The sequence below is a fragment of the Camelus bactrianus genome, chromosome 31 (genome assembly GCF_048773025.1).
Source record: "Camelus bactrianus isolate YW-2024 breed Bactrian camel chromosome 31, ASM4877302v1, whole genome shotgun sequence".
In the NCBI taxonomy this organism is placed as follows: domain Eukaryota; kingdom Metazoa; phylum Chordata; class Mammalia; order Artiodactyla; family Camelidae; genus Camelus; species Camelus bactrianus.
Genome location: NC_133569.1, coordinates 18,210,662 through 18,354,840, shown reverse-complemented (window position 1 = coordinate 18,354,840; position 144,179 = coordinate 18,210,662). Strand labels below are relative to the sequence as shown.

At 39.3% G+C, this 144,179-nt stretch overlaps 1 protein-coding gene and 1 non-coding gene across 8 annotated transcripts; one reads left to right on the top strand and one right to left on the bottom strand.

Annotated features, from left to right (window-relative positions):
* Positions 1–19,852: 19,852 nt before the first annotated feature.
* TRNAV-AAC (transfer RNA valine (anticodon AAC)) lies at positions 19,853–19,924 on the bottom strand. Its single transcript has one exon. It is a non-coding gene; the product is annotated as a tRNA-Val (tRNA).
* Positions 19,925–55,230: 35,306 nt separating this feature from the next.
* PPP2R2A (protein phosphatase 2 regulatory subunit Balpha) lies at positions 55,231–131,052 on the top strand. 7 transcript variants are annotated; one of them, XR_012503469.1, is made up of 11 exons: positions 56,953–57,004; positions 57,402–57,476; positions 102,130–102,227; positions 115,368–115,533; positions 120,851–120,963; positions 121,653–121,830; positions 123,946–124,110; positions 124,992–125,161; positions 127,347–127,438; positions 128,627–128,813; positions 130,052–130,186. XR_012503469.1 is itself a non-coding variant. In XM_074355692.1 (10 exons), exons 1-10 carry the CDS (start codon positions 55,548–55,550, stop codon positions 130,329–130,331), a joined length of 1,341 nt encoding a protein of 446 aa, XP_074211793.1. In that variant the 5' UTR covers positions 55,231–55,547; the 3' UTR covers positions 130,332–131,052. The 7 variants fall into 7 exon arrangements, 6 of the variants coding, with proteins under 6 accessions (XP_074211793.1, XP_074211792.1, XP_074211791.1 ...); XM_074355692.1 differs by lacking the exons at positions 56,953–57,004; positions 128,627–128,813 and adding an exon at positions 55,231–55,554 and having other exon boundaries at positions 102,133–102,227; positions 130,052–131,052; XM_074355691.1 differs by lacking the exons at positions 56,953–57,004; positions 128,627–128,813 and adding an exon at positions 55,232–55,554 and having other exon boundaries at positions 130,052–131,052.
* Positions 131,053–144,179: the final 13,127 nt, after the last annotated feature.

Sequence of the window (144,179 nt, the reverse complement as noted above, 5' to 3'; positions counted from 1 at the left end):
TAAACATATAACTCAATAAATGATATTAAAAATGAAGGAAATACTCAGAATTGTTTCCTAATTATTTTACTACATTTGTTATAAACTGAATTGTGTCTCTCCCCTAAAACTCATATGTTGTTGTTCTAAACCCCAGCACCTCCAAATGTGACTGTATTTGGAGATAGGGCCTTTAAAGAATTAAGGAATGGGGGGAGGGTATAGCTCAAGTGGTAGAGCACATGCTTAGCATGCATGAGGTCCTGGGTTCAATCCCCTGTACCTCCTCTAGGAATAAATAAATCAACCTAGTTACCCCCTCCTACCAAAACAGTAATAATAATAATAATAATAATAATGGTAAAATGAAGCCACCAGGGTGGGCCCTAATCCAATCTGACTGCTGTCCTTATAAGAAGAGGAAGGAAGTCTGGACCCACAAAGAGAGGCCAGCCGTTCATGAGCACAGAGACAGGACAACCACTGGAAGGGGCAGCAAGAGGAAGGCTGTCTGCAAGCCAAAGAGAGAGATCCCAGAGGAAAGCAGCCCCGCCAGCACTGCGATCCTGGACTTCCAGCCTCCAGAGCTATGAGATGATACATTTCAGTCGTTGGAGCCACTAGTCTGTGGTGTTTTGTTATGGCAGCCCGAGCAGACTAGCAGAGCACCTTACCACTGTCTGCAGTCTTGAGGCTGTTTACTCCTTCCGTGTCTGTCTGGCAGAAGTGCCTCATGGTGGTGTTACGGCGGATCCTTCCCCATCTCCCTGCTCACTGCCATCACAGTAGCTTGAAACCGCCGTGGTGGGAATATTTACACCATAGGAATTGGCAGACTTTATAAACCAGAGCTTCCCCCCACTGCAGAGAGCCACATGGGGAACATTTATCAGGACACCATTGCTTTTAAGGTACCAAAGAAAGAACAGTGGGAAAACGGGACTGAACAGAGGGAAATGGGAGAATGGTTTTGACTTTGTTTTTCCCTTTACTCAGTCACTTCAGGAGACTCTGTTACTTCCCCTCTCAACATCCGTCTCTGTTTCTTCCATACCAGCAGGGCCCTGGTTGTGTTTAGGATAATATCACCCTCAGCTAAAGACACTTGCCTTCTCGACTCCCCAGTAGCTGAGGATTGGATTCTCCGCAGTTTGCAGCCTAAAGGCTAAATTTTCTAAGTGCCTTATCTACACACTCACTTCAGGAAACTGAAAACCACTGCCTTGGGGGTGGTAGATAAGTACTAGGGAAGGAGAAAACATTCAGAAAGAGCAAATGAACCATGCTCTGGGTGTCCACAAATCATCTTAGCTAAGTGTCAAAATCCCAGTCTTCAAGAACTGGAAAAACTACAAAAACCAAAAACTTCCCTGTGAAGGGTGAGATTGAAGTTGGAATTTGCAGTATTAACCTAAGGGAGATAAATTCTTTACACCTTTTGTACACTTACAAAGCCAAAGCAGAGGTACACATTGAGTCAAAATCAAAATACAAAACCAATAGTATTTAAATTAACATCATCAGTTAAGGTGCTAGATCATGCTTTGCTAAATAAACTCACACATGTGTTTAATAACATGGCCCTGAAGCCTCAGGTCAACTTCTTTATTTAAACTGTTCTGTATTTTGACTTCTGTTGAGGCAGAGAACCTCTGCTTGCATGGTATGTTGTACAAAAGAGCATTCCTAATTTCAAAGCTCTGTTTCAAGATAATCCGACCCCATGCTTAACCAAAACTCTACCAGTGGGCGATCTTCAGTGCTAAGTGAATGCAGTGTCCTTGGATCTCCGCCAAGCAGTTTTGTCCCCTTGAACGTGAAGTTAACATTGCGGCTTTATTGAAATCTGCACTAAATAAGTATCTAATCCAATTATTACTGGAATTGGTTACAGAAAATTTCTTCACGGTGCATTTGCAGCTACACATATAGCTAATGAATTCTTGCCGAGCTGGCACGGTCAGTGGTGGGCACCACACAGAACGTCTGAGCGCCCTGTCAGTGCAAGTCTGATGTCCGGGCACCTGGCTTTTTAAGGGCAGGGGTGATGGTTTAAGCCACTCCCACTTTCCCTATTGGAACTCCGAAAAGATGTTCATACTGTGACATTATCTGGGACTTTATTTCCAGGTGAGCCTTGAGCAACACAGGTTTGAACTGCACAAGTCCATTCATACATGGATTTTTAAAAATAAATATGGTCCCTGTGATTTCATTTTACAGATCTTTAACTGTGGAGAAGTGTGTGTTTGAGTAGAGATCACAGTATGTGGAATCCGAAGAGCTAGGGTTTGAATCCGGATTCTATCCAAACTGCTTCAGCTTCCTGCCCTTGGGGGTCATTTATCAATTCCTTTGTTTTTGAGGCAGAGGAGTACATGTATTTCCTGCTGCACCTGGTGGGCGTTGGGGAGAGTGTTCAACACCCTTAACCTCTGTGCTGTTCAAAGGTCAACTGTCTGTTATAAAAGGTTGAGACAATAGCTGGGGTGTCAGGATGCGCGAGTTCCACCGTAACTTGCATATTCCTAGCTCTTGGTCTTTAGCAAGTTACTCAGGCTCCCTGCGCCTCCATCTTCTCATCTATTATAGGGGTACAATAGTATAATCCTCCTAAAATTGCCGTCAGGATGACATGAGATCATATACGGGTTTAGACGAGTGTCTAGCTCCTGGGATGTGCTCAGCTGAGGCTCGCTGCTGCTGTTTGGTTGTCACGATTTGGCCTTTTCTTGACATGAATTCAATCCTAAACACAAATTCACAGTGAGGGGAGGGTATAGCCTAGTAGTGGAGTGTGTGCTTAGCATGCACGAGGTCCCCTCCAGTACCTCCATCAAAATGAATAAACCTAATTACCTTCCCCCCACAAAAAATAAATAAATAAAACTAATTTTTAAACAAGTCAACAAGAACAAAAATTCTTAAAAAAAAAAAAGTTTCAAACACGGACACTTCTGATGGTTGAACTCCAGCGCCCGCATCTTCCTGCAGCCTTGCTTTGTAGATTCATTCCTATATTGCATAGAATTAACCACTTTGCTCTGCGTCCAGCCGTGCCCTGTGCAATCTTCCATTACTGAAGATATAAACATCTCCTGCCTTCCTATGTTGCTCTCCACCAGCTAAACCCAGGTTCCTACTGTCAGAGGTGAATCCTGACTAGTCTTTGTACCCCAGTGTCTGGCACAATGCCCAGCAGAGTTGTGGGCAAATTCTAAGAGAAAGAAAAGGGAGAGGAAGAAGGAGGAGGGACAGGAGGCACTCCCACACTCCCGGCTTTTCCAGGGAGATTTATAGTTTTTGCAGGGGGTAGGTCCTAAGGTTTATTTATTTTTTAAATGGATATCCTGGGGATTGAACCCATGACTTTGTGTATGCTAGATACGTGCTCTACCACTGAGCTATATACCCTCCCCCGCGACTTCTATTTTGAAGGGAGCCCAAACCTTATAAATAAGGCACTGATGGTGGACCAGTAGCTGCATCTGGCAGGAAGGGGCTGTGGGGGTGGAGTGGGCGCAGCAGGTGGTGTCCAGAAGCCAGCCTGCTCCGGCTCCCAAGAGCCCGGTACACATGACTCTTCCCAACTCATTCTCATTTGGGGAGCTTGAAATCCTTCCACGGCGGGGGAGCGTTTTTACCACTGCAACTTTCTCAGGAGCCACCTCTCTCAGCACACCACCGGCCACAGAGTTTCTCTGTGACTTTGAAAGCAATGAAATTTTACATCCCGAGGGACAGAAGACTGCTCGGGGGCACAGAGGGACTCTGAAAGCAGAGCCACCATCTGCCCAGGCTGAGGTCGGCCCTGGGTGGGTGCCAGTCCTCTGTGCATCACAGCCCTGGCCCCAGTGTGCCTCTGGGGACCACATCTTTATCACCCTTATCAAAAGTCATCATGAAAGCACCCAGGGAGATTTTCCTCTCGCGGCTGTTGATTGCTTCTAATCTGTTAAAAGGAGGCTAAGAATAAAATTCGTCGTGTTAATGACTTGCTAGTCATAAAGCCAAACAATCGAATGGACTATTTGCTTAATATTTTCATGAGAGAATGTGCACGTGACCCTGAAGCTTCGTGCCAGTTACACTGCTATTTACATGGAGACTGGGGACAATTAGATCATTTATCTCACTTCGTCACTAGTCCCCCTTTCTCCCGGCTTTCCCCTCCCTCTTCCCCAAAGAAATGAAAAAACGTTTTCATTATAAACTGCTATCTGTTGGTGAAAGCAGCTATTTTTAAAAAATGATGTCACAGTGTCTAGAATGCTACATTGTTCTGGTTTCAGAAAGCACTCAATGGAGTCTTTAGTTCTAGCTGTTTCCACACGTTAACTGAACACAGAGTAACCTCCCCTCCTCATCCCGCATCTTCTTTTATTTTCATTTTCAGAACTGTCATTTGACACCTAGGAAAACTTCTGTTAAGTTTATGTTTTTTCCTAGGCTTAAAATAATACACATTTTCTTAGATTGTGTAAGGATATAATCATCTCCATCCTTTATAGGACTTCCAGTTACCATCTTTGTAACTCCAACTCAGAACTTTCCTGTTACATAAGCATGTATTTATATATTTAAGCAGCTTTTACTTGTTCCACAAAACCTGAATAAGCCTCAAACACTGAATTATTTTCTGTAGGAAATCTTCAGGAATAGCCAGCACATTTTTAAAAATTTTGCAAAGAGAAATAGAATAACTTAACCAAAAAAAAAGAGACACTAGCAACAAATATTTATTATCTGCCTGTATAGAAATGGAAAATTGTTTTTAGAGGTCTGTTTTCCAGCCCTATTCTTTTAAACAATGAGAAGAATAAATTGCACTTTTGCAAGAACAATGTTTTATGTGAGAAAAACAAATAAACTTCAAATTTAACCTTAGCTGAGAAAATAATCTCAGCGCCTTGAATGAGTGTGACCCAGATACTGTGTGTAACAGGCAGGGCCTCAGTGTTTCTGAGACTCCAGCAATGCGCGTATTATAGGCATGAACGACTGATAAATTGCATTAGTTCTGTGACAGGGACTGAGGGATATCCTGGAACACTCACAAGCCAGTCAATTAACCTTGCCTGAATCCCCCACAGTGTGCTTCAGCTTTAATTCACCACACTTCCTCTGCTGGCCCCACACGCATGCGTGAGGAAGCACCATCCACCTGACTCCATCACCCAGACAGCTGAGTGCTGCTCAGTCCCTGAGCATCCTGGTGCTACGTCTCCTGCGCTCGCAGCGCACCCAGCGTCCCTTCCGTTTCCCAGTCACTGCAGCGGCTGTTTCCACCTTTACCTGTTCTCCGCAAGCCTCCTTCAACACCATAGACTACAGTCTATCTCGGTTCCCCCTCCCAGACCTTGCACAGTGTCCCCGCTTCCTCCCCATCCACCTAAAACCCTCCCACTCGGCCCCTGTTCTTGCTGCTCCCGTTCAGCCACAGCGGAAGAGGTGAAGAGTTACCTTAACAAAGACTCGACCCTCCATGGAGTAGACACTCAAGGAAGATGTCTTTTAAAAAGGATCTGAACAGACTCAAAGACATAGAAAACAAACGTCTGGTTACCAAGTGGGGAAGGGGGTGGCGGGAGGGATAAATTAGGAGTTTGGGATTTGCAGATAGACACTACTATCTATAAAACAGATAAATAACTCTTACTGTATAGGACAGGGAACTGTTTTCAGTATCTTGTAATAACCTATAATGATAAAGAATATGAAAAGAATATATATGTGTAAGTGAATCACTATGCTGTACTCCAGAAACTAACACAACATTGTAAATCATGTATTCTTCAATAAAATAAATAAATAAAAATTTAAATAATTTAAAAATTAAAAAAAAAGGAACTGAACTCTGGATCTGACCAACCCACCTCTCAGAAACCTCACAGCATCTCCAGTCACCTGTCTTTTTGTTGCAGAAAATCCTGCCCCTTTCAGCCCACGTCCTCCTCAGGTTAACATGCTGCTTCTCTCCATACTGAAAATTCTTGATCCCATGGCAGAGCGACCTGCCCTCCTCGCTCCATCCCATACTTCCCATCACCTCACCTCCGGAGTGCACGCAGCACCGCACTGACACAGCTCTTGCCGAGGTCACCTCCACGGCGCTGAGGCCACCTGCTCACCTCCTCATCTCCCTCCAGGTCCTCCTGGCATTGACACAGGCGGCCACACATCCCTAAGAAGTCTCCTCTCCTCAGCCTTCCACATTTTCACATTTCCAGCCCCTGCTGTAGGCAGTCTTCTTGTCCACCAGCCGGTGAGTGTCCAGCTTCCTCAAAGTTCTGCCCACAACCCTCCTCTTTTCTTCCTCACCTGCACATCCATGGCTTTAAATACCACCTCAAGCTGAGCAGTCACACGCCTGTATTTCCAGCTTCTGTTTCTCGCCTGAGCTTCGGCCTTAGATCTCCCACTACCCACTGGACATAATGTCTTGGATATCCCGCGGGCCCTGAACGCTCAACAATGGAGGCACCGTGGTAAGTGGATGAAAGCAAGCAGTCCGCCGTAGACCAGTTCTAGCGTGAACTTTGCCACCGATTAGCTGTGGGGCTTGGATACGTAATCTCACTGAAACTCAGTCCTCCTCATCGGTAAAATGGTGGATAAAAATAGCTCAGCTCTTAAGGTGAGTAAGTCAATTCATGTGAAGTCCTTGGCATGCTGCCCGGTATATGGTGGCAGGGCTCAGAAATGTGAGTTATGATGGTGAGGATTAAATGAGACAGTCCGTGTACAGCACCTGGCCCACAGTAAGTACTGACTAAGTGTTGTCTAGTATTATTACCTCCCAGCCTGAGCTGATCTCCCCAGCCCCCTCTGTCTCACTCTGACAAGACTGCTCCTCGGCCAGCACGTCCTCCTTCGGCCAATGGGGCTCTTCTCTCCCATTTCCCTACCCCGTGGCTGAGCAGTCACCAAGGCCTGGCTGCTCTACTGTATTACCCCCTAATTGCTCTCTAATCAGTCCACCTCTTCCACCCCGTTCCATCCCATCAGCGTCTCCTTCCTGGATTACCTCCCTGCCTCCGGTCCTGCCCCTGGCCAATCCATTCTCCACACTGCAGCCAGAGTGATTAGTCCAAGGTGCGCATCCAATCATGTAATTTCCCTGAGGGCTTCGCATGGCCCTCAGGCTAAAGTCCGATGCTCTTAATTGGATTACAAAGCCATTTAGAGTGGACTTTGCTTTCCTTTCCTGAGTCAACTCCCAAGCTCACACTATTTTCAGTCTCTGCTTTCTCTGGCCTCTGTGTCCTGTACATTCTTCTCAAACCTCCTCACCTGGCCCACCATCTCGTGCTTGTCCTTTAACTTATAACTTGGATGAGACCTCCTCCAGAAAGTTTATCTGACTGTCCCCAGGCTAGAATAGGTGTTTGCCCCAGTTTACTCTCCAAGAACCACGTAGATGCTTCAAAGTTATAATTATTGTACTGTTATAATTGCCTGTTTATTCCCCTCCCTCTTACCTTTAGACCATAAAAATCACCAAATAATGGTTGAATGTGTATAAGGGTAACAAACGAACAGCTGTCCTTCTTTCTGAATGGCCTGTGACACTGTTGACTCTCACTACAATATGCGTGGCCCTTTTTCCAACCTCTCCCTCACAGCCTATGTGCAATGCACTGGACTGTACAGGTGGGAGATCAGGAGAGCTGAGTGTAAGCTCTGTCCATCATTGACTAGCCGTGCAATCTTGGAAAAGCCACTGAAGTGTTTTGAGCATCAGTTTCCTCATTTTAAAAGCAAGGTCAGTATCCCCTTCCTCTTGGATTGCTGGGAAACTCAAATAATGCATAGAAAGGTGCTGTGTAAACTGCAGATTGCCACATGGTACCAATACCAACTATTTTAGAGGGGCGATTCTTGGTTTGCCCTCTTTCCTTCCTGAGGCTCTCTCTCCCTTTCCCCTCCTCCTCTTTTTCCCATTCCTGCAAGAGGTACCCAAGACTTGGTGACAATGGTTCTCAGAACACCCAGGGTCAGGAGGTTACCAACTGTTGAAGGCAAGTATGGAAGAGCTGGAGCTGGTCAACCAGGCCCAGTCAGAAGGGACACTAACTCCTTGAATAGTGTTGCCTCATCACTTCTTCCTGGGGTCCTCATTTTCCCCCATCCTTTAGAGGCTGGGGGAGTTGCACATAGAATTTCTAGGGTGGTGTGTTGCTTCCCAACTATAAATACACTAAATTATTATCTTCCAGAGACTCCTATAGGACCTTCCCCTTCTCTGAGTCAAATCCTTCTCCAACAACTAATGCAGAATCTAAGATGAAAAGTTGGGGATTTGGGGGTTCCTATTGAGGCAAATGCAATAACTTGAGACAAAAGAAACTAAGCACTTTGAAACATTGAATATGTGCCAGGAAAGCCACATATTTTTATTTCATTTACTCTTTGCAACAACTGCAGAGGTGCTATTATTTTCCTTTTTTTATAGACAGGAAAACTAAGTTTCAGAGACGTTTAGTAACTTGCCCAAGAATATGCTGTGGTTAAGTGTGAATTCAGATCCAGTTCAGACTCCATATCCCAAGCTTCCAACAATAGAAAAAGCATTTAGTTCATTCACTCTCAAGTTTACCAGTCGTTCAGAATTGCTTTCCACTCCCCACTCTCTTCTATTGTGGGTCCCAAACCCACCCTAACCCTATGTAACCTGAATATAATACAGAAATATTCTACTTAAACTGTAAGTTGACTACGGGCTATGGGAAATCATGCCAAGAAGCTAGAATCTTGCAAGTGGTCTAAGAGGATCGCCAGCTCTCTGCAGCCACAGCCACTCTCTGTAATAACGCCATTATTCTTAGAAATCGTGATGTAGTGGCTAAGGAGCAAGCAAGTGGTCAGAAGAAGACAGGGAAAGAGAGGAAGAGGAGGAAAAAGAAGAGTTTTTCAGTGTGGCCCAAGGCTTGAGATGGTGGTCAGCAAAGCATTCATCCACTGCTGCCAAAGTCACAATGCAGTTAACCAAGTGGAGTGTCAAAGACCATTAAATAAATTAGAAATTCAGAAAAGGGGAGTTCATTTAAGACAGGATAACCGCAGAAGTCTTCAGCTGGCCAGGCATCATGGCAGATTTTTTTTATTCTTTACTCCTGTCTGGCGTGAATTGCCTTATTATGTACCTTTGCGGGAACCCCCAGCAAGACACAGAATCTGTTTCCCCACCTCTCTGAATTGGAATGGTCTCAGGATCTGATTTGACCAAAAGAATGTAGAGAGTGACTTTGTGCCAGTTCTAAGTCCGGGTTCCAAGAGACTCAGTCTCTCCGAACCCTCTTGGTGCCGCGGGGGTAAGCCTGTGCTAGCCTGTTGGATGAGGACAAACGTATTCCCGGGTGGCCCGCATCCCCCCAGCCAATGGCCAGAATATCCCACTGCTGACCCAAGCTGCATAACAGAGTCCGGGTGAGAACTCCTGGAGCCTGGATTCCCAGCCTCATCCTGGCCCAGCATAAATTTGCTGATAAGCAAATTGGGAAGTAAATAAGTGGCGACCGTTTCAAGCCTCTAGCTTTCGATGTGGTTATTATGTAACTATAAGCACTTCAGAGCTCAGTTTGAGTTTCATTTTCCTCATCTGTAAAACCGGAATCATAATTTCCACCCCCTTCCCAAGCGTGTAGAGCCACTAAGCAAATAGGAGGTCTTCAATAAATGTTGCCTTGGAATAAATATAAAAACCTACAAACAAGAAAAGTTTCATCCATTAGAGGGTATCTCTCATCATCTGTATCTCTGATCTGGAGAAATACAGCCCTCCTGCTTGCAAGCCTGGCATGTCCTCAGATGTTCTGCCAGGGTTGCATGAACCAAATTCAGCATTCCCAATTACTAGATCTAATCAGTTCAGCAGCAGGCGGATTTTGCAGGATTGAACCGTTCAACGTGCAAGCCCGAGTGAGTTTTAAGGATGACAGATTGATTTTTGCTTCCTGAAAACAAATTTAAATTGATGAGACCTTAATGAATTCTTTCTCCCATTCCTGGGGGGTGGGGGTTCCCATAATGCTTTAATCGCACTGTGAATAAGAACTGTTTGCCAAGCTCTCTGATGCTGAGAAGGCACTGGGTTTCCCCTGCTGAAGAATCGTGTGCTTGTTCAGTGAGAGCGGTTCCAGGGTCTAATGGCAACTGACTGTTTCCACTTTAATTGTCAAGGACTCTCTCTCCAGCTTCTCAGAAGTCAACCAACTAACAAGAATTTATTTAGTCCAAGTTATCTGTACCATCTAGGTGCTTGATGGGGAGTGAGAGAGTAGAATCCATAGGCTCTCATTCATTCATTCATTCATTCAACAAATACTAACTGAGCACCACCTCTGTTCAAAGCACGAAAAGATTTGGGGTACAACATTAAGCAAAACAGTCAGAAAAAAATCCCTGACCTCCTAGAGGTATTCTATTTGGGAGAGACAGATTTAAAAAAAAAAAACAATAAATCTAATGAATGATTAAATTTTTTAAGATGTAAGAAAGTTTTAAGTGCTGCAGAAAAACTAGAATGGAGTAAGAGGATTAGGAATGTGGAGTGGACTATGAATATCAATTTCAGGGGCATCTTGTCAACCTCAGTTGATTTAAAACCATGCAGCCCGCACTGAGTTAGGGATAGCAGCTGAGATGGAGAAAGCAACTGTGGGTCCAACAGAAAAGGGAGACCAAGGAAATCTGAAGAGGTGCATAATGTATCTCTAACACAGCACTGATGTGCTGGAGCCAATTCAGAACAGCTCACTACACCCAGCTGGGCAGATTCCTTCCCAGTTCGGTGTTCAGTGATGTCATGTCGGTAGTTTGCAATTGGTCATGATGAGGATATTTACACCATGGAAGATGGCAAATCCTACATATCAGGGCTTTAAAAAAAAAAAAAAAAAGAAAAGGGCTGGTTGTTAAGCATTTCTTAGCATACCACTGAGTAGATCCCACCTCCAGCCACACCCTAGGAGGGGTGCAGATGTTTGCCCTTTAACAAGAAGCATAAATGGCAATTCAGTGTAATGTACTTATGGGGAGAGGTCACTATGGCTAAGTTTCAGGGAAAAGCTTTTGGAAGACAGTCTTTTGATGGAAGAGCTAGGTCAAATTTGCATAACCAAGAGGAAAGAGAGGACAGGGTGGGTAAAAGAGGAGGATTGCTGGAGAATTGGGGCTGACATGGTAGAGAATTCAGCTGACAAACCAACACCAAACTGACACTGAATTCAGCTTCTAACAAGGTGGGATGGGATGCTTTCCAAAATTGAACTAAAATTATCTTGTCTTTCACGCCCCCACCAAAATCATTCCTAGCTCTCAGAAAGCTTTGCAAACCTTGATGAACATGGTCCACGTGTATCTTTAGGAATAGAATGTGGGATCCGCATCTGCTTGATTGGAGTGCTCTAAATCTCTCTCCATGGAAACATGAGCGGTAAACAGAAACTAGAAAGCTGAATGTCTGGGTTCTTTCCCCGTCTCCCCTAGCTTCTTGGCTTGATAACATCAGGCAAGTTATCTCAATGCTCCATTTCCCCACTTTTAAATTATCAGTTCGTATTCTTCACTCATTGGTAGATAAACATGTACAGCATCATCTTTGGGAAATATTCCAAGCTCTTTTAAGAAAGATATAAACAGTTACATGCTTATGAGAAGTGGAATCATATTCTTTTTATTCCAAATATGAACATAAACATCCTTGAGAAGCTCAAAAGGGAGAAAGATCTCTATTAAATGTTTCCTTTGCCAGGAAAGCCTTTTCCTTTCAAAGTACTCCTCCTCCAGACCATAAATTTACAAAAGGCATTCCCACACCAGGCGGTGGTTAAACTGGTTCAGAGTATCATCAAGCTATTCAGCTGTAGGAAGGACAGGGTGTGACAGGGATGTCCTATTCAGGTGCCATGGTTCACATGACATTGACTCTCTCAAATTCAACCGCCAACTCAGCATCGTCCTTGTGTGACACTCCAGCCCTGGAGGAGTCCAGCTTAATTTCAGCTTACCCCGGTGCCTCGGGCATGGTGGGAGAAACACACCTCTTGGCAGATTGGCTGCCCTTTAAATTCTTGATCAGCAACCTCAAACGGGCGTTCCAGCCCCACTCAACCAGGTTACTGTGCTTTTATAATGTGACTTTTATCCTCCTCCCCACAAAAATTACTTTATATCTCTTCCACATCTCCCTCCACCATCAGCTAATAACTATCTCAGTCAGTGTGGGCTGCTCCAACAAAAATACCATAGACTAGGTGGCTTAAATAACAAATGTCAATTTCTTACAGTTCTGGAGGCTGGGAAGTCCAAGATCAAGGTGCTGGTAGATTCCGTGCCTGGTGAGGGCCCTCCTGCTGGTTTGTAGATGGCTGGCTTCTGGCTCAGTCCTAACACAGAGGAAAGAGAGAGGAAGCAAGCTCTCTCTTGTCTCTTCCTCTTCTTCTTCTTCTTCCTCCTCCTCTCCTTCTTCTTCTCTTTTGTGGGGGAGGTGATTAGGTCTAGTTATTTAATTATTGTTCTAATGGAGGTAGTGGGAATTAAACCTCGGACCTTGTGCATGCTGGGCCTGCACTTGAGCTGTATCCTCCCCTCTCTTGTTTCTTTCTAAAGAGCCCTAATCTTGACATGAGGGCTCCATTCTCATGACTTAATCACTGCCCCAAAGTCCCAATTCCTAATACCATCACACTGGGGCTTAAACTTCAACTTATGAACTCAGAGGAGACACTAACATTCAGTCCATAGCACTACTTTGCTTTACTCCTAATTTACAACATAGAAATCACCCAACAAAACTTTCCTCACCTTCCCACTTCTAAGTCTACAGACCTACCTGCCCATACATCCATTTCTTCTCACTTTTCTTGCAAATAATAGTCTCTTCTCTTCCCAGAACCCAATTCCTCCAGGCAAGTTGTCCATCTCATCTCCCCAAACAGTTGGAACCCAGACCATTGTCCATCACCTCTCTTCCCTTCATCTTCAAACTCTTCAAACTCAAACTTGATTATCCTTGTGACGATTCTAAGATGTGCTAGTAACTGTCATCTTTCACTTTTAACTCTTTATTTTAAACATATGTGTGTGGGTGAATGCATATGCATGTGTGTGTATGGAGGGAGAAAGTGAGGGAGAGAGAAAGAGAGAATGTACACGGGGCAAAGTGTTAAAAGTTGTTCAATCTGTCAAGCAAAATGATCAAGTCACAGGGGAGAGAAATCAGGCTGGCCTCCAACTTCTCTGCAGCAACACTCGGTGCCAGAAGGTTGGGGCACAATGCTTAAAAGATCTCCAAGGAAAAAAAGTGTTACTCAAGAATTCTGCTGTCCAGCCAAATTATCTTTCAACTGTAAAGACCACAGATAGTCTTGAACAGGAAAGAATTCAGACAATATCCACATTCTATGAACCTTTCCTTGAGAAAAGTACCAGAAGATGAATCTCAGCCAACCAAGAGATAATGGGGAAAATTATGAAGAAAAAGATTGGCAGCAAGTTTTGAATACATTTACTGTAGACTGAAAGTAAAATAATTCTACACATTAGAATGATTTGAAGGGATGTGAAAAGTACGTGTCCTGACAAGATATAAACAATGAAATTAACAAATTTTGGAAAAGAAGAGAGAAAGGAGGTGGGAGGTAGCACATGTTCATGGACTGCTACATCTGTAACAACTGGAAGTCAAAAAACATTCCTCAAAATGGACAGGCCAAGGGATAAATTAACTATTTTTAAGATTAAAAAAAAAAAGTTGTTGAATCTGAGTGAAGGGTTTATTGGAGTTTTGTGTCATTCTTGCAACTTTTCTAGAAGTCTGAGATTATTTCAGATGCCACTTCCTCAGAGAGGGCTTCCAAACTACCAAATCTGAAGTCGTTACATAGTACTGTTTTCTCTCCTAGTAGCCTGTCCTTTTCATTTATAGAATTTACTGTATCTTGGAATTCTATATGTACAGCAGCCATCTCTGCTGTGTTTAATCCATGCCTTAGACGTGACAAAATGTGTCTGAAAGACTGATGGCAGTGGACCCAGGGCTAAGACAAGGCAGGCAAAGCATTCTCTTTGAACACAGAATTTACAGGGTCACCAACAAGTCAGAAATCAAGAGAAACCATGTTTTAATATAAAATACTAACTAGACAAAAACAAGGCAAAAAAAAAAAAAAAAAAAAAAAAACACCATGATGAACTAAAGTCACAATTTTAAATCAAGACAAGATCCAAAGCTTTACTTTCATGACACTGCCTCACTCACCTTACCCTAATCCTGATGTTATTTCCAATAAAACTTTATTTATAAAACCAGGCAGCCATAATTCACCATTCATTTTTTTAACATTTTTTTTAATTGAGTTATAGTCACTTTACAATGTGGTATCAAATTCCAGTGTAGAGCACGATTTTTCAGTTATACATAAACATACAAATATTCATTGTCATATTTTTTTCACTGTGAACTACGCCAGGATCTTGTATATATTCCCCTGTGCTATACAGTATAATCTTGTATATCTATTGTACATTTTGAAACCCCAGTCTGTCCCTTCCTACCCCTGCCCCCTTGGGAACCACAAGTTTGTATTCTATGTCTATGAGTCTGTTTCTGTTTTGTATTTATGTTTTGTTTTGTTTTAGATTCCACATATGAGCGATCTCATATGGTATTTTTCTTTCTCTTTCTGGCTTACTTCACTTAGAATGACATTCTCCAGGAGCATCCATGTTGCTGCAAATGGCGTTATGTTGTCAGTTTTTATGGCTGAAGAGTATTCCACCATTCATTTTTAAAAGTATCAGTCTCAGTTTCTGAAGCTTTTGGTGCTCCCTTAAAAAAATTTGCCTCACTCTGGTCCCAGCCCTGGGGGGACTCCTCTACCATTTTCAGGAAGTTCTGCTAGGGAGCCTCCAGGAAACGAGTTGAGGTGAACATTGTTCAAAGATAATGGGCTAGCCTTGAAGAGGAGGGGCAGTTCTGAGCTCAGCACAGTGTCTGTCACTCAGACCGCTGCTTCACCTGGTTGACTTAAGCACCCCTCCCTTGTGGTTCCCCAGCACTCAACGTATACTTTGCAAGGAGCATATGCATGTATTACCCTTCACTGAAACTATGTATTTATAGACTGTGTGCTCCTTGAAGGCCAGGTTGCCTCTTTATCCTTAATGATAGTGTCTGAGTTATTGTAGATGTAATGGGGTGCTTGGGGGTGCAGAACCTCACATTTTTATACATGTGATAAGACATTAACTGGTGGGCTGAGTGGGCTCAGTCCCACTGAATGCCCCTCAGCCCACAGAGCTGTTTGGTGGTGGTTCTTGTTTGGAGGGGGTAAGAGGAAAGCAAATGAATGACTGAACAAAGCATTCAAAGGCCCTTTGAGGAGCAAGCAAATGGATTCAGACCCCCAATTCCTTTGTTTTTGAAGTTCAACATTATTAGAAACTCTCTGATGGAGTGGATGCTGGTGGAAGAGTTCCCAGAGATGCATTCCCACAGAGAGAAGAACCTGAACTGGTGGCCGGGACTTACGTTCCCAGGGGAGAGCTGGTTCCCAGAAGGGTGTGGATGCCGTGACATACCTCCAGATCCAACCTCCTTGGCATCAGGGTCATGATGCCTAAACATGTAAGTGTGGATTTAAAAAGCTCTAAATTTGGAGTCCAAATTTGAGGCACTTCTACCACTCATGAGAGGTCTGGACAAGCAAACCATCCTCAGCATGATGGACGAGCATCCGTAGTTGTGAATGGGACCAATTTTTACAGCAAAAGTGAGGTTCAACCTCAGCAGCACACTGATTCCACCGCTGTGTTCCCTGCCTGGCAGAACCAGGGCTAGCCTAGCTTTGGGGGCTGAACTGGTCTAATGCTCTCAGACAAATCAGAGATGCCTCAAGAGGGAGAAGCTGTATTTCCTGCTAAGTTGGGCATGTTGGATCTTGAAGGATTCATTGACAAAATAGAAGAGATGTGCTCACATTTGCACACCCAAGTTCTGACCCAGGTCATGCTAGCTTCAGTAGACATTCAATAACAGTCTGATGAATGAATGCGTGTTGTAATCTCTTCTGCCCCATTGTCTGGGTCCATCTTTTCCCCTAGAGCATACCAGTAGAAGGTATTTAATCTCTAATAAGAGGAGAAGAGGCTAGGTGATGAGAAAGGAGGAAAAGATCTCCTGGAACAATGATGATTTTATCTACCAGCTACCAACCTCCATTAGATGAAAAAAGTTTCTATCTTTTTCAATATGGACTATGTATTTACATACCATCTTTCCTCAAATCAGCAAATATTTATTGTGCACTTATGCAAAGTGCACCTTTGCTCCAAAAAAATTGCCTATTAAAGCATTTAGAATTCATTCTCAGTCATGCTTCATTGCCATGCAGGATGAATCAGACAGAGATTTGCATCTCTCTGTGTTATCAAGTAAAGAGGTTACAGTAGAATAGAGCCCACTTATTTGAATACCCCAGATTTTCTTCTTTGTTTAGACACACAAAGCTTTTTTCACAACCAGTAATATTCTTGGTACCATAAATATGTAAGGATCTAAGAGGGACAGACCCAGGTTTCATGGACTCTCAAGCTTACATAAATTAAGGGATTCAGAACGTCACATTTTGTACATGTGATGGAGAAAAAGTACAGAATTAAAATTGGATATAAAATGAATATTTAATTCAAATAAGAAAATAAATCACAACAAATAGCAGCTTTTTAAAGCTGATACACCTAGGAAAGCTAATCAAAAAATCCAGAAAATGCAATGTAATACTTTTATCAATTTGCTGCCTAGTGGTCTTCTGTACTACATTTTTCCTAATTTTTCACTTCATTGTCTTTGATCCCTTCTTCACCTGATGATTTTGTAATATAATTTATGGAGAGAATGGAAAGGTAAATCCCTCTTTTTTCCTAGCATTTCTTTGAAATATTTGTTTATTATGATAATTCCAATAAATACATTCAATAAAATTATTAAAATTAAAATTTAATAAAATTATTGAATTTTAAAAGTCCTTTATGATATTTCTTTCATATGAACAATAGAATTTGGCAGAATTTCCCAGGCTTAATTTTGATTCCACATTTCAAGGCTTATTTCTCTTCCATCCTCCCCATGCTTTGGGGCTGGGTGTGGTGGGACACATTTGTATCATAAGTCCTCTGGCCCCATACCTTCATGTCACCACACTTGGATGGCCAGCAATGACGTAAGTAGACTTGAAAGTGATTGTGAGCCAAAGAAATATATCCCACTAAACCCAGATTCAATCCCATTAATGCTGAAAATCAAGTTCCCTTTAACTGGATCCCAAAATGCCCATGGCCGTTCCAACACCACCAACGGGAGGGGAAATATGACAGGGGGCCAGACCAATGGAATGGGCAGCAGTCCAAATCAACTATAGCTTTTCAAGATGTCTTAATTTTGAAAATTTTACTCAAGTGAAGGACCTTGAATGCTTCGGTAGGGCCCCCACAGGGTCTTGAAAGGGAACAGCCCTGAGGCTCAAGCTCCTTTAGTTTGACTGTAAGTCCCCCTCTGTAGTTCTGGACCATCAGCCCCTACCCCACCCCCAGGTCTAGGTGATTAGAGATTCTTGGCACCAACTGGACCAACAGTCAATTTCTCCACCGACCTCACCTTTCCCACATTCCTGGCCCAGTTTCTGCAAAGGTACTGCTTTGTCCCTACCGTCTACCATACGCTTGACCGTTCTTTTTCCCCTAGAGTTCTCACCATTAACCCTAGCATGGTGGTAGGTCCACTTTGTTATGGGAAGACCAGTCCATCCAAGATGATCACAGCCCACTTGCTGGACTCTGAAGACCAGCTGCCCCATACTCTCCCCTCAGTTGTACTTGACTTGCTGGATTATGACCGAATTACCTCCTCTTTGAAATGCTTTGAACTATTGTTTATAGATCCATCATCTCAAAGTTTTCCTAATCATGACACTCAACATATTAATGAATGGCATTCAACTCATATCTTCTCAAATTTTCTACGGTACGAACTATTGACCATCTCTTCTTAGAAACTCTTTCCTTTGGTTTTCATGCTGCCTACACCCTCACCTACATCTCTACTTCTCAGTTTTTTCCCCTGGTTTCTTTCCCTAATAATTCCTTAAATTTAGGCTTTCTTGGTCCTCTTCTTCCAACGAATCTCCCTTACCTTTAATGACAACCTCTAGAGATGACTCCTAAATATACATCTGTGGCTCGGATATTTCTCCCAATCTCCTGACTGTATTTTCCAACTAGTTTATAGGCATCTCACATACATAGTTTCAAACTCCACACCTCAGAACTGAACTCCTTATCTTCACCCATCAAATGCTCTTTCTCATGTGCCCCACCCCCCATCCCCCCACTTCCATTCATTGCCTGAAAACTCACCCTGGGCTAGACAGCTCTATTTTTCTCCCTCTATCCTTCAGCAAACCTATTAGATCAAACCATGTTGAGTCCAAGTCCACAACATCTCTCAAACCTGTCCCTGTCCAGTCGGTGTCCATGGCCATCTCCCGAGTCTAGGCCATCAGTTCCTTGCAGGCAGACTTTCACGGTGGTCCCCTAATTGATTTCCCTGCCTCAAGGGTTCCTCAGTCTAATTTTTCTTGCATACTGTTAACTTTCATTCTTCTGCATCACAGATCCATTCACGTCATTTTTCTGTTAAAAAAAAACTTTTATACTTAACAAAGAAAGTTCAGACTCCTGGATATGGCCTTGAAAAATCTCCATAATACGCCACCAACTTAACTTCCCAGCCTTACCTCCCACATAAACTCCTATGTACATCACGATCCAGCCACCTAACCATGCTGGCCCTCCCAGCACCACCAGCTCCATGCTTCCCCTCTCCTCCCAAACCACCCTCTCATCCTTCAAACCAACCAATCTTCTTTTTTTCCCCTCCAGTTTTATTCAGCTGTAACTGACATACAGCACTGTATAAGTTTAAAGTGTACAGCATAGTGACTTACATACATCATGAAATGATTATCACAATAAGATTATGGAACATCCATCATCTCATGCAGCTACAAAATAAGAAAAAAAGAATATTTTTTCTGTTGTGATGAGAACTCTTAGGACTTACTTTCTTAGCAATTTTCATACATACCATACAGCAGTGTTAATGATATTAATCATGTTGTATATTACATCTCTAGTAATTATTTGTCTTATAACTGGAAGTTTGTACCTTTTGACCACTTCCATCCAATTCCTCCTCCTTCTGCTCCCTTCAAACCAACCAATCCTCTTAACTCAAGACAATTATTCTCTCCTCGGGCTACAGCATTGGTCTGAAAGTATGTCAGTTTGGATGAAGGTTTATGGTTCATAAACATTTAGATGGAGACCTCTCTTCCCCATGAAGCTGTGAGTTTTCCAAGCGCAAGTAGTGGGTCTTTCTCCTACTTGTTTTTCTTCATTCCTGGCATTGTGCCTTTCCTCCAGAAACTCACGGTCATGGTGAAGGCTATAGTTTCGAATCCTTGAGGACAGTGTGACTCACAGTGGCATGGCCAAACTGCTCAGTAGAAAAGACTCGGGTTTGCCATCAAAGATACCCATGTTCAAAACCAAACTACACTATCCTTTAATGGTACAACTTTGGGCAAATTCCTTAATCTACTTCTGACCTCAGTTTCCTCATTAGTAAAATTGGAATAATCGTAACTTTACGAAGCTTAAAAGACATAACAGGTACAAGAGTATTTGGACCTGGAAGTCTCTCAAATATCAATCTGACTTCATGCTGTCACTGCTAAGCCCATCTCAACTTTTTGTTTTTGTTACAGTTTTTTGGCGAGGAGTAATTAAGTTTATTCATCTCTTTATTTAATGGAGGTACTGGGGCTTGAACCCAGGACCTTATGCATGTTAGGCATGCACTCTACCACTGAGCTACATCCCCTCTTTTGTTTTTGTTTTTGATGGGACACATACCACAATCCAAAATTACCTTGAAATGAAAAACACTTCAAAAATCTTTAAAAATCACAGTAAGGGAATAAAACTAGTAGCTAACAGATTAAGATGATAATAAGTGTTGTAAAACCCTTATTATAGTGCTAACCACATCACAGTGTAATAATTTGTTCCCTGTGTCTCTCCCGTGAAGTTCTCAAGGGAGAAGACTGTGACCTTTTGTCCCCAGCACCCAGCACAGTGCTCGGCATGGAGAAAGCTTTCAGTATATGTTTACTGTCTAACAGTTTCACAATCTTTCGCAAATTAAATTAGGCATACCCTTTGACCTGAATATTTCACTTCTAGGAATTTATCTTACAGATTCGCTTACCCGAGTACAAACAGAGAAGTCCAAGGAAATGTGGTTTGTGGTATTGTTCATAATATCAACCAAAAAAAACCCAAGCAAACAAAAGACTCCTCAAACATCCAAAATTAGAGGTCTAGTTAAATAAATACACACACACCAAGAAACACTAGGTAACACTAAAAACTATGCAGAAGACCTTTAGGTACTGGTGTGGAAAGGTGTCCAATATACATTGTTAAATGGAGAAAGCAACACATACACACAGGCCTCGCACATAGGCTTGAATATGCAAGAACAATTTCTTTTTTTTCAATGAGGTACAGTTAATTTACAATGTTGTGTTAGTTTCAGGTGTACAGCAAAGTGATTCAGTTATACATATATGTATATTATTTTTCAGATTCTTTTCTATTATAGGTTATTATAGGATATTGAATATAGTTCCCTGTGTTGTACAGTAGGTCCTTGTTTATCTGTTTTATATATAGTAGTTTGTATCTGTTAATCCTATGCTCCTGATTTATCCCTCCCCTTCCCCCTATGGCAATCATAAATTTGTTTTCTATGTCTGTGAGTCTATTTCTGTTTTGTAAATAAGTTCATTTGTATCATTTTTTAGATTCCACATATAAATGATATCATATGATATTTGTCTCTCTCTGTCTGACTCACTTCACTTCATATGATCATCTCTAGGCCCATCCATGGCATTATTTCATTCTTCTTATGGCTGAGTAGTATTCCATTGTAGATACATACCATATCTTCTTTATCCAATCATCTGTCGGTGGACATTTAAGTTGCTGCCAAGTCTTGGCTATTGAAAGTAGTGCTTCCATGAATATTGGGGTACGTGTATCTTTTTGAATTAGTTTTCTCCAGATATACGCCCAGGAATGGGATGGCTGATCATGCGGTATCTCTATTTTTAGCATTTTAAGGAACTTCCATACTGACATCCATAGTGGCTGCACCAATTTACATTCCCACCAACAGGGTAGAAGGCTTCATTTTCCTCCACAGCCTCTCCAGCACTTATTATTTTCAGCCTTTACAATGATGGCCATTCTGACTGGTGTGAGGTGATACCTCGCTGTAGTTTTGATTTGCATTTCTCTAATAATTAGTGATACTGAGCATCTGTTCATGGCCCGTTGGCTATCTGCATGTCTTTGAAGAAGCAAGAACAAATTCTTGAAGGGTATATGGGAACTGTTTATAGTGCTAACCTCTACAGAGTCGGACCAAGAAATCAGGAGAAAGAGGAAGAATTTCCACGTTCATTGTTTACCCTCCCATACAATTTGAGCTTTTACCATGAGCAGGAACTTTTTAGAAAAATTTAAATAATAAAGTAAACAAACATCAGCTGAACAATTCTACTATGCGCTTGTCTGGGTAGAATGTGTTTGCTTGATTACTAATTTCTATCAGCAGGATAAGGAAAGTGATATCTGAAGCCCCTTTCTTTTCCCTTGACGTGAGTTCAAAGACCATGGGAACAATTTCCGGAACAGTCGGTTGCACAGCAGGCATCTCTAGTGGTTTATCGATGTCACTAGGAGCTCCCGATGCACTTATAATCCCACTCGTAAGAGTCAGTTGTGGCTTGGTTCTCCGTGATCAATTACCAGCCCCGTCTTACACTCTGTTAGCAGAAAGCACATCCTCGCCAGGACAAAAGGGAAAAAAATGGAGAAAATCAGCTCTGCCGATTTTCTTGCTCTTTCCCTGGAAGCCATGTGGTTGCCTTAACAGTTATCCCAAAGCTGGCACTGCACAGAGAAGAGGGATCTATAGCAGCAAGTGGTGGTGATTAATTTTAAGCTGTCATAGAACGTTTTTTTTTGCCCTTTAATGTCAGAGAACTGCATTGTTATCATAGGTCTAATGTTCCCTTGCCAAAGCTGTGTGTTTGCTCTCAGGATACAAGATGAATACAGAAAACTTTCTGGTTGGCTCCCAGGAGCATCTTTTGGAGAAAGGACCAAAGGAAAGCTGCCAAGCCAGCCGGGTCCTCCTGGGGCCCTCAGCAGAGTGTCGGGCCCTCCCTCACCCACCTGCCTCCCTGCCCCAGGCTGGAGGAGGCCGTAACTACTCCCCTCTGCCCTTACGGTTGTCTAGAAGGATTCCAGTTTGCCCTCTTGGGTCATTTAGAAATCCCAAACAGTGGTGGGCACCCCAGATAAGAAAAGCATAAAGGAGGTCAAGATTCACTACAGAGAAAAGAAGTTTCGGGGGGGAGGGTTGTAGCTCAGTGGTAGAGCATGTGCTTAGCATGCACGAGATCCTGGGTTAAATCCCCAGTACCTCCATTAAAGTAAGTAAATAAATAACCTAATTACCCTCCCCAAATTTTTTTAAAAATGTTAAAAAAAACAAAAGGTAAGTTGCTGACAGGGCAGAAACAGGTGGAGGAGAGCACGGGGGCCGAGATCAACCAGCACACAGAGGTCTTTAAGGTCCTCGCCATCTGGGTCTGAGACAGGAGGAAAACCTGCTTTTCTCCCTTCTGCACATCCATGCTTACTGCCATGTCTCACACCTCACTCTACATGGGGGAAGGAGGGGCCTGAAAACTGCCTAGCTTTTGCATTTTAATAAAATATTTATTTCTTGCATAATCTGTCAGCAAATTAGACCAAAGAGCTGTCAGTTTATAAAATCCTGCAATTTACAAAAGGAACAGATTTAAAATATACTCCATCTAAAGTAACATTCACCAGGAGGCAGGATTGATTTTCAAAGCTAGAACATATCTAGGAACTAGAAGAGAATACAGAAGACAGAAACTCAGAACATTTACTTTACATCACTGTATCAGGCCCCCTTTTTTAAAAAACTTAAGAAAATCCTATTAATAAGAATAAACTTCTATTTATTGAGTTCCTACTCCATGCCAGGCCAGGCACTTTACAAATTTTTATTTGTAATCCTAGCATATGGTAAATATAGTTACTCTCATTTTTCAGATGAGAAATCTGAGAATCAGGGAACTTGCTAAGAATGCACTAGAAGGAAGATCAGACCCTGGCAATCAACCCACCTTCTGTCTCAAGGAATTTGTCTATTATTATGACATTTTACATAAATAAAATCACACAATATATGGTCTTCTATGAAAGACTTCTTTCACTTAGCATAATGTTTTCAAGGTTCATCCATGTTGTAGCACGTATCAGGACTTCATTCCTTTTTGTGGCTGAATAATATTCCACTGTGTGGATATACCACATTTGTTTCATCAACTGATAGGTATTTGTGGGTAGTTTCCACCTTGGGCTGTTATGAGTAATACTGCTATGGACAGTCACATATGGGTCATTGTGTGGATATACGTTTTTGTTTCTCTTGGCTAGACATGAGTGGAATTGCTGGTCACATGGAGAGTTTATGTTTAACATCTTAAGAAACTGCCAAACTGGTTTCCTGTTTTTTAAAGTAGTTGCATCACCCCAGTGATTTTTAAATCCAAGTTGTTACATTTGGTTTATGAGGCCCTTCCTAATCGGGTTGCAGCCTACCTTCACATCTTCACCTACATTGATACCTTAACTTGAACTGTACACTGTATACAGCTCAAACTGTACGCCCAACTTAGCAGTCCCTAAAAAAATATATCCTCTCTCTTATTTGGGCCTCTGTAAACATTGTTCCCCATGCTCGGACTACCACTCCCCAGGCCGAAACCCACTGGTGCTCAAGCCTCAGTAACTATGATGTGTCTCCCCAGGACCCCCAACCAGACTTAAGTGGTTCTTCTGCCCCCCAGTGTGTGCCCTGCATTTACTGCTCAGGCAACCTTGTCACACTGCGTCATCATTGCCTTTGCCACGATTGTCATCACTGCTGGGCTTGATCCTACTAACCGGGGAGCTCAATGAGGGTAAGGATTATACCTTTTTTCCCTTGGCCTCAAACTGGTAACTTGGAGGCTCCTAACACATATTCGATAAACTTACAGAGTCCCTGGTTGTCACTTCTCTTCCCTGCAAGATGAACACTGTGATACAAGTCTCCAGAACTCTCTTCTCCCAGAGGAAATGCCCAATCCGATTTTAAAAATAAAACGTTTGTAGTTCCTTCCTAATTCTGTTTTGCTCAGGCTAATAATAAAATGAGTTGGCATTTCTTGGGTATATATCAACTGACAGTAGAGGGAGCCAAGCCAAGAATGTTAGGTAGCGGGTAGTAGTCTATGTGATTAAAATAGACCATGTGTAATAATGAAGAATTGAAAATCACTCAAATGACCAACAAGTAGGAAACAGTTAAATAAATTTGGTACTAGATAGACAGATAGATAATTAGACGAATCATACTGCCGTTACAATTGTAAATACAGAAAGGTCTGTTCGAAATAATCCTTAAAAAAACCTAGAATGTTGACTAGAATAAATACATGGATTTCAACTCTGCAATATTGTGTATGGACAATGACAATGACCAAAAAAAATGTCATGCCCTAGAACCAAATGAATAGTGGGTGTCTTATCATGAAACTTGGAATTTGATTTTGCCATGTTTTTTAGCTTTTGCCATTAAAGTCCATAACAAAGAATTATGATGTTTTGTTTCCAAAGTTTGTATCCTAACCTGTTGAGCTTTCTTAAGGTACCTAAGGGCAGTTTTCAATTTGTTGGAAATATATGATGCATTTCATCCCCCAATTAAAAAATATACACCTATGCATATGTGTATGGATATGTCTTTCGTGGGGCTTGTAGAGAAGGCAAAATGTTTCACTTTGTTAGTGCACGTTGCCTCCAGCACTTCCGCAAGTCAGATAAACAAGCACTGTGGTATTAACCCCTCTGTCAATTTCACTTTACACACAAGTTGAAACAAATTTACGAGGTGACTTGCTCAAAGAGGAAAGCTCGCATAGATCAAAAACAAGACCAGACCCTGAGTGTCTCGACACAAACACAGCTCCTTAACTCTGCCCAGAAACCCGAGCCAGGATGACCGGGGTGAGAGCAGCAAGGGATCACTTCACATACCCAGGACCTGCAAGGTTCTTTGCTGAAGCATCCCGCACAGCATCCCGTGTGAGGAGATGCTCGGCTAGCGTCAGTGGACAGGAATTAAACAGGTTGACACTGATCGGCAAAAATTCTTTGGTACACTTGGCTGTATCTGTCTTCTCCAGATCTTCACTACCACTTAGTATTTTTCCTCTACAAATATTTCATCCACTCATTTATTCATTCAGTCATTGATGATCAGGCCACTATATGTGTAGGAAGCTGTGTCAGTAGCTTACAGAGTTCTAGAAATAAGGTATTATTCTTACATTCAACATACTTATAATCTACCAAGAGAATAAGATTTGTATTTTAAAAATCACTATAATTCCTGGCAGAATATGAGAGTAAGAGAGAGTCCAGGGGAGAGAGAAATGGTGTTTAGCTAAGAATAGAGGCAAGTTTCATGGAAATGTGGCATCTCGGCAGGGCCTTGAATGACAGGAACAATTGCACAAGAAAGGATGGGGGAGGACATTTCAGGAGAAGCAAAGCATTATAACAAAGGCACCAGGTGAGAATTTTCACAAAAGTGAGGCCCTAAGAAACACTCTGTTTCCTTCGAGAAACACATTTTGGCTAAAATGTGTTCTCTTTTTTTCCACGGTCGCCTTTTCCATTCCAGTCTCTCTGTCTGAGGTGAGAGGATGCTTTAATCACCTCATCTGACTCGTGCAGGTGCTAGAACCCTGGCCCCAGCTACACGGGAATGTACGGTGAGGGCCTGTCTATTCATTTCCTCTCCTTTATGAACGAGGTAGAAAGTATTATTTGCCATGTTCTAGAGGGAGCGTGAAACAAAGGTGCAGAGAGACTGGGAACTTTCTCAAGGTCACAGGATGAGTCAGCTGGAAAGAAACCCTAGAACAAGGGCTGCACCTCTCCAAAGGAAGCCACAGAGGCACGTCCGTGTGAGGGCACGGCGTGTTCCCACCCAGCTCCCTCGGCATCTGTGCTGTGCCTTTCCCTAGGAGCTCAGCATGCATGGCAGACACAACACGACTTCAACCTCTCGGCACCCATTCTTTCCTCAAATAGACAAATGACAAGTCCCCAGGGGATCCTAAGTGGTCTATCTGAGAGCAGGTAATATGTTGAGTGAAGCCGGCCATTGACCCAAGAGCAGTGTCTTTTTTGACTCTTGTCTTGGGACGTAGGGCCAGTTAGAGAGGAGGTGGGCTAAAGGCTGAAAAGTGGGCCAGTCCATTTAAAACCTGAGGGCTGACCCCAGCTCTGCCTCTCGCCTGCTGTTTGATCTGCAGCAATCGCTCAACCTCACTGAACCTAGTTTCCTCATCTGTAAGATGGAAATGTCATGATACATTTATCTCTCTCCTCAACACATGCTTGTAAATGCTAAGAAAAACACCTGGGAGAATTAACCACAAATCCACTGAAAATGGTTACTTTAGAGGAAAAGGATGGTACCGATGGGTTTCTGTCTGTACCCAGGGTGCTTCTATTGCATTTGGAATTGCTTAAAATGACCTAGGCAAACAAAGCATAAAAATAATAATGCTCTCATAAATTACTGTATAAAAAGCACGCAGCATAGTGATTGCCAAATACCACCCCCTCGATCAAAGTCAGTTTTACACTTCAAAATGAATCATTACGTCCTGGGGTGAAAAAGAGGTAGAATTAAGGCAGGAAATCAAGGAATCAAGAATAAAACGATAACACAAAGTTTCTAATCAAGAGCTAGATTTTTCGGGAGACAATGAATGGAGAAGAAAGAGTACAAGCCGTGGGTTTGAAAAAAAGACCCGGTTTTGAATTCAGTCACAGCCACAGCTGCATTCGATGCCACTGGAGAAGTTCCAGCCTCTCTGGGCCTCAGTTTCCTTATCTGTAAATGGACATCAACATTCTCCCCTCAGAGACTGACAGTGAGAGTTCTATGGGACAAATGTGAGACATGGCGGGGGAGGGTATAGCTCAGTGGTAGAGCTCATGCTTAGCATACACAAGGTCCTGGGTTCAATCCCCAGCCCCTCTTCTAAAAATTTATAAGTAAACCTAACTACCTCCCTCCCCACCAACAACAAAAACATTTTTTTAATTAAAAAAAAAAAAACCACATGAGATGCTTTAGAAGGCACTGAATGCTATTACAGAGGGTGCGGGCCACAGAAATAAAAACTTTGTTTGCACACACGGAGCTCCTGTTTTACCTGTTTCCAGCAGGTAGAGTGTTCCTGAAGGGTATTCCAGGATCCTGTCACCAGGGATTGCCTCAACTGTTTAAGCCACAAATTATTCTTTTAAAAATATTTTGTGTTGTATCCTTGAAAGTTGTGATAAGGGTAGAGCTTTAATGGTCTCACCATAACAGCAATAAAATGGTAAAGATGTGAGGGAAAGGATGTCGGAACTAGCCTGACTGTGGAAACCATTTTGCAATACCCACGTGTATCCAGCCCTCACATGCTACACCTTAAACTTACGCAATAGTATGTGTCAATGATAACTCAATAAAGCCGGGGAAAACGGCTTAACAAAAATACGCTAAAGCCAAGAGAACACCTTGAACACCAGCCAAAGTGGATCTACCTTTCAATCTTTCCGATCTGGACCGGCTTTCCAAGGATCGGATGCTGACCTCGGTGACCCTGGGGCTTCCTGGACTAACTGCAACCTTTACTAACAGATGTCTTTAAAGAGCGAGGACTCAGCAACGGTAGTTGGAAACGTGCTCGCTTTCCTCCGGGCTTCTTGTTCTGATTCCAAGAGTTGCTCCTGGGGAGGAATCTGGCCAGCGTGCTTGCTTGGTGTACCTGAGAGATCTTTCTAGAGGTAATTCAAAATCAGGATGGTTTTTGTCCACTTCAAATCAGAGCCATTGGTTTTCTGTTTCTTCACCTGTGAAACGGAGCCGCCTCGTTGTAGTGACAGCGTAAAATCACAGCTTGCTGTGAGATGTGAGATGCCCTATGTGACAGGGTTTTGCAAACTGGGGACAGTAAGCCATCCAGGAGAAAACGCCCACGGCGAGCTGAGGTCCCAGCGCTAGAACTGAGGGGTCTATTCCCTTGTCTGAGGAGAGGCTCAATGAAGACTTTCCCTAAAACCCAGAGGAGTGTTTCTGCTTTTGAACTTTATTTATTATTATTATTATTTTTTTGCCCCAAATGTCCCATTCCTTCTGACCTTAATCTCAATTGCGGGCTTTCAATTTTGATTCAGGCGTTCCACCTGTGTTTGCGTGGTTCCATCATCTCTGCCACCTTTCTTCCTCTTCTCTTTGCTGCCATGGGCGTTTCCAGGCAGCACGGGAGAGGGGCATTTGCTTCTGACCCGTGGGGGTGGGGGAGCCGAATTTCTCAGAGGAGGCAGAGGGGGACGGGGACTGGCGGGTGCACCCAGCCTCTCTTGCTAATTTCACCTCTTAGTGATACCACGAAGGGCGACAACCATTTCCTAAAAATTTGTCTTTTCTCATTCATCGAGTGCTTCCAGCTTGCCAGACTCCGTGCTAGGTGCTTTCCCCCCACCCCACTTCTTGCTTACAATCCTCCCAACAGCCCATCGGAGGAAATGTCTACTTATTTCACACAGGAGGAAAGCAAGGGTCTAAGTGAGAACTTCAGTCACTTGTTTGAAGTTACACAGCTAATTAATGGCAGAAGTGGGATTCAAATTCAGGTGCATCTGATATCAAATCTTCCTACCAAGCCTGCTAAAACTCTTACGCGACTCTAAACTCTTAAATCTGACCCCACCTCCCTACCATCGGCAGGGCTATCATTCATCAAGCCTGGGACATCCTTTTCCCTGGAGAGAGAACCCCAGCTGACTCCTGCCTGTCCTTCAAGACTCAGTCCAGGAGATGCCTTTGCTGTGAAACCCTCGCCAGTATCCCCAGAGTGACTTTAAGACTCCCTCTAGGTTCCCACAGCCCTAACTCTGTGAATTTTTATGTTTCAGTTGCTGGTTTACTTGTGTGTCTCCCTCACAATGTGACCAGCAACCAAAAGGCACTGTGACACTTTCTGTGCATGTCCGGTGCTTAACCAGTGCCTGGCACCGGAACGTAGTTGGCCCTCGGTACTTGTCTGTTGAGTCAATAAATGGATTAATATGTAATCAATACATGCACGGCAACAAAAGCTACAACAAAGAACAAGCCAAAGCTGCTCCTTACTTCTTGTACCCTCATCTGTATCGACGCCACCAACCAAGTAGCATTAAATCAGTTCAACAGATTTATTGAGCCGTGGGGCGGTGGAGCTGCGTGCTGGCACTCTGCATCAGAACGTCTCAGATGCGAGGACCCTGGGCTCAGATTTCCTGTCTGTAAAAGGAGTATAATCAACATACCGTTATCACAGGGTTGCCATGGGGTCAAATCGCAGGATGGCTGCAAAAGCACTTTGGAAACCTCAAAGGGGTACGCAAACCTGGGCGGTCGCTATTTTGTTGTTACTGTGTACAAGGCACTGTGTCAGCTCCCAGGGGATGGCTTAGAGGCGAGTCAGCTACTGCCCACAGGACACCCGCCCATAATGATGCACTCAGAGGACTGTGAAATAAGGCAGAAAATAATAAAAGAAGTTCACAGGCCTAGAGGGGTTCAAAGGAGGGAGAAATGAGGGGTCGGGGTCAGGGTCAGGATGGGCATCGTCTAAGCGGTGGGAGCTGACAGAGGCTTAGTAGCAAGGTCCCCCCTCGCGATTTCCAGTCATAGGCGGTGTCAGGTACCGCTGAAATGCATGATGTTTGGACGTAGGGAGCTTTTCCAGCGTGTGGTCAGTGAAGGCATCAGAGACCTACGCTGGATCTCAGAGTGGGCTGGAAAGGAGGAAAGGGAGGAGGATGGAAACGGCAGGACTGCGCTCAGAGGGCCTGGGAAATGCCGAGAAGACCAGGGCAGAGGCGTCTGTGCTCCAGCGCATCCTCCTTCCATGACCCCAGGCAAGGCACCAAAATCGTATGAAGTGTCACACTAGGTCAGATCAATAGCCCATTCAGCATGCTATATTTGGACTGTAGCTCCAGGGGATACTTTGGGAGAGCCTCTGGTTGTCTTATTTGGATAATCACTATCTTTAGTGATTAGGAAGATAAATTATATACTAACCCATTATGAAGCAGTCATTCATGAATTTTTATTAACCCTATCTGCCTCTATAGGCAAACATCCCCCAGAAAGATCATCTTAAAGGAATGTTCTATAATACAAAGCTGCTTCCATGAGTTCTCAGATGACTGATAGAGGAAAAAAAAATTTTTTTAACATAAAAAGCAACCCTAAAAAAAAAATTCCCAAAACTATAGAGACAGAAAGCAGATCAGTGTTAGCCTGGAGCTAGGGGTGGGACTGGGGAATGACTGCAAATTGGCACAAGCCAAGTTTCGGGGGGAAGGAAGCGTTTGAAATTTATCTTACAATTGTTGGATTTTATGAGATGTAATGTAAGTGCTTAAAACCTATGTAAGTGCTTTCTCCAGTCCATACCCATAAAACATTATTCTTTATGAAGAAAGATATAACAAGGGCAGAAATGAGAATAGGAGGAAACTCAAAATAATCATGTCACAGGAGAAATGTTTCAGGGACCTGGGGGTGTTCAACCCGGGAAGGTGAGGGGGAAAGAGGAAAGAAAACCTGGGGGCACCTGGCGGTGTGTGGGGAAGGGATAAGAGGTTGAACCAGCTAAAACAGATAAAGGTTGTAGCTTGCTCTGCGAAGTAGGGAGCCCCCCGACACGGGGAGGGATCAAGCCTAGACCAGATGCCTTGTTGTTGGATGTTGCAGGTTTTTAAACAATTGGTGAGGTCATGGAGTACCAGGACTCGAAGGCCCTTTCTCACCCTCCAAGTCTCTGATTCTGTAAATGGGCTGAAATGTGGGTTTGCCCCTTACACTGGGAGGACTGAATGAACATACCAGGCTTCTACGTCTACAGAATTGTGTAAAATGTCCCCACAATGAGGCTGGGGAACCAAGATGTCAGCAGTCAGTGCTACCTTCCTTCCCCTAGTGTTTTATTTCTTTTTTCTTTTTTTGTCCAACTATTTTTTTTAGGGGGGGGATATAATTAAGTTAATTCATTTATTTATTTATTTTAATGAAGGTACTGGGGTTTGAACCTAGGACCTTGTGCATGCTAAGCACATGCTCTACCTCTGAGCTATACCCTCCCCTCTCCAGTGTCTTATTTCTTTACAGTACCTAGTGGTTGAGGGTCAGCTCTGTTGTGTCTTTGAGTCTTAAAGGCCTTGACTTGGCATCCAGAAGTTTCCGCCCGTAGAATTCTGAGGTCCCTTTCCAGACTCACTTCAACATTCCCCACTGCAAACCACCTGTTCTGGGCAAACCGAGCGACACACAGCCCCCCAGACACCTTTCACATTTTCCATTTTTCGTCTTTCTTCAGATCATCGCCCCTGCATGAAATGCCCTCCTCTGACCCCAACACTTGCTGAAGTGTCCTAAGCTGCCCACAAGGCCGAGGTCTGGCTGCTTCCGGCCTCTGCCCCGCAGGTGAGATGATGGTGGAGGTGTGTCCCGGGCGGGCCTCATGGGGAGCCGTCCACCAGCAAAGGCCAAAGCTGGTCATTGGAGGTTGAGGCTACAACAGGCCCAGGGTGAACACAGTCGTGGAGACGGGGAATCCAAAATAGGTCAAGATCCAAGGGATGATGCCTTTGGGACAGAATTGGGGGATCCAAACAGAACACTGATCCAGTTGGCTTATTTTTCTTTCAAAGCTTTAACTTACATATACTTTATATGTAATATTAAGAAAGTTCAAAACAGAATAAAATTATATTATCACCACTTAAATCGTTTACTTACGTAATTACCATTTTTCTTTAAGTTCTAAGGTGTATTCTGATTTCATTCTTAATTAAAATGATGCCCTTGTTGGAAATGTAATGGTCACTGAAACATCATTTCGTAATTTTAGGCAAACCGGAGACGGGTAATTATAATTTCCCAGTCTGAGGATTTCAGGAACCAACTTATTGAGTATTCTCCAAAAGGCATCCTCTTGGCCTTTGAGGGTTTCTATTTTCAAACTTAAGAGGAAAACTTGAAAATGAGGAGACTATATCCCGGAGGGTTTCAAAATTAGAAAATGTTATAAAAATTCAGTTTATATTTTTATAATTATTCATCTATGACCTCTATAAAAATTTTACCTTCTTATTTTAAGATACCATTATATAAAGGCATGTCAGGCACAAACCCCATGTGCATAAGTATCTAATAAGTGAAGTAAAATAGTAAACGCAGTTACACTATTCCTGACAACCAAACCCACTTTTGCTTTTCAGCCTTTGGTGACACAGTTGGATAGCTTGTCAAGTTCAAGTTAATTACATCCTTGGAAGAAAAAGTATCTTTGGTAGCAGAAGACTGCATCAATTTTAGGTCCAATTCCTGGAAATTTCTCAATAATCAATATGGGATAACCAAGATCCGTGTATATCATCTTCTCTCATCTCAACTCTGATGCTGTTTATCCTCAGAGAGGTAGCCTTGTAGACGAGTGGATTACCAACAGCAGCATCAATCTTGTCACAGTCAGGGAAGCCCAGACAATGTGCACGCTTGGCATAGGTTGGCTGTGGTTTGAAATCACTGATTAACCAGCACTCAGCATCTTTAAAAAGAAAAACATGACTCCTGGCTCCAACCTCATACGTGGTTTAATAGCTCTTTAAAGAGATTTTTTTTTTCCTCCAATTGTAGCGATAGTATTAATAGTCAAATTGGGGCCACACGTGGCTGGTTCCATAGTGTAAGGATGTGATATAGGTGACAAGGTGCGTTTGTGAGTCTCCATAGAGAGACTGAATGTCACAGATGTTATCAGTGGACAGGCAGAATCTGTCAAGGCCAACGTAATGTAGAGGGGAACGTAATAGCTGGTGGATGTTGGAAATGGCCATGGACAGCAACAAGAGACAAATGTGTGCCTTTGCAGTGTTTAATCCAAATTTCAGCCTCATCAAAGGGCAAGCCTCCTCCAATACCAGCTCCAGATCCGTTAGCATGGGAGATGGGTCCAGCTCTGCCATCAAAAGGATGTGAGTCCCTATGAGCTCCTGTGTCAAACACATGATACTGGCAGCCTCATCAGGGTTCCTCTGTCTGAATGGCAGGGGTCACATCACTCCATACTTCAAAAGCTTTGTGGGTGGCGTGGTCAGCATCCTTCCACACCATGGCAGGAGTGTAAATCTGTAGGGGACATGACCATGTCCAGACTGGATTCCCCATCATTGTGCTGGAACTGGTGACTACTGGGTACTCCGCAGCCAGGTGTGGACATCATTGCCAGAGGAGATGCAGCCAACAGCCCAGTCACACTTTGCCCCAAGAGCTGCCGTGTTTCCTGGATTTTGCATGACCACCGTGAAGTTGCTAATGACTCACTTTGAGCACTGGAGTTCTTCCCATCTGGAGAAGATGCCAGGGTATCTTTGTGCAAACACCACATCGTTTTCTCCTGGACTTGTGCTGCAAGGCAGAGCAGCAGCTCCAAAAGCAGCAGCTTGAAGGACCAGAATTAAGAAAAGAAACTTCATTTTAAATGTCTCTTGAAGCGTTTAACCCAATGTACTCTGCTCCTTTTCAGTCTTCAGCTTTTGTTCCTGTCTTATACATATGCAGGCATTTCCACCCCCGGCGTCCCTGAATGTCTCTGACACCAGATCTCAGGGAACACTCCCTCCCCTGGTTTCCTTATTATCTGCAATTCATACTTAATGATACCTTATATTATTACTTAAATTTTCGTAAAAATGATCTGATTTACCAGCTGGATTGCGAGACCCTTGAGGGCACAACAGGCCAACCTGAATTTCCAGATGTATTATTATTGTTGTTGTTTCTTTGTTATTTTTTCATTTTATAGGCTGACATCTCCCTTCCACCTCTCACTCTCTCCTTTGACTTTAAACCTCCAACTTTAGACCAAAAAGGTTTTCATGGGTGCATTCAGATGGACAATCAGGTAAGGAACAAAGAAATACTGTTCAGCCAGAGGGAAGGCAGCCCCCACACTGGGGATCAATGTCCGCAAATAATGGCATCGTAAGTATCTCAGGTCAAACCTGATTTTTAAAATCAGGGCTCTGATGGGAGGGTGTAGCTCAGTGGTGGTGAACATGCTTAGCATGGCCAAGGTCCTGGGTTCAATCCCCAGTCCCCCCATCAAAAAATAAATAAACCTAATTACCTCCCCTCCAAAAAACAAAATAAAACAACAACAACAAAAAATTAGGGCCCTGTGTATCTACAAATGTATATTCAGAGCTTTTAGGCTTTACGGAGCATTTAGTTCTTGTTGTTATTAAAGCAAATAAATTCTGTTGTGAGGGGTCCAGCCTACAGGTTCCTTCAGCATAAAAGGACTTAATTCAAACATTTTACTGGAAGTCACTCCATACTCTACTACGGCTGTTATTGGTCTTGCCCACTAAGTGGGCAGCCGTCGAACTTTTCCTGCACCCCCTTTACCCGTAGGAGGCCCACAGACATGCTTATAAGTAACCCCAGTACAAGTGGAGGTGGTTAGCACCCCAACACACACCACCTGCCATGGAAGTCCTAGAGAGGCGCCACTGCTTTATCTTTTTTTTTTTTCAAATTTTCCAAATAATTTTACTTGAAATTGTGTGAAATAAATATAGAAATTGGAAGAGCTATAAACAGTCTGCTTTACAAAGACGTTTCCGCATGTAGCACAGCTAATCTCTTCCCATTCCGCCGGCCCTTTTGGCACATTTTTACTGTAGTTCCAAGGAGTTGGTCCAAAGTAGCCTGCCTGGACCCCTCACCTCCTGGCTGCTCCCTTTTCTCTCCGTGGAAGGAGCCATCTTCATTGAATACCCAGAAGGAGCGGTTTTATTATATTTTTTTCAATTTTTTCGTTTTATTTTTAAATCTATGAAATCCCCAAAGTTGTATCATCACAATTGGAATAGCAAGACTGCTTTATCTTTTATTCAGGTGACTCACTCTTGCTTTGGGTATGGAATTGTGTTTAAAAGTGTCAATTAAAATAAAATAAAATAAAATAATTTAAAAAAAAAAAAAGGGCCCTTAGAGGTTATTTAGCTCAAACTCCCAACAAATCCTGGGATTCTCGTGTATATCTGGCCCCTGACCACTCCCAGTGTTGGCGGGTCACTAGTGTGTGAGGCCGTCCTGCCCGGTGCTGCATGGCCAGGGTGGTCAGGAAACTTCCCATAGCACGGGTGAGACAGGCCTTCCCAATGTTTGTCTGAAATTCCCCCCCGTCTGCTTTCTTCACTGAGTGTAATGTGTCCACCTGCCAAGGCAGATCCAGCCCTGGGGGCACAGGACGCACGTGGTGGTGTACCGCTGACTATCAAAACCCAGTGTAGACTCTGTTGGAATTTGCACTGCAGCATAACCTTTTTCTCCTTCCTTCTTCCTTTATTTCAGATAAGTCAGACTTACAGAGAGTTATACAATCGTTCAACTTCTAGGGGACTTTGGAGGTCATCTGGATCATGAGTTCTCAACATAGGCAAAAAAAAAATTACTATTTTTGTATGCAAAGCAGAAATGTACACACAGTTCATAAACAGACATACAGTATATCTGGTGGTATAAAATTTTTATGGGAAAGGGCGATTAGGGAAAATGTATCTTTAAAAGGGCTCCTTAGGGGTGAAATAATGGGGAAAAAAATTGAGAAACACTGACAGATCAGTGTCTTTAGAACAATTAAATCAGAGTCTAGGCAGGGAGGGTATGGCTCAGCGATAGAGTTCCTGGTTAGTATACACAAGGTCCTGGGTTTGATTCCTAGTACCTTCGCTAAAAAAATAAATCTAAGAGGGGCGGGATCCAAGGAACACTCTTTTAAACTATTTTTCTACTACAGTACAGCCAGGACTGAGAACCACTGACCCAGACTAACCCTCTTCTCTTTCACAGGGCAACCGAGGACCAAAAAAGAGAAATAATCAAACTAGACAGGAGTCCCTTGGGTCTGCTATGTCAATGTTGTTTCCACCCTACTTTGGTGTCTTTTCCAACTTTTATTCTACACAGTTTTACTACGTATTAGCCTGCTGACAGTTTGGTCCACATTTTTAGACCAAACTTTATCCTGACAGTTTGCATGATGACTTACGGCTCTCTTGTAAAAGTTGAAAATGTACTACGTGCACATGGTTTTGAAAAATTCAAATATAAAAAAGTACATTCTGAAAACTAAGTTTCTGTTTCTCAACCCCAACTCCAGTCTCCCTGTCACCAACCCCCTTCGCCAGAGGCAGGCTCTGTGCCAAGTGTCTTGAGAACCCATCCAACAACTCCTGGGCCTCCTTCTATTGCTTTTAAATAATGAAAGCACTTGATAATAACACAGACGAGAATAATGCTCAGATCAGGGCTCCCGAGTGTCTTCACTCCTACTTCACTGTATCCTTCTCAGGGTTTGGTAATGACAAGTTCACATCCTTCTCTAGGAGTGAGAATAGCATCATTTTGCACAGCGCTACGATTATACTTTCATTTTGTACCGAATCTGCCTGCACCGGAAATGTCCCGGCTATAAAACAGGGCTACAACAGGCTGTCTCATTGTCCTGCTCTAAGGCAGCAGGCGTGCTAAGTTTTCCAGCATTTCACAGAACAATCGACTTAGAGGAAAAACAAAACAAAACAAAACAAAACAAAACAAAACAAACCTTGCCTATCACAGAGTTCCTTTCCTTTCTTTTCTTTTCATTTTTTGTTTTTGTCTTGAAAGCAACTTATGGTGAAAAAGAATATGAAAAGAAATGTATGTATGTTCATGTATGACTGAAGCATTGTGCTGTACAGCAGAAATTGACACAACATTGTAAACTGACTATACTTCAATAAATATATATATACAAAAATATATATACCAATTTAAAAAAAGGCAAATTGATCCAAATCCTGTGTAACTGATACAGTTAGTAAACTGCAAAAAACCTGGTGATCTTTCAAATGCATACAAGCATCTATTATCTTTGTTGGATAATTTGGATAGTTGGACTATTGGTTCCTCGTTTTTGTAATGAGATTTTTTAAAATAGAGCACCTGTCTTCCTTCACCAAGATATTCCTGATGTCCCCAAAAGTGACCTGGGGCAGTGACAAACAATCATCCATAGACTCTTATTCTAGGCTGATGACTAATCTCCAAAACTCTGCGACTTTTCTCTGCCCAACCCCCAACTCCAAAGTGTTACCCCAAGGAGAAAAACAATTTTATTTTGCTGGGAAGATAAATTTTAAAAACTGTTCTCTTGGAATTTATCCCTACACAGAACATGCTGACATAGAAGTGATAACAGTTAAATTTAGAAAGTTCTCTCTCGAATCAAAGAATACTCCAGTTGAGAGGAAAAACAGAGCTCATTCTAGCCTGTTATTTCATTTTACAGACAAGGAAATCGAAGACAAGGGAGGTTAACTGGTTTGTCCAAGGTCATGTGGGAAAAATCACTTCTTTTTCTTAATACGTAGTTACCAGGCGCTGACCATGTGCCCTGCATGTTCCAAGCACTGGGGCACAGCAGGGACTGGGTTCCATCAGGGACAGGAGTGGCGATGCCGGGGCCAGAATTCAGGTTCTGACCTCTCCCATCCTTCACCACAGTCCCCTCGGGGGACTTCTGGCTTTGCCTCCTCAGAGGATCAGCGTTCAGAGTGATAAAAATAAGACAATTTCCAGGAAGATGGAGCCTCATTTTTCTCAGTCCCTTCTGGCAGGAATCAAAGGACATTTGGGAGGAAGCCAGGGACACAAATGCGTCCTTATTTGTAGTGACAACACCACAGTCCCAGGGCCCATAGGACATAGGCCTTGGGTGATTTTATGGAGAGCCCTCCTGTGGTCATGCACCCCTCCATGTGAATCAAGACGGAGTCAGGGAGAGAAGTGGACACGGTGCCCGCAGAACACACAGCAGGAGCACGCTGACCCACTCAGGGATTACAGCCAAGGCTCCGTCTCCCCTGAAAAGTGCTGGAGACATTTCACCCACAAACAGACCAGCCCTGCAATCCGACTTTCAACCAACGACTCACTGGTTTCTGAAATGTCTATTTATTTTCACTTCATGACTTAACAGGAATAGTGTGAGTTAAGATGACACGAATCACTTAGAGCCTTTCAGATGGTGAAGCACCAGCCTAGACAAAAATAATAAAACAAATCATTCAGGCAGGCACAAGGCATGCACATAAGCGTATGCAGACACACATGTGCACGCACACACACACGCACACACGCTGTAGCTAAAGCTCATCCTTGCAAAAATAAAATCTGACTGTAGGAAACCTCTAGGACACTGACTCTAGACTATCTCTATGAATGATGATTCATTTTGTTAAACATTTTTTTTTTCAGATAAATGAATAAACCTTAAGGACCTCATGCTAAGAAAAAGAAGCCAGTCACAAAAAGACAACTAGCGTATGATTCATTTATATGAAGTCTCTAGATTATTCAAATTCATAGAAACAGAAAGTAGAATGGCAGTTGTCAGGGGCTGGGGAACAGGCAAATGGGGAGTTGTTTAATGGGTGCAGAGTTTCGGTTTTGCTGGGCAAAGAAGTTCTGGGGATTGATTACACAACAACGTGAAAGTACTTAATAATATTAAATGGTACTCTGAAACATGGTTACAAAAGTAAATTTTACGTTGTGTGCATTTCACTACAATTAAAAAATTTTTTTCAAATAGAAAAGCCATAATACTTGCTCTCCATCAAGGGTTTTTACACAAATGAACTTGTTTACAGAACAAAAACAGACTCACATAGAAAAACAAACTTACCAGGGGGGAAAAGGGTGGGAAGGGATAAATTGGGAATTCAAGATTTGCAGATACTAACTACTATATATAAAATAAACAACAAGTTTCTTCTGTATAGCACAGGGAGCCACACTCAATATCTTGTAGTAACCTATAATAAAAAAGAATATGAAAACGAATTATATGTATCACTGAAACATTACGCTGTACACCAGAAATTGACACAACATTGCAAACCAACTATACTTCAATTAAGAAAAAAAGATGTTTTCTATCATATATGAGGTACTGAAAATAGGTGTCAGGGAGGTAAGTTAAGTCCTTGAGGGCCTGTGAATTAAGCTGACAAAAGCTAGAATTGCAAGAGAAGAGACAATGTTTATTCACATAGGCACTCAGGAGCTCACAAAGAAAGTAGTTCAGTTTAATGCCTAACGTTAGCAGTTTACATACTTGATTTAATAGAGGAAAAGGAGGGGAGAGAAAAGGGTTCCCATGGAAAGAACACGTGGGTTTCTTTAGGAAAAACAAAGGGGCTTTTAGGAGAACAAAATGAGAGAGAAGGTAGTTTTAATAACGTTCGCTTGTGCAGGTATGAGTGGTCCTCCGCATCTTTGGAGCATGAAATGCCCTTGGAGACAGGATTCCTGGGAGCTTCATTCTAGGTCCCCCTGCAAGTGGAACCACCCAGAAGAGGGGAGTTAACACAGTCTCACTCCCAGAATTTCCTTTCAGTCGAACAAGGGGGGTGGGGGGCACTGGGGTCAGACAAAGCCTCTTTCTGCATCTGTTCATTCTCAGATGTCTCTTCAACTCAAAATAATTTTTTAGGTCACTATGGTATCATTTGAATTGCTTTGTAGGTGTGCTTCCAAATACTAAAGGAGGAGCTGTTTATAATATTTCCCCAAACTTGAATCATTATGTACACCAAATGAACCTCTTCCCTCCTGGCAATGGGTTCCAATAAATACACACACACACACACGTAACATACATGCATATACACACACGCATACATACCTATATACACACATATATACATATATATGTATTTGTGAGACTCTTAATTGTTTGTTCAATTTTAGCCCACAAAAACCTGAAGCTAAAAGTTCAAAAGATCTTTTGAAATCAGTTGTCACTGGCGAGGAGCGGTGAAGTGAAAAACTTGGGAGAAAATACAGTTTTACATCTGGGAGGCATCAGCTGGGTGACACAGAGAATTTGATTTTCGCTCTAGATTCTAGAGCCCAGAAGAAATGAAATTTGAAGATCATGCCCTCCTTGAGGAGATGTCCATTAATTCTCAGGACCAGAACAGGTCTGAGATGCTTTTAGAAAGAATGTTTGTCTACTTAAGGGCATTTTTCAGTATTGTTCTGGTTCTTAGAATTCCGTGCGCTTCAGTACTGCACTGCAGGTATTTGGAATAGGCCGCCATTTTCTAAGGTGTTTCCCAGGCAGAGCTAGAAATTTTCAAAGCCTCGCCCCTCAAAGTATGGTCCTGGACCAGCACCACGTGGGAATGGGTTAGCAATGCAGAACCTCAGGCCCCACCTCCGACTTACTGAGTCAGAATCTGCATTTCAACAAGATCCCCAAGGGATTCCTGTGTCCCTGAAAGGCTGGTGAGAAATGTGGAGTCCTGGGTTCCACCTCAGTGAATCTTCCCGAGAGTCTGAAGCCCACCTGGCCTGGAAGTCTCCAGTTACTTTAAACGTTTCGTGTAAAAATAGGAAATTTCATATCAGTTCCTACGTTAACACTGACTGCTTCTGGAGGAAAGAACGAGGAGAGAAACTTCTGCATTATAGCTTTTACATGGCTTGAATTTTTTTAAATTATGTGTCAAGATTATCTTTACCATGGTAGAGTAATCCTGAGCCGTTTCTAAGCAGCACATTCCTCAGACCATTACGATGTACCAACTACTTTCCTCTCCATGATTTCCCAAATACACTGAACAGCCTTACTAAGAAGTGACACATCGAGATGTCCCTATATTACAGACGGAGATGCTGAAGGAAAGAAATAAAGGCCATGAAGAAACACTGAAAATTAGAGCCCAAAATAGGATCCAAGTGTTTAAAATACTTTTATTATGAAAAATGTCAAACATTACAAAATAAACAATACTATAATGGACCTTCATGTACCCATCACTCCTCACCACCTACTCCCCTATTATATATATATATATTTTTTTTAAAGTAAAATGTACATACATTGAAATGCATAAATCTTATCAGGATCTTTTTCCCCCTTAATTCCAATCTTGTTTGGCAAAAATCTGGTTCTGTTGCTTCCCAGATGTAAATGCTATTGACGGATTTCCTGCTGTTTCCTACACAGAGTTGAATCATCCTTCCCTCGATTTAGGTTTAGTTGGAGAAGAGGAATGCTTTTGTTTTCAGTCGGAAAGCGTGTGGGGTGCCGAGTCCGGCCACTGCATTGCCACCCGTGCACAAGTGAGACCCAGGCATGCACCTTTACACAGTCCTCTTGGCCAACAGGCAAAAGGCTCCCTTCAAGATGGAAGCTCAGAGCGCCTTGGCCGTGTTCCACCCCGAGCAAGCCTCACACCACCCTGAGTCAGCTACGTGGGCCACCATAAATCCACTCAACAGTGCTCATTTATTCAGTCCTACTACGTGCCAGGCGCTGCCTGCACAGGACCCCATCTCGAAGAGGTCCAAACTTGTAAGACTCCCTTTTCCCTTTAAAAGCTGGGAAAGAGAATATCAGCTTGTCTTCCATCTCGTTGCAGGAGATGAGTCAGCAGAACAGGAAATTCTCCTCGCACAGATCCCGTGGGCTGGGTGTGTGTGGTATCGAGCGAGGGCTGGGAAGGGAACCGGCTTCTCTGCTGGAAGCACTTTGAAAGGTGAACAATGCAAGTTGACCGGTGAATTTAGAAGTGTTGACACACACACCTCGCCAATTAGAATGGTCCCAACACGTCTGAGGGAAGAGCTCAGCTGCTTCCAAATAAGGAACAGGGCAAATAAGGAAACTGGTTGTTGCCAAAGTCTAGGTGGCTGCAGAGTGAGCGGCTGGAGGAGTTACCTCCTGTGAAACTCAAGAGGCACCTGAGCAGTAAGCCCGGCTTTCAGGATGTTTGAGGAAGGAGCGAGTTAAGGTGGGGTTCAAGGAAAGCCCTGACACTCCAGGGAAGCCCCAGTGGTGCAATTTTGCACACGAAGTGAATGACAGAAGGAAGAAGAGCTGTGAGCATTGGAAACGCCTGCGTGACAAGGCCACCGCTGGCCTGAGCTCTAGCGACAGAGCGAAGTCCACCGTGGGAACCCCAGCTGCAGCCTGGGCTCCGCTCCTCACCAGCTGTGAGCTTGCAAATAAGTCATTTAATCTCGGCGGGCCCCAGTATTCTCCTCTGCAGAAAGTTAAAATGCCATAAGCTCTTCCATTTCTAAATCCTGTGGCTCCTTTACAAACTCAAAACTGGTTTAGCATTAACCCCACTTTTTCCCTTCCCTTCCATTCCTTTTCTAGTGAGACAGGGACAGAGAAATAGCTGAGTGTGACTGGGGGCAACACCAGGACTCTAAAACAGCTATTCCGTGGGAATCAGGCCCTGGGTGCTGTGTGTGTGTGTGTGTGTGTGTGTGTGTGTGTGTGTGTGTGTACACATTTCTATTGGGTGAGGCCCTGGAGAGCCGGCGGGGTGGGGAGGGCACGAAGCCAGCGCCAAAGGTTTCAGCTTTGTGGAAAAAGAAATACAGCAAAGATTGAGGAGGGAGATTTTGCATTGGAGAAGGAGGTGGGGGAGGAGTAAGTGTGCTGAGATTCCAGCAGGGAATTAAAAAAAGGATGAGGACGCAGTTAGGAAGGGTAGGCTGCCAGCGAGCCAAGAAGTAAAAATATGCCGGGGCTTTTAAATAGGGTGTAGCCGGAGCCGGTTAAATCCTACTCTTCCACTCCGACTGGCCTTCCCCTCACCCCACCCGGCCCCATTCTAAATTCTTTCAAGGCTCGGCTCCCTCCCCCGCCTCCCCCGCAGAGAAATGATATAGGAGCCGGGAGGAAGTGACACATTTTCCTGCTTGAATGGAGCAGGCCCTGCAGCCGCCTCTCGGCGATCGTCAGCGAGCTTATCTCGCCCCGGCCATCGCAGGCGCCCGGTTCCTCAAACAATGCTTTCCTCTGGCTGAACCCTGGGTGATGACTCCAACGCCTAGGAAAGCTCCGTGCTTAGAGGTTCAGGGCACCCCGTGCATGGTTCAAGTTCCTTTTGAGTGCAACTTCCAAGTCAATAATCGAGCACGGAAGATGGTGCCTAGAGCTTTGTCAGACCAGTGGAGGGGACTTGGGCAAATGCGGGACCCTTGGAAGGTGGAATAGGAGAATCCAAGGGTTGGGAGTCCTGGAGACCTGAGTTTGCAAGCCAGCTCTCTCGCTTACTAACTAGCTGTGTGACTTTGGGCAAGTTTCTCAGCCTCTCTGAATCTCTGTATCTTCCTCTATAAGAGGAAGGGGGATTGGTAATAATAACTGCCTCAAAGGGTTGAATGAGCCTTTAATAAGGCAGTTGGTGTGACCTGCTCAGAGCATTGTAGCTGTGTGAAGAAGCCCATCAGCTTCCCCTCCCATCTTGGACACCCCCCACCCACTGCTCCAACCCGCACTATTCACCTACTCCTTAACGGCACTTTTGTTTTAGTATTTTACCCGCTTAGCAATTAATTTCACACAGTTGTGTTGTAGTTTAATCTCATAGATCTCGTTCCCTCAGCGACACCGAAAACTTAAATCAGCATTTCAGTCTAATGTCTCATAACTAGCTCTCAAACGACGAAGTAAACGCTATCCTAACAGAATAACAAAACTACATAAAAACGGAAAGTGATGGGGGAAGGAATAGTTCAAGTGGTAGAGCACATGCTTAGCAAGCATGAGGTCCTGGGTTCAATCCCCAGTACCTTCTCTAACAAATAAAAACCTAATTACCTCTCCCCACCAAAAAAAAAAAAAAAAAAAAAGGAAAGTGACATGAAAAGCATCCCAGTGTGAATGGCCCCTAGTTCTCCCTGTTCCCACTTCTGTTTTTGTCCTGCCACAAAAGAATCTCTCCAACAGAGAATTTATCTTACCCTGTTGGTGCTGACAGCCGAGTGGAGACGGGACAGTGAAGGGGCTGTGATCATCCGTTGACTTATACCAGTGTGTTTATAGTTACTCTTCATTTTTTGTTTCTATTCTGATGAAAAATTTTGCAGTTTTTACATTGTTACTGAATAACAAAAAACCTGTGACATTTCACCACGCTTAAGCCATTCAGTCAACTTTGGACAGTTCTATTGTGTTTCGGACACTTGTAGAAACATGTTTGACTCCTCTGGGATGGTGAGGATGTCACATGTCTGCCTTTCCATTCCTCCATGCTTCGTTTATGTCACTGTGTGACTTCCAGTGCCAACGCAGGCAGACAAGATCAGGAACATGACTGCATGGTCTCCCTAGGATATTCTGTTTGGTGACAGAGGAGAGCGTGTTCTCTAGGAGTACTGGAAAGAGGCTTCCTAGTGAGTCACTGGTAAAGGAAGTACATGCCACTGAGTTGCAGAAGAAAGTTCAGGATTTCACAGTGAAATTCCAAATTGCAAAGCTTTGGCTGATCAAAAAAAAAAAAAAAAAAAGAATGTGACCTGCATAAATATCACAGCACTTTGCATCAGTTTTTAGGAGCTGGAGGTCACAGATATTTTGGCTTTGGCCGCAGAGTTCATTTTTCTGGAAGGACCTGAGGCTTTCCCTGAAGGACATCCAAGTTCTTCCTCCTTTGAGCTCCAAAGCTGTGAAGCTCATCTCTAAGCATGACCTGGAGGAGGTAGAATCTTTGGGAACGAGTATGAACTGTATTTCCTGTGGAATCATGTATGGAATGCCAGCTGATGGAAGTGGCATAAAATGGCACATTTTTCATGACTGTGGTTTCAGACTTTCTGCAGAGGAATTCAGCTAGTGACAAAGAAGTGTGGGGATGGCTCTTCCACGCCAAACCAAAGCAGCCTGCTTGTTGTCTTCAAGGTTTGGAGCTATCTGTCTGCCTTTCTTCCCAAACATGTCTCCTGTGAGCACCTAGGAAAAAGGTCACATTCTCAACCAACTGTTGTCTAGAAACTCTTGGTAAATAAATAGAAAGAGAGCACATTTCATTGCCTCATACTCCAGTTCCCTCAACTATGAGATAGTGTCATCCTGGTTGTATTTTTGTTCCCCTAATAGTGTCATCCTGGTTGTATTTTTGTTCCCCTAAATCTCTTACCCAGTAATGATGGTAATGAGGCTGAAAACCATTACTTGCTTTACAGCAGTTCAAAATATTTGTTCCTAGTTGTCCAATCAGTCATCTCCCTTCTGCAACACGTAGGTAAGGACTAAGGACGGACCCTGGAGTCAGACTGCCTACGTTTGAATCACAGTTCTGCCACTCGTTAGCTGAGGGACCCTGTCGAATTATACTCTCCGCGCTTCTGTTTTCTTACCTATAAAATGAGTATGATGGTCCCTGCCTTCTGGGGCTGTTGTGAGGTGCAAATGGGTTAATACACGTCAAGGGCTTGGATCAGTGTCTGGCAGTGCTGGTAAGTGCAAGGCAAATATTTGCTGCTTCCGTTACCGTTGTCACTCCCTTCTGAAAGCACTTAGTCAGTACCAAGAACAAAAACTGGCCAGGCTGATTCTTCCCACAATGTACCTGTGGGCCAAAATGGGCAGCATTAACCCCATTTCATCAGGGAATAGGGCCTAATAAAAACACATTACCTTATTGGGAGTTGTCCGTTTGTAACCCAGAGCACGGACTCCTGGGGACTTATCTTAAAGGGCCAGTATTCTACCAACATAAGAATATTTGCTATCCCAAATGAATCATCTCATATCATCTTTTTCTTTCCAATAAATCAGTGGTTTTTAATATTTTGGATCACGATCTCCTTTAAAAATCTGCTACAATCTATGGGCCCACTGCTCAGAACAATGCACATTCACATATGCATAGAACATTTTGCATGTAATATTATGGGGTTCACTGACTTCAAGTTAGGATTCCCCTGCTATAGACCCAGGAGGATGAGAAAGAGAAACTTCTGGAATAGATCTTTCCAAAATTCTCTGAAGCCAGTCTCCATGGTGACTGTTTCAAATGCCGAATTCCAAGGCTACACCTTTATAAGATGCACTTTGGTATCCCACGATATTCACCATTATTTGCAACTTCCCTTCGTGCAGTGGTTCTTAGTCTTGACTGTATGTTATGTTAAAATCACATGGAGAGCTTTTAAAAAATCCCAGTGTGTGTCCGAAGCCACAACTTAGATCAATTAAATCAGAATTTCTGGAGGACAGGGGCAAAGCATTGTGAGTGTTTCAAGTTCCCAGACCAAGGCTGAGAACCACTGTTCTACTGCCTGCCCGTAATTAAGAGAATAATTCGGTTAATCTGGGCATTCCCGCCCCTTACAAACCCGTGTCTTCTGTCTTCCCGTGACACTCCTGTGTGGGGTATGACGATTTCCTCTTTAAGCCAATAATTGGCTTTCACCACATGTTTACTGAGTATGTCACTAAGAAATATATTATTCAACTACCATGTAAGGAAGACTTTATTTGACTCAGAGGTTATAATGGAGAGAAAAAGAAGCAGAAGAAAACAAGAGCTGCCTTCGGTAATTAAACTCCATCCAGTCTCCTGAGTCTGCTTTACCAAAAGAGCAAAAGACAAAGAGGAGGTGGTGGCCAAAAAAAGTTTTTTTTTTTTAATTTTAAAGCTGACTTCAAAGAGGTAGATGACTCAGTGCATAAGGGAAGACGTCCAGAGACGAGGCAGAAGCATCTAAGGAGTGATGTTCCTTTCATCGTGGGAGGTGAGGAGTAAGGTGAAGACTGCGTAGGTGGGACTGAAGAGGCAGAAAACAAAAGCTTTTTCTACAGTCACACCTTTAGAACTAGGAGAGACCACTGAAAGCCTAAAGCACTATTTCTTTCATGTTATGGAAGAGAAAGCAACCCAAGTTGGTGATGTCCCTGCCTGAGGTCTTGGCTAAAAGTGGCTGGGTCAAGTGTGGGTCCAGATCTGCTGAATTCAGAGGCTTCTCTCACCCTCTGTGATGTCAGACTGATTGGGGCTCCCGGGGCCAAGACCAGGTGAGCAGAGAAAGTGAATGTAGCTCACTAATAACCTGACCATACCCCTTATTGTCTAAACTGAGACACTTTCAAGGGTACAAAAGGACAACAGGCTACCCTGGACTTATTTCTCCCCAACACTTGTATGTTATCTTTCTTGTTTCACATTATCTGTCACCATAGCAATAATTCCACCATCAGTAATCCTTTGTAGAGAGTGACTATCAGTAGCTTTTCGATGCCCTTCAACTCATCTGCCAGCTCTTCCAGTTGAGAACGCTGAGCTGTCAATCAAAAGAGAATTTGGTTCTAACTTCTGTTACTGCTCTTTTTCCTTCTTCCATCTGGATCCTAGCTTTCCTGTGTGGAAACACATGGACTCTAGATAGAATGGTCTCACGAACACGCCTTCAGTGGTAGTAAGCTCTCAGATGTGTGTCCTGAACCTCATTCTCCTCTTCCTTCCTTGTGGAGTTTCTGGGTATGAAACCTGCCCTCTGTAGGACGCCTCTCTGAGTTGACATCTCTGTTTCCCAGAGAAGCAGTGTTCTCCTTCCCTCCATAGGATTCCTTTTTGAGGAGACAGTGCTTTGATTTCTGCGACTTTTTTGCTTGCTAAAGGAGAGACCAGCCGTCTTTCCAAATTAGGCTCTATTTGCTTCGGGCTGGATTTTAATATCTGCCAAATCTTGGTCAGTGACATCAGTGGTACCTCTCGTCAGTTTTTTGTAGGTGATGCTCTTCGGATTTACTCTGTTAAAATTTTATCTTTGGGGACTTTCCAAGAACAGAGTACCATCTCCTTATCTGAGAGGAATGCTATTTCCAAACGGGCTAATTATACATCTCTCCTGCACCACCTGGGTTTTTCCCCAAGGCGGTCCAAGGTAGTTACCAGATTCTGAGATATTTGGTAAGCACTTTATGATCTCTCTGCACTGATGCAGAGTGAATTTCTAACATAAAACTCTTGGGATTGGCTTTTGGGAATTCATTTCTAATCAAGATCAGGACAGGACAAGCCGAGGCTACTCACTCCTTATAAAGTATGCAGATCTCAGTTATCAGTACTTCAACGTCCACCCAAGATGTTGGTCTAGGTCTACCTGAAGATGTTGCTGTCTCATCTTCAGATTTCCTAACGAAGCACCTGGTTAATTCAATTATCTGAAATCAGTGACTTACCAAGCTCTGGCACGCTTCAGTTACTTTGCTCTTACTGTAGACTTTGGCTAAATTAAAGTAGCTTAAGCCCATTTATTCTTGGATGTGTCCAGACATTAGCTGTGGCACTGTCTCCCAACTGGGTTGGAGCTGTTACTACCTTATCATGTTGTCTTGATTTTGACGAGCCTCTGTCGCCGACACAAAGCAGCGTTTTCCCCTGGATGAGCTGTTTGGGGCCATAAAATCTACAGCGATAAAAGAGGCTGAATCGTTGAGGTGGGTACCTGTGCTGGAGGGAAATCTTCTTAGGTTGGAAAGGACTGTGGCAGGGAACGGAGGTGGGACTGTCAATAGCATCCTTATGTGACCTTCAAAAGAACCACAGATTTTTCCTTCTGCAACTTGGTTGGGACTGTGAACTTTGCTGTGGTGGAGGAGGTTAGATAGTGGAGGTGGGTGCTTCAAATAGCATTTGCAGAGTGGTGCCTCATCTAATTTCCCTGGCTGAAAGCAATTTTGAAGTTTAACTTTTGTCATTGCTTTATTGCCTTCCAAATTAAGAAGTTATTAAATTTAAATTTTTATTGCAAAGCTACCAACACACCATGTCAGAGAGGTTTTTGCAGGTCTATTAAGTGTAAGCCAGATTTGATTCATTAAGCTTTCCATTTTCTCTAAAGCCATCTTCAAGTGTTTGTAGAAGCATTCATAACCTTTCTTTGGGGTTGGGGGAGGAGGGGTCTGTTCTAAAGATGAGGGGTACACTCGTACCAGGCCATATTTTGGAGCCTCGTAGATTAGTTTACATGTTTTAGCCCCCAAGGAATTTTTATTTGGCACATTATGGTTTGATTGTTTTTCAAATGTGTGTGCTTGGGAATGTATCTTCTGTAAATCCTCTGGACCAAGGTAAACAGTTGAGACATAAGCAGCTGGGTAGGATAATGGAAGGAACAGAAAGAGGGGCTCCCAGCCTTTCTACTAACCAGCTAGGTGACCTCGAGCAAGCCACCCACATTTAATAACAAATGCCTTAATCTCTTAGAACCCGTCATTTATCTTATGACTGTCTTTGAGATAATATACCTCACAAAGCTAATGTACTGTCCGAATGCAGAATATTATTGTTGATTTTGTTGTCATGAATAATAATATGAGATTTGAAACCTGAATTATGGTAAAAACTGAAATGATCAAGGCTTTGGCTCACTCAAAAATCTGGAAGGTGGCCACAGGAAGCCTGGCTTGGGTATCCCCTTCCCCCACAGCCGTCAGGGGCTTTTAGTGCTTAAGGCAGACTCAGTGTTGGACCAGAGTTTGAATTCAGCAGTCCTGTTGCTGAGGTAGGTATTGTGAAGTCTGTGTCGACATCAAAGGCTATTTTCCGGATGGTTAAGTGACAAACTGTTGCTGAGGGGGTGGAAGCAACAGGGACTGAACTTGGATCCAGTAATCAGGGTCTTGCATATATCAGACTCAATAGCTTATCCAAGTAGTTAGTGTAAAACTGATGAGTAGAAAGTCTGATGGAAGCACACAAAGGATATAGCATTTGGGGCTGAATGTCCCTTGGGTAAGAATGTGTGTAAGTAAGGAAATGTGCGTAAGTAAGAATTCGTGGAAATGCTGTTTTATCAATGTTGTCGATGAGTCCAGCGGAATAATGAAGGACAGTGCAGAATCGCCAGTCATATATTTTTCAATATATAATAAATACGATATTATCAACTATGGTCATCACACTGTCCATTAGAGCTCCAGATCTCACTCATCCTACATAATGGCAACTCTGTACCCTTTGACCAACGTCTCCCCACTTCTCCCTCCCCCCAGCCCCTGGCAACCACCATTCTACTCTTTGCTTCCACGAGTTTGACCTTTTTAAAGTTAAGTATAAGTGAAATCATGCAGTATTTTCTTTCCGTGTCTGGCTTATTTCACTTAGTATAACATCCACCAGGTTCATCCATGTTGCTGCAAATGGGAGTGTCTCCTTCTTTCTTAAGACTGAATAATATTCCTGCATCTACATCAAAAAATTTTTTTATTCATTCTGCCGTTGACAGACTCTTATATTTGTTTCCATATCTTGGCTATTGTGAGAATCGGGCCAGTTAGTGTCTGAAGTTCCCTCCGACTTGGAGCCTACACATTTCTGTTATTTAGACACAAAACATATACTGGTGTCATAGCTAAACTCAAATGCCACTTTGAAAATCTACAACATGAAGTAGACATACTTCAAACAAATAAGCCTTTTGAATAATACTTTGTATACATCACAGATCATTTATGATCATTTATAAGCAACACTGAAAACAGATTTCAGAGATAATGTTTAATTTCATAAAGTTTGCATTGTATACCAAAGAGACATTCAGGTTGTACACAGTTATACAGTGTACCTCCCATGAAAGCATAAAAGATTTTTGGTTGCAATTTACAAACAGAAGGTAATGACATGAATTTAATAATCTTGAAATACATGTACTGTTAAAAGACCAAAACAAAATGTTTCTTTATTTTATGGTAAAACCATGGATTAAATCACTTCTGTGTATAATGGACCACCACCTTCACTTTAATGTGGAAAATCTGTAACATAGAATTTATCCTCATGCTCTTCTACCAGCATTAGACTTGACCTTAAAAATTAAGTTTATTCTTCTCCCTGATATATGTTGATTATAGAATATTTGGAGAAAAGCAAATGTCAAAGGAGAAAAAATCACCCATTGTGCCACCGCCCAGATACATTTCCCTGAACACCTTGTGCCACTCCTTCCTGTATTCTCCACTCTACACATTTTAGGTATGTTTGCTGTACCTACTCGCGATCATGTATTGTATCTGCATTTTGTGTCCTGTTCCTAAAGCACAAGCAATTTCCTCTGTTACCGCAAACATTTGACAACTGATAATCCTCCTGGTGGATTTACTATCGTTTTCCTTAAACACTTGCTAGTGTAGGATATTTTGGTGATTTGATAGTGAGTTCTACACCTTGAACATTGTGGGATGAATTGTCGTTATATCAGACGCTGCAGAGTTTGGGGAAACTGCCTTCCAAGTCGAATTTGCAGATATTAAAAAGGTATGTAAAAAGCTGACATCTGCCTATAATTTTCCCTGTAAAGTCCTTGAATCTGTTCCATGTCAGAAAGCATGGCTCTGGTGGGTTTGCCAGAATTTTAAACCGCATCATTGTCTAATCAGGGACCTCTCTTTTTACCCTTGAGTTGATGGCTTTTCCTAGACACCCCGAGTTCTAACGGCCTAGAGGAGAGATCTAAATCATGTCATTCCTGTTTACTGTGGAGGAAGTTTGCGTTATTAACTCCAAGGGAAAGAACAACTTTCAAGGGCTTCTCCTCCGATAGTGTAATATTCTTTCAAAAGCCATCTTGCAGAAACCCATGGGTGAGTCCCATTAGCTCCATCCTGCTGGTGACATTGTGGGTGTCCTTAGTGCCTCTCAGCTCAGGTTGGAAGCAAACCGTCTCCGGGCCTTACAGACTCTGCAGGACCTCACTGGGAAAACCCAGAGGGAGTTTTCCTCCGGGTGTGCCTAAGTTGAACTCAGTTCTGCTGAGAACTCTTCCTTTGTGCACCTCGCATGTGGTCAGGTGCTGAAGTTCTGGCTCAGGCTTATGTGAAAAAAAGGCTTTCATGCATGCATGTGTCTCAGGTGGATGAGGGAATGGTGTCCTATGGGATTCTCTTGGATAATATATATTCAGGAACAAAGGATCAGCTGGAAGTAGTGGGGACGATTCGATCTATAAACAACTTACATATTTAGCTAACTATTGCCTAACAAATGTAGATCGGAATGACCAAGATAATTTGTAAAATGTCTCTTTCTTCCAGGATTAAGAAGGGTGAGTGAAAACATTTATGGGAAGCTTTAAGGAGCCAACATGTCAGTGGTTTTCTTCCCAAGCCAGAGAGATTTATTCGTTCATCCATTAACCCAACAAATTATGTGGCGGTTGATATGGAAGTGAATAAGACATACTTCCTACCCTCAGAGAACTCAGTCTAGTAACAGACACATATTTAGATAATTCTAACATGATCTGGTAAGAGAGAAGTGCATTTGATTTTATGAGAACATCTTGGCACCTAACACAGCTTCAGGTGGGTAGGGAGTGGGGGAAAATATCAGAGAAGTCTTCCTGGAGGTAGTTACATCTGCATTGGTTTTTAAACAACCAGAAAGAGTTTCCTTGGCTGAGGAAGGAAAGAGTGATGGGCCTGTGGGAATGTTGGGATGGGGGTAGGGTAAGTGGATTGTGACATTCCAGGGAAAAAGACAGCATCTGCCAAGGTAAGGAGGGGATGTGGCGTCAAGACATATGGTGTGACAGTGCTTGTTTTGAAATGTCTATTGGACATCTGTAGAAACATCAAGTAGGCAGGGAGAGGTGCGTGTCTGCAGTTCCAGGATGAGGACAGAGCTGGAGGGCTAGATTTGACAGTCAGTGGTAAATACATGGTATTTCCATCTGTAAATTCCCCTAAATACTGAGGCTGCCTGGGAGAGTGCACAGTTAGAGAAGAGGACCCAGTGAGACAGAGCACCCTAAGATTTAGAGGGTGGTCTGGGAGGAGGAGCCAGCAAAGGAAATTGAAAAGGCTGGCTAGAAAGTTGGAGGGGAACCGATAGTGTGTCAAGAAAAAAAAAAAGGTTCTCAATAAGCATGGTGATCAGCAGTTTCAAACGCTTTTGAGACGTAGAGAAAGAGACCTCCAAAGAAGTAACCATTGGATTTGGTAACATGGAGAGGATTAATGACCTTGAAAGAAACTGTTTACGTGAAGGGGTAGGGACACAGCCCTCCTGCAGAGGATGGGAGATAGAATGTAAGATAAGGAAGGGGAGATGAATAAGAGTAACCCTTGTCTTTGTGCTAATGGGTTTCCTGGCCTCTCTTCTTAAGTGCCATTCAGAAGAAAGAGAGGCAGCTTGTGGTCCACTGAAATGACTGTCCAGGGTCAAAAAGTGCCAGGTCACTCACACCAGGGCTCCAGGGGGCACTGAGCCTTCCTTATTAGGCCCATCTCAGCTTCCATAGGCAGAGAGCACTTTCAAGACTCTATATAATATTCCTAGAATCAGCACATTGTCAGTGCTATATGAAACTTTGTTAAACTTATCCCAGTTTCCAGGCAAGCATCTAAGAAGAACAAATCATTTATGTAGACCAAATCACTTTTCAGGAAGTGTGAAGATACAAATCTAACACATGGCAAAAACTGAAGGATAAAAAAGAAAAATGACTTGTGTATAGAGGTGCCAGTCCTCTTGTTTAATGATCCATTCTCTCTTTCTTTCTCTGAGCTCTGGTTAAGCTTTTCCAGAGTCTAGGATCGAATTATCAAACAAGGGCAGAGAAAATAAAAAGGAAAACGAATGATACAGACATATCCAGAGAAATACATTAAGGAAATCAACCAGAATAGAAGTCAGCACAGCACACAGTGCTGTTTTCTATCTGTTTGCACAGGTAGCTGAAGGATGACAGATACAGGATACATTTTTAGTTTTGGTTTGTTAATCGGTCAAGTGAGAAATGTTAATGTAGGAAAAATACAATGGTGCAGCTGTTCCTTGCGGAGAAATTTTGAAACTTGTTTTTATAGTCAAACTGCTCTGCAGATCAAGAATAAGGCAAACAAAAATTTAAAAAAGGAAGAATAAAGTAGAAAGTGGAGCTAATGGGGAGGAGGTATACAATAATCATGAAGTTCTCCTTGGCCTCTGAATGCCTTATACACCTTTCTGCCATAAGGTCAAATTTTGGATGTTTTTACAGGTGTCTGTCACGTGGGAAATGTGGTTATCTATCTCTCAGAGGTATTGCGGAGACTGAGATACGTCAACTGTACAGTATGTTGTGACTGCATCTTCAGTGCATCTTTGAATGAAGTACACATCCCTTCTTGGCTGATGACTGGTGTTTCCAGTTTCTTTTTTCCCTTATACCTTTTAACTCCATTGAAGGTGCTTTCAATACAAATCTAGTCATAACCGCAGCCAACGTTTATCATGTACTCAAAATAAGACATTTAATCTTCAAGACGATCCTGTAAGGTAGGATTGTGCCCTCGTCTCGCGCGTGGAGTCAGCATTCGGCAGCCTGGCTTCAGAGCCCAGCTCTTAACTGTTTCTCCACTTTCAGATGGACAGACCTGGGCCACTTCCTGGGCCACATTCTGCTACTAGCAAACTCAGCCTTCTTTTTTGAAACCACTCTTAACTGCCTTCAGTTGCCAAGGGCTCTCTCGCCTCAGTTCCCAGGGCCCATGAGAAGGTAATTTAATTCACCCGGATGGCACCAGCCCAGCTACGTCCTCCTCAGAACCGCGAACTTTCACCTCGGCTGAGCAGCGAGTCTGCACCACCGTCGCTGTATCTCATTGGCCTCGGGGCTGCCCCGAGGGGGTCACTATTTTAAGTAGCAATACGGGTATTCTCTAAAAAGACACAGGACCCCACCAATCCCTACAGCGAGCACGTTAACTGGACCACTGAGCCGACACGGCGCGAGGGTGTGGGTACCGACGTGCAGCAGGATCTCGGACTGGGACGGGCGAAGTGGACACAGGAGACGCAGCTGGAGACCCGCAGCGCGCGGGCCAAAGCGCCGCGCAGGCCAGGCCGGCGGGGACGCAGAGGGCGGGGCGGGGCGGGAAGGAGCGGGGCCAGGAGCCCGCCCGGCCGCTCCCCGCCCCTTCCCCTCTGCTCCCCGCCCCAGCCCTCGCCCCGCCCCGCCCCTTCGGCCCAGCCCGTCGGCTCCGCCCGCCGGGTGACGTCACTGGCCAGGCCAGCCGGCGCCATTTTGAAAGTGGAGTCGCCTGCCCTGCCGCTGCCGCCGCCGTCGCTGTCGTAGCCGCCGCCGCCGCTGCCGGAGAAAGAGCAAGAGCGGGGAAGCCCCAGAGTGAAATCCACCATCCTGCCGGCTGGTCTGCCCGCCCCTCCTTCCTTCTCCCCCGACCCCCGCCCCCTCCCCCCACAGGTGCCATCCGCCGCCATCCGCCCTCTCTACCCCCCCATCCCCAGGTGAGGGGGGTGAGTTCAGGAAGCGGAGACCCCGAGGAACCCAGCAGGGTCACCATTTGCAGCGCAACATGGCAGGTAAAGGAGAAATCACCCTCTCCACTGACAAGGCACCGCTTCCTTCCTCCTCCCTCCATCACCCCCTAGCGACCGCCTGTGCCTCTCGGAGAGCCGCGGGGCGCCCCTCGGATTTCAGGGAATTGGTCCTGTGGGGTGGGGTGGGGGCAGGGAGGGTTCTGGGGAGGCGAGGGGTCGCTGTGGCATCGAAAAGGCTTTTAAAATGAGGGCTGGAGCCTTGGCATGGGTGGGGGTGGGGTGTGTGCCGGCGAGCGAAGGGGTAAGGCGTGGGTGGGGCGGGGTGGGGGCGAGTGCGGATCTGTCCCCGCCGCTTGGGAGCCCGGTGTAACCTCCGCCCCCAGCCCCGGGGCTTTTTTTTGCGGCTCTTCCTTCATTTAATGCCTATTTTCCCCCCTGCCGCAAGCCTTGGATGTTTATACAAATAAATACATTTTGCAACGAGAAGGAAGAGTGCTTTTTACAAGTTAAAATACAATGGGGACGTATGTGTCTTTCTTTCCACTGTGGATACGTTTATTTTTTGAGACTGTAAGTCTGAATTTTTTTGTCTTAAGCCATTTTCCCTGTCGTTTCTTACCCTTCACGTCCAAAGAGTGCAAGGCCTCTAATCCAGCAAGTTGCATGAAAAAATGTAATTTAAACTTTCCGTTTTGCATGCTAGCTTTTGTGCAGATGTCCTTTTCCCAAAAGGGTTTCTGGGAGTTAGTTAAAATAGTTGTGTGGAGTTCAGTGATATAAATAGCCTAGGGGGGGAGAGATTTAGGTAAAGGCTTGGAGATGGTGGGGGGAGGATGCAGAGAGAAAACCAGGATGGAATATTTAGCCAGGAATGGAGGTGAAGGAAGAGAAAAGTAATTGCTTTGAGGATTATTTTCGTCTGTTTTGGTGTTGCTGACTCTCTGCCTTCATCCACTAGAATCAATTTTAGATCCAGAGTCGGTTTCTTTCTTCATAGATCCAGGACGTTTCCTCCTCCGTGCTTGGAAGTGAAATTGAAACATTCGGGGGCTAAACCCGTTTTCCGTGCTTTTATCAATGTTTAGATGGATAATTTATCCTGTAAAAAAGTTAACGTGTCGGTTGACTTACAGTTTGCTATAAACAAGTTGCTTTTTAGCCTTGTTGAATACTTAAGTGAAATTAAAATTGCTTTGCACAGGATGATGACAAATGAGCAAAATTCATTCTTTGCGGGGTCCTTTGGATTGTGAGGGATTAGGGTGAAGGGAGGCAGAACAGTCTTCCTTTGGCAATCTCTTCACCAGCTTTCCGTTCAGTTTCTTTTCCTCTCTGTCTGGAGCCAGTGATTTGCTGGTAATGAAATGCAAAGAAATGGGTGGTGAGGTCGTGTTTGCTGTGTGTGCTCTGTGGTGATAGGGTTCATATGAATCATTGCTCCTCACCCAGGCAGTAATGTTCCTGAAGTTTTCTCTTCGTTCCGTGTTTAATGGTAACTTTACTAACTCTTCTGCAGGCTTTTGTACCCTTAAAGGAAAACTCTCTTAACTCTGGTATTTACTTTTTTCTGGTAGGTCTTGCTTGAATGTAAGGCTTTTTACTGTATTTGAGGGGAAGGGAAAATGGAAGGGGAGTTTTGAACATATGTACAATGTTAACGATAGTACATGGCCTTTAAATATTTGAGACCTGGAATATCTCTCTCTTTTTTAAAATCGGTACTAACTGTTGGGTACTAACCTTCTTCCAAGTTGGTGCTCTGGGGTGGTGGTTGTATGTGTGGGCAGTACCAGGCTATTAGTGTCATGCCAACCATGGATACCATCCCTGTGTTTACGAGAGTAAACACGAACAGAACTCAGTTTTAATTGGTATGTTTTCTTTTTCAGGAGCTGGAGGAGGGAATGATATTCAGTGGTGTTTTTCTCAGGTGAAAGGAGCAGTAGATGATGATGTAGCAGAAGGTAAGAAGGCGTTTAATATTGCAACATTTGGATAAAGAATCTTCAAAATCTCGATTGCTGAAGGATTTCGTTGCAGCCAAGTCTTAAAGTTTAAAAACGTTTTATGTTTGTTGTCCAAGGAGTGGAAAGACAGTTTTTAAAGTCGCCTTTCTGGGAAATAGTCTTAAGTCTTTCATTATCTATGCCTTATTTTATTGTTATTTTTCCCTGAATAAACTAAGGAACCCTAGATGATGATCTGTATAAAACTGACACAAGAAAAATCTAAGGTCCATGTGGAAAAGGGGACCTTGCTGTGTAAATTCCTGTATACAGATAAATGGTGATGCATTTCATGGTTGTCCATTGTGTTTAGATAATTGAGTTAAATAGGTGCCATCAACGTTTAGCTCAGAAATATTCTTGATAGCATCTTTCACTTTTGAGGGAAGATTTTTAGGGTTTTTTTTTTTTTTTTTTTCAACTTGCCTACTTTGAGAGCGTAGTGTTGATTGGCATATTCTGTGAAGAAGTGCTGATTCAAATGATGCATTTAGTTGTCTTCTAAAGGTTAATTTAGGTGGATAAGAAAAGGTTATTATGGATAGATAACATGCTTCTGGGAGCTTACTGTGCAGTTGGAAGCTGTATTTGATCAGTTGAAATACTTAATGTCTTTATTTTTCCCCTACATTTATTAGTGTATTTCAAAATTTCAAAATTTTGAAACTTTAGGATTTTGCGCTCATTTGAGATGGTTTTAGGTGGAGGTGGTCTTGAGATGGAGGAGGCATTATTTCCCATAAGGTCATTGGATTATTTCATTGTTCAGAAACACTAAAGTTTGAATTTTAATAGTATTCTTTGTCTTGAGTTACAGTAGGAATTTTCTAACAAAACTTAGATAAATTAAAACATGTAGTTTTGATTTTCAAAAATTCATCTAGTGAAAATTTATAAATCATCTTTAGATTGTATTGTCCTCAGATTAAGATCCTATTTCTGACCTGTCAGTGTACTGTTTGTCTTGAGGATTTTTCCCAGCGATGGTAGGGTGGTGGCCTTGTGTGGAGCCAGCTGAATGCTTGAATTTGCTTGTGTTAGTGTCATTCTTGATGAAGTGTCTGATCAGAGTTTGTTGAGTCCTGTGGGGAACCAACTGGCATATGTTGTTCTTCTGAATCAGAGGACTTTCACATTTCTTTCTCTTGAACCCTCATCTGTTTTAGAGATGAGAAACTGGAAGCTTAAAGAAGTTGAGGCTCATTGTTGGCCATACAAATAGTGCAAATCAAGGTTTTCTGGTGAAGCCTTTGGCGCTTGACTTGTTCAGAGAAATAAATCCTAATTCAAGGGAGGAGTCAAGTGTTACTCATTTTGTAACTGCATTACCTGTTGAACAGTAGGTACTCAGATACTGGATCATTAGTTCTGTGCTGTTGTGTAATGCTCACCAAGTTATGAAAGTGCTGAATACTTGAAAAACATTCCTTGGTTGATCTCCACTTACTGTTAGGGGCCTCCTAGACACTGAGCACCAGGGGCTGCAAGGTGTCTAGAATATAACCCTGCCCTGAGGGGCTCACGGTTTACTTGTGAAACAGGCGGAAAGACTGAGTGCGTGTTACCGAATCAGAAGAAATTGATGATTCCAAACTTACCTAACTGAACCAAACAATAGTTTGTGATACGCGTGATGGATAGTTGTAGTTTTCTGCTGGTCCCAAGTAGCTGCATTTTGCTACTGATTCATTAAATAATTTTAACCTGAGGTTGTTAAATACTACTTTTAACATACAGTGCATTCCTAGAATCTTAACATGCTAAAGCTCGGTATGTCTGTTTTAATAAAAACGTAACTTGTTCTTGTATCTATGTCTATACAAATGTATTGAGTATAAAAAACATCCAAATTTCAAATGACACAGCTTTAATTTGGGGATTTTTGCATGCTATAGTTTGTATATCATAGTCCAGTTATGTTTATGTTACCAAGGGAAGTTTTACTTTTCTGAAATAAAATAAGATTAGTACATTTTCCCCTTGGTTTAGACAATAAGCTCTAAACGGGTTACATCTGACTCAACCTTTAGTTTAGCTTGCCTGTGTTTTCTGTTAATGATACATCCCAAGTTCTTTTCCATGGAAGGCTCCAAATTGTGTTTCCCCTCCTGTATGCAGCAGCTGTCATGGCATACATACCCTTTTTACTTCCGTAAGGCTTTAACCTTCTTCCCATGCCCACTGTCACCTTGGTTGAGGTTCTCAGTACCTCTTATCAGGATTGCAGTGACTTCCTAAATTATTCCTGCTACTTGTCCTATGTTTTGCTTCTAAGTTAATCTTAAGTGCAGTCCCAGTTTTATTTTCCTTATTAATCTTTAGTGTTCACTGTATCCACAGGATTATGAATTACATTCAAACACTGTAGCCTAGAACGTGCGACTTCTTCCCTGTGCGGCCCCTGCTTCTCTCAGTGCATTTGCTGGTCTGATTTTGATCCAGCTAGATGGATACTGCTCTTCAAACAGTCCTGTATCCTCTTACTTGTGGGTCTTTTTTTTTCTGTTGTTCCCACCTTGGAATGCCTGACACTCCTTCCACAGTTCTCTTATCAGAGTTGTATTCATCCTTCAAGTCACATCTGTAACCCTTTTACTCATCTCTCTTTTTTGGAAATATTTTAAAAATCTTCCTTCATAGCACTTTGTATCCATAATATTTAGTACCCCGGTTGTGCTGTCAGCTGAGTGCAGGACTGCTGTGTCTTTGTGCTCTGTATGGGACATTCTATATATAAACTGCTATGCTTAGAACAAAGCCTGGAACACAGTAGGTGTTCACTACTTACTGAGTGAGGGAATAAAATTTTACTGTTACGAGGTTATGAAGGAGGCCAAGAACGGGTGAAAGGTAGGGTGGCGGAGACATACTTCTGGTAATCATGGATTTGTTTACTTGACAGCTTTGTAACTGAATCGATGATACCCAGCTGTATAACAGAAAAAGAAAGAAGTCAGGAGACCTTGGGGTTTTATCCCAGTGACAAACTAGGATATGTCACCTTGGATAAGCACTCCTCTGGGTTCCAGTGTGCTTAGCCTTAAGGTAACAGAACTGGATTAGGTGATTTCTGTTGTTCCTTATACTCTAATCTGGTTAATTCTCAAAGATGTCTCAGAAAAGAAACAGCCCCGCATTATTACTACTGGTAAATTGTTTGAGATGTTGGACTCTCTGGAGGCCTTAATTTAAAAATGACTTCACTGGACTTAGTAAGTTCAGGCTCAGCATTTTTCCCTCAGTGTATTACAAAACTAAGGCAGAATTTTGACATTTGACCCGATACTCTCATTGTCCTTCAAGGACACTTGCAGCCTGTGTTGGGATACACTGTGCACCGGGCTCTTCAGGCACTCTGAGTGGTTTACCTTTGGTGTAGTTACTTGCCTGGGACAAGGATGAGGCACCAAAATCGCTATCACTGGGATATTCTCATATCATGTAGTTTTTATTTTAACCTTCATGGTAGCAGTAATGACATTTTATCATATTCTGTACTTTACATTTTCCCTTTATTAACAGCTGTTCTCTCATGAGACAGCAGGTCAGAGCAGACTCTGGTGCTAGGCCGCATGGTTTGACTCCTACCCAGTCACCTGCTAAGCTGTGTGATCTTGGGCAAGTTAAGTCAAACTCTTTGTGCCTGTTTTCCCCCTCTGTAAAATGAGGGTTGCAATAAAATCTGTCTTGTAATGTTGTTTTGATGATTAAATGAGTTAATATACCTAAGACAGAAACCCAGCACATAAGGGTTCAGCTATTGTTGTCACGTGAACATTTATGACAAGTAAGGGAGAGTAAGAGAATGAGGAAATTGGGCAGTTGTCTGTAAAGGCCACTAACAACTTCTCATCGGCCAAGGTGAAGAAAATGGTATGTGTATGTTTTATACATATTCTTTGATTCCACTAATGTAAAGTTCAAAAACATTGAAAAGTAAGCCTTAATTTTAGAGACACATTTGAAGCTGATAAAATTCTAAAGAATAGCAATGAAGTAATTACTACAAAAGCCAAGATAGTGGTTGCCTTTAAGCAGTGGGAAGGAGTTGTGAATGCGAGGGTGTCTGGGAGGCTTGTGCGATGGCCAGTTGACCTGGATGGTGATTGTTCAGATGTTTGTAGTAACTGACTAACTTAAACATTTTTGTTTGGATTTTCTGTGTTTGTTTGTCACAATAAAAAAAATTTTTTTTAAGTCCAATACTGTACTAAAGGGTTTAGAATGACAATGGCAGTCCCTTCCACACCCACTCCATAATCTTCCCTAGTCCTTCTAAAGACAGTTATGTGAAACTCTTCAAGCTGTATTCCCTTGTGCTTAATTCCATTTTTTTGTGAGTAAGATATTTCTATTTTTCCTCAGTTTTAGACATTTCCAATTGACTTCCTTCCCTAACAGATGGAGATTAAGCTGTTCACATTGTTACTGCCCCCATGCCCAGCGCTCCATCTCGTGTATGGTTAAATAAAAAGTCAGTGCGTAGATTGTTATGACCGTGCTCACAGTTCACGACTGAACCAGTACCACTCCAGGGTTGCTCATTTCTTTAGTATCACTTCATTTTCCTGAAGCTAATGATTACCTGTTTTTTAATTTGCCTAGTTCTTTTAGCATTTAAAAAAAAATTTCATTATGGGGATTTTGAACGTTACAGGAAGTAGATGGAATAGTATAATGAACCCCCATCACCCAACATCATCAACCTGTGGCCAGTGCTGCCCCATGTATATCTGTATCACCTGACCCCTTTCCAGTTCTTTGTTACTTAGTAACATAAGTATTATTGGTTTTGTTTTTAAAAGCTAGATTCAACAAACTAGAAAACCAAGTTCATCATTTTAAAATGAAACAGTAAGGAATTTTTCCTCAATTTTTTTGCAGTAGCAATTTTGGTTATGTTAATTTGTTCAGATTTTACTTGTAGAAATAAATTATTAAAAATTCAAATACACATAGATAATATGAAGTGTGTAATTCTGGGTAAAAAGTAAGGAACAACCATTAAACATGGTTATTTTAATTTAATGCAAAGTTTTATTATTTAATGTATAATATAATTAGCATTAAATCATAAATATTTTCATTATTATAATGTAAGTATAATTTTCCTCATCTCCATATTTGACAAATTTAAGCTTTCTTACAAAGGAAATAATTTTAGGATATCACTTTGTTACAGAAAGCCTGTGAAACTTGGATCCAAATGCATTGAATCTTTTCAGCACTTTGCTTCCTGTTTATTTTTGGTAGGATTTAGGCTTGTGGACTGGTTCTTGGAAAAAAATTTTCAGTGGGAGAGTCTAAATACTTCCTGAATAAGGACATAAATAAAATTTGAGAAACAAATAATCTTTGGGATAACACATAAAATATGATGGTTTTAAATCCATTCAGTATGTCTAATGAGACAATATAAGCAGAATTTAAAATCATTTGTGTTCTGTGTTTCTTAGGTAGTATGCATGTTAGATTTAGGTAGTAGGGTTGATTAGTAGAAAAAAAATAGTAGAGCCCTGTTTGCAGATTTCAGAATATTGGCACATCAGTTATATTCCAAAACCTAATGACTCATAGCAAAAGTGTTACTTAATCTAATCACTGGCATCACTACTGACAGAAGTCTGGTATAAGGCAGTACAGTCACTTAAAAGTCGTGAGCATTTGCCCATTAAATAACATGAATGGCCGTATTTATCTCGTGTTGGGCAGTGTCCTTGTTTTCTTTTAAGATACTGAAATTCTTTTTATTCCTTTATTGGCTAAGAAAAATAAGAGATAATGACTTTGAAAGAGCATTAGCTGATATTTTGTCTCAGGTTATTAAAATAAACCAACAATTAAACTTAGGTATTTCTTAGTACTTTCTTTTAGTGAAGTAAATTTTAAAATTCTTGAAAATTGTGGAATAAGCAGAATGATGAGAGATTATTTGAAGCAAAGAATTTATTAAATCAGTAAAAAAAGATTCCCACATACTTTGTATTTGCACATCTATATTTGCCTAGTTTAGTTGAGCTGCAGAAGAAAGGTAAACCTCATTTTAAGCTGCTTTTGCTGTTGAATAGGAAAGTTGAAGGGTTGGAGATAGATGTTTTAGCTAATATCCTCAACTATAATCCCTTTGATAATGGAGATTAAAATTGAGTAATCAGAGGTCTGCAAGTTGCTTTCTTAGTAGAAAGAAAGACAAGTAAAGGCCTGGTAATATATAATGTAGATTTTTTGACTATGTGCCAGCTACTGTTTTAGGTGCTTTTTATATATTAATTTACTAATCTTTACAAAAACTCTGTGAAATAAGTAGATGCTGTTTTTCCATGCAGATGAGGAAACTAGGCTAGGAAAGTTAATTTACTGTGTATCCTTGAGCAGGTGGAGCTAGAATTCTTACTTCAAACTTTTATTAAACTTCCCTAATGTAATTTTATTTATTTCAAAACTTGAGCTACTTCTTTTACTTTAGGTGAAGCTGTTTGAGGTTGTTGGAATGTGACTTGTTTAGAGTTTATTCGTAATGCCTAGTAGATTACAAGTAAACTCTAATTGTTGTTTTGAACTAATTAAATCCAACTTGGAGATTTACTGAACTTTCTGCTAGTGGAATTTTTAAGACGTGAGATAAGGGATTTTTGAACCTTCGTAAGTGTGTATGTAAAGCTGTAATGTGTTTGCTTGTAATGTTTCTGGACAGAGGTGGTCCATAACCATCATGAAAACAGCAGTCATTTACTCCATTTTGAAGTGGGGCCTCGCAACCCCTCAACTCTTTCAAAAGGTCTCTGAAGTTCAAACTTTTCATCATAATACTGAGACAATAGTTACCTTTTTCACTGTGTTGACATTTGCACCAGTGGTACAAAAGCAATGGTGGGCAAATATGCTGGCATCTTAGTGTGCGTGTATCAAGGCCTTGGCACTAGACGGTACCAGTAGTCAGAGTAGACTTCATTGCCATGTACCAGCAGTTTTAAAATGTCAGTTTTACTTAGGAATGTCTTTGAAGCCATAAAAATTAGTTTCGTTAAGTCTTGACTCTTAGAAATACTGACTCTTGAGTACATGTGTGTTGAACATTGTGTGTGACAGAATGGAAAGTACACCTGAAGCACTTCTATCACAGGCCTAAGTACAGTGGTTGTCTGGAGGAAAAGCATTGGTGCATTTATTTGAGTCTCAAGCTAAACTAGCTGCTCTTTTCATGGAACATTATTTTTACTAGAAAGAGCTACTGACAAACTATAGTTATTCAGGCTTGTCAGACATTTTCTCAGATGAACAGTGAATCTGTTGCCTTGATGGATGGTATTTGTTGCCCACGATAGAATTTGAGCTTTTGAGGAAAAATCAAAATTTTGGAAAACGTGTATCTGTCATCCTAAGCTTGATAACTTCCAAATACTTGATTTTTCAGATGAGATTACTAGTAATATTAATGACTGATTTTTGATATTGTGTAATGAAATCTGTCAACATTTGGAAGATTGCATAACTGAATCAGTATTTCACAAATGGTCAGTGCCTGTGATGTGAAAAAATTATGCATATATAGGATATTGGATTTTAATGTAACAGATAGCTGGTACAGTTTCAGATTCCACAAACCTTTAAGAAACTTGAGTTTTGTTTGGTGTAGTATCGAAGGGATATTCGTAACTACCTGAAAAGCGTATTAAACTATTCCTCCCTTCCCAACCGCATACCTGAGTAATTACATACTTCATATATAATTAACCTACACAACACAGTGTAGTATATTGAATGCAGAAACAGGAGAATCCAGTCATCTGTTAAGCCAAACATTAAAGAGACTTGCAACAATGTAAAACAGTGCCATTCTTCTCACTGACTTTTTTGGAGGGATGGGGTGGGACATAGTTTTTTTAAATTAACTTTTTGGTTGATGTGTAGGGCTGCTTATTACATTTTTAAATGAATAAATATTTTAAAATTTTAAGTCTTTGGGGTCTTCAGATTTTAATAGTGTAAGGAAGTTATGCCATCCGGAAATAATCTGACAACTGTAGGTTATGCTATTAATTTCATTGTACTATACCTGAGTCTCACGAACCACAGATGAGTGATCAGAAAGAATCATTAAGTGCTGCTTTTGTGTATGAACATTTAAAGCTTTCTTACAGAAACTTTCCTTGACCTCAGGTTATTTCAGCCTACTCCCTTGCTGTTGTTTAGGTACCAAATCAAGTCTACCTTGAGCTCTGTCATCTGGTGATTTTGGTGAAGGATGCATACCTTTGGGACTTTAAAATAATCTTATTTTTAAATGTATCTTTCCCTTATGGAGATTAAATACTAGGACATATTTGCCAAAATACTTTAGCCCTAAAAGTTTTTTAGGACTTTTCCCACTGTATCTGCTGAGGTCCAACTATCATTAATACTTAATGTAGGATTACTGAATTCCTTAAACCCTAGTCTAGTACCATTTCTGGGTTGACTACCTAGTCATCAGAAATGGGTTGGTGCTTCCCATTCTTAAGAATGCAGTATCAACTATTTATTGCTTTTTTATTTGCAGTGTTTTTGTGGCTATTTTTATACTCTTTTTAAAAACATTTGCCAAAGTATAAAGGAGTTTTAAAACTAGCTTCACCAATTTTCCACCCATGTTTAAACATTGAATTTATTAAAAAATAAACAGCTAGTTTTTTATTAATATGAATATTTTTAGATAATGTTAACTGTAGTTGATTCAAATGTCATCTAGATTTTTGCCTGTGGCATATGTGGAGTTGCTGGCAATTCATTATTGAATGCTTCTGTGTGCCACTATACGAGGGTCAGACTCTTGTAATTTTAGTTTCTATAGGTTGACTTTCTCTTTGAATGTTTAAATATCAGCTGGGATTTTCTCTTCTGAAGTCCTTAAATGGTCTCTTTTATCCAGTTTAAGGGGGTTCATGGACCAATGACCCTGTTTAAGAACCTCTGCTTTAATCTAAAATTTTGTCTATGGTTATATGTCTGTATGGTTAATTGGAGGAATCAATGATATTTTATATGGTAATGATAATTTTTAGACTATTACAAGGGTATTCTTTCTTAGGAATCTTCTTAGTACTTACTGTTTCTGATACATATTAGAGGGATGCATCTTCTAAGATACTGGACTTGACAGCTTTAGTGTATTTCCGTAATAAAACTGTTGTCTCCTTAACCATGGGTAAAAATATTAGAGGAATATATTGGGTTTTGAACCAGTTGCTTATTTATATTTCATTCAGAAGAAGAATACTGAATTCTTCATTAGCCAGTATTAAGAGAGAATCCAAAGTAGGTAAAAGGGATTGGTGGGAAGTTTTTTTTTAACTGCTTGACGATCTGGAGCAGTGTTACTTTTTAGAACTTGGCATTGTGGAATTTCAGGTCTGCCCTGTGTGAAAGTGGACACAGAACCTTTTTGGTGTTACTCTGTGTGTCTGTCTGTCTCTCTCTCGCTCTCTTTTTTTTTTTTTTTTTCCAGCTTACCACAAAGAGTTTTTGTGGGCCTGGAGTAGATGTGTTCTTACGATTGCATAAGAGGAATCTTTGATATTTTCTGTTGACTAATAGATGGGGAAGGCTCTGTTTCAAGAGAAATAAGCTATTGTAGACAATAAATAATTCTTGTCAAATTCCTTACTGAGGGATACAACATTAAAAATGGTTACTATAGGAATTGGTAGTAAAGACGGGATTGCTCCTAGTCTTTTTTCTCCCTGACATAGAGAATTATCTTTTTCTAGCAGCAGAATCACTTCATTAAGTGAAGTATTTTTTAGCTCTCTAATATTTTAATGTATTTTTTATGATAAAAACACAAACATAACGTTTACCATCTTAACCATTTTTAACTGTACAGTTCATTAGTGCTAACTGTATTCACATTATTGTGAAACAGATCTCCAAAACTTTTTCATCTTCCAAAACTGATACTGGATCCATTAAACAACTCCCCCTTCTCTGCTGCCTTCAGCCATGGTATCCACCTGTCTGTTTTTTGTTTCTATGAATTTGACTACTTCAGATACCTCATACAAGTGGAATCATACAGTATTTGTCTTTTTGTGACTGGCTTATTTCATATCCTCAAGGTTCATCCATATTGTAGCATGTGACAGAATTCCCTTCCTTTTGAAGGCGCTGAATAATATTCCATTGTATGTATACTACGTTCAGTTTTTCCATTCGTCTTTTAGTGTACACTTAGGTTGTTTCCACCTCTTAGCTATTGTGCATTCGTAGCCTTTTTATGTTCAGCTAGGGTTCTGTGGAGAGGACCATCATAAGTACTTTCTGTAAGTGATTAGAGGTGGTCAGGAAGGAAGAGCCCTGGGCAGAGCATGAAAGTATCAGATTAGAGAATATTAAAAGAAAACAGATCGGAACTGCTGTAATACAGATTTGTTACCCAGATTAACAGTTTAAATGAAGACAAGAACTGGGTTACTTTATTTTGTAGGCTATTTCAGGATAAGATTAGGCAAAGTCTAAAATTTTGACCAGAGTTAAACCTCATTTTTTTTCAGTTTCTGGTTTAAAAGTAGAAAATCCCACGGATTTTATAAGTCACATTTCATTACTATGAAACTAAGAATAGAGATAGTCAGTACATTGTTTCATGTGTGTTTTAATTAGGCAGAGTCTTCAGCGTAATAGGAAACTTTGATAACTGCACTGCATTTCTTAACAATAGTCTTTGAGATGGACATTATTGTCATTTTGTACACAAGCTCAAAGAAGTTGAGCAATGTTAATGTAAGATTATGAGTTAGTAAAACTATTCTGTCTGCTTTTTAGGCTTCCACATTGCTTCTGTCAAGTTCAATTAATAAAAAAAAAACTATTTAATTAAATCTAAGTCTCTGGTTCTCATAAGGTGTGGAGCTGAAGTGAGACCCTAAGTATATTCATCTGCAAGTCAACCAGTATACATTGAGTGCCCAGTATTGTGGGAAATTTGAGGGAAATAGAGAAGACATGGTTCCTTTAGTTTAGATATATTAAAAAAGTCAATTTTGTTAAAATAAGCATTTTCCATAACACGTTGTGGCCTTTGTTATTAACCTGTTCACATTACTAGGTGATGCTGAAATGTGAGTTATAAATTATTTCTCTCTTTGCAGGCTGACATTGTCCTGCTTGATATTGGGATGCTATTGTAGTACAAACACTTACTTGTTCCAGGGAGTGTTAAATGAAAGAATCACATATGTCCCAAGTCTTTTTAAGATAGAAGTATATCTTCTGGTGGTTTCAAATGGTTGTGAGATGAATGTATTAATGAATATTATTGGAGATTGCTCCAGGCTTGTGATAGCTTACAAGCCTTTTTCTCTCTTTCCTCTGTATCCTGTGTTTTAAAATCTTCATTTTAAGTTTCTCAGTTTTTTAAAAAGTTCAACACAGATATACTGTGTAACCCAGCAGTTCTACTCCTAGGTATGTACCCAAGAGAATTGAAAACTATGTTCACAGAAACTTGTATGTAAATGTTTATAGCAACATTATTCATAATAGCCAAAAAGTGGAAACAAACCAAATGTCTGTCAACTGATGATGCATACAGAATAGGTAAGGTACAGTGGAATATTACACAACCATAGAAGGGAATAGAGCACTGATAAATGCTGCAATGTGGATAGACTTTGAAAACAAGCTAAGATTAAATGAGATGATGCACGCAAAGTGCTTACACTAATAGCCAATTAGCTATGTTTCTTGAGCACTTATTTTATAAAATAGATCAGACATACTTGTTTTTGACAGGCAAAGGAAGGCCAGAGGGTAAGGAGACAAACAGTTGAAAACTACTGTGTGTTTTCTTATCTGTGAGTGAGGATAATAGTACTTGAATTGTTATTCAGAGGATTAAACGTACATACGTGCTTAGTTTTGACACCTACGGAGTACTCAGAAAATTCAGTAGGTGCAGTTATTTAGTTACTTAATGCATGATTAACAGAAATAACAGATTAACAGTTAACAGAAGAGTAAAAGCATATTTGAAGTCTGCAGATCAAGATCAGCCAGTTGTTTTTACGATTTGGGGCAGGTTATATGCATTTTCAATAGGTATATGTTGCATTAATGAATACAACGTTAGTTTGGTTGGGGAGGAGTTTGGGAAATCCAAAGAGAGAAGTGGAAAGATCAGTTTCATCATAATTGGGGTTAGGCTGGGGTCTGGCATTTTGTCTATTAATTTGACTAATGTAAAATTAATGTGTGGCAACAGAAGTTCAAGCTTTTCTTTTTCCCCCCTTATTTTCCAGTTTTTCTCAAGTTCCTCCAGTGTTTTGTTCTTCCCCATGATTGCTTACTCCATATCTTCTCTCAAGAATAATATAATTTGGGAGTGAGGGGGGCTTGAAACAGGTGGTAGAGTCCAAAGCATCCTTCACTGTTAGTTTCATTTTCCCTTAGTAGGTAAGAGTGGAATTTGGGACACCTCGATGTGCAATACCAGGAAAATGCCGGTGTGACTATTGACCCTTCTGCTGAGGGTCTAAAAAGCCCCATTCACCCCCTACCCACTTGTCTAAGGCAACGGTTTATCATAAGTGCTTTATCCTTTTACATTATAACTGTTTTCTCACTACTCTTACCTCCACTCCTCAGCTGTTTCTGTGATCTGAATCCTTTACCAAACCTTGAGTAGCCTGACAAAGAGATGTAGAGCTCATAAAAAATTCTGTAGGGGTCTGAAGAGAAAGCAGGTTTTATTGTACCAATGAGCACCCTTATTTCTCTCCTCCATTCCTTATTCAGAAGTGCGCTGTTTTATTGTCAGAGGAATGGTATTAGCCCAAAACAAGTACTTCTCAAGCTTTACGTGCTTGTGAATTTCCTGGGAATCTTGTTAAAATGCATGTTATGATTCTGCATATAGGTCTCAGGTGGAGCCTGTGATTTTTGCATTTCTGACCAGCTCTGGTGCTGGCCGTGCTGCTGCCGCTCGGGCAGCCCGCAGGCTGCATCTGAGCGGCCACGCAGCTCAGAGTCTTTTGTAGAGGAAGGGGCACAGGTAGGGTAATGTCTTAGTTCTTTAACTCAGTATTTCTGACAGGCTGAATAGATCCATTGTGCTGTTCTCACATCAGTCAACATTTGTTCAATAAATGAGTAAACACCTCCTGGGGAGCTTTGTACTAGTTGTTAAAAGAACAGCTTGTGTCATAGTGCTACATGTTAGCCATCCCTAATTGTTAGATTAAATTTGTGTTTGTATTTCAGTTTAGCTCAGGCTAAGCGCTTACTATACTTACTAGGTTTGCTTTCACTAATAATTTGCTTTTATAAGTAGATTGGCCCCGAGTACTGTGAAAAGGATAAATTTAAGAAGTGAAATCTTAACTTCTTAATTGGTTGTTTCATAACCTCTGACACAGGTTTTTAATAAGTATAAATGGTAACCTTTTAATTTTTCTGTTTTTGATTTTCCTGTTTGCTTTATTAGCCTTGAGAAGGTACCTTTTCAGTCTCCAGTCAGGATTTCTCCCTCCCCAGCCACCTAATAATCTTAGTTTTAAGGTTGATTTTTATTTTATCCATATAGCTCATGCACACAGTTTAACAAGTCAGTAGTTTCAAAACACTTTTGAGGAAAATTAACAGTTTTCTGTCCCTCCTCACCTATCCTCATCTTGACTCCCCTTCCTCAAACTCTTCTAGCAGTTTCTTCTGGTGTTTATTTTCCTGTTTTTAAACAGTGTGCTCGTAGAGCTGTTGCTTTATCAATTTTAGACATCCTCACATGTAAATGGTAGCTAAGAATTGAGCTCTCTTCTGCCCTCTTACTGCTGCTCCCTCAGGATTGTTGTATCATTATTGTTTAAACCAATGTTCAGAGTTGTAGCAGGCTAATTAATGCCCCCTTCCACTCCCTTCCCACAAGATACCCACTTACTAATCTAAAAGTGAATATTGTATGGCAAAGGGATTTAAGATGTGATTAACCTGAGGATTTTCAGGTAGTTTATTTTGATATATCCTCCTAGGCCCTAAATGTATTCACAAGGGTCCTTGTAAGGAGAAGAGGAGGAGATGAGATCTAAGGAGGTAGTAGATATGATACCAGAAGCAAGAAGAGTGATGCAAGGAAAGGGTTTGCGAGCCAAGGAATGCAAGTAGCCTCCAGAACTTCAAAAAGGTGAGAAATGTATTCTTTCCTAGAGCCTCTGTGACGAGCTAGCCTAGCCAGTAGCTTTAGTGGGGTGAATCTGATTTTGGACTTCTGACTTCCCAAACTGTCAGAAAATAAGTTTGTGTTGTGTTAAGCCATCAAATTTATGGTAATTTATTACAGTAGTCATAGGAAACAAATACAAGAGTGGACAATATTATGTCCATGTAAATACTATTCACTGCTGCCGGGTAGTGAATTATGATTCTTTCTGCGATAATGGTGTTTTCTCTAGAATTAATTACCAGTTAACTTTTTAAAAATTAAAAAAAACCAACTTATTTTGTGGGGGGAGGAGGGTAATTAGGTTATTCATTTATTTTTTTAATGGAAGTGCTGGGCATCCAACCCAGGACCCTATGCATGCCAGCATGTGCTCTCCCACTATACCCTCACCCAATAATGACCATGTTTTTTTCCGTTTTTTTTTGTTTGTTTGTTTTAATCTACCATCATTGTTTTCTTTCTAAACCTTTCTATAGCCTTTCAATGTAATTTTCTACATAGTCAAAGGAATCATAGTCTTTAATCTTCTGTGAATCACCCTCAAATCCTCTGACAGGAGACGAGATCTCCTGACAGTATTTTGAAGCACATCTCATGTTCTGCCAGTTTCACTCACGCCTTGAGCTCTATCCCTCTGATGCTCCTGGGTGTTTTCTAAGTTTATTGCGCAGCCTTGGGAATTACCTTTTGTTCTTAACCTTTTCACGTCACCATCGTGGGACTTCCTTGTGCCTTTTCTGTCTTGGGTCCCCTTGTTCCTGGCTGCCATGTTTTTTTCTTTTCTTGGTTTACTCTCTCATCTTATTAGTATACAGCATTCAGGATTTCATGAGAAAGATTTCATGAGTGATAGTTCTTGAGATCTTACCTGCCTGGGAAAGATGTCTTTATTCTGCTCCCACTTTCCTGGGTGTGACTGTTAATTGGAAATCATTTTTCCTCGGAGTTTGGAAGACATTTCTTCTGTCTGCTAGTGTCCAGTGTTGCATTTGAGAAGCCTGGTGCCGTTCTGTTCACTATTTCCTCTCACACTGTCCAGATGTGCCGTGGTGTGAGTCTTTTTTATTAGTTGGGCTGGTGCTCATTGGGCCCTTTGAACCTGTAGATTCATTTCCTTCAGCTTTTTCTTCTGTTTGATTCGTTCTTTCTGAAACTCCTGATAGGTGAATCTTGGGCTTTCTGCATTGATCCTCTAGGTTTTTTGTTTTGCTTTTTCTTCTCCTATTTTCCATCGTCTTTGCGTTTTGTTCTTTCTGGGAGAGTTCCTCAATTTTGTTTTCAACTCTATCACTGATTTTTACAGTTCCAGTTACTATATTTTTAAAAGTTTTTTTTTTTTTTTGAGTATTCCTTTGTCAGCAGCCTGTGTTTTGTAAATGGAGTATCTTTGAGAAGATGTATCTAGTTGGCATTCCATTTCCTTTGAGTTCCTTTTTTTCTTGTTTGTTTAGTAGACTGCAGTTTCTGGGGATCCTTAGTTGTGAGGTGCTCAGAGTGGATTGCAAACACGGTGTTTACTGGCGGAACTAATCACCTGATGGGCTTTGCTGTAAAGCAGTGAGCCCAGGACTGGTTCATTGAGAAGGAAATCCCAGTCCTGCCTCAGAGGGACATGCGCATCGGTGTGGAGAGGTGGGTGAGGGCCTGTCATATCTTAAGCCTGGTGGCTCTGAGAGCCAGGACCATCAGCTCGTTGGTATGCATCCTTTCACCTTGTCTTCTTTTCAGTTTGGTGCTTCGCCTTCAGCCTCAGCTCCAATTGATTGTCTTCTTTGCTCAGTTTCTCCAGCACTCAAGTAGTAGGCCTCTCTGCGTCTTATTTAGATGTTTCAGCCAGGGGCCCTGTTTTGAGCCCCGTGTCTCACTGTGGTCCTTTCCTGACCCCTTGTAGGGTCTGCCAGGGGGATCTGCTTGCCTTTCTTTGGCACCCCTTCCACGTACTCTTAGGTTTCAGTTTCCTTTATTTTGCTAGGTTACCTACTTTCTTTTCTCCAGCACATTTGTTGTTGTCTTCTGCTGTTTCCCTGCATGATCCTTTGTTCTTACTGTCTTAAAACTGTTTTTATTCATTTATTGTCATTTTGGGGGGACCTAAAGGGGAGAGATAAATGAAGTGCTTTGAATCTCCACGTTTAACATGTTTCTTTCACGTGCTGAAACGCTTGGTAATCCCTTTCTCTGCCGTGAAACAGAAGAATTCACAGAATTCGTAGTTCTAATTTTTTGAAACATAAAGGTAGATTGGGTTGTTTTCTCAGATATAAATGCTAATGTTATGTACTATTATTCTTAATATACTAAATCTTCGGAAATTGTGTAATTATTTTCCTCAATTACAGCAAAAATGAAAGAAATTAAGATACTTTCATTTTCAAACCTTAAGGAGTCAGCCAAAAGGAGTGAGTTTTAAAAATTTATTCTCATTTTTGAACTTTGAAATGTATTCTGATACATTCAACTCTACAAGGACCAGGTCTTTATTTACTGCTATTACCTTCAACACCTGCAGCGTTGTCTGGTGTACACCGTATGTGCTCATGAAATATTTGTTGACTGGATGCATATGTGAAATTTGTTCACATTTAAAATGTCAGAGAAAGCCTTAGCTTTATTAGATATGAATGACTTTTAAGGTTTTTTTTTTTTCTGCTCCTGAATCCACTTCTAATTAATTGAAACATTTGTCCCAAAGTAAATAGAATAAGATTATAGTCAGTTTCTGATTGCAGGGCAGCTAAAATCATTATTTTCTTTTGGGAACATTATTTGTTCTTGTAACCAAGGTGTAGAATTAGAGAGAAATAGTTTTTCTCTATTTTTTATCAGGAGCACTTGTCCCCTGACATTAGTACTGTAACTTTGTACAGTTAATACCAGGCTGCCTCTGCCCACCTCTGAGATCTTTTCTGTCATCTCCCCCTTGCTCACTAGTAGCTGCAGCCACAGGAGCTTTCTTGGTGGTCCATGAGCATACACAGTCTTGTTCCTGCTGAAGGCTTTGAACCTTCCTTTTTCAGCCTGGAATGTACTTTGTCCACGTTTTGCATGTTCTTCCTTAATACCTGTGCAGATTAACTGATTCCCCTCTCAACCCCCCAGTGCACACAGTGTTACCTGTTTTTTGCCCTCTTTTCCATTTGTATTGGCATTTGAAATAATCTTGTGTGATTGCTTATTGCAGACTTCCTCTCAGATGTAAAGTTTTCACGCATGAGAGAATGAACTCTTTCTTTTGTTCTGCCACTGTATTCTTAGCATCTTGAATAGTCTCAGACACACAGCGATTGTCTGTTGACAACATAACAGTTGAGTGGTTAGATATATTGTGCAGGGTGTTTTCAGAGATCATCCCATTTAAAAATACTTAAAACTTCAATTTTTTATTTTACTAAACGTATATACTTTTTTTTAACAAAATAAAATATAGTAAGCTAAAGAAGTTAGTAACATTCACGTCATTCTTCTCAGTTTTGTGTACTAGTAAAAAGAGGCCAGAGAACTAGTCACACAAGCTATTATAGACCAAACTGCTGTAAAAGACCCATATGCGCAGTGGTTCCCAAAACTGGAAGCTTATTTCTCTCACGTAACCCACCAGTGGTAGAGAGGAGTCGCAAGTGGATAAGCTGCTTCTGCCAGAGATGATCCAGCATCCCAGGTTTCTCCTGTCTTGTCTTTACCCTTCCAGGGTGTACTGCTCTTACTGCATGGCCAGATCTGGCTCACATCTGTGTTCAGCCCTTGGGAGGGAGGTAAAAAGAGGAGGACAAGGAGCTTCTTTTTTAGGATGTGACATGAAAATTTTGCACTCATATCTCATTGTTCAGAACTTGGTCATGTGGCCTTAGGAGAGCCCAATAAATAAAACCTCTACTTTCCTGTTAAAACTCTGTGTGGTTAGCTGGGGGCAGGGGGTGGCAGGGTGGTGGGGAGTACCAGGGTGTCTAGAACTAAAGGGAAAAAGGGGGAAATGGCCACTTATAGGGCCAGTGAGTCTCTGCTATAGCTAGTAGTTCTTACAACTTGTACTTACGCCTCTTTACTTCTTAGTTCAGTGCTCTTTCCTTCTTACTACTTCTGTACCTAACATTAGATATTTTCTTCAAGAAATTAAAAATGTTAAAAAATGTGACTGTAACTTTCATTGTCAGATAAAATGTTGGTCAATGCAGAATGGAATATTCTGGGGCAGTAACAGAATAGTAACAAAATTTTTAACCTTGATTGTGTCTTGATGAAAGGGGGTTGGAATGTAGGCCTACATCTCCTTTTTAAGAGGCATGAGTCCCCTTCCCCCAGTCACGAGTGCCCTATATAGCCTGGTCAGAATAGGGGAGATTATCTGGCTTAGTGATGGTTTTGGAGGAACATGCCAGTTTAGATCTTGGTTTTCATACTGGCTATGTAGGAAAAGGCTGGTCTGGCATTTTTTCTTTATAGATGGCTTCATAGTTTTAGGCCTAACTAAATATGAAAGGAGGTCAGACAGAAAATATTAGATCTATACAATGAAATATGAAGAGAGATCTGCTGGGGGCAGGAACCAGAGGGTTGGTTCTGTGAAAGGCTTCACAGCCCCTTAAAAAGACACCCAAAGAAGAGAGCTGCTGGTTTGGGGCTTTTTTTTTCACTACAGTGTATGGGAGTGTACCTGGAGCTGCTGTATTCCCTCTCTCTACTCCCTTCCTTCTCCAACTTTTTATTTTGAAAAATTTTAAGCCTACAAAGAAGTTAAAAAATAAATACGAAGGTAACTATCTGTTATTTTCCTTATGTTCACCAGTTGTGAACATTTTGCCACATTTGCTTTATTTACACCTGCATTCCTGCCCCTAACTTTTTTGAAAGTACATTGGAAACAGTGTGATGCTTTACCCCTGAAAAACTCAGGATTTATCTCTTGAGAACAAGAATATTCTCTTATACAACCACAATACCATTATGACGCCCAAGAAATTTAGCATTAATTCAGAAATGTTCTGTTACACAACCCATATTTAAGCTTCCCTGAGTGACTCAAAAACTGTCCTTAAATTTTTCTTTTTCAGTCCAAGATCTAGTCAAAGCATTCTGATAATTTTGAGGAGTCAAAGCTTGTTATGAAATACCTCACTTTCTAGATTTTACCAGTTTGCTCATAATTAAATCCAGGTTAAACATTTTTGGTAAGACATATTGCATAGGTGTACATAAAGTGTACTTCCTAGCGCATCAAATCATGTAAATTTGTCCCATTATTGATGACTCTTAGTTTGATCACTTGGTCACGTAGTGTTTGCCAGATCTATCAAAAAAGAACCTTTAATCCCTGTGTAATTAATAAGCAATTCATTAATGGTCCTTGCCTGAGACAGTTATTAGATTGGTGGGTGCAGAGTGGTGATTTTCTAATTTCCTATCCTTTCTCCTTTTTGGTTTCAGTGTGCACTTGTCCTTTTTTTATTATATGTATTAACAGTCTGTTAATGCTGCCCAGTGTGTTAATGCTGCCCAGTGTGTTAATGCCACTATTTCTTTTGATCCTCAAATTGTCCTAAATTTGGCCAGTGAGAGACCCATCAAGTATCTTTCCTTTTACATTCCCAGTCAGCCTTTGATAGTTCCTTTTTTTTTTTTTTTGACGCAAGATGTTTCCAGTTGTACTTTTTTTGTGTGTCCCCAAACTGGAATTATTTTTCTCAGGAGCTTTGTGTTCTTTTAGTAGGGAATGGTATTTAGAAACTATCATGTGTACTAAGTGTATTCTTTACCACTGGAATGTCTTTATTCCTAGGCCCTGTCATTTTTTCTAGACAGAGCTAGAGAATTAAAAGGATTTTGGGGTTTTGTTTTTAAATCACAAGTTCATATAGGATAAAGTATGTAGTACCTTGTTTTTTTCAAGAGATAATTTGCAAGTTTAAAAAAATAGAGAGGGAACCTATAGATTTAAAAAAACTTAAAGGATATATCAGTCAGTTGTAATTTGAAAATTATTGGATCATAATTTAAATAGGTAAACTATTTTTTTTGACCTAAGGCAATTGGAAATTTGAATGTGTGCTGGATATTTTATACTTGTCCTATTGATTTTTTCAGGTGTGGTAAAGTACTGTCGACTTTTTTCAGGCATGGTGTTTGGTTGTATTAAAAGTGGTGGTCTTAGCTTTTAGATAAAACTTCTGAAATATTTACGGGTAAAATAATTTGATATTCTGGGATGTGCATGAAATAATATGGGATGACTTTAGAGATGAAGCAAGACTGGCCCTGAGTTTGTAATCGCTGTAGCTGGTGCTGGGTGCTGGGGATTCGTTGTGCTGTGCTCTTCTACCTGCTTTCATATATGATTGAAATGCTCTGTAATAAAATTTTTAAAACACCAGTTTATTTAAACTGATCCTGCCAGTTTAAATTGACTACCACAGAACTCTTCCTTACCCCGCTATTCTATATTTATATCTTTTTCTCCCATGATAGGAACCCTGGATCCCAACCCCGTTACTCTCTTTTGACAGAGTGTAAAGAGGAAAAGAACCTGGATCTCCAATTAAATAAGCCAGTGGATTTACTAACACTGGTTTTAATTGCCCTACCTTAGGGCTTCTTGTGGCAGATAACAAGTAATTTTTTAATTCTGATAAAATATATGTAAAATGTACTATTTTAACCATTTTTGTGTGTACCGTTCAGTGTCATTAAGTACATAACATATTATTGTGCAGCCTTCACCACCATCCATCTCCAGAACTTTTTTCATCTTCCCAAACTGAAACTCCATACCCATTAAACGGTAGCTCCCCAGTTGTCCACTTTCTTTTCCCCTGGCAGCTCCCATTCTACTTTCTGTCTCTATGTATCTGACTACTCTAGGTACCTAATAAAAGTAGAATTATATAGTATTTGTCCCTTTGTGACTAGCTTATTTCACTTAGTATGATATCCTTTGTATCAGTCTATTCAGGCTGCCGTAGCAAACCACTGCAGCCTGGATGGCTTAAGCAATAGTTTATTTCTCAGAGTTCTGGGAAGTCCAAGATGCAGGAACTGGTGGATTCTGTAAGGGCCTGCTTCTTGGTTCACAGACTGCTGTCTTCTCACTGTGTCCTCACATGGCAGAAGGGGTAAAAGAGCTCTTTGGGGCCTCTTTACAAGGACACGCTAATCCCATTCATGAAGGCTATGCCCTCATGACCTAATCACCTCTCAGAGGCCCCACTGAAGGTTAGGATTTCAACATATAAATTTGGGGGAAACACAAACAGTCAGTTCATAAAGTGCTCAAAACTCATCCATGTTGTATATAGCATGTGTCAGAATTTCCTTCCTTTTTGAAGGTTGAATAGTCCATTTATGTATATACCGTTCTGTTTATCCATTCATCTATTGATGTACATTTGAGTTGCTTCTACCTTTTGGCTATTGTGAATAATGCTGCTCTGAACATTGATGTTCAAATATCTGATCAGGTCTCTGCTTTGAATTCACTTTGATGTATGTCCAGACATGCAGTTGCTGAATCCTAAGATAATTTTGTGTTTAAGTTTTGAGGAATTACCGTACTATTTTCCACAGTGGCTGCACCATCTTACATTCCCAACAGCAGCAATGTACAAGGGCTTCAGCTTCTCCATGTCCTCACCTACACTAGTTATTTTCTGTTTTTGTATTTGGTAATAGCCATTCTAATGGATGTCATGTGGTATCTCATTATGGTTTTGATTTACATTTCCCTGATGGTTAGTTGCACTGAGCATCTTTTCATGTGTTTTCTGGCCTTGTGTATCTTCATAGAAATGGCTTTTCAAGTCCTTTACCTATTTTAAAGTGGGGAATTTTTTTTGTTGTTTGTATGAGTTCTTTATATATTCTGGATATTAATCCCTTATATGATTATGATTTGTACATATTTTCTCTGTTTTATGGGTTTTCTCATTCTGTTGTGTCCTTTGATGCACCAAAATTTTTACTTTTGATGTTCAATTTATGTATTGTTTTTGCCTGTTTTTCCACTGTCATAGTCAAGAAATCATTGCCAAATCCAATGCCATGATGCTTTTCCCCTGAGTTTAAGAGTTACAGTTTTAGGTCTCATGTTTAGGGCTTGGGTCTGTTTTAAGTTAATTTTTGTAAATGGTGTAGTGTAAGAGTCCAACATCGTTCTTTCACATTTGGATGTCCAGTTTTTCCAACACCGTGGGTTGGAAAGACCTTGTCAAGAAGCATTTGACCATATGTAGAAGGGTCAGATGTGACTCTATATGCTGTAGAATAGTGTCTATTTCTGGACTCTGTTCCGTTGGGCTATGTATCTGCCTGTATTCCAGTCTCACACTGCTTTCATTTCTTAGCTTCATAGTAAATTTTGAAATCAGGAAGTGTGTGAGATTTCCAACTTGGTTCTTTTTCAGGATTGTTTTAGCTGTTCAGGTCCCTTGAGATTCTATATGAATTTTAGGATGGATTTTTCTATTTCTACAAAAAACACCATCAGGTTATTGATAGGAATCACATTGAATCTGTAGACCACTTTGGGTAGTATTAAACAATAATATTAACAATATTAAATCTTTCAGTCAGTGAACACAGATGTCTTTCCATTTATGCTTTTATTTTGTTACAGTAGCGTTTTGTAGTTTTCATTGTATAAGTATTTCACCTCATTAAGTTTATTAAATATTTTATTCTTTTTGATACTATTGTAAGAATAATTGCTTAATAATTTCCTTTTCATATTGTTCGTTTCTAATGAACAGAAATACCACTGATTTTTGTGCTAATTTTGTACCCTACAACTTTGCTAAGATTACAGGTAACTTTATTCCTTAAGTGAAGTGCTAAAATGTTTGAAAATACTATTTCTTTGACTTAGAATATATCATCTAGAAATCTGATGAGATCAGACCCAGGGTTTAACCCTCAGGCACTGTGCCTTTTGTATCTGTACAAGGTGGCTGGTTGTGTAGGTTAGATCCCAGCAGCAGTATGTAGTGGCCTTGTGTCACTTGATGTTTTTGTGTTAAGTACTTTCTTAATTCTGTTTCCCACGTATTCATAAGGAGAAGACAAAGAACCTGAATTCTGATTATCCAGTACCAGAGTATCAGAAAATTTGTTGACATCTGATTGAGTTTTTGTTGATTCTCTTCCTCCCCTCTTTGTTCGTATTACGAAGAAATAAGGTGAATAAATTATCTTAAGAGGCATGAGGATGGAGTAGAGGAATAATATGGCATAGGAAAATATTTTTTATTGTTAAACCAAAAATGGATATTTTAGTTTGTGAGTTAAAATACTGTTGGTATTTTGACTTAAGATTTGTCTTTAAAGTGTTATGTCATCCCATAGTGCTAGGTGCCCCCTGCTGGACATAAAGTTGTAGGGGCTTCTTTACAAACCTCTCTGATGAGTTCATCCTGCTGAGCAGCTGTGTCTGATTCATTGTAAGATACTGTTAAAGTGTGTCTATGCTTACTGAGTTTTCTGATCATATCAGACTGAACTAAGTTTGATGACTCTGCAGTTTTTAGAAATCAGCAAAATGTAATTGCTTAAATAATGACCATGGTAGAGTATATCATGAGAATTGGTATAGATTGAAGTGTCTTTGTTTTATCCAACAGCAAGACTGATTTATGTATATATATATGAATAGGAAAACCAACAAGCATTTCCTGTCACGCTTAGCAAAACAGTCCTTGAAAGAATGTGTAAAGTGCTTGAACAAATAACTGTGTTGACTTTCAGTGGCGGATGATGATCTAAGCCCTTGTGTTAAAGCAAACAGATGAACACATACTGAAAAGACCAACAAGCATAATGTGGAGAGTCCAGTCTCTTTAACCCTGGAAGAGTGCTGTAGCTAAAGTAAAATGAATTTTGGCAGGAAACGGCAGAAATGAGAAACATAGCGAGGGAAGTCCTTCCTGGCTGACTTGGTTCATTTATGTAGTTGAGAATCCCCCCTGGGGTGTGAGTAAAGGAACCTACTTTGAGCAGGCAGAGCTAGAATTGAAGGGGGTCCACAGGCAGTTGGTTGGTGAGATATTTTGTACTTTAAAGCAGGGATTAAAAACTGAATGCCTCAGAGTGGTTCTTACCACAAGGATTATGACCAGTGGAGAGGGTCTGGCTACCCATCGTTGGCAGGAGAGAAGCCAGCCGTGAAGCACAGTGTTGAAACTCCCTGCTCTGAAGCTGCCTTCTTCGACTTGCAGCTCTGCTACCTGACCACCTACTGCTGAATGGATAAGCTGGCGAAGGATAAAGTGTGGCAGGCAGCCTCTGAGATGGCCCCCAGTGACCCCTGCCTCCTGGTACTCTGTCTTTTATGTTATTCCCTCCCTTTGAGTGTGGACCTGGTGACTTGCTTCTTCAAGTATGGCATGAGTGGTGGGATGTCACTTTCAAGGTTGGCTGCAGAAGGGCTTTGGCTTCCGTGTTGAGCTGCCCTCTCATTTGCTCTGAGGGAAACCAACTCTTTTGTGAGGTTCCCTGTGTAGCTCATGTGGACAAGGAGCTGGTGTTTCTGGCCAACAAGCCAGTGAAGACCTGACACCTGCCAGCAGCCATGTGGGTGGCATGGTTTGCAAGCAGATCCTCTTTCTCTCTGTCAAGTTTTGTAATGACAGAGGCCCTGGCTGACACACTGACTCCTGCCTTTTGAGTGATCCTGAGCGAGATGCGCCCAGCTAAGCCACATGCAGATTCCTGATCACAGAAACTATGAGGTGGTACTTGTTTGTTGTTTCAGTGGCTGAATTTGGGGTAATTTGTTAGGCAGCAGTTGAGAATGAATACAGGAAGTAACAACGTATACATCTCCCTGTCCGCAAAGAATTGATCTTAGTTCTAAATATTTTTTAGTTGAACCCAGCACAGTTCCCAATATTGCATAAACACAGACTTTTTGAAGTTGAATACACAAAAAGACAGACAGACTTCGTAGTCTGAAAAGTGAGAGACTTACTGCGAAAAGTAAGAGGAAAATGTTGAAATTTAAAGAACAACTAATTAGTATTCTCAAGGAGACTAATGAGCATTTCAAGAAAAAGTATCAGAAATAGGAGAAGGAGTCGTAAGTGAAATAATGTGATTCTTAACTGTTGGCTCTTTCGAGGCAGATAGCAGCAGGGCTCTAGAAATATTCCCACAGTTCAGAGGAAAAAAACAAGGTGACAATTACAGATAAAAATTTAAGAAACACAAATAATAGGTTCAGTGTAGAATACAAGTTCAGAATGAGAGAACAGACCAAAAGTGCCCAGGGAATATATCTGACATTTATTGAGCACTTACTGTGTGCCAAATGTTTGGCAAGTTGAAACCTATTTAAAGTTCTCTACAACTTCCTTGTGGTAGGGCTGGTTAATGTTATTTTCTTATCAGGTAACTAAAGTGTCTGCCAAGCAAAATGGGGTCCACACCTAGAAATAGCCTAATGATTCCTTCCTTCCTTCCTTCCTTTCTTCCTTCCTTCCTTCCTTCCTTCCTTCCTTCCTTTCTTGTCTGTCTTCCTGTCTTCCTTCCTATCTATTTTTAAGTAGGAACCTAGTGAATTTTTAAATTCTAGGATGTAGAAATAAATAATACAAGTATTGAGACAAGAAACAGATTACCTGCAAAGGAAGATCTATCAGGCTGTCGTTGCATTTGTCCTCTGTGTGCTAGAACTGTGCTGTCCAGCTAGTGGTAGCCACATGCCATGTATAGCTATTAAATTTAATTGAAATAAATTCATTTTCTCAGTATCACTGCTCACAGTTCAAGTGCTCAATGAATAGCTACATGTGGCTAGTGGCTACCACGTTGAACAGTGCAGAATAGACCATTTCTGTGATCACAAAAAGTTTTGTTGGACCATGCTGTGCTAAAAGACAGCAGAGTGGCATATAGAAAACTCTGAAGAAAACCTAAGAATTTTAAATTGGTGAAACTGTCCTTCACATAGGGCAACAAAATAGCATTTTTCAAGCTTGAAGTGACTCAAAGTATATCACTCAAGTGCTTTTCTTGAAAAAAATACTACTCTCAGTGCACCCAGCCAGCTGAGAAGTCAGCAGCTCTGGAACATGATGAGTCAGCCCCAGAGTCCTGTCTGGTTAACTCTTTGTTTCCCAGAATAACCCAAGTCATATAAAAGTAAGGGGACATCTTCATCAGTGGCAGGCATAAAGAGGATGCCCTTCATGGGTCACATTTCAGACTGTTAAAGCAGTGATTTCAATCCTAGACAGCGTAGCGCCAGAGCTGTTTCTCCTTCTGGCAGCTGTAAAATAAAGCCACAGAAAACAAATTTTAAGGATGCTAACCCACTGAAACCACTTTTGTCAAAATCACTCAAAAATATCTGTATCAGCAAATCCAAGTTTAATTCTCAACCTTCTCTTGATCTCTGTGCACTTTTTGACACAGTTTATTACTGCCTCCTTTTAGAAAGACCAGCTTTGCCTGACTTCCAGATAAGTTCTTCCTACCTCCCCAGTAAGTAGTTCCTGTGCAGCCTCCCTTCCCGACTGGTTCCTCCTCTTTTGTCCTCCTTGTGAGAGAGCCTGAAGGCTCAGTCCTCAGACCAGGCCTCTTGTTTTCTTATCTGTACTTGCTCACTAGGAAATCAGATTTAGTCTTTAAATGCCTCTGTTAGCTGATGATACCCTAATTGGTATCTCCTCTTCCCTAAACTGTCACATCTGTCTGGCTGCCTGGATGACATTTCTACTTGCTTATCAGGTCTAAGTCAACGCCAAAGATGTGAAAATGGAATGTTTGGCTCCTTTCTTACCCCAAACCTGCTCTTCCCTGGTGTGTCTCTCCCTCATAAATAGCACTGACTTTCCTCCATTGGACTTGGTTCTGAAACTGTGGACTCATCATTTGACACCTCTGTCCATCAGCAAGTTCTGGCAAGGCTATCCTCAGAATGTATTATGAATTCATTCATTTCTCTATGGCTGCCACCGACTTCAGACCATCATTGTGCTTCGGCTAATGCAGTAATTTATGAACCATTCCTCTTCTTTTTTTTTTTTTTTTTTTTTTTACTGTATTAACACAATAGATAAGCACTTTGAAACGTAAGTTAGAAACTTTCCAGGGACTTACGACTCTTACAACAAATTCACAGTCCTACCGTGGCTTACAAGGATGAATATGGTTTGGCCTGTTAAATGCTCTATCTCTTCTACCACCTTATTTTGCATTAGTCTTATCAATGAAATAAAATGAACCGACTCATTTCTACTTAGGCCCTCTACTTGGAATGCTTTCCTTTATAAGTTTGGATAACTAATTCCTTATTCATTTGGATTTCTGCCTAAGTCATCTCAGAGAGGCTTTCTCTGACTACCCTACTATATTTTTATAGTACTTAGCACTACTCATTGTGTTTTATACTTATCATTTACTTGCTTATAATATGCCCCCATCACTAGAATGTATGATACATGAGGGCAGGGATTTTTTTTAATCTGTCTTATGAAGTCCTATAGCCCTGGCACCTAGAAATGCTGGCACGGCCTGGAGTGTCTAATGTGTGTTAGATGCTCAGAAAAATATTTGTCGAAGGAATGACTCTTCAGAATTTGTTGAAAGAATGAGTAAAACAAAAATATACATGATTTATGAAAAATAAGATCAGTTATCAGAATTAGAGGAATAAACCTTTAGTTCAAATAAAAGGACTTTCAGTTCTCTTTCAGTGAGATTCATGAAAGAAACGGCATCTTTGAAATAGAATCATGTGAAAATAATTTCAAATTACTTGAAAAACATGACTACAATTGTTTAAAAAGTTTAGCAGAGACAATGAATTGCATTGTAAATTCAATTGAAAACAAGGTCCGGAAATTACCACCTTGAGCCAAACTAACCTACCAGAACCAAGAAGGAAAGAATAAAAAAGGGGAAGATGAGCAAAAAATTTTCAGAACTAAATTTCCTGGTTTTGTAATAATATGTGTTCCTTTTGGTGAAGAGTTTTGGTGAAATTATTCTTGACATAATCTTAATTTTTCCAATGGAGCCTAACTTTTTTCTTTAACCTGAAGTTAGACCTGCCATTTAGATACTGTTAAATAATATTTAGTGTGAGGTAACTATCTGTCTACTGATGGTGATAGTTAGCCAGCATGAGAACCTGGACATAAATTATCAGTTGTCAGGCCTTGCTTTATTTACTTTATAAATGAATTTTAAAGTCTATACACTTTTGTCCCCTCTTTTGCCTCTATGCTTTAGTTTCTTCGTCTGTTAAATGGGTGTATTAAGACAACCAGCTTCACAGGTTTGTTGTGAAGGTTAAATACCTAACGTACTGTAAGTGAATTTTAAATGTTGGGTAGACACAACATTATAAAATGACTATAACTCAAAAAATGTTTAAAAAATAATAAATGTTGGGTACTTATAATACTATTATTACTGTAATAATGCTGATTCACTCAGATCACTGTCATTGCTTGCCAGGATTTCTGGAGTAACTAGATTGGTTTCCTCTACTTACCCTTCTCCCAGTTCCCAGTCCACTACAGCCTAAGTAGTCTAAGGTGCACAGCTAGTTGGATTACTTGTATTTAAAACTCCCCAAGGGGCTCCCTTTTGCCATTGGAATAAAGTCTATAGCACTTTTTTGTATCATATATTAAGGTTCTCTAACCTTTTTCTCTAAATATTCTGCCCCATTTTACTCGGTTTGTAGGTGAGCTGGAGGAATTCTACCAGAAAAATTTGCGTTGGATGTGAGTCTACTAAGACGTGCTCAACAAAGTGCTTTCTGATTTTTACAGCATGACCATCATAATCCTAGTTTGTAAAGATTTTAGGCAGGTATTAATAACTAGTTACCCGTTCTGGTTATAAAAATAGTAAGGCATGCAGAGATGCAGGAGCTTTGTGCAGTCCTGCTTGTGTGTATAATCTCCACAAGAAACTCTTTGCATTGCATTTTGATAAGGCAACTTCATAAGGTGAGTTGCTTTGTGGACTTAATTATGAGTCAGTTAAAAGTTTGTGAACATCTATGAAGATGGCAGCTAGGTTTAGAATGGTCAATTTATAGCTCTTTCTAACAGTATATATAACATTAATATACCAAGGCTGGTTTGTTAAGATCACACCTGTAGACTAAATGGATTAGCAACCGTTTATCTTTTTGTTCTTTATTGCAGGAGGGTATGGTTCCATTACATTTTATCCAAACATGATATCAGATTATCCAGGAACAAGTTAAAAAGAAGGGAGACTGGTTCCAGAACACATCTCTGGAAATTACCCTCTGGACCCTCATGGCAACTCTCATGGCAACATTGCAATGTAGGTTCTGTATGAGCATCAGCAGCCAGTGGTCTTTGTTGAGCTTATCTCATAACGTGATCCTGCTCACTGAGTCAGAGGTTGAGAAAGGTTATTATAAAGGCCGTAAGCAACTTAATTTCTTCTTGGGAGTCATGGTGTAAACAAGGTGATGTTTTGACCAGGACACAAGAGCACAGGATCCTCTCCTCAACCAGTTGTGCTTCCGCCTGAGGCCTCTTGAGCGCATCTGCCGGGCAGCAGCTCGAGGGGCAGCCGTGACACTTGGTGCCTAGTTTGGGCTTTCGCCTCGGGCTCCTAGGAGCTAAACCTGACCAGTTGGAGAACTTTTTTCCCTACGCTAGATTGACTGACCTGAATGGTCTAGAAGTAGATGAGGGTAAATGCTTGTTTCTGCTTCATGCAACAAAGCCCAGACCTCAGCCCACACCTTGTTTACCAGTGTGCCTGCCGTGGGCCTCATTCAAGGCTCATTTCTCTGCATTTATTATTTATTTAGCCCTGAAAGCAGCTCTGACATAGGTATTTAAAGATGAGGAAACTGAGTTTTTAAGGGGCCGAATTACTTCCTTGGGTCATACAGACAGAAGTGGTGATTTGACAGTGGGGAAATGACCAGGCTGACTTCCGGTCGTTTCCTACACAAGCTCCCTGCAGATGTGGCCCCAAGACTGTGGTACATGTGTGCTGAGGTAATGATCCCCAGTCCTCGGTGGTGGGTGCCTGAGAGGGGCTCAGCTGACTGGCGTTCCTGCGCAGACATGAGCGGCCTCCCCTCCCCTTGTTACTAATGTGTGCACAAGTAAGGTCTTCCCTCCCGGGAAGGAGGTGGAGATGCACTGGCCTGCTCCGCTGATGTAATGCATCGGCAGGAGCGCTCACAGCCGCCCTCCCTGCAGCCTTACAGCCCACAGTAGTTTGCCCTAGTCAGTGCCAAGTAGGAGAGGAGGAGTCCAGAAGGGAGAGAGGAAAGGTCGGGGCCTCCTCACCCTAGGAGCAGGTGAGCAGGTCAAGTATTACTCAGTTCTTGGGGGCAGGAAGTTCCTAAGGGATGACACACACTTGACTTGCTCTTCAGGGTGCCGGAATGAAATGTTTTTAAGTTTTGAACACACCAAATTTGTGGGAGGAGTGTCCTGACCTTTGGGAAAAAGTAACAGGAACTTTGAGCTCCCTCTAGAGGTCAGCAGTGATAAAGGAGCATCAATAGTGGCCTGTAAGGAAACAGTGATAAAGCGTGCCTATCCTTTATCAGGAAGCTCGCATTTCATAGCTGCATTGCCCAGTAAAGTACTGGGGAGTAAGTACTTACCTTTGAGGAGAAATTTGGGTGAATCATATTCTGATAAGTATTGGGGTCAATCCTGAAGTCCAGTGTTTGCTACATAGGCATATTAAATGAATAGAGGAGGGAGGTTCGTGCAAATGGGTCGTGTGTCCAAACAAAATAACATGCTGCTAAATGAGAGCTCTTAGTGTTGAAACAGGCCAGATCAAAATGAGAATTAATTTCTGTGCTGTTACGCACCAGACTATTTTGACAGAGTGTTTTGACTGTAACAGAGTAGTTTGCCTGCTCACCCCTGCCTGCCCGGCATTTGAAAAAAGAAGAGCAGTGAGTACTGGAAGATTAGTATTAGGAAATCCAAGTTGTAGACATGTGCTGAAACTTCTAAGCAGGATGACACATACAGCTTCCTAACTTTTAGAACCTCGGCCGACCAAATGAGAGTCTGTTCCGGGATAGAAATCTTAGTCGTGGTCAGATGTCCCAAGGATGAGAGCCAGTTATGTTGCTGAGCTTTGCTCTAGTCACTCCTCTTGTTCTCAGATATTCACACTTCTCTTTAGAACTTACTGAGAGTTCAGTTCTTAAAACATAGTAACTGTGTTACTATAGAATGAAAGAGAAGTCATCTATAATTTGTGGTAATGTTAAGAATATATGAAAATTACACATTTTAAGAAAAATTCCAGAAATTCTCAGAAAAACAGAAGGATGGGAGTATGTCAGAGGGATTCAGGAGCCAGCTTGAAAGAGTTCTCAGTGGCCAAATCTGGAGCAGTTGAGCAACACAGTAAATTACATAGTATTAGATTATAACCCAAAATACGAAATTAGTATCTGTGAATTCCTACTGATAAATGATTGATTGGATAAATAAGTGAAGGATGAGACAAATTTCCCATTTGGAAGAGTTCCAAGTAATTTACATAGATAGTCTTCTTCAAAGGTGTGGTGCTTAACACACACACACACACACACACACACACACACACACACACACACACACACACACACACACACACACACACACACACACACACACACACACACACACACACACACACACACACACACACACACACACACACACACGTTTTTCCTTACCGAGTACCTTGTTGGGGACTGAGTGACTGTGGTGGAGAAACCTGGCAAACGTGGCCAAGTATTCTCAGTTATCATCAATAAGTCATAGTGGTAGGATGACCCCTTGATGTGATGTGGTAAGAATGACACTTCATCTTTATGACCTTCTTGCCAGTCACTCATAATTGCAGTCCGGCCGGAGGAAAGCGCATTACTATCCCAGATTGAGGGGCATGCTGCAGAGTACCTGATCAGTACTCCTCAAAACTGTTAAGGTCATCAAAACCACGAGAAAGTCTGAGAAACTGTCACAGACCAGAGGAAGCTAAAGAGAAATGATGGCTAAATGTAGTGTGGTATCCTGGCCATGAAAAAGAAGGCTAGGGAAAAACTGGTGAAATCTGAACAAGTGTGGAGTTCAGTTAATACTGTTGTTCGAGTGTTAATTCATTGGTTGTGACTAACGTACCATAGTAATGTTAGGTGTAAACACTAGGAGAAACTAGGTGAGAGTGGATCGGAACTCTCTGTACAGCTCTTCTGTAAATATAAAATTAGGCTAAAATAAATGTATAGAAGACAAAAGGATCCAGCTCAGTTAACTCTTCTGCCATGTAGCTTTTGTTCTGTGATATTTGAAAAATGGGGAACTTTTCTGTTACGTGTTTGTGTATTATCACTTGCAGTTAAGTAGTTTCAGACTTGATGTATGAAGGTGAGGACAAGCCCACCTCATGAAGGTGTGAGAGTCAGGACGGTGACCCGGGAGTCTCCGGGCTGTGCCCTCCTGCTGCAGCAGGGGTCCGAATTGAGCAGAGCAGAAAGCATCCTGCTTCATGATCATGGTTCCATTCCGACTTCACCGCTGAGGAACTTGTAACTAACTGGAAGTAACATTCATTAAATCACTACTGTTGATAAATTCCACGTTCAAAAGGAAAGAAATCTGGGATCCGTTTTTGTCAGAGTGAGATCTCTAGCAGGTCCGTGGTCAGTGGATAGAGTTATGCAGCTTTTGCAGATGTGTTTTCCTTTTAGGTCTTTAATTTCCACGTTAGAAGTTTCCTTTTTTCTCCAGCCATTATTCCTTTTTTTTTCCTTAGATGTGTCTGAGTGTATGTTGTATATATGCTCTGTGAAAGGTAAATCCTCTGAGGAGATCATCCATGTTTCTTTGCAGATAAGAAACTTGAAGTTCATAAAGTTTAACTGACTTATTCATGGTAAAATTATTACTTACCAGCAGAGCTGAGACTTTTCCCAGGCATCTTGTTAGTCTTGCTTAATGGTTAAGGGAGAGCCAGGACTTGCAGGGAAAGGTGGAAAATGGAGGAAGGTTTAAGGAAAAATTAAAGGAAAATGTGGGAGGTTATTGGCAGAATAAGAACATTTGATGTTTCTCTTATATTCACTAACACTTTAATTTGAAGACAATAGTGAGTATCTTTATACATTAAAAACTTTTTTTGGATTATTTCTGTAGGATGACTTCTGGAACTGACTGCTCTAAGGGAATGAATGCTTTGCGGCTTCTGAGATAAATTATGAAATAGTTTTCCACAGTAATAATATATACTTTATCTACAATGTAGGCAAATACCAGCCTTTTGAACAATTTGTATTTTCTCTCTAGGAGATGGAAAATGGTGTCTTACTGAAAATTTTATTTAATTTGATTTGACTGGATATTTCTTTATGTTTTTACTAGTGAATTGTTTTCCGATATTGTATGAATTATTTTTAGAAATAAAGTATTTTTCCTAGTCCACTTCTATTTAGTTATTGTGTAAAAAAAAGTATCGTTTCTTTGATTACATCTGTAGGCGTTTTCTGTTGTATTTCTACCTCTCTGGAGATCTCATATGAATTAATTTTTTTCTTTTTTCTGCCAGTGGGGCACATACAGAAGGGCTCAAGGAATGGGGAGAGGAAAGAAAGTGCTTCAGGCAAGGTAGACAGTATACCTAAGCTAAAGCAGTAGTGAGCGTGGGCATGAGTATGTATGTGGGAGGTGTGAAACCATCAGCTTCACTAGAGAATTCGGTGACTGCTCTGGTACTAGAAGGTAGGATGGTGCACTTAAGGGAAGTGCTCATATTATGGAGGAGACTGAATGCCAGGCAGTACTTCAAAAGATCTTGTGGTAATCCTTAGAGGACTCTGAAGGTTTTAGAGCAGGAAAGCATTTTGTAACCAATAAGTAAAACGTAAGAGACAGATTTTGCAGTGTCTGGGATGAGATTCTGGTATCTGGATTTTGTTCTTGTTTTCTTGTTGTATGTATAGTTTACATATAGTGAAATTTATCCTTTTTATGTGTAGTTCTTCAAGCTTTGATTTAAAAAGAAAAAATACAGTCACTACCATAGTCAAGATAAAAAGCAGCCCCATTACTCCAAGAAGTTCCATGTCCCCTTGTAGTGAACTCTGCCACACCCCCATCCCCTAGCAACCACTGATCTCATCTCTGTCCCTCCAGTAGTGCCCTTTCCAGAACGTCAGATAAGTGGGATCATATAACATGTAGCCTTTTGAATCTGGCTTCTTTCGCTTAGCATAATGCATTTTGAATTTTATCCATGTTACCACTTGTATCAGTTTGTTCCTCTTTATTGCTGAGTGGTAGTTCATTGTGTGGATATTTTGTTTATTCATTCACCAGTCGGATCATTTGGGTTGTGTCCAGTTTTTAGTGATTACAAGTAAAACTATGAACATTTGCATTCAGATTTTTGTGTGAACATGTTTTCATTTGGTTTGGATAAACCTAGTAATGCGATTGTTGGATTACATGGTGTTTGCTTTTAGCTTTATGAGAAACTGCCAAACATTTTCCCCCCAAGTGGGTGTGCCATTCCCCCAAATTGGGTTACATTATTCCTGCTAGTTAAATGTGAGAATTACAGTTGTTCAATACCAGCATCAGCCGTCATCGATTTTTAAATAAAAGTTTAGTCATTTGAATGGTGGATAGTGCTATCACATTACTTTTGTTGTGTTTTAACCTTGTAGAGTTTCATCTGTTGTCAGTTTCTATCTTACTTTTATGCTAATTCTGTCATGTATCTGTTACCTGGTCTCCCTGTCTAAATAAGCTCTGGTCACCAATTCCATAATACTGTTTTATTTATGTTACACAAGTAGAATCAACCATGATTTGTAGCTTTTTTTTTTTAAACTCAGTAGTATAATGTTGATAACATTCTTTCTCAATATAAGTAGTTGTTTTTTTTTCTTGTACTGAGCTTGTGAAGTACATACGGACAGCCTTTGGAAGCATGTACTATATTAAAATTCTCTCAGAAGTGGGGGTTAAGAGTGATGATTATCTTCTTTTACAAAGTAGTTATATTTGTGTGATTAGAAAAAGAGTAAAGTTAATTTTAATTATAATTCCATTACTGAAACTGGTCTTACAGAAATCATAGTATATACAAATATGTCTGATACCTATTTTGCAATTTGCATGAATTTGCTAGAAGATTGTTATTATCCATGGTTATGTCTTGTGGAATTTCAAGTTTTTTATTCTTTCAGTTTTTGTAAGTTGGTTAGTTTTATAGCGATCATTGTAATTTTTTTAAGCAAAATATTTATATACTTAGTTTCCTGAAAGTCTTTTAAAATATCTTCATTGCACTACTGATTTTTATCTTTGCCCTTAGGATTTTAAGGTTACCAAGTGGTTGATAGAACCAGTGGTTATTAATCTTTCCCTGATTTTATTGTGGTTAGAGAATGTGGCCTTTAAAATTAGAAAACTTTAAGGAACTCCCTGTGGCTAAGTGTGTGAGGTGGTTGGGTTTTTTTAATTGTATAGCTTTTGGGATGAAATATGTATTTTTATATTGGTATAAAGCTCTCTGTGTATCAGTTACGTTTTCAAGTGTCTAGCCCTTCTTCCTTCCTTGTCCCCCCTCTTTTTTTAGTCTGTCATGCATGGAAAGGGATATGTCTGGCTTCTGTTACTATTGTCAACTCTTCTGTTCCTAATAACCCTGAAATATATAAAGTGTAAAAGTAAAAATCTTTGGCCGTAAAGATTGATGACCATTACATCTTCATATCTTTTATCAAATGTGTGCATATCATAAACTCTTGTCCTATTGAATTCTTTTTTTTTTACCTAATTTTACCAATGATAGGAGGCATTATGGGCATTTACTATGCACCGGCCAAGTGTGGTAGCTATTTGGCAGTTTGCAAGACAATCTTGAACGAGAAAAAGTTGTTCCGTGCTCTACATGATTTAGAATATTCTGCCAAGTGTTCTGGTGTTGGAAAAAACTTTATTTTCAAACCCTAAAACCCAACTCTCTTTTATTAAGTGTTTTTTCCATGTGTTTAATGGGCATACTAAAGTTTACTTAGTAAATCAGGGAAAGATTATGCTTTGAAAAGTTGGAATTTTGCAAAGAATTCTTCATGATTTTGCAATCACATCACTAATGCAAGACTATTGATCGCTATTGAGTTGCCACTACTATGTACTTTAATAAATTTGTGTTTATAACTGATCCCTTGGTTTGACTGTAAAATAATCGGTGTCATCATGCTTGAGCATTTACATACTGGTCATTTTGTCACATATTCCCCACCTGATTTTCCTGGACTGCAGTGATGATTTGTTAGAACACCTGATACTATTTTACAAGTCAAGTCTTTATTCTTTTTTCCCCCCTCTTTGCTTCATTTTGTTTTGATTCTATTAATAGGCCTTCAGTTTTTTTTATCTTTTCTACTGTGGCATCCAACCTGTTGATCCCATCCAGTATGTCTTTCATTTCAGACAGTATACGTTTCATCTTCAGATGTTCCTTCTTTGTCTTTTGCCTTTCGTTTCTCACAATGTTTATTCTATTATTCTTTGTTCTTGAGCATATGGGGCATATTTACAACAGCTATTTAAGGTCCTTATTTTAAGGTCCTTGTCTGCTGGAACCTTAATTGCTTCTTTCTTGTCACTTCCGGTTCTGTTTCCATTGGTTTGTTTTTCTTTTGGTTATGGGTCATATTTCCCAGCTGCTTTACATTCCTGGTGGTTTTACGTGCTAGACATTGAATTTACATTGTTGAATGCTGGATTTTGTTCTAGCATATAGTTAAGTTACTTGAGATCAATTTTTGAACATTTGCTAGTAGGCATCGTCAGGACAGATTCAGTCTGGTGCTGAGTTAGTCTCATCCCTCAGGTGATACTCTTCTGAAGACTCTGATGCCTTATTAATTAGGTTGCTCTGCTCTGGCTGAGTGGGAGCCCTATTTATTCTGAGCTCTTGTAAGCTTTCTGGTGGTTCTCTCCTAGGCCTTGTGGAGTGTCACACCACACATCCTCAGATCAGTATTAAACCAAAGATTCCAAGTGATCTCTCTGTAAATCCCTTGTGCTTTCTCTGTGTTCTGCTCACAAAGTCTAGCTGCTTCAGCTTTCCCTAACCCCCAGTTACTGACTCCACAGTCCAGTGAGTTTGCTGGTGTGTGTTTGGATTCCTCCTGACTCACCACGCTGTCCAGGCAGTAAGCTGGGGCAAATACAGGGCTTGCAGTTCTAAATTCCATGCTGTCTGTAGTCTGAAAACAATTGTTTCATGTATTTTGTTCCATTTTCTAGTCGTTCACAGCTAGAGGATGAAGCCAGATTGTCTTATTCCGCCATGGCCAGAAGCAGAAGACCAGTTAGATTTTTTAATTTTGACTTTGTCTTTCACTTCAGTCATTTAAAAAAGGAAGTACTAAAAAGAAAAGGAGGCTGATTACCTGGTAGAGTTTTGCGGGAAATTAAATATTACTTGTAAAATGTACAATTCAGTATAGCCAACTTGCTAATAAGTTCATAGTCTTCTGGGCATGAAAGTTTCATTTCACATCTAGTATACCACGCTGGCAGCTGCTCTTGGAACAAGTCTTTGCAGACACTTGCTTTTTCCCCCCCAGGGCAATCTCTTTTGAGATAATATTCACAATGCAGAATTTTAAGGGACAATCGTTATTCATAGGATTTTTGTGAACCTCATGATTTTTTGTGTGAACTTTTGTGAACCTCTTGCCTTGAGATTTATGCTGTCTTGTGTTGCATAAGGCAGATATGCTTGAGTTTTTAGAGTTGTTTTTTTGTTGCAGCAATGTTTATAGTATTTTATGAATTTCAACCTTTTAAATTTTCTTCTTTGTTATTTAGCTTTAAAGCCTGATCATATTGAGAAAAATAATAGGATTGGTTTTGTCAGCATTCAGTAGATGCTGTGTTAATTGTTTCAAGTGAAACTTTTGGGAATCTATAATCTAGATGGTTAAAAATACGTAAGCACTTCCTTTCGGTTGATCCTTCCCCCTTTATTTTTAAAAGGAAGGGAACATCTTTATATATTTATTCAGTCTTTATGTCTTGGAATTCATTTTATAATAGTTTATTTTGCCTTATGATATTCCTTCTTTGGTTCTCTTAAACATTTACTAAATCTTTTCTTGGTTAACTGTTTATCTGTTGTGATTACATTCTGTTTATAAGCCTCTTTGGAGGGTAGAATTTACATTGTGGGTAACCTAGAATAGCAAGTGCTGAAAAAAATACTTAGTTTTATTGTAGGGACAGACAAGTAATTATAATGTGGTTATTAGTAAATAATATCAAGTCAGTGTAGTTTGACTTCAAATGTTTTTTTGAACACAGTCATTTTGGCAATGAAAAAGAAGCAGTAAACTGAACACTTACACATACTCCTTTATTCATCACGCAGTGATTTGTAGGATTCTGTGCTGCCACCGTGTCCATATGGTTGTTCACACCTGCTGAATTTGATTCCTGGCTCTGACACTTGACAGAGGTGTGATAGACAAGTTACTTAATCTCTCAGTGCTTCTCTACACTCTCCTATTAATTGTAAATGATACCTAATATTATTGTGGTAGTATAAAGATTAAATGAGAAAAAATATATGTAAATGCTCAGTACAGTGCTTGGCACATTTTAGTTGCACGTATCCGTGTACAGTGTGTGCTTTGACATTACTTTGTTATGTCTTTGTATCCACATAAATCTTATTTGTTCTTTTAATGTCAAGCATTTATGTCAAGCAGGGGGTGACAAGCATTTCCTGTAAAGGGCCAGATAGTAAATGTTTTCAGTCTGTCCCAGCTATTCAACCCTGCTGTTGTCAAGTAATAGCAGCCAGAGACATATAAACAAATGGCACGACTGGGTTCCAATAAAACATTATTTACAAAAACAACTGTGTGCCAGAGATTACTTTATATTTTCTCATTATTGAATGTTTGCAATACATTTAGCTTATTTCATTACAGGCACATCTCAGATGCTGAGGGTTTGGCCCTAGATGACTGCAGTAAACAGAAGTGCATGATTTTTTTGGTTTCCCAGCTCATATAAAAGTTGTTTACAGTATGCTATAGTTAAGTGTGCAATAGCATCATGTCTACAAAAAGTACGTATTTTAATTGAAAATATATTTTATTGCTAAAAAAAAATACTGACCACCACCTGAGTCTTCAGCAAATGGTAATATAAAAGATGACCAACCACAGATCACCATGAAAAATAGAGTAATAATGATGGTGTAAAAGTTTGATATATCAAGAGAATTACCAAAATGTGACAGAGACACGAAGTGAGCAAATGCTCTTGGAAAAACAGTGCTGATAGAGTTGGTCACACAGGTCTGTCACAGACCTCCAATTTGTAAAAAATTCAGTATCTGCAAATCACAGTAAAGGGAAGTGCAGTAAAATGAGGTCTGCCTGTACATAGATAATTCACCTATAACCACGTTGGTACTAACTTTAATTGGTTTCTCCCAATTTGTTTATTTGAACCATAGTCCTCAAATGGAATTATAAAATCAGTGATTAACCCCGTAAAGCGTCTTACAGTGCGAGAGTTGATTTAGAGGATGTCAGAGCTAGTAATAATTTGGTCACTTAATACATAGTAATTACTGTTAACTGCTACCATTTATATATACTATTAATTTTCCCTCAGCTGATTTTTATGCTGAGTGTGTTACATTTTTGAACCTTTGGCTGTCTGATTGTGTCCTGTTCTGCTTATCATAGGGCATGTGAAATAGAGACAGTAGGTAACAAGGGACCGGTGTAGCGTGCCTGACGAAGTGAAATCAGACCGGTACAGTAATACTGCTGTTGTCATTCCCACTGCCGCTACCGAGTACCACTCCACCCTCAAAAGAAAGCAATGATTTCACCTTCTTAGGATGAAACCTGGGTGCTGATGGTTTAGAAAGAAGAGGTTGTAAGAAATTATAGAGTTCCATAATATCATAAATCCCTTGGTTTTTATTAATAGTATATATAATTTCATAACAAAGTTCAAAAATAGTGTTAAATTTTTTCATCAAAAATTTTCACCTTTTAAATCTTGCCTTTATGTTGCACAATTTGAAAGTCAGTGTGTGCCTAAAATGACTGTTAACTTTAGTGCACGGTAGGGCAGTTGACTGGTGTTCTGAAAGGGAGTCCTTCCTTATTAAACTATATTAAAATGTTCTTTTATATGATTGACAAACGCATTGTTTTCATTGTGAAATAACATTTTTATTGGTCATAGGAAAGATTCTTCTTTTTCTCTTTAGAAGAGAAAGTTTTTCCTTCTTTGATTTTTGTAGTTGGTTTATGGGAACAGACCTAGTTGATGTGTTACACTGGACCACGCCTTGAGTTCAGCAATATGGCGCGAACAGTGAGGTTAATATTGTTGCCTTTTTAAAAGCACGTGATGGTTACTTTAATCTCAAGAATGAAGTGTTCTCAAGTTTTTGAAGCTTTATTCGTTAATAGCATCCAGGAATCTAAATTTTCATGAAACACATTTATATCTTCAGCCTCCTCTTCTGTGGGTCAGCTGTGTGAGAGAGAGAAAGTGTAAGGTAGCCACTAGCCACATATGGCTTAAGTTGAAAATTGAGGAGCCACATGTGGCTAGTGGTTACTGTACTTGGGCAGTGCAGATATAGGACACTTCCACTGTAACAGAGTTCTGTTGAACAGTGCTGTTGTAGACTTTCTGCAGTCATCTTCTCTGTAATTTTTTAAATGTTTCAGAAGTCTGAACATTAGAAGAATATTTCCTAGGAATAGAGTTGTTATTTTTCAAAAACATAGATGGCATTATTTGACCAACCTCTTGGGTACAGCGTGACATGGGAGACTGTTTTTAGATTCATACTTCCTCGCCTTTTGCGCAGGATGACACACTTGAAAACAGTGATGTTTTGCATGGCACACTGAGTTAAAGAGCGTGCTCACAACTGGAGGTTACAGATTTGGGTACTTGCAGTATCCGGGCAAACCCATATCTGCTTCTTGGCACACCAGTATGCAGAGGCACGTACAGCTCAAAGCTCAGTTTCATAGCATACTCTCTAATGGATTCCTGGATGTTTTTCTTGAGCTATAAGCAGAATTTTGTTTTATTCTCCCTTTTATTCATCCTTTTTATAGGTCATATTCCCAGTGAGACCTTGTGAAATCTAGGCATTTTACAACTCAGGATCTAACTTTAAAAGCATCATTCATACACGTGGAGATTTAATAGGTGCTTATATATATGGTGGCTCTCACACACGGACAGATGGCCGTGCATCAAGAAACTGCAGTGTTTCTTTTCTCCCCGTTTTTGGGAGAGGAGGGGAAGGAACATCATGGCAGGTGCCTATTTAATTTTATCATACAAACTAGGAAAATAATTTACCTATCTGAATATGGCTATATTAAATATATACAGTACAAAATCACAGCAGGAGGCCACGAGTCTGTCTACCCACTACTCCCCCAAATGAAATTCATCTATACTATTTAAATGAACAGCAGTGGCTTGGTTAACTATTCCTAAAATTATCTGTTTGTTGGCTTTTGTCAAGATAAATAGTCACAAACACTAGGGTCTTAAGACTATCTATAAAATGAGGACATTGTATGCCTTTTACTCAGTATTTCTCTCTCTCAAGGATTTAAAGTCAGTTGTCTCTTATGGTGTAAATCTTTGGTTCTTGTTGTTTCCTGACGTTCAGCCCCTCTCTTGGTAGGTCAGTTGTTTCTAGAGTTCCTCAGCCCATCTCAGATGTACCTCTTAAAGTTTTGTGCCTTTGCTGCAAAGCTACAGAGCTGGTTCGATGCTAAGCCCATATCACATCCCTTTACTGTGGAATTCAGTTGTCGTAAAATAACCATTCCTGGCTTAGGAAGTGTCATATTGTAAGAGCAGATGTCTTATTATTCCTGTTGTATTTTGTAATACATTGTTGGTCTTTTTCTCTTCTCTGATCTCCCCCTCCCATGCATGTGCACTCACACACAGAATTTCTCCTTTCTTCCCCTCCCCACCACGTGTTCAGTGACCTCTCTGTAACTGGCTCTGTGAGTCAGTAATATCTTCGGCACTTTGGGGTATTGTGCCTGCTGCTTTAATACTTGATTCTTGTTCTGTCTTCTGAGAATAATATAGATGTGGGATCCCACCCGCCACCAGCCCCATTCCAGATCTCCGCAGTCCTCTTATAATGCTCTCCTTTCTGACTTAGTTACTTCTAGATCTTCCCCTGTCCAATTCACCTAAGGGAGATGGAGGTTTCTCGCCTGTTGGAAATGGGGCTCACCCTGCAGCACAGCTCTCCTCCCTGCCTTTCACTGCTGCTCAGCAGAGAGGCCTCCCAGGCTCCTCATACTGTGATCACTGACATGTCCCCTGGCAAATGTTAGCTGACAGCCCATCTACCTGATAAGGGGTTGTAATTTCTTTAATTTAGGTGAATGCAACAATTTGGACCTGGGGAAAGATGAAATCATTTAAATACTGAGCCAGCTTTTCCTGCTATTCCATTGGGTGAACAGGAGAATGAATCTAGAGTTGGTGTCAGGTGTGAGCATTTCCCCAAGCCAAGAGCATATTCTGGAACTCAGAGGTTAGATATTTCTGGTACAGCATGACTTTATATTCAGATTAACTAGTTTGTTTGACGGATTAGCCAAAAAAACTCAAACTGTCAATGCTGTAGAAAAAATTGGCTGAATTGGACTTAAAAGAATAAGAGTTTGCATCTCCAAGTGGTGTCTGTCTGAGGGATTTGAATTTGTAAATAATTTTTAATATGTATGGTTTTTACCTTATTCCCTGATTTTAGAACCTAACCTTCAAATAAGAGGTAACTCTGTTTGCTGTTAGCTCTTAGCTCCTGCTTATTTCCTGTCTGCAACTGTAATGTGCTTTAAGTGCGGGGACTATGTATGTTTCGAATTCTTTATTATATTCACTACAGAAGTAAATACAGTACAGAGCACCTAATAGAATGGCTTTTAAGTACTTATTGATGTTCAACATTACAAAGAAGTACAGTATATTCAGTTTTACACCATGGTGTTACATACGCATGCAGGGCAAACACTAGATTTATCCTTTTCTCCTGATACACCAACCATGGTGCGCTGTCCAGGCTAAAGTTTTTAACCTGGAGGTGGAGTGCTGTCCAAACCCTATGAAATTATATGCAAATTTTTGTGTGCTCTCAAATACGTACTATTCCTTGGGGAGAACATGTGTAACTTTCAGTGGGTTCTCAGAGAGTTCCAAAAAGATTAAGTGCCTTGGATCTAGACAATGGCAGAAGCAAGGAAAGCTTCCCCCAAATCAAGCTCGACTTGGAAAAATTACTAAAATGAAGATAAAGTGTAGTGGTGGACAGGTTATTGATATATAATAGATTGGTCAGTAAGGTTTTTAATTTAAGGTATATAGTGTTCTTTCTTATATAAAGTCACATTCTTAAATTCTTACAGTAAGCTGATGTAGACAAGAAAATGACTCAACTTTTGTGGTACAAGTTTGCTTATTTATTTAAAACACATATAATGGAGTTTTTCCTAATTTGGCATAATGCTTTATAGTCAAGAACTTGTAGTGATGGTGAATTGGTGAAATAGTGAATTGTATGGTGTAATTGCTTTCTCTTAATGCCCAATTCTGTAACTTAGATTTTTCTCCTTAGGAAAATGGCTCTGGTGTCAAAGAGCAAGGAAAAAAACCCTGATATTTAATTTGAACTTGACTGTGAAGTTAGCACCCACTTTGGGTGTAACATGACTGATTCTAGTAGCCCCTGCTGTGTTTGGGAACCACAAGAAGAGCTGAGCATATTGAAGGTGCACAGCACAAAGCATTTCTGGTATAAGTGTGTTCTGTTTGCAAACATTTGTTTAAGTGGCCATAGTTTGAATTTATTTATCTATGACTGTTAAAATTCCAGCTGAAATTATTTTTACATTTAAAAAAATTTCCCATTTTAGTTATATCTGTCTTAATTTTATAGACCATCTTTGGGTTTGGCTAAAGAAGTTTATCATAAGTATATAAGAAAGAAAATTAGCACAGTAATTGTTAATGTTTAATGGTGCTGTCATAGAATGATTCACAACTTGATTTCTTTACATTCATGAATTTAGTGAAATATTAATAAAGCAGTAGTATTTATTATTTGTTGTGTTCCTGTTTGTTAAAATAGTGTCATACTGGTTTATTCTGGGGAGTTTTCTTTTTTTTTTTTTTTCTTTCCTTTTTTTTGGTGTGAACCAAAATATTCATAAGAGAACTTTAGAATTACTTTATTTCTGATATCAGGTTGATATATAGACTTGAAATATATTAGGAGAAACATGCTATGTTCTCACTAAGAAACTGTAGTAAGTTGGGAAAGAAGAACTAATGTATTTTTTTCATTTTTGTTTCAATTATACAGCAGATATAATTTCTACAGTAGAATTTAATCATTCTGGGGAATTACTAGCAACCGGAGATAAAGGTGGTAGAGTTGTCATCTTTCAACAGGAGCAGGAGGTAAGTGTTTAAAGTTTAATACCTAAATTTCAGTTTGCTCTTGGGACTGAAGCTTATGCTGGAGAATCTCATCAGAGGATGTTGGTAAAAAAAAAATTTTTAAGAAAATGTGTTTATCAAGCAGAATATCCAGTGTGTAGATAGCTTTGGTTCTCTTTAGTTTTGTATCTGTGTGTGTGCTGTTTTGATTTAATTGTAAAGATATTTGGCTAGAGAAAGGGGTGGGAAGTGTGGAATAAAAGATTTTAACTGATTTTGAAGCCTTAGCCCTCCTCTTTTTCCTCTTAAAATTCCATAAAGCAAAATTGCTTTGACGTCTTCGCAATGCATAGTTTTCTTTGTGTAATTGAGGGTGGGAGGCTAGTTTAAAGAAAAAGAGCTGCTCAATTATTTTGACATCAGTTCATACTAATACTGTTACTGTGATTTAAGTATAAAGGTTTTGTGTTGCGTGTTTATGCATGCAATGTAATTTATAAGCTCAGTAACCCTCTTACAGTAGAGTTGATTTGAAAATTGTTTCCCTTTCTCTTTGAAGAAAGGAATTTCTCATTGCAGAATCTGTGTTTAAAGTGAGTTTGGTTTTGTTTTGGGTACAGCTTAGGCCCACTTCTAATTCTGACTGACAAGATTTCTCACTGAAATTTTATGCAAAACAAAATGTTCACACTAGATTTTTCCCTTACTCTCTCCCTCCATTTGTAGAGCAAAGTTACACCTTTAGAATTATATGTTTCCAAACATCCTGCACCTGTCTGTCTACAGTTTATTTTAAAAGAGTTTAAAAGTAATGTGGGTAAATGCAGGATTTTACAAATAGATGTCTAAATCATAACACAGAGTTAGCTTTTAAAGGATTGTGAAATTCCTTAAATAAGCAAGAATCTAGTAATAATACTACTACTTTGCACTTCTATAGCGCCTTTGACCTGAGGATCTCAAAGTGCTTTACAAACACTAATGAATTAATCCTCACAACACCCAGTGAGGTAGGTAATTTAATTTTAAAAGAAATGATTAATAGTGTCTGATTAGAAGATGCACAAACACTAAATATGTCTCCTTTTATTTATTATTTTTTCAGTTGGAAGAAAATATGAAAATAAGACTCAAGCTTTTCTTGACAAAGAATGTTCTTTTGGGAAGAGGGGGCAAAATCAGTTTTCTATTCCTATTTTCAAGCAGCTAAAAACTTGACCATAAGAATCTTGAAATACTTAGAGATATAATGGAACCTTACAGATCATTACAGTTTCTCTTTATTTACAAATGAGAAAGTCAGGATATTAAGAGATGACCTGATTACTTAATGGCAGAATTAACAACCAGAGCCCAGAACTTCCAACATGTCATCTTTCAGTGTGCTCTGATGCCTTCCGTGTCAGATAACCAAAATGTGAGTGTTAATTTTGTCATTCAGAATTTAGAGCTGACTTTCCCATAGGCATTCTCTGCCTGACAGTGCTTTTTTTTTTAACTTAAAATTAATGGCTTTCTACACTTTCTGTTTTAAAGAAACGTGTTTGAAGAAAAACATATAAAATTAATTTTCCGTCCTAAGTAGTCCCATCTTGAAGGGCTTACGTTGAGGGTTTCTGAGCAAGCCTACATTTTTAATGGGAGCTTTACATTGTTTAAAAATATAAATTGTCATTCTTAATTGTATTTAGGAGTTCAAGACAGAAATTCATTATCTAGAACCTCAGATTAGTAGCATGTCTTTTGAGAATTACTTAGTGTAAATGTCAGTGTATTTTTTAAGTGATAGATTAAATAACAATGGTGGTAATTATTGATTTTTCCTTTCTGAAACTTGATTTTGTCATAATATTGATGCATTTTACCTAATTTATTTTCCACATTTTTAAGCCCTGTCTTATAGTGGAACTTCTAACATAGTGCTGTCTTCAGGACATTCAGTGTGGGTGTCATTGATTATAAATGTCTGTACCTTACACCTAGAGGCGCCTTTATTTCAGTACCTAACATTTTAGATTAGATTTTCTGAATTCATAATTATATGTCTTTAAAACAGTGTTACAGTTTGAAAAGTGGAAGAGAAGTTAGAGATAGTCTTTTCCTAACATTAGATAAATTCCAGCAAAAGTTTATATAATACAGTTATATTGCATAGCGTAATAGCAGAGCCCTGGGATTAGAACTTGGATCTCTAAATTTCAGTCCAGCCTTTTCTAATAGCCACAGCTATTATACACACATTCCAGGGTACACTGGCACTTAAGTGAGTGTTTCTTAGACCGTGATGGTGATTCTAGCTCTCTCTACAAAACACGGTGGCATTTGAACTATTGTAGCTTTATCCTCTCACCCAGTGGCAGGGTTCCTTGCTAAACTTCACTTGACTAGAGACCAAATATTTCCACTCACTCTTTATTGTCCTTAGTTAAGAAGAAAAAGTCATACTGTAGCAGGAGTGAACCTGACACATCAAATTTGCCATCTTTAACCCACCCTTCTATCTCACTTCTTTACCCTTCAGATGTGGCAAACCCCCTTCCTGTCATCTTGTCGGGTACCTTTTACTGCCTGTTCTGTGTATATTCCCCGGTCAAAGAAACAGTGGTCATTTACAGGATCTTCATTCAGTTCAAGTATATTTCAGCCTGGTGATCCTGTAACATTTTTTGCTGTCATTTAATATTTTTGTAAGTAACACGTTTGAACAGTTTTCTTTTTAATAGAATCTCTGTGATAGAAGCAGAGTCTGAAGGGAAATTGAGGCACAAGGTGAATTGATTTCCATGAGGCATCACATCCATCACGTACGTGGTCAGTAAAGAGTCCAAAATTTTGACGTCTAGTCCAGTGTTATTTATAGCATTTCCTGAAATAGGTGACCCATTTTACTAATTTTCACAGCTTATATCTGATAACTTTTGACAGCAAGGTAGCTGGTGCATTATATTGTTTTTGATACTAAAAATATGGGGGAGAGTCCAGTCAACTGTTAGATTGTGGTGCTCTTCAGTTTTTAAAAGATCTTTGTTTCCTTGGATGCTTGAGTTAGGTGATAAGCAGTTGTTGAAGTAGTTGGTTTTCTGTTGGCTTTGGATTGCTCAGAGCTTCAGCTTCTCTGAGGCTTTTTGATGTACATGAATAGCTTATGTGGGTGGAGGGTTGATATTTTTAGGGGACAGTTAAGGAGAAAGGAAGGGGGGGTATTTGTTTTTTGATTTCTAGGTTGTTTTGCAGCCTTTGTTTACTGTTTTCTACAACTGCTGGCAACTTCCTAGGATTTCTTTCTCATTGTTTTTGTTCTTGATGTCATATTCCCCAAACCCCTTAACAGAATATATAAGAAACCTCAGCATGCTCATCTCCAAAGATCCATAGTGTTGATAGTATGGTTATATTTTCTAAATTATTTGGAAAGACTAGAATGGGGCTCAAAATCAACAGGTTTTAACAGAATTCGGTCTCATTTATAGAAAGGAGTTGGTTTAGTTTGATGTTTGTTTAAATGAAGGAACAGAATCTACTGTTTCAGGGTGATGTGGCAGCATTCACTTAATGTGGTACTTACTGTGTGCCAAGCGGAATAGCAAATTTAGAAACGTCAGTGAGGAATGGTTGAAGGGATCAAGGCTGTATAGCCAGATGAAGAGCCTGGGAAGAGTCTTGATATTTAGGGATTCACGTGGAAGAAGAGAGTAGTTTATTTTGTGTATAGAAATAAATAACAGCACAGGAGCTGGATGCCCATCTGTCAGGAATATTTGTGGCAAGAATACAAGAAGTTCAAGAAAATACCACTGTGGTTTCTTCCAAATCAAAGTATCTATAAAATGAGGTTCCTTTTCTAAGCTACCCAGCCTTAACTATCTTCATTTTTCGTTCAATTTTTGATCAAAGTTTGTGCTTTCAGAGTAAAAAAATGTTAGAATCACCTAAAAATGCACCTAATCATCTAAAATTTTTAACCAAAATGTTATGATGCAGATTCCTAGATTGCAGTTCAAAACCACTAAATCACAATTTTTGGAGGCCTGAGATGCCCATGACCTTTTTTTTTTTTTTTTTTTTAAAGTCCTCCGGAGACTTCACCTAAGAGAAAATTGTAAAATTAAAATTGACTGCATTCTAATACGAGAATAATGATAAAAGCTCTGAAATACAGCTTCAGGTTTATATTATCTAAAAATACATTTAAACAGTTTCCCAAGATAGATCATGTATATCGAAAAATGCATGGAATCAGAAGTGTTCAGTTATTGTTCCATGAATTTCCACAACAAATATACTTGTGTAACTATCCCCTGGGTGAAAAAATGGGATATTACTGGCACTTCAAAAGCTTTCTCTACTCTCTCTGTCGCTAGTACCCTCCTCTCCCCAAATAACTGTGAATTTGTCTTGCCTGTTTTAAACATTATATGTATATGATGTGATCATAGAAATTAAAGAGCTAAAGTTTATGGGGTTTCCAAGAGTTCTTAATCTTTTTTATGCCATAGATTCCTTCAGTAGTTTGGTCAATTCTGTGGACTTCTCAGGAATGTTTTAATTGTATAAAATATAAAATACATAGGGTCACAAAGGAAGCTATATTGAAATACATTTTTCAAAGTATTGAAAAAACTTACTATTTGTGGTTTTTGTGGATAACAGCTGAAGTGTGATTTAAAAACGTCATTTCTACAGTGACAAGGTCACAGGTATTGCTGATACTGTGGTCTGTTGCTAAATGCAAAATTGAAAGAAATGCTGAATTTTAGCTAGAAGTTAGTAAAAATAAATATGTACATTTTTTCCACATTCAGGTTCACAAAACCCCACAGACCACCGGAAGTGTTGAGTGGGTCCCAAATTTACAACCCCTGGTAATGCAGTCTCCCTTTACAAATAAAAAAACTGGGGGACTCAGACATCAGCTTTACTCATCTAAATTCATACCATTAACAAAGACATTAACCCTTACTCTAGAAACCCACGCGTCCCAGTTCCTTTCCCCGTCCTGACCCGGGCACAGCGGCGGCGGTATCTGTGCCGGACCCTCTGCCAAGCTCCCTGAGTCTTACTAATCTTCACAGTAAAATAACGAAGATGTGTACACACTTCCTGTGTCTCAGTTTATTACAAATTTATAAATGAATTGAGACTTAGAGAAGAGTATCTTTTCGAAGGTCACACATCTAGTCAAGTGGGTAAAAAAAAGCTAATTCTGCATAAATTGAGATGAATATCCACGATACTGGATATCGTTTAACAATGAAAAAATTGATTTTCGAAATGCACCTTTATCAGACAGGATATAATTTTATGGAGTTGTGTTTAGTCTTCACTGTATTTTACTTTTTCAGTGCTTTAAGGATGTTGAACTAATTATTTCTTCCATATTGTGACTGAGTTGTATAGACAGGTTTTGAAATTTATTGAAAATGTGTTCTTTCTTAGATACCTCTTTATGCTCTTTCAAAGTAAACACGGTTAGAATAGAGGTTGTTTAAGGTTCCCTAATTTGAGACACTAAAATTAGGCTCCTTGAGTTCCAGGCCATTGTATACTTAGCTACATCATGTTGTCTCTTAAATGGCATAATGTGGATTGATTAGACTTGGTCCCTGTCTGGAAGGGAAACTAATATTTGAACATGAATTTACTGTCTCACTTAATTCTCAAAGCTATCCTGACCAAAAGTAGTGAGGATAAATTCTATTCACACATGAGGAAATTGAGGTCCAGAGGATTATTACTATATTTTATGAACCTGTAAAGTAAAAGTAGGCAGTTAGTAAGAAGAAACACTCCTCCCTTCCCCCCTTAAATCTAAGACCAAATTAGATTCATTTGCTGAATGTTGTATCACCGAGAAACCAACTCATTAAGGGTCTAAGTTGAAATTCTTATTTGAGAGAAGCATGGTGACTGAACCTTGAGATCTACCCTTTCTTAGTGATAAATAATGGGAGGAAAGCTGGTCTGAGAAGGCAGAGTGTGTGCATGCGCGTGTGCACAGGTATGTGTGGGTTTTTGTTCAGCAGCATGCAAAACTTCTTCCTATGTAACGTTATTTATCTCTTATTCTGTGTCATAGTTTAGAACTAAATTATTCTGGTTAGTTAGATAATGTGAATAATAGCACATTAACTGCTTTGGATTATATAGCATTTTCAAGCATTACAGCTGACCCTTGAACAGCATGGCAGTGAATTCATGTACCATCTGTAGTCATCCCTTCGCATCTGCTGGTTTGTAGTGCTGCAGTATTTACTGTTGAAAAATACACACATATGAAAGGTCCTGCTCTGTTCAAACCCACATTTTTCAAGGATCAACTGTATGTTAATTATAACTTATACATTTTCTTTAAAGTTTATTTGAATATTATAGGCATGGAATAATACTGCTTGATTTGATTTTTCAAATTGGTTCAACCAGGTATCCTTATCTGTCCCACTATCTTGCAGTTTTGTGGGTAGGAAATTATGACTGATACTCTTCCAAATTGGATACTGATTGGTTTAGTACGTGATAGACACTCAGTGAAAGAGCATTAGTTTATTACTACTGAACGTAACTTAATAGGATCCTGCAAAATCTTCAAGTATTTCCGCTACCATCATTGTGATCAGTTTAGGAAAAGTGTGAGTTTTCTTTCTGTTTTCTGTTTACATCTTCATGTTGTATTTTGCTTTATTCTAGAACATTCCCCTCATTTGTTGAATGCATTGATAGTGGTTTGTTGTTTGATACAAATTGATTTTGTCTTGTACCATTTCTGTCACTGTCCCTGCTGAATTGCCATTTCACAAGACTATTTAGAAAGAGTCTTTTAGTTGACCCTTGAATAACAGATTCGAACTGCATGGGTTCAAACTCAAATTTTTTTTCAGTAGTAAATACTGCAATACTACATGATCTGAGGTTGGTTGAATCCGCAGATGGGGAGCCACAGTGTGGAGGGCCAACTACACATTATGTGTGGATTTCTGACTGTGCAGAGGCTCAGTACCCATAACCCTCATGTTTTTCAAGGGTTAACTGTATTTTGAAGTATAAAACAAGTGATTGCCTGTGACAAATAAAGGATTAAAGGAGCATTAAAAAACAGTAACTGAGTTTTAGTAGTGTTCTATTTGGAGGCTTTAAATTTTTCCATTTACTCATTTTTATAAGACGATCAAAGTAAAATACATTTAATGTTTTCTAAAATTTTTAATGTTTTGTTCAAGGAGCAAAGTAAATATTTTCTATATTTTCACAAAGTTTTATTTAAGGCAGAAGGAAGTTTTTTTTTTTAAAGCACAGTGCATTTACTTATATTTAGAACCGGCATAGAAAAATGAAAACTGTATATTGTTTCTACAGAGAATAAGATAAAAATCCAAAATCATCCCATGACATGACTAAATTAAAGATCAATTTATGTATCTGTGTTTATTCTGAGGCTGTATTTTGCAGAAATGGCATCATGCTGCGTATGTATCACTCTGACTTTTAGTTTTATATCTATTGGTGTTTTCTCCAGTTAATCTCAGTTTCAACTAGGGAAGAGAAGAGACCGTTGGAACCATTGGGTGGAAGGAAGTGCATGTGTAGTTTGAAAGAGCATAGTCTGTCTTTAAAACTTAAATGACAAAAGTTTAATAAACTTGTAGCTTGCAGGGTCTGCAGAAGATAGGAGCAGGAAGCATTGCACGTAAATGACTGTGGTTGAGAAAGCTGGATCTGCCATATGAATTTAATTGGCTCTACAGCATTTCATAATGTACTTGACTCGATGGACATTTAGGTTGTTTGTGTATTGAGTTGTTCATACATCTTTGTATACATTCTTTTTCATTAGCTTATACTTTTAAGTGGAATTATTGAGTTCATTTTTAAGTCTTTCAATAAGTATTGACAAATTATCCTCCAGAAAAGTATAAATTTATACTTCTGGTAGTGTATGACTTTGTCCGTATTCTCATCACTAAAAGAGTGGTCATTATCATGGTTTTTATTCTTCATCAGTTTAAGGGCAAAATATTACTACTTAATTTTGAATACTAATAATGAGCAATTATGCATATATTTGCTGACTATTTCTTATGTAAATTACCAACTTTTGAGGGTGTTCGTATTTTTCCTAATTATGTGTGAGGACCTTTTACACATGAAAGATGTGTGAAACAGAAGGACCTGTTGTCTTAAGATGCACTTTTCTACCTGGTGTATTTTTTCTTCTTACCTAGTCAGGTGTCAGCCTTTCTCTGCTCTTTGCTTTTGTTTTTATACTTAGAAGCTCTTTTCATTTCAGAATTATATATAGAAAGTTTGCCATTTTCCTTTCTTTTAGCGGCTCTTATTTATTTTTAAACATTTAATTATTCCCTCTAATTTATTTTTTGTGTACGAAATAAAGTTACAGTTTTCTTTCCAAATGTTTGCTTGGTTCTAACACCATTGGATTTTGCTGCTGTTTTGGTTTGTTTGAACCTCAGGGACATACTTGAGTTCATGACATACTACAATTGTAGACCATAGAGACAAACATGTGCACATAGTTGTGTAGTCACACATGCATAAACTATTATTTGCATAACGTGCTCCTATTCACCTTTCCCTTTGTAGATAACAGTTTGAATGTGTTCTTGTAATTTGTATTTTGTTTTTGTGTGCTGCATTGTTATTTAATTGTGGCAAAATATCACATAATGTTCCAGCCTCCCAACAATTTCCATGTGTGCAATACAATTTTGCCAACCCAGTCATACATGACAAACTGTACCTACTGAACAGCAACTTCCCGCCTTCTTCCTTCTCCAGTCCCTGACAGTCACCATCTGTTTTCTGTTTTTGTGAATTTGACTACTTTTGATAGCCGAAATAAGTGGAATCATGCAGTGTTTGTCATTTTGTGACTGGCCTCATTCACTTAACAGAATGTCCTCAAGTTTCCTCCATCTTGTAGCATATGGCAGGAGTTCCTTTTTTAAGGCCGACACTCCATTGTATATGTGCACACCACATTTTCCTTACTCATTTATTTATCAGCTGATGGACATTTAGGTTGCTTCCACATCTTGGATATTTTGAATACTTTCTTTGAGAGCCTGTTTTGAGTTATTTTGGGTATATACCCCAGAGTGGGATTGCCAGATCATACGGTAATAAGGTCTGTTTTTATTTTTTTTTTTTTGAGGAACCTCCATACTGTTTTCAAAGCAGCTGCACAGTTTGTATGCTGTGGTTTTTTTTAACTTTGTTGAAATATACACAGAAAAGCACACAAAATGCTAATGGATTATCACACAACAGGCTTCTAGGTCAAGAAATAGAACTTCCCACCCTTCCATCAACCCTTCGCATCCCCCATCCCAGTCACTCCTTTCTCCTTCCTCCCCTGATAAGCCTATCTGCTAACACTTAATTTGGCCTGTAGATTTAGAACTTTTTATAATGTAATCACGTGGCAAGTATTTTGCTTGACAGTTTTGCTCAGTAATATAATTTGCTCACTTTCATTGCTGTATGATGTTCTTTTGTATTACTTACCACAGTTCATCCACTCTTACTGAGGACATTTTGGTTGTTTCAGTTTATGGCTGTTAAGAATAAGGCTGCTGTGAACGTTCTTGATGTTTTGTGGTGCACACGCGTAAAGTGATGTCATGGGGTGGGCATTTAGTCTTTGTAGACGACACAGTGAAAAGTGGTTCTGCCAATTTTATTCTCATAAGCAATAATGAAGGTTCTGGCTGTTCCACACCTTGCCAGTGCTTTGTATTGTCAGTTGTTTTAAAATTTAAACATCTTGGAAGTTATGAGTGTATCTTACTGTGGTTTTAATTTGTACTTTCTTGATTAACAATGAAGTTCATCTTTAATGGGCTTATTGGCTATTTGGATATCATCTTTTGAGAAGTGCCTGCAGAAATCTCCTGCACGTGTTTTCTGCTGAGTTGTCTGTCATTTTTCTTATTGATTTGGAGGCTTTACACTTTCTGAATATGAACCCTTTGTCACAGTTATATTTGTTGAAAGTATCTTCCATTCTGTGTTTGATTTTTCTGAATAGTGTATTTTGAAAAATAGAGGTTCCTAATATTAATATAATTCAGTTTATCAGCGTTTTCATTTTATCATCGTTTTCTCTAGGCTTACTGCTTTTTTCTGTCCTGTGTAAGAACTGCTTCTCTACCTTAGGAAGAGGTATTTTCCCGCTGTCTTGTAGACAGATATGTGCTCTCTAGTAGGGTGGTTATTAGCTCCATGTGGGTATTTAAATTTTAATTAGTTAAAATTAAATAAAATTTAAAGTTCATTTCCTTAGTCACAGTAACTATATTTCAGGTGCTCAGTAACGACATTTGGCTAGTGGCTACCACACTGTCTTTATTACTTTGCTTTAAAACTTGGTCATGATATAGTATCCTTTGTATACTTATGGATTCTGTTTGTGTCTGTGTTGAAATAAGTGATTTCGTTTTTGTGGACTGTGTTTCTTAATGTATGTGAAGAATACTATGTCTTGCCTCTCATTCTGTGCCCTACTTTTATCACTAAGAGCTATGTTTTCAAGAACCTTCTGTCTTGCTGTGTGTGCATCTAACCTATCCTTCCTAATTTCTGCAGCATTCTCCATTTGCCAGTTAACTCCAACCTCCGTTTACCATACTGGCACCATGTTTTAGTCATTCTTTTTGTTTTTACCTTTGTTCCTGTAGAAATTTTTTATTCAATTGCCTGTTATATGCCAGGCACAATTATAGGTGTTGGATTGAAGCACTTATAAATTTATTATAGAAAATTTCACATAAATAGATTGTCTAGTTAAGAAAATAGATTATCTCTTAGTGATGATAACAGCAAGCTAAGAAAAAGAGGCAGGTGCAGAAAGCTATGCAAGAAAAACCCAAATATGAGGCATTCTGGAATGTATCATGATTGTTCATGATTGTAGGAGAGTTTTTAAAACAAAAATAAAATAGCCTTCTTTGACTTTGATTTATTCTTGTTCAAATGGCACAGTGTTGAAGACATGGGATTATGTTCCTTTTTCTTCCTATTTGCTAACTGTACTTTAGCTCTTGTGGAGAACAGTGTTGATGTGATCATTATAATGTAAATATCCCTCCCCACATTTTAGGGAAAATTCCACTGCTAGCTAAGGAAGGGTCTGGGTCTCTGCAGTTTGCAAGTCAGTCACCACTCATGCATCTGTTTTATGGCATCTTTCATTTGTTACTGCTGCTGTCATCTCTGCTGTTATTTTTTTGTTCTTGTCTATTACCTTTAAAAATTTTCACTGTGATTTTTGCAGAATTTCAGGAGAGATTGCACACTGATACATGAGCCCAGTCTGGCATCTCTAATTTTTCAGCCAGAACTTTCTCCTTATATGATACATTTTTTTTCCTGTTGCAGAGAAACAGTACTTCTTGCAGTCCGATGAGACCGCCAAACCCCTCTGAGATTTTGTGTTTGGATCATGTAATAGATCATGTTTAGACCCGTGTGGTTATTGAGGCTTTAGGATGATGTTCTTTTTCTGTTTATTTTTATATGGTTGTGCTTTTCTTTTTACTTACCACTTTTTTTCTTATCACTAAATATAGCGTGACCCAAATAGATCCAGTTTTTTATATAAAACAGTGTGTCCTTATCCTTGGCTCTTTATGTTGCTTACCTGAATTATATGGACCTTAATTTCAACTTTTGACTGAAGTTTCACATACACAGGTGACCTAAAGGCAGAGATTCTTTGTTAAATCTCTCTATACCTCTAGGACCTAATGTACATAGTACTTAGCGCATAGCACTCTGCACTTACTCTATTGCTTAAGTGAAAAACACGGCATTTATATTAAAAATTGAATTGCCATTTATTGTAGTTTTCTTGGAGAGTAACATGACAAACATATGGAGACTTGAGTAAGTAATTTTTAGTAGATTTCAGTAGAAGAGAAGAAGGAATTTCTTCTCAAGTGATAATAGCTTATACGTAATAAATGGATTGGGTTGTTATCCAAGTTGATTTAAAAGTGTGGTAATGAGACCAAGATTCTGAGCTTGATCTTTACCCCTTGTGTGTCTCCAGTGTGGATTATGTTCTGTGGTGTGCTCTGTGTTCTCAGCACTGGCAAACCCATTTAGTCATAACTGACACTGCTGTTAGAGGGGCTAGTATGACCGTCACCATGAGGGATCAGTCCAGATAATCAAGCTACTGAAAAAAGAACCCAAAACACATGATGATTCAATAAGGTTTTCTTTTTTGTAAGGAGAATAATAACTACTAGTGGACGATTCTTTTTTTATCAAGTAATCTTAAACACTTCATTTGATAATGCACTTTTACCTAAAGTAGTTGATTATCAGTAATATCTTTCTTTTAAACTTTTTCCATTGGTTCTTTGAACTAGATATTTACTGGTTATGATGTAAAAGATTTTTAATTCTGTGATGATGAGTTAAAAGATGTAATTCTGAATGCGATTATAATTCTCATTTTTGCTAAGGTATTAGTAGTGTTAACTGGAAAAGTTCACAAGTAGTCTCTTTATCCAGTAGCTTAAACTGTATTCACTCACACTGGTACTAAGTGAAATAAGTCATCGGTGTGTTCTAGGCTCATATAATATAAGAAGGATTAATTAAGGAGGTTAAACAGTTGTTGATGGGGCCATAGGGTGAGGTTTGCTGGGTAGTGCTGAATGTGGACTTACGAAGTAATAGAGCTTATAACAGTGGTCTTGTGGGGAAGAGGGGTCAGGGGTCTAACGTGCTGTTGCATTTATGAGAGCTCTTCTCTTAAATAAGTTTTTTCCACAGTGAAATGACTGAAAGGCAGGCATGTAAAGGGAAAGGAAGAGGACAGTACATCATGCTAAATAATGGATAAAGAATTGACCCTTAGAACAATGGGCAGATAAGGTGTGTCCCAACCAGCTGTTTCTGACAAGCTTTACCTGATGAATTGGGCCTATTACTAGGCTTTATGTAGCTTTTCCTCTTTTTCTTTTAAGCATTTGCATTTATTCCTTGAAAGCCTTGAAGTATAAAAAATAATATAATTGTATACAAGATGCAGGTAATGAATTAACCAGAATTTGCAGGGTCTGTTGGAATTGATTGCATGTTTGATTAATTTGAAGTATTTCTCAACTGGTCCAAATATTTTTGTTTCCATTTTAGAACAAAATCCAGTCTCATAGCAGAGGAGAATATAATGTTTACAGCACCTTTCAGAGCCATGAACCAGAGTTTGACTACTTGAAAAGTTTAGAAATAGAAGAAAAGATCAACAAAATTAGGTGGTTACCCCAGAAAAATGCTGCTCAGTTTTTGTTGTCTACCAATGGTAAGTGTAAGCTTTTCCTTTTCACGTGCCCACCATGTACAGATCTCTTGTAAAATACTTTCTTATTTTGAAAGAGGAATAGTTGTTAAGAGACCTCTGCAGATAGACACTTGGAAATATTTCTTCTCTGTATAGAATGTAAACTCTTTTTTGTCTTCCCTTTTTTATTCTCTTAGTTTTTAACTTCTGTGGAAGAGATCCTCAGGTGTCCGTTTTCTTTTAGTACACACACAGTTTGTAGTGAAAAGAATGAGCTTTACTATTGGATTTTGGTCAGATCCTGTTTTTGCGACTTCTTGGCTTAGTAGCCTTGGACAGGTTAACTAACCCTGAATCACATTTTCCTCATCTGCAAACTGAGGATGGTAATATCTATATTTCAGTATGGTGAGTGCTCAGTAAATCCTAATTTCCCTTCCTCCTCCTTTTTAAGTGTGCCTGACTTCAAAGAGTGTTTCAAACTATAAATACAAAATAGTCTGTCAAGGGACAGTCCCCATTCCAGGATACTCTCTAGGAGAACACTCTTCTTACTTGATCCTCGTCCAACGAGGACACAAAGGAGTTGACTTCCTGCCTTCTTCCCAGGAGGCCTTATGGCTGGAAGAAGGGTCTTCTTATACTGTTCTGTTTGCTCAGGAAAAGCAACAAATAAGGGTTAGAATTGTCTAATGACCCTACCAGAATTTAAAGTCCTTTATGACAAGTTAAGAATTGGGCCATTTCTTTTTGTTGTAAATTTTCTTTCACATAAGTTGTTGTGACTTGTTTTATCCTTTTGGGTTTAGGTCTAAAGAGAATCATTAGAGTGATTGTGGGATACTTCAGCTGTTCTGGGTAGCCATGGTCTGCAAAAATATAGATTAAAAAATTCTCTGAGGCTGACACAAAGGTTGGGGAAAACCTCTCATTTTCTCATCCCCTCACTAGTAATAAAATCAGTTTTTAGCACTTAGACCTTACCATTCTTTAGCACTTGAAGAATGTCAACTCAGGTGACTTCTGGGGTGACATAGTAGAGAATACTGAGTGCTGGTCTCATTTGCCTTAGGCCTTATCACCCACTGTATCGAATTCTTGGAAATACATTCCACAGGATGACGCCACTAGCTGACGACATAAATGTGTGCTTGCTCTGGGGTGCCTAGCTTTGTGATTGTCAAAGCTCTCCCCAGCCAGCCCCTTGAACTTTGTACCATCTACCTGCTTTCATTTCACATAAACTGTATTCCTCTGTCTTCTCCTTATTAAAAGAAAAATAAATAGAAATAATGATTTAAAGCTCATAGCTTACAGCATCATAGATGGAAGAAAAGCATTTACTCATGTCATATGTTGGCTTCTAATCTTGGTTCAGTTTTAATTCACATAGTTAACTAAGTTATTTCAAATGGCACTTGAGATACTGCTCTTTGACATCAAATAGCATGTAATTATACCATTAATATAGTTTCTGGTTTGGAAGTAGGTGTCCCAGGAAGTGTGTTTGCTCTTAATAATTTTGGCAATTCACTTCTTATGGGCTACTTTATTTTACTTTTTATAAAGGAGGATTTAAAAAATACAGGCTGAACTAGAATAATGAAGCCCCGTATACCCAGCACCCATTTTCGGCAGTTCCTTGTTCTTCACCGGTGTTTGTCAGGTACTTCTCCTTCCCTCCTTCTCGGTACTGTTTGGAAGCAAATCCCATTTCAGTTCGTTTATAAATTAAATCTTAAAAGCCTTTTAGATCTCATTTATATCCACGTGTGTCTTCCATGTGCTCCTCTGTGATTTGAAATAAGCAAGGCATCGTGTAACCAGACGAGCCTTTCTGGACACTGAAACTCTACAGAAGCTCAAGGGAAGGAGAGATAACTGGGAATTTCAGTGGTTGGGTCAGGGGTTATGTGAATAATCCATGTAGTATTTTTCTGTAGACAGAGTCATTGGTGTTTCCCAAATAGGTTTACTGTGTAAATTTGAAAAATCATTGGTTAATAATACAAATTATTTTTAAGGGCACTACACAATGCATTGTAGGTTTTTTGTCTTTTTGTTGTTACTGTGTTTAATGAATACTAAGTAAAATACAACTTTGATGGGGCCTCTGTTTTGTGCTAGAAATAGAGTCCAATGTGGAAGGACAGAACACATGCAGGTGGGGAGGGGATGGGAGGAGTAAGACTTGAGCCGGATCTGAAAAGCTTTTTTCATTCAAAAGAGAGCAATTGTGGGAAAAGGTCAACATCTGTTAAATCTGAGCAGTATCTTTATATTAGGTATCGTTTTCTCTGTGCGATAGAGCATAATAATACCTCCTCTTCTTCAAATGTAATGGATCTTTATACTCAAAAAAGATTAGAAACCACTGGGGAGAAAGGTGGAAAATAGAACCAAGCGTTCCAGCTTTGAATAACCAAAATTAATCTTACTTTCATCCTTGAATTGGCTTTCCATGATCATCATGAACTTTTGAATGTTTCCAAAATTGTTTCTACTTAAATAACTTCATAGTCATCTTCTTATAACTTTATTCATTTAATGTTTCTTCAAGTGATATTATTCTTTCTCTTTAATCTTCTTTTGCCTTTTTAATATCTTTACATTGCAAAAACATCCAACTCTTAATCTGTTGACCATGGTCTTTAAATATCTGAATAATACAGGTTTACTTGTAAGTAGGTTGTGTTTTAACAGCTTATTAATGATGAAGCTGTTTGGATTTTATATGAGAGCTGCATCCCCACAAAGGAAACTTGGTAGCTTGGGTTTCCCTGTCCCAGCCCTCTGTGGTGAGGGGAACACTTGGACTTGAGGACTTCTGGAGCACACCTTTAGTTACTACGTTCAGATGTAGAGAAGCACTGTACAGCAGTGGTCCTTAACCTTTTTGGAAGTAACATATCTCTTTGAGAAATCCCCTGCACAGAAAATAAGTACATTCACATAAGCATGCGTGCAGCTTTATAGAGTCTGATTGTTCTTCTCTTCCTCCACCTGTGGGCCAGAAACGCCAGACAGGGCACCTCTGTAGAGATAAGAATTTTGATTTTTAAATTTCTGACCTGCCTTGTTCTCAAGCACTGCAGTGAAATTGGGTAGCACTTCTGTATCCTTTTCATCATTAAATTTTTTTAATCTCTTAAATCACACACATTTTATCACGTTAAGATTTTTGCTTTGAAGTTTAATTTGTTTTAAAAATCTGTTTACCCAGTTTTTCTTACTGGAAATGTTTGATAAGTGTATTGTATTTCTTTATCTGGATCTTTAATAAGATGAACAATTTGAACAAGCCATAAAATAACTATGGAGGTTGGGGTGTGGGGTTCACCGTACCATCTTAGACTGTCATTTCTCCCAAAATGTAACATTTAGGCTGGACTCATTTAAATGACAGATTTTGGGACAAGTTATTCTAAAGCATACCATTCTTTACCTAAATTATATAAATACATATAAACTGGCCATAGAAAACACATATAACTTAACAGTAAGGTAACTATAAAGAAGATTATGTAGGATTCAGATGAAATACTAGGTTACAAATTAGTCCCATTAGCAGTTCTTCTCTGTGTACACATCATCTCTGCCAAGGGCACCCCCAAGGGCAGCTTGGCTGGTGCCTCTCCACCAGGCAGAGGCCTTGCTCCTTCTCCGTATGACAGAGTTTTACCAAGTGCTTTCATACACTATTTTTTCAAATTTTGTTATACCTGTTTGCTTATGAAGGACCATTAAGAATGTGATACTTTGATATGCATGCACCTTTAGGATCATAACACAAAGTATTAAGCAAACATGCATGAGTCCATAGCAATATAAATAAATGTTTGATTGAATAAATAAAGTGGGGAGAAGGGATGCTTTTTACAGAAGAGAATTCCAGGTAATATGTGGGTAGGTACTCCTCCCTGCGGGGACTGTAACTTAATTGTCCCTCTAAGTGTGGCCTGGACTTAGTGACTCATTTCCAAAGAATAGAGTATGGCCAGGGGGAATTCAGTGACTGCACCTGGCCGTTACTTCCTTAACCGAGTGATCAGATCCAGCATCAGCCGTGGAAGAGTCATGCTGGTACTGTGTGTGCCCTCTCTTCACCTCTGGTGCTCTTCCGGAAACCCCATGAGCCCAGCCTCATCGTGAGGAGGCAGCAGACACACCCAGTTGAGGGACATTTTATACACTTCCTCACCACTGCTGCTCAGAACTGTCAGGATGATGAAAAATAAGGAAAGTTGGAGAAATTTTTAAAGAGAGACTAAGGAGATTTGACAACTAAATATAGTGTTGTTTGGATCCTAGAAGAGAGAAGTGGCATTAATGGAAAAACCTGGTGAAATCAAAGTCAAGTCTGGAGTTAATTTCTTAGTTTTAACAAACGTACCGTGCTTGCATAAGATGCTGACATCAGAAAAAACTGAGTGCAGGGTATATGGAAAAACTCAGTGCCCTTCGTGCCTTTTCTGTAACTCTAAACTTACTCCAAAATTAAAGCTATTTTTAAAAACGCTGTTTTATATATTCTTTGTTTTTTGTTTGGGGTTTTTTGGGAGTGTGGTAATAATTAGTGTTTATTTGTAATGGAGGTACTAGGGATTGAACCCACGACCTCATGCACGCTAAGTATACACTCTACCACTGGGCTCTACTCACCACCCCTCTATATATTCTTGATACCTAAGAATTTTGTCTTGAAGGACTTGGGAACTGTATGCTTTTAATCAGTCAATTTTTTTCAGGCTCTATTACCTACTTGAGTTGAATCTCTAATGCAGCCGGGAAAAAGGAAGATTTTAAACAGAGCTATCCAGGCCTATGAAGGAATTTGTGAAGTCTTTGATAGCATCTGCTAGGAAGTACAGGACCATGGAAGATAGATATTCCTTATCATTTCTATTCTATAAGAGTTAGGCTGTCTTAACTGACTTTGTTGTTTGTTCTGTTCTAAAAATTAAATATTAAGCATATATGTATATGTTTGTATATATGTATAAACATATATGTGTTTATATAGACATACATATACAGTTTTTTTCCCCTCTGGCTTTATTTTTGAAGGATAAGGACCTGGCTGTGACTTGATCTTAATATCATATGGATTTTTTGAGTGCCGTTAATGTAAATTTGTGATTTCTGCAGTGTATTTCTATGAGTATGTGTTTTTATTCACCTGGTAATGGGAAATTTGTTTTTTATTAAGTCAGGTCAGGGATTTTATTCTTGGTATCTTTGGGGGTGAAATGCAAAATGGAATGTTTAAAAATGTTTTTCTTCTATCAGATTTTAATCTTTGGTTTTTTTTTGAGGACTTTCTTTATTTTCTCCCCAGATAAAACAATAAAATTATGGAAAATTAGTGAAAGGGACAAAAGACCAGAAGGGTATAACTTGAAAGAAGAAGATGGACGGTATAGAGATCCTACTACAGTCACTACACTTCGCGTAAGTACATAAGAAAAAAATGATCCTAATTTTGATGGCTAGTTTCCATGTTCATATTGTATCTTCCAGATCCTCAGCAGAACTTGAATAGGAATAATTAGTCTGCCCCTTCCCAAGAATTCTGTACTCAGAAAGAACGTTAAAAGCTCAATTTTAAGCAGACCCTGACCTACAGAGAGGTCTCACCATGGTCAGGGCTGAATCAGGACCCAACACAAAGAACTTGTTTTATACTGTGCCACATTCTTTTCCTCTCATGGTTTGAATTTCAGCTATTAGAAGGTTAAATTTCAAGATTAATTTTCTTTTGAGACCAAAAACATAGAAATGGACCAAATCTTCTAGTTGAATTTAAAAAATACCAAGAATTAGACTCTCTGGGTCAATTTCCTTTTTAGCCACTTTAAACCACAAACATTTCTTAGCTTTGCAAGTTTTTAAGCAAAGGATTGAAACCAGGAAAAACTGCAAATTCTAATAGTATTGCTATCTATAAAAGAAGAGATATTTCATTTTTCTTCCTATTTCAACACTTTAAAGAATCAGCATTAGTTGCTGTATAAAACTAAATCTATTATGTTGTTTTATGTTCCCTCAAAAACTGGAGTATTGAAGTATTCTGGACCTTCAGTGCTATTGTAGACAGTGAACATTTTGTAACGGCTGTTTTCCATGTGTTTTATTGACAGGTGCCGGTCTTTAGGCCCATGGATCTAATGGTTGAGGCTAGTCCACGAAGAATATTTGCCAATGCTCATACATATCACATCAATTCAATTTCTATTAATAGTGATTATGAAACATATTTATCTGCAGATGATTTGCGGATTAATCTTTGGCATCTGGAAATTACAGACAGGAGTTTTAGTATCCATTTGGTTTCTTTTTTTTTGGTGTTTGGTAAAGAAGGCATGTTATACCCATATTAGGTTTATTTTCCTTACTCTCCTTAGTGTATTTTGATTCCTTCTTTTTATAGTGGCTTCTTATTTTATAACACTTTTTCTTTGTGTGTAAGTGATTGAACACTGAGGGAAGTTATTTGATAAAGGGCATAATGTATCAATTTAAAAATTAGATTCTTAGGTGCTCACTTTGGCAGCACATATACTAAAAATTAGATTCTTGAAATTTTAAGGAATATGTTGTACCTATGAAAATAGGAAATTTTTTAATAGTTGAAATTCTTGTAACAAAAACAAATAATGTTGAGTAGTATTTTTAAACAATGTTTTTAATTATAAAAATATTCCCATTAAGGTTGGAAAAAAATTCATATGTCATAATGCTGTGTGGTGGTATAAATACTTCTCCAGACTCCATTTTCATTGTTACCCTCCGGAAATTTTTCTGTGCATGTACAAGTGTGTGATAGACATATATATAGACACGAAGTGTGTGATATGTGAGCGATACACACATATGCACATATAAATGGAAATGTATGTATACGTACGTCTGTAAGTTCTTGATAAATGATAGTTATTACAACTACTATTAATGTATGTATTTCCAAATAGGTATCATTTGAGAAATTAACACTTTACTATATAAGTCATACTCTACCGATACAGACATACCTTGGAGATACTGCAGATTTGGTTCCAGACCACCACAATAAAGTGAATACCGCAGTAAAGCAAGTCACATGAATCGTTTATAATTTTACAGTGCCTGTAAAAGTTATGTTTACACTATACCATAGTTGTTAAGTGTGCAGTAGCATTATGTCTTTAAAAAGCAATGTATATACATTAAGTTTAAAATATTTTATTGCCAAAAAATGCTAACCATCACCTGAGCCTTCAACTAGTCTTAATCTTTCTGTTGGTGGAGGGTCTTGCCTCGATGTTGAAGGCTGCTGAACGATCAGCGTGGGGGTTTCTTGAAATAAGATGACAATAAAGTTTGCCACATCAGTGACTGTTCCTTTCAAGAATGATTTCTTTGTAGTCTGCAGTGCTGTTTGACAGCATTTTACCCACAGTAGAACGTCTTTGAAAACTGGAGTCAGTACTCTTAAACCCTGCCACTGCTTTATCGACTGAATTTGTATAATATTCTAAATTTTTTGTTGTCCTCCAACAATTGACTAAATTCGCCACCTTATATGGGGCATAGTTCACGGTACCCCAGAACAATTACAATAGTAACATCAGAGATGGCTGATCACAGACCACTATAACACGTAGAATAATGAAAATGTTTGAAATACTGTGACAGTTACCAGATTTTACACAGAGACACAAAGTGAATAAATGCTGTTGGAAAAATGGTACCAATAGACTTGCTCAACACAGGGTTGCTACAGAGCTTCAATTTGTAAGAAATGAAGTATCTGTGAGGTGCACAGTGACCCGAGGTCTGTCTGTATTGTGTAGAAGAGCCTGTTGTCCTGTACCCTACCTGTCCAGTCAGTGAAAAGCTCTTGTTTTATTATGCATTTTTTTATCTTGAGTAGACGAGCATTTTTTCATATTTGTCAACCATTTGTATTTTTGCTCTTTTCCAGTTTTTCCATTGAATTTGCATATATTCTTTTGGGGGTTTTTTTGGTTTGTTTTTAAAGCACCTTTTTTATATCAAGTAAATCAGCTCCATTATCTGTGTAAACAGTTTCCTCCTTTTGCCCCCTTCTGGATTTTTGCTTTGTTTTGTATAAAATGTATACTAGGTTCTTAATATTTAGAAAGATAACTTACCAAAATCTTCTTTATGGCTTCTGGGATTTGTATCATACTCAGTAAAAAAGACCTCTGCATTCTAAAATGATTTAAAATTTGCTCATGTTTTCTCCTAATTTTTTTTTTTTTAAGAATTAAAAGGTTTGATCCCTCTGGGATTTATATTCATATGAGGAGTCATACACAATTCAGAATTAATACTTGTGCTAAATCTATGAATGGATTTTAGATTTGAGAACTATAAAATTATACTTGCCCTTTTTTCTAAGTGGAAATTCCTTAATAAAATGCTATCCAGATATTGTGGATATCAAGCCTGCCAATATGGAGGAGCTGACAGAGGTGATTACAGCAGCAGAATTCCATCCAAACAGCTGTAACACATTTGTATACAGCAGCAGTAAAGGCACTATCCGGTTATGTGACATGAGGGCGTCTGCCCTCTGTGATAGGCATTCTAAACGTAAGTTTGTCACATCTGTTTGTTAGATAATATTTTTTATGTCTTCAGACATAGTAGCCAAAGTTACATAGGTTTACAAGTCTCAAACCTGTACCCTCTGGTAAGCTGCCTGACTCCACAGGAGGCGTTATGGTTTATTCTCCTGGGAGAGCATCGGAGGCTCTCAGGAGCTTGTCTGTTGAGTCCTAGTGGGTATATCTTTAATGGGATGCTATTCTTTGGGAATTTGGGGTTGGAATTTTCCAACCCTGTATTCAAGTAGAGCAGCTCCTTTCTTTTCTTTCCTCTCTCCCTTCTCTCTTTCCCTCCCTTCCTTTCTGTTTTGAGCTTTCTAGGAAGATTTCTTCTGAGAAGGAGTTCCTTTGGGTTGAGGGAGGAAAAAGTACCAGCTTAAAAAATTAAGGGGATGTGTTATTCTTACCTTCATGTTATTGAAAATTTTTAAGACTCATGAAGATTGGTCCATGTCTGGTATCAAAATAATTTTACCTGGCCACAAAAAAAAATGCCAGTATGAATTGGAATGGTGAGGATACTTTGTTTCTCATGGTGACGATGCAAAGTCAGTAAGATACCTGTAGGACCTCACACCTGGGGCAGTGATGTCAGGCGTCCGGATTGAGTCTGCCTCTGCTGAATTAGCTGCTTGACCCTGGAAGGTGCTACATGCATACTTTTGCATCTTCAACTTCAGTATGAAGTCATTCTCATCCTCTTAAACTTTCAGGGAGACTTTGTTCTTACAGCCAGAGAAACGTTTACTAGCCTGTCATTTTTAGCTCACTCTTTAAAAAAAAGTTTGTGAATGGTTGGTTAAGCAAATGCTTTATCCGAGCCAGAATATTTACAAATTGCCCTGCCCCCTTTTTGTTTGTTTTTAGTGTTTGAAGAACCTGAAGACCCCAGTAACAGGTCTTTTTTCTCTGAAATCATCTCCTCTATTTCTGATGTAAAATTCAGCCATAGTGGTCGATATATGATGACCAGAGACTATTTGTCAGTCAAAATTTGGGACTTAAATATGGAAAACAGGCCTGTGGAAACATACCAGGTATGCAGTTTTTTTCTTTCAGCGAGTATATAACCCGTTTATTTAGTTTCCAGTGTTCACAGAGAAGGACTTTGTGCTGTGTGTTATCCCAGTACAGTGTGTGTTCACCATCAGGCTTTTTCCTTCAGAGACACGTGAGTGTGCCGCTTCTCCCTGTGTTTAATTTACAAATGCTTCTGTAGGTTGTGTGGTTCAGTCGGTTTGGTTCAATAATGACTGCTGCTTTTTTTTACCCCCGCTGTTACCTACATTTAAGGTGAGGACAGCAGAGCACCATTTATTAAGGCCTGGGGGGAGAGGACCAGGGAGAGTGGCCAGTCCTGGGAGAGCTGTCTGGGGCGGAGCACGCGCAGTAGTTGAGCTAGAGCCTAGCTTCAGTGTGCTGGGTCAAATGGACTGGCCACTGCCTCTAGGCCAGTAACTGGTATCTTAAGCTAAAGGAGAAGGGCTGGTAAAAGCCCAGCGGGCAGCTTTAGGAGCTGCCTGTCTGTTGTGGGACGTCAGTTCTGGATTCTCTTCTTGTCAGCCAAGCCTCTACAGTGGATCTCTGCCCCTTTCTTCTGGAGACAGGAATGAAGATGCCCACAGCTGGAAAGAGGGTGGCAGGGGTGGCGGGGGGAGGGGCAGCAGAAACCCTAAGCTACGGTGTAGAAAACACTTAACTCTGTTTTAGGAGCACAGAGTTTATAAAACGGGTTCTCAAAATTAGAAAGGCGTTTCTCAGACTTTTTAATCCTCTGACAAACATAAACTACTTAAGGTTCTCCTTGATGGTATTTGAAATATCAAAATGAATGCTACGTTAAAACAAAAGCAAAAGGATACAATACTGCTTTGTTTTTCAATTACATTTGTGCAACTGCTGACATTCTGATCTGGCTCCTGGTGACCCTCATCACCGCCCATTCCCACTGAGAATAATTGGTCTGAACCTCACCTTCATACTCCTAAATTGTTGGGTGAGAAGCCTGTACATGCATTCCAAAACATGGCTGAATTATGATTTACCTAATTTTAGCTGGTTTGCGGTTTTTCTGCCTATGCTGAATTAGATGAGTGATTGAGGGTAGAGTCACCTCACACTCAGCTGGAGCGTGTGCAATCCAGCTGTTCTTGTTGGACTTGGATAGGCATCTGGCTGAGCTGTATGCGAGTGAAGGGTAATTTTTTGCCTTACACATTCACTGTGGATCCTAACCCCATGTGAGCTGCAGTTCCTCTGTTAACAGATTTTCACTTAATGTCACATAGATGTGGTGTGAATCATCCCATTATTAAAGTAGAAATGGACACTGAAAATGACTTTAGGTTGTTTCATAGAAAATACAGAAAAAATTCTATTTAGAAGGTACCTACTCTTCTCTATCATTACTTCTTTTTAAGGGTCTCTTTAAGTTAAAAAGGATAGTGATATAGACTCCCTTTTCCCCGTCTTCTGATCACAAATACTTTGCAACTTTTCTCTGTAATTTTTGTAGTATTAATACAGAAATATATCATTTCTCAATAATTTTTATATAACAAGTTTTTTTTTAGTTGATCCCTTTGTGAAATACTAATGATTAAATATAGAATTATACTTCAAAAAACAGCTACATTTTCATTAGCTTTGGTTATTGTATAAGTAATATCCGTTATATCAAATATTTCCATGACACATACTTGGAGTAACCATGTAACTTATCACCAGGACATGGTCATGTGATGCATAGCATATGCACTTAATGATGCTGTAGGCTCCAGTTATTTATGCCCCAAAAATGGTAGTTAGAAAGGAAGTAAAGCCACAGTGTTACATATTTTCTAATCAACAGTTAATGGGTTGAAAGCCAAGTGTTAGCGTATTCAAACATTGGTATAATATTCTTTAATTAGTCTCTAGTCTGTGCCATCTTCAGATGTTTTCTGGCCTAAAATATTTTAGTCAAGCTTATAAAGAGTACATGTGCCAGGCCCAGAAGGGTATTGTCTCTCCTGTGCAGTAGGAAAATGGGTGTTCATGGAAGGGGGTCAGATGTTTGTAGAAGGATAAAATGCCTTTATTGTTTCTAAGAGAATTGAGTTTCAGTAAGATTAAAAGGTATATGTGTCTTTTAAAACATGGAGACTTAAAATATTTTCCAATTTCAAGAGCAGTAGGTTTTAAGATATAAACTAAGTATGTATATATATGTTTTTTCTTCAGGTGCATGAATACCTCAGAAGTAAACTTTGTTCACTGTATGAAAATGACTGCATATTTGACAAATTTGAATGTTGTTGGAATGGATCTGACAGGTAAATTGATTTTAATTTGAACCCCTTGTTCAAATGTGATTTTTTTTTACTAGAGGAAATTTACTGTTTCACTTCTAGTATGGTTGCCCCATTACTAAAAATATGGCCAACATTGTTTTAAATTGACAAATCCTAACTTCATTTTCCCCCAGGGTTTTCTTGAAATAAGTTTAGTAATCTTACAGCAGTATTGGCAAATAAAAATTAAACGTTGTGTTTTACTAGTAAATGTGAAAGAAAACACATGCAAAAATTCTAGTCATCATAAATTATGATATAAGTATCTTTAAGCTTTTTCCTTTTATGAACCAGGTCAGTCACATTTTTGACACGCACTGGTTAAAATGGTGAAATCTCAGTTTGATTGTTACTTTGCTGTTAAATTGTTCTTAGAAATATTTAGGCAGCAGATACTACATTTGGAGTGTTACACACCAGTTTTTCCAGATACTATATTAATACCTTATAAAAGAGGTAATTACTATGTATTCTTTTAACCATATTACCATGAGCGATTAGGCTTTTATAATCCACAGCTTTGCTGTAATATGATTACTTTTTACTATGTCATCAAAATATGTACCATTATTTCGAAGGATAAATAAGTCTTAATGTTTACATTTTTAGTTGTCAGCATTTATTTACCATTTATCACGTTCTAATAAAGCAAAAAAATAGTAAAAGGAAACATAATTTTGAAAGTATTAAACTCACCTTCAAGGTACTCATGAGTCATTTATTGAGCAGTAGTTTTATCACTGAAGGTTGGTGTGTTTCAAGTTTCATGGAGTCATAGAACATAACAGAACTTGGATCATTTATCTTTTGTCTTATTTTTAAATTATTCTTATCTGATTATAATATGCGGTCCTATAATAGGCTGGCCACAGTAAGCCTAGAGGAATAAGCAGGCTTCGCCCTTGCATGTCACAGCCCTACCTAGGGTGTCGAGGAGGAAACGGGAGGGAAGAAGATACTGACAGTAGGAAATGTCGCACTTACCGCCAGCGCTTCCTCATAGTGTTTCAACATCATGTTAGCAGCTTTAGATTGTGTTCCATTACCGGAAGAATTGTTTATTTCCCTTAACATTAAAATTTTTTTGAAAGACACTCTCCTGCATCATGATGGTCAAGCATCTGAAGCAGGAAAATTGTCATTGATGCACTTCTGCCATCTAATCCACAGATCACACGAAAATGTCACCACTTCTCAGTCTCATCCTTTCTAGCAGAGAAGAAAAAATCCGGTCCAGTATCCACTCCAAAAGTATTTGTTCCCTTGAATTGTCACATCTTGTTCGTCTCCTCTAATCTGGAGCAGTTCTTCATTTGTTCCTTGTCTTCCGTGACCTTGGCAGTTTTGAAAAACACAGGCCAGTTATTTTATAGAATCTTTCTTAATTTGAGTGTTGTCTAATATTCCCTTATGATTAGATTCAGGTTATACATTTTCAGCAAGAATACTGCAGAAATGCTGGCTAACAACACCTTTTAAAACAGCCATAGACCAGGCGTCCCAGTCCATTTAAAACCTCACAGATTCAACATGGGTGTGCCAGTCTAAATTATGTAAATTATTTTAAAAGGAATACAATTTTATTACCTTCAGGTATATGCACCACGTTCGATTAAAATGTTATGAAGTATCCCTTGGGAGAATTGAGATTACTGAATAGATGATAGTCATTTGTATTTAATGTATGACCTGTATAATATTTGTAAACACGCAGAGATGTTTTCAGGCATTATTTTAAATAGGTCCGGTAACCTATACTCTTACTTACAATAATACTTTAAACCCGTAAAGGAAGGATGTGGTAAGTAATTGTAGCACCAGACCCTTTTCAAAGTAGTAATGGTTTCAGACATGTTAAGTTTTCTTATTAGGACACTTAGCAAATGCTGAGCAGCCGTGGACTGCAAGTAGACCTGACCAACAGAGTGTCTTAGGGAGGGGAGAATTTGGCACCCCTTAAACTGATATTAACAGTATTTGTCAAAAAATACATGCTTAAAATGTATTCAGTGTTATAGGTTAAATGATTTTCTTTTAATAATAATTGTATATGCTACTTTCTTAATATTCTCAGGAGCAGATTTCTTGCAACATACTTAAGATGTTATTGTCAGAACCAGACAATGTCCTGGGGACAAGTTTAATAGCTTATAGTGTAAATCGTAAAATAAAGAAAGCATTGGTTTCATATGGACAGCTGTATACCATGCTTTTTGTTTGTTTGTTTGTTTTTCCCTGGTTGGTACTTCAAGAAGCTGCCTGGTCTGGTTGATTGCATAGCCTGAGTTGCAAAAAATACTCAACCAAGATAATTCAGTACTACTGAGAAGCCTTACTTGAGGATGCTTTCAACTTTGCTGGTAGTTTTGTTCGTCATGAGAGGGAGTCATTCATAGGAAATCGGGTTAAGTAATGCTGTATTCCTAGCTTATTCCAGTGACTGGTCCCTGGGTAGGTGTCTGCAGCCCTCTTCCTAAATCCACATTTGCTTTAAGAAGCAATTTCTAAGGAGTATTAGGGAAGGTTTCATCACTGAGTCATTTCACTGGAAACTGATGTTCATTATTTGACTGAGTGCTCTGTCTACTTTTGCAGTGTTGTCATGACTGGATCTTACAATAATTTCTTCAGAATGTTTGACAGGAACACAAAGCGAGACATAACCCTAGAAGCATCACGGGAAAACAATAAACCTCGCACGGTTCTGAAGCCACGCAAAGTGTGTGCAAGTGGCAAGCGAAAGAAAGATGAAATAAGTGTTGACAGCCTAGACTTCAACAAGAAAATACTTCATACAGCCTGGCACCCCAAGGAGAATATCATTGCTGTAGCTACTACAAACAATCTGTATATATTTCAAGACAAAGTGAATTAGGGTTGGCATTCCTAGCAGAAGAGCCCACTTCCTGCTTAGTTGAGATAGTTGAATCTAGCATTCGTACCTAAAAGAGAGAGAGGTCCATTGTGGCGCCCCTTTCCCAGTGTTTGACAATGTGCCATTCGACAACACATTTTTTATAGCTACATGGAGAAAGCTCTGTGGATTCATCACTGTGGTGTTCTCCATGTCTGCTAGCCATTTAGGTAAGGGTAGGGCACTTTTAATTTAAATGACTTCTTGCACCATCTTGCCTAATGGACTAGATTGGACTGTATCAACATTGATTTACTCCACTTTTTATGCCTTCCATTGTGATGACGTCAAACACAGTGAAAGCCTTCAGTCATGCTTATGGGATTTAATTGTGTATCCTCATTACTGTATCATTTGTGGGGTACACCCCCTCCCCCCTTTTTTAAATTAAATACAGCTCATTCTTACTGTGGCTTGTAGCATTCCTCCTCTTCTGGCCTCCTGGACTCTTCCCTTCATCTCTCTTACCCTTGCCCCTCCACCCAGTCTTGGTGGTGGTATGTTAAAAAAAGAAAGAACGAAAGCACACAAAATGAGTCAGTTTGGGGTCAGTGGTAAAGGGGGTATATGTTGCGAACAAATGTTTTAATAACAGTTGGCTGTAATCACTCCTTGCCGTGTCTGGCACTGAAAATAAGGAAAAAAAAACTACTACTGAATAAAAGTGACAAAGAATGGAGAATCTGGTTTTCTTTTTCTTTTTAATCTACCTCTTTAAGCAAGTATTTTGTGTCATGCCTTTGGGGTGCAGTGAAATGAAATGAGGATCCATTGTTTTATTGGTATTTTTGTTAATCGCTTTTAACAAGTGTTCTTTTACGTGGAGAAGCAGAGGTATTGGTTCTGTATGAACATGTTCTGAATATATATCGGTGTTACTAAGGGTATCACGATCTATAAATGCTACTAGTTATAAGGATATTAGATACATTGTATCTACACTTAATTCATTATCTGTTAATGAAACTGTTGTAACTCGGAACCAAATTTGTAGAACTTCATTTTTAAAGACTTTTTATAGTGCTTAATTTCATTTTTGCCTTACTAAATATTAAATCAAAGACTTAAAACTTTTTAACAAGTTAAAACTTTTTTTGTCATTCAGTCATAAACCATAACATAAAACTATCCTTAAGCGATTTACATAGATAAAATTGACAGTGCACTAAATACGTTTTTTTGTATTTTACTGCTGTCAGATCTGAATGAAATGTACTTTGCCATAGACGTTTTTCTTCTATTTTTGATTTTCCAAAGCTATTAATATTAAAGACAAACTTTAAAGGTACAGTGGTCCAAAAGTGCTTAATGGACTCCAACAGCTGCCTCAAAAAAAAAAAAAACAACTGAGTAATATGTATATGACTACATTTTCCCTAAGTGGTGATACCTTAATCCAAAGATGAAGAGTACCCCTATTTTTAATAGGTAGAATGAATCTTTATGTCAGTCTTGCAGAAGCTTTAATGGAGAAAAAACGGACTATTTTTAAAAGATAAATTGAGTAGGCGTTTATATTACTAGAGAATGGGAGTATGTTTTGGTTGAGCAGTAATATACAACGTTGAATTTTAGAGGACTCTGAGTATTTCTTGTTTGTCCACTATCTTATTGTTCTATTCTCATCAATGACAAATTATTAACCAATTCCACAGTAATTTCCTCTACACTTATTCAAATATTATATCTTGTAAGTTAACATTTTTACCACATAGGAGAAATTTCATGTAATAAAATTCCTGTATCTTTTGGACAGATTTGAATTTGTACTTAAACACATCGATTATATGTCTGATAATTCTTAAAATAATGGCACGTTTACTGATTTATTTGAGGATCTTGGGTGCAGTCATAATTTGTGTTACTTATTCTTCGCGCTTGACTTGGAAGCGGGCTGTTCCCCAGCCGCAGGAAGACACTGATGCTTTGTCTGATCAGGTGTTTTCCAGATCTTTTTGAGAGATTGTTTCCCTGAAGTTTGGGTGTAGGTCTTGAGATAACGCCATCTAACAGCTCTTGGTATTTTTTCATTTAGCAGTAGCTATGATGATTCTTATCCATGACACTAAGGGTTAAATTAGTTTTTATAACTTTAAGAGAAATATTGCTTAAATTAAAATGCCTCTATAAAGGAATGCTATTATAAATTATTGTAACTATTCTCAAGTATCAATTTTTAATTTCTTTTGTGTAGCAAACTATAAGCCCAGCCACTCACATGGTCATGCTTAATCTTTTTATTAATAAAATTTATACTTAGAATTAACTTAGCCTTGTCAACTTGCTTGTATTCTATTCTCTTGACACTTATAAACATACACATAATCGATCCTGTCTTTCATAACCTTTTTTAAAAAATTATGGTAGGAAAAAGAACTTTCATTCTGTTAATCTCTTTTGATCTTTATTTAGTGGCTGGGCAATAGTTATATAAATCTCTATGTTTATATAACTAATGGATATTAGGCTCTCTTCTGTGAAGCCCGTAGACTTTTGGAATAAAAAAGTCCACACATTTTTTTATCCTTTCAAATTAGGTGAGGATTTTTTTTTAACCTTAAATGTAAGAAGTATCTGGTGATAGAATGCTCCTAAAGAAAACAAGGAATATGAAAGCTGAGATTCTTTTAATTTTAATATTCATACACATATTTATTCTTAGAAAGTTATTTGTGAAGGCTAAACAGTTGATAAAAGTATTTTTAATGAAATTTAAACCATTACGTTGTTGGGGAACATTGCTTCAGCATCTGTTCTCCACCATATAAAAATTTAATTGGAGACATAATGTGTGCTTCAGGTAAAGCCAACCCAAGCCCCAACCCCCAACCTCCAACCCCCCAAAAAGAAAAAGTTTAGGTATATGCTAGGTGATCAAGAATCAATTTACTTCAGTGTCTAAAAGCACTACTATTTTTTTATGTTTTTTTAATTGAAGTACCACCAGTAACTGTGTCAATTTCTGGTTTACAGCAGTGTCCCAGTCATGCATATACATACATATATTCATTTTCATTAAAGGTTATTACAAGATACTGAATACAGTTCCCTGTGCTATACAGAAGAAATTTTTAAATCTATTTTTATATATAGTGGCTAACATTTGCACATCTCAAACTCCCACACCCCTTTCCCCCAGTATCCGTAAGATTATTTACTATCTGCAAGTCTCTTTTGAGAGCACTACTATTTTCGATACTTACCTGTTCAGATGGTTGATAAACGGAAGCTGTGTGTGTTACCATGGTTACAAAGTTGTTTTTTTGTTTGTTTGTTTTTAAACACACCCCTCCTCTCCAAAAAGCTTTGGAAACTGACCCTGCTTCCTCTTGTAATCATGCATGTGAGGTCAGAATATTGTAACTTACTCTTTAGTATTAGTCAAAAGCTTAGAAAATTTACAAAGTTTTAGGGTGTTTTCAAATGCTGAAGATACTTTAAGCGTAATGATAAATAGTCTTGTCGCCTTGACATTTAATTGTGTAATGGTCGTGACCTATTTATTATCTTTGTGTAAGAATTAAACACCCACCTTACAGGCTTAAAAGTTAATAATACATATGAAAAGTCCCACCTTAGCACAGTACCTATGAAAAAGGGCACTACAAAATTTAGTTTCCTCCAAAAGGAGGGATTTAGCAAACAAACGCAGAAAGGGGGAAAGCTGAAGTTGCCTTTTTAAATGTTCTGTGCTTACGTGAACAGCAACCAGTTGTTGAAGGACTTCCCCACTAGGGGGCACCAGTTAAGTCTTGACCGGCATTTAGGAGGTATTTTTGAGAGTGCCTAACAGGATTCTGTTTCTGTACTGTAGGAGTTTCATTATTAAAAACCAAACGGGGGGTGATGCAGGGTATAGCTCAGTGGTAAAAGCATGCTTAGCATGCATGAGGTCCTGGGTTCAATACCCAGTACCTCCATTAAAAAAATAAAAACAAAACTGGGGACCAAATAAAGGGAACGTCCAAGTGTATACCCAAATAAAACTGCTATTCAACATGACCCTGGGCTGAGTGATGGAGAGGGAGCCCAAATACCAACTATGCTGTCTCTCATGGTCATACCATACTGGAGAAGCAGCAAAAATGAAGTTGGGAGAGTTTCCTTCAGTTATAGGTTACCCAGTCCGCCCCCTTCCCCTTGCAGAATCAGATCCATGAGGGTCATGTTGGCTTCCTCCTTTACAAGGAAACCAGGAATTTCGTGCTGCACGTTTATGCTGATTTAACTCTGGAATGTATAAATTCCTTTAAAAAAGTAACTTCTGTGTTCTCAACACATGTTCTCCAGAAAGAGCAACAAAAATACCCCACCAGTAAAGCAGAGAAAACTCATTTTCACATTTTTATGTATTTCTTTTATTCTCTTGTGGGAGTAAATTTTTTTTGATAGAAAATGAAATCATGTAGTTTAGTGTCCTATTTATCCATTTAACATGTCTTGCTTGGGAAGTTACCAATATCAAATATTCTCTTTAAGTCAGATTTCGCCTCTGCATAGCCTCAAATTTGTGGCTGATTCATTATTTATTTAACTAGTCGCTGTTGCCAAGATTGATTTTATTTTCATTTTTGCAAGTGGAAGCATTGGAATGGTGAACCTGCAAACCAGTCTTGGTGTGTAAGATTTTTAGGATACGTTCCTAGAAATATAATTATTGTAGTTGACACATATTGTCAAATTTCTGTTCCCCAAATGGAAGCTCCATCACAAGTGTACCCCTATCTTGTCACAGTCTCACTATTGGACAGAAATCCCATGATCTATCTTTGTCGATTAGAAAAAGTCAAAGATGGTAACCCAATTTGTGTTTATATATTTCCAGTCAAGTATTTTCTCTAATGTGGGTACAAGACCTTTATCATATATGTGCTTTATAAATACCTTCTCCCAATACGACGTTTATCTTGTCTTTTAACAGAGCTTTCTGAAAAGCGTAAGTTCTTAATTTTTACGAAGTCCACTTTATCAACTTTTTCTTTGATGGATTATGCTTTTGGTGTCATAGCCAAGAAATCTGCCTAAACTTAAGGTGATGAAAATTTATAATATTTTTAGAAGTTTAGTAGTTCTTAGTTTTTACGTTTAGGTCTGTGACCCCGTTGAACTAGTTTCTATGTATGTTATATCTAAGAAGCATATGGGTAGCATGTATAGATCAAAGTTCATTTTTCTTTGCACCTTTTTTGAAAATCAGTTTATACTAACAGTATGGATCTATTTCTGAACTATTCCATTAGTTTATATGTCTGAGCTTTCAGCCTACTACATTGCCTGATTACTGTAGCTTTACATAAATAATGCAACTGTGTTCTTTTTGAAAATTATTTTGCTATTTTAGTTCCTTTGCCTTGCCATATACATTTTAGAACCAGCCTATTGACAAGTACAAAAACACCTGCTTGGATTCTGATGACTGCAGTGAATCCATAGACTGGTGCAGGGAGAGTGGACGTCTTCATTAGTATTTGTCCTCCAATCCATGACCGAAGCATACTGCTCTATTGACATAGGTCTCTGAATTCTTTTATCAGTGTTTTTAGTTTTTAGCATACAGATCTTGCACATATACTGTTACGGGTTTTTGTGTGTGTGCTTTTGTAAATGGTACTTAAAATTTTTTCAATTTCCAAAATGTTCGTTGCTGATATCTAGAAATACAGCTGACTTTTGTATACTGACCTTGTATCTTGACACCTTGCCAAATTCACTTATGTAGATTTTTTAAAGTTTTCTACATAGTCATGTCTGCAGATTTGTAATAAATGTTTTATTTTTTTCCCCAGTCTTTCCAGTTTTCCTTTCCAATGCCTTTTATTTCTTTTTCTTATCCTGCTGCACTGGTTAGACCTTCCAGTATGATGCTGAAAGGATACCAGATACATCCTTGCCTTGTCACCAACATTAGGGAGCAAGCAGTCTTTTGAGATTAAGTATGTTATAATTGTAGGTTTTTGTAGATGGTTTTTACTAGGCTGAGGAAGTTTATTCCTAGTGTTCTGAGGGTTCTTAATCATGAACGGATGTTGGATTTTATCAGATGTTTTTTCTGCATCTCTTAAAATGACCATACAGTCTTTCTTCTTAATGTTGATATGATGAATTACACTGATTTTCACTTGTGGGACCAGCCTCACATTCCCAGAGCATCGCTGGACTCTGTTGCTAGTATTGTCTTGAGTATTTTCGCTTCATTGTTCACAAGGGATGTTGATCTGTAGTTGCCTTACCTTTTAATGTCATTGTCTGATCAGTGTAAAATCGATCTTATAAAATCTCATTTTCCCTCCTCGCTTATATTATCAAAAATGTTGGGTAGAATTTACCAGTGATGCCAGTTGAGCCTCTTTGTTGGAAGGTTTTTATCTGAATTCAAATTTTTTTAAGACATAAAATTACACAAATTATCTATTACTTCTTAAATGAGTTTTGGTAGTTTGCCCTTCAAGGACATTGAACATTTCATCTGAGTTGTCAGATTTATGTGCACAGTTACTCATAACATTCTTTTATCTTTTGTCTTAGTTTGCTCAGAATACTTTCACAAAATGCCATAGATTGGGTTCTCATTTTTTTATTTTATAGCCAAACCAAAGAGTTATTTCATTTATGGTTAGAAAGTCCTTCTCCAACCTAAAGTGAGAAGAGGTTATTTCACGTTCACTTTTTATGTTTAATGCTTTTATTACAAATCATTTTATTTCTTCACTGCATTTTCATTTCTATTAATGATGACAGATGAGAGCTATTAATTTAACTATATTTTAAATTTACCCATTACATTAAATTTACCCATTAAATTAAATTTAGTAATTCTGTAGTTAATTTAGTTAGCATGTCAGCTGATTTTTTTGGTGTTTTGTATAATATATTGTCTCCAAATAATTTCATTTTTTCCCAATATCATATCTCTTATTTAACTTTCCTGCTTTATTTGCAGAAACTTCCAAAATATTGCTAAATCAAAGGCAGAAACAAAGTATGTTTGTTTTATTCATGACTTCCTAGGAATACCTTTGGTATTTTACATTAAGTATAATGTGGGATCTTGGTTTAAGACACTCTTTATCGTGTTAAGAAAAAAATCTCCCTGGTCCTATTTTTTACTGTTTTGTTTTTTTTCTTTTCTTTAAAATCAAATGTAATGGTATTATGTGCTAAGGCTGCCTTACCTACCAAGTATTTTTTTTACCCCCTTTGAACTACCAAAGTGATGAATAATATTTTTGGAACTTTACTTCTATATACCAAATGAGATGAATCTTTAGTTTTTTTGTGTAGCTGTTTCTGTCAAGATTTGGCCAGATTCATAAAACTAAATGAGACGGTTGCACATCACTCGATACTTCAGCAGAGTCTTGCTTCTCACCCAAATCTGCTGTCGGTCATTCCAGGGGACCTGGGGGGTGGGGTGGCAAGAGGTGAAGTGATAATTGTCTGGTGGTCATTATCTTTTCTAAAAGTCCTTGTTCTAATTCTGAACTCCATCAAGGTTATAAGAGGTGAATTACTATAAGTAAAGTATTCACTTCAAAATACCAAAGACCGATACATCAGTAAAGAATTACTTAATTGCTTAAAGGGACCTCAAACCTCATTAAACCAAACTCCTCATTTGAAAGATGACAAAATATAAAGTTGTACTGTTGAGTCACTCTACAGAGAGAACTGTAATATACATTCCCTTTTGAAAATTGAAATTTATTATTTTATTCTTTTCGAATCAGAGTGAAGCACCATAATTTGACGTTTTCCAAGTGACATTTTGCTCCCTCACATCTTTGAAAATGTTAATTTATTAGCCCAAGTCTAGATCAAACTCTTTACTTAGTAAAGCCTGAAAGGGTCCACTGGTCAGGCTGTGCGCTTGTTACCTAAAGCAGCAAAGAACAGGTGGTTAGGATGTGGTGGAATCCACACTAGGAATCCTGCCAGCCTAAGAGTGAAGAGAGAAAAACAGTGTCCTTTTCTGTACCTCTTGCTTTCTCTTCACTCTCAACTGGCCGGCAAGTGCTGACCTGTCTTGCAGGGAAGTTTATTCGGTCACCGGATGAGAATGCCTCCCGGTAGCTCGCTCGACAGTTTATTCTACCACTTTTACTTACTTCCCTTTCCTTCTGAAACCATTGAGTTTGCCCCTCTTGCTTTAGGGCCAAAGCAAGGCAAAATTACTTGTAATTGAGTATGACAGGGAGCCAACACTCAATTAACAATAATGAGACATTTTGCAGAGTACATCATGGTTTCTGTAGCATTCTCACATAAAACATCTCATTTGATCTCTGTCCCTGAGATGGTGAGAAAGGATTACTTTCCCCATTTGACCCCTGATCAGGCTCAGAGAGGACGTCACTTGCCCAAGATCTCACCACAGGCAAGCCTGGACTCGGACCCAGTTTTTCTTGATGTGTTTTGTGCTGTATGACACATAATGCCTCTTTGAGATTAAAGATGTTTGTATTTTTACTTAATTTCCATTTTATAATGGTGATGACAGTTGCACTGTACCAAGGATTTTACATAATTTAATTTTCTCAGAGTAACTTGCCGAGAGCCACACAACTAGTCAGTGGTAAAGCCAGCAACCCAGGTGGGTCGTCTCCAGAGCCCGCTGTCTTAACCGCTGCTTCAGCCTGCCAGGGAAGGAAGCTCATCCACAATTCTACCTCTCAGAGATCGTTTGTTTTGCTCTCACATATACAAAAACTGGACGCTATTCATACTGTTTTGTAAACTATTTTTACGTTATGGCCCACGTTTTCCCATCACTGATGAACATTTTCCTTATTAATGACTGCATTACAAGGCTATGCCATTGTGTATTTAAGCTGACTTCCTGTTAGCCACATCTAAATGTTTTTTAAAGTTTTTTGTTTGCTACAATGACTATGTATGTACAGACTTTATTTTGCGAGACCAACTTCCTGAAAGTGAAAGTTCTAGATCAACAGACTGCATTTAAAACGAGATACACAGTGTCCACCAGAATGGATGTAGACAGAGCTTTGTCAGACAGTGAAAACAAGCTTAAGGTCCTAGTTTAGATAGCAGGCGCCAAAACAGTTCCCCACATTTTGGATCAAAATGTCCATTTCCTGACTAATTTATATTATGTTTGGTCCTTATTTTTCCAAAAGCAGTGCCACCATAGAGTTAAAGAACTTGATGAAACTTCAGAGATCAAGGTAAAACATTTTCTGCATGATATAATCATGGCTCTTAGATTTCTCTTGGCAGGAAAGTAAAACTATAATTTGAGAGAAATCATTCCCAGGATTAACCCACAGGCAGCCAGCATTTTTTTTTTTTTTTTGAGCATTTGAAAGGAAACAAATCCTTTCCTACAAGTCAAATGCTAAATAATTACACCTCATAGAATGAACTTTGCATAAGCCCATAATTTAAAAGTAGGAGCCCTGTGATTAGTAAAAAGTTCCAAAGGGTGTCCGGCCATGCAGCTGGTGTCAGATAACTCAACATGTGCCCAGGTGGCATCTCTGTATGTCCGGTGAAGAAGAATCTGGCCCAACTGGAGCCATTTTTCAAGACAGTGCCTCGGAGGCCAAGAAACTAGACTACAGTCAGAATACACTGGCCACTCCATTCTCATGTGTGAGAAAATGAAAAGGGACCACAGTAGCTGTGAGTCTGTACTTTGCAGACAAATGGTTCTGGATCCAAGTCCCAGCCCTACCACTGTCATCCTGTGGATGGTACTTTGCAAGTGTCTCCGTTTCTTATCTGTAAAATAGTCACACCTAACTCACAAAATTGTTGAGAGAATTAAATAGGAAAACTACATAAACTACATGAAGTACTTCTAAAGCCTCGTACTTTTTTTTTTATTACTGAAGTGCAGCCGCTTACAGTTTGTCAGTTTCTGGTGTACAGCACAATTCTTCAGTCATATGTGAACATACATATATTCATTTTCATATTCTTTTTCACCATGTTACAAGATATTGAATATAGTTCCCTGTGCTATATAGTATAAACTTGTTGTTTATCTATTTTATATATATATGAGTTAGTATCTGCAAATCTCAAACTCCCAAATTATCCCTTCTGACCTCCTTCCCCTACCGGTAACCGTAAGTTTGTTTTCTATGTCTGTGAGTCTGTTTCTGTTCTGTAAATAAGTTTGTTTGGGTTTTTGTTTTTGTTTTTGTTTTTTTAGATTCCACATTAAGCGATATCATATGGTATTTTTCTTTCTCTTTCTGGCTTACTTCACTTAGAATGACAATCTCCAGGGCCATCCATGTCGCTGCAAATGGCATTATTTTATTATTTTTATGGCTAAGTAGTATTCCATTGTATAAATATACCACATCTTCTTTATCCAGTCATCTGTTGATGGACATTTAGGTTGTTTCCATGTCTTGGGCATTGTAAATAGTGCTGCTATGGACACTGGGGTGCCTGTATGTTTTTGAATTAAGGTTCCCTCTGGATATATGCCCAGGAGTGGGATTGCTGGATCATATGATAATTCTATTTTTAGTTTTTTGAGGGATCTCCATACTGTTTTCCACAGTGGCTGCACCAAACTACATTCCCACCAGCAGTGTAGGAGGGTTCCCTTTTCTCCACAGCCTCTCCAGCATTTGTTGTTTGTGGACTTTGGAATGATGGCCATTCTGACTGGTGTGAGGTGATACTTCATTTTAGCTTTGTTCTTCATTTCTCTGATCATTAGAGATACTGAGCATTTTTTCATAGGCCTATTGGCCATTTGTAATGTCTTCACCCAACTTTCACTTCTGATTTTAGCTATTTGCTTCTTTTTCTCTCAGTCAGTCTAGCTAAAGTTTGGTCAATCTGTTGATTTTTTCCAAAGAACCTACTTTTGGTTTTGTTGATTCTCTCTGTTGTTTTGCTACTTGTCTGTTGTGTTTATCTCTGCTTTAATCTTTATTATTCACCTCCTCCTGCTAGCCTTTGGTTTAGTTTGGCCTTTTTCCACTTCCTTAAGTCATAAAATTAGGTTATGGGCTTTTAGGTAAATATTAAGAGAGAACATGATCTACTGAAAAATGGGCAGCAGAGGGAAAGGAGGAAGAAGAGGAGTGATACCAATTTCAGTATTGTTCCTTTCTGAGCATTAAAAGAAGCCATCTAAAGAAATGGAGGAATTGTATAAGTATATACTTATAAAGGGAACTAACTGAATAAAAATAAAAATTTCTAGGTTACAAGATGAAATATATTAAGAAACAAACAGGCCCACAGTGAAAGCTATTTTAAGATATTAATTGGAAAGCATGATATAAACTAACAATATTAAATCCAAATACAGCTAAACTGTATTTGTTTATGATAAATATAAATGTATTAAACTATTCTTAAATTAAGAGAAAAAGAAATTCTGATTAGATCCTAAAGCAAAGACTATTTTCTGCAGTTATGAAGTGATACGCCTAGCAGAAAGTGTTTCAGAAAGGTAGAAAATTTCAAAAATGGGTATAAGTACATCAAAATGTTACAATTGAACAAAACCAACAATAATAACAATAATAAAAACCGGCATCACGATTTTAATACCAGACAAGTTTTAACTGAGGACAAAATGACCAATTCATAATGATAAAGCAACAGCTATGAATATCTACGCATCAAATAATGAAGCAATAACTGCCCCAAAAGAGACAGAAGAAACAGAAACATTAGGAGTGGGAAATCTTAACTGACCCTTGAAATCCATGACACAAAGAGGTGAAAAATACACAAAAATTTACCTAGAGATTATTATACTTAGCGAAGTAAATCAGAGACAAATATCATATGATATCACTTATATGTGGAATCTGAAAAAAATGATATACATGCACTTATTTACAAAACAGAAACAGACTCACAGACAAAGGAAGCAAACTTGTGGTTACCAAAGGGGAAAGGTGGGGGAAGAATAAATCGGGAGTTTGGGATTAGCAGATATAAACATACTATACATAAAATAGATAAACAACAAGGACCTACTGTATAGCACAGAGAACTATATTCAATATCTTGTAATAACCTATAATGAAAAAGAATATATATTTATAACTGAACCACTATGCTGTATACCAGAAACTAACATAACATTGTAAATCACCTATACTTCAATTAAAAAAACATAAAACTTAAATGACATTATTATTGATGTAGTTTCAATAGATACATCAAACCTGCTGCCCTGAATGTAGAAACTATACCTTCTTTTCAAATATTCATGGAACAGTCCCCAAAAGGAACCATATATTAGGCTTCAAAGAAAACCTAAGAGAAATCTCCAAACGAGAAACAGCACAAAACAGACTTATGACCAGGGAAAAATTCTTAAATACCCAAATAAAGAAAGGATGAATGAAATAAACATCAAGTGTAAGAAGATTGGAAAAGATGAGACATAACTAATGAGCACACGGCTGCTCTCTGGGGTGACTAAAGTCCAAAATTAGGTGGTGGTGATAGTTGGACAACTCTGCATATAACAGAAACACTGAATTGTGAAGTTTAAGTGGATTAACCATAAAGTATGTGAATGACATCTCATTTAAGCTGATAAAAAGGATTTAAGAATAATACAGTTAGGAAGAAGGAATTAATTTCAAAGTCAATAAAATTGATAAACTATTAGGTAATATTAAGAGAAAACAGAGGACAAATAACACAAAAGAAAAAAGTAAAGGCAACATCCCACAGAAACAGAGGTGAGCCCTCCTAAAAACACTAGGTCTGGATGTTTCCTTACGGGAAACAGAAAAGCATCTTCAATTTTATCTATTTAAGACCATAGAAAAGGAAACTTTCTAAGGTCTAACTTTTTCAGGCAATGAGCATAAGATTACACCAAAACTCAAAAAAGATTAAGAAATGTTAAAGACCTTCTTAAAGAACACCTCTTAAAAAAATTTAATGAAAATAGAATAAGGAGAGATACCAGTTTGAATGGAAGATAATTTTGTAAATACATCAATTATCCTCCAAAATTCATCTGAAGAGTAATTAGTTATGAAAATTTTTTAAATGACAGATGAAGAGAAACTTTCTCTAACAGTTATCTAACAGAGTTATTGTAGAGAAACTTGAAATGGACTCACGTTTTATTGGGAATTTAGAATGTGATAAAGATGCAATTTCAGCGTGGAAAGGATGACTCAAAAATTAATAAATATTGTTGGGTCATTTGGGGAGAATTTAAACAACTTATATAAAAATAAATTTCAGATGGAACAAGGGTATAAATGCAAAAATTTAACCTATAAGAAAATTAGAAAAAAATGTGTAAGGAATAGATTCAAAATCTTGATGTGAGGGTATTCCCAAGCCATATACAAATAATAGATCTGACTGCCTGAACATTTTAACTTCTGTAGAGTAAAACAAGGTTAAAAGACAAGTGAAGGACAGAGAAACAAATGCCACACATCAATGAGACCAAGAAAAAGACAAAGACATGGAGATACGAAGTAGGTGGACTGTTGAGGGACATCATACTTTGCTGTCACCCACGTATAGGGAAGATGGCTTCCCATGTCCTGTCCCAGAAATAGGTTAAGTGATGGGATTTGGGTAATTATTTTCTTCTCTATGTTTTCCTGAAATTTTCCCATTTTTTTTTAACAATGACTGCATTTTACGTTTATAATTAATTTTTTTGTTTAAAAGCCTGGCCTGTTTGGAGTGCCACTGTTCCACCAGCTTTATTCTAGGTTTGAGACGGGGAGGCACCGGGGCTTTTGCTTCCTTAGTGTCAGTCCCCATGACACCTCCTACAGAAGGTGTCCTCACAGATACTAAAATAGAAATGCTCACGGGTTGGAC

Coding starts and splice junctions, on each gene's coding strand:
- PPP2R2A (XM_045511592.2), top strand. CDS start 56,968: ATGTTCCTGAAGTTTTCTCTTCGTTCCGTGTTTAATG. Junction 57,477..102,129: donor AGATGATGATGTAGCAGAAG/GTAAGAAGGCGT, acceptor TCAATTATACAG/CAGATATAATTTCTACAGTA. Junction 121,831..123,945: donor AATTACAGACAGGAGTTTTA/GTATCCATTTGG, acceptor AATGCTATCCAG/ATATTGTGGATATCAAGCCT.